The 115,817-nt window shown below is 41.3% G+C and overlaps 7 protein-coding genes across 13 annotated transcripts; 3 read left to right on the plus strand and 4 right to left on the minus strand.

Moving 5' to 3' along the window:
- Positions 1-1,339: 1,339 nt before the first annotated feature.
- LOC106089841 (endothelial differentiation-related factor 1 homolog) lies at positions 1,340-9,585 on the minus strand. 3 transcript variants are annotated; one of them, XR_001221697.2, is made up of 5 exons: positions 9,341-9,585; positions 9,115-9,272; positions 2,238-2,398; positions 1,710-2,158; positions 1,340-1,637 (listed from the first exon to the last, which is right to left on the minus strand). XR_001221697.2 is itself a non-coding variant. In XM_013255836.2 (4 exons), exons 2-4 carry the CDS (start codon positions 9,236-9,238, stop codon positions 2,006-2,008), a joined length of 438 nt encoding a protein of 145 aa, XP_013111290.1. In that variant the 5' UTR covers positions 9,239-9,267; positions 9,341-9,585; the 3' UTR covers positions 1,340-2,005. The 3 variants fall into 3 exon arrangements, 2 of the variants coding, with proteins under 2 accessions (XP_013111290.1, XP_013111289.1); XM_013255836.2 differs by having other exon boundaries at positions 1,340-2,158; positions 9,115-9,267; XM_013255835.2 differs by having other exon boundaries at positions 1,340-2,158.
- A 1,435-nt stretch (positions 9,586-11,020) lies between these two features.
- LOC106089836 (protein phosphatase 1 regulatory subunit 7) lies at positions 11,021-12,311 on the plus strand. Its single transcript, XM_013255829.2, has one exon. It carries the CDS (start codon positions 11,122-11,124, stop codon positions 12,127-12,129), a length of 1,008 nt encoding a protein of 335 aa, XP_013111283.2. The 5' UTR covers positions 11,021-11,121; the 3' UTR covers positions 12,130-12,311.
- Positions 12,312-15,075: 2,764 nt separating this feature from the next.
- On the minus strand, positions 15,076-27,079 carry LOC106089846 (WD repeat domain phosphoinositide-interacting protein 2). Of its 4 annotated transcripts, none has more exons than XM_013255842.2 (7): positions 26,856-27,079; positions 25,070-25,217; positions 24,819-24,990; positions 24,161-24,747; positions 23,590-23,748; positions 16,148-16,275; positions 15,076-16,042 (listed from the first exon to the last, which is right to left on the minus strand). In XM_013255842.2, exons 2-7 carry the CDS (start codon positions 25,138-25,140, stop codon positions 15,867-15,869), a joined length of 1,293 nt encoding a protein of 430 aa, XP_013111296.1. In that variant the 5' UTR covers positions 25,141-25,217; positions 26,856-27,079; the 3' UTR covers positions 15,076-15,866. The 4 variants fall into 4 exon arrangements, with proteins under 4 accessions (XP_013111296.1, XP_059220244.1, XP_013111294.1 ...); XM_059364261.1 differs by having other exon boundaries at positions 15,076-16,057; positions 26,860-27,077; XM_013255840.2 differs by having other exon boundaries at positions 15,076-16,057; positions 26,856-27,077.
- A 1,698-nt stretch (positions 27,080-28,777) lies between these two features.
- LOC106089843 (mediator of RNA polymerase II transcription subunit 24) lies at positions 28,778-50,822 on the plus strand. 2 transcript variants are annotated; one of them, XM_013255837.2, is made up of 12 exons: positions 28,778-28,946; positions 38,214-38,300; positions 38,380-38,537; positions 38,600-39,246; positions 39,311-39,679; positions 39,748-39,944; positions 40,012-40,181; positions 43,891-44,080; positions 44,621-44,983; positions 49,627-49,739; positions 49,804-50,316; positions 50,422-50,822. In XM_013255837.2, exons 1-12 carry the CDS (start codon positions 28,860-28,862, stop codon positions 50,519-50,521), a joined length of 2,994 nt encoding a protein of 997 aa, XP_013111291.2. In that variant the 5' UTR covers positions 28,778-28,859; the 3' UTR covers positions 50,522-50,822. The 2 variants fall into 2 exon arrangements, with proteins under 2 accessions (XP_013111291.2, XP_013111292.2); XM_013255838.2 differs by lacking the exon at positions 28,778-28,946 and adding an exon at positions 37,837-38,160.
- Positions 28,948-33,020, minus strand: LOC106089844 (protein tumorous imaginal discs, mitochondrial). The gene is made up of 2 exons (XM_013255839.2): positions 32,338-33,020; positions 28,948-29,728 (listed from the first exon to the last, which is right to left on the minus strand). The coding sequence occupies exons 1-2, from the start codon at positions 32,912-32,914 to the stop codon at positions 29,004-29,006; spliced, it is 1,302 nt and encodes a 433-aa protein (XP_013111293.2). The 5' UTR covers positions 32,915-33,020; the 3' UTR covers positions 28,948-29,003.
- Positions 50,823-60,321: 9,499 nt separating the features above from the next.
- On the minus strand, positions 60,322-66,502 carry LOC106089834 (nedd8-conjugating enzyme UbcE2M). Its single transcript, XM_013255827.2, has 3 exons — positions 66,024-66,502; positions 60,872-61,173; positions 60,322-60,610 (listed from the first exon to the last, which is right to left on the minus strand). The coding sequence occupies exons 1-3, from the start codon at positions 66,130-66,132 to the stop codon at positions 60,470-60,472; spliced, it is 552 nt and encodes a 183-aa protein (XP_013111281.1). The 5' UTR covers positions 66,133-66,502; the 3' UTR covers positions 60,322-60,469.
- Positions 66,503-68,684: 2,182 nt separating this feature from the next.
- LOC106089838 (probable deoxyhypusine synthase) lies at positions 68,685-70,040 on the plus strand. Its single transcript, XM_013255832.2, has 3 exons — positions 68,685-69,002; positions 69,063-69,300; positions 69,359-70,040. The coding sequence occupies exons 1-3, from the start codon at positions 68,811-68,813 to the stop codon at positions 70,009-70,011; spliced, it is 1,083 nt and encodes a 360-aa protein (XP_013111286.1). The 5' UTR covers positions 68,685-68,810; the 3' UTR covers positions 70,012-70,040.
- Positions 70,041-115,817: the final 45,777 nt, after the last annotated feature.

Genomic DNA, 115,817 nt, shown 5'->3' on the forward strand with positions numbered 1-115,817 from the left:
AGCCTGGAAAGCACCCGAGTTTGGGAGAGTCGCACATTCCGATCTCCCTTCTCTCACCAGTAGCAAAGACGCTTGAGGCATTACTCCTCCCGAGACTCGTAGGAGAATTTCCATTCGCCGAGCATCAACATTGATTTCGAAGACTGCATAGCACAACAACAGCTTTGCATGCCGTCACCGCACACATTTGCCGTGGCTTCAATCAATCTATGCCATGTGATAGGACGGTCCGGCATTCGACACGGTTAGCCATGTCAAACTATTTGAGGACATCGCCAACACGTCCCTCCAGCCAGGCCTGAAACGCTGGGTCGCGAATTATCTGCGTGATCGCCAGTCATTTGTGGAATTTAGGGATAAGAATTCGAAGCACCGTATAGTGAAACAGGAGTTCCCCAAGGTGGGGTGATATCTCCGGCACTGTTTAACCTCTACCTATCCTCCATTCCACTCCCTCCAGATCGTATCATATGCGGACGATTGTACGATCATGGCATCAGGACCCCCACCCATTGTTGACATCTGTGATAGGTTGAAAGCCTACCTCAGCAAACTTGCCTCATATTTCGCTGCAAGAAATCTGAAGATATCTGCCACCAAGTCTTCAACCACATTGTTTGCATTTACTTTCTTTTCAAAAATCCGCAATTTCTTTTTGGGCAACCCAATATATGTAAGAGTTGATTTGATTTATAATTTTATTTTGTGTTCGCAGACATTATGGGCTAGCAATTATAGCAATATGTAGCTTTAGCAATTTAAGACTCATAGCCCTGTATGTCTTTGATCATTTGGGCACAAACTTCAAAGGATTTACACCGGTATTCATAAACCTTAAAGCGGCTTTAAAGTCAACTTAATTGACAGTTCTATAGAGAATAGCTGACAAATAAACCTACTTTAAAGCTCCATCAAGTTATGTGAGAAGGTGATTATTTAAAGGACAATCTACATAATTCTAAAGGCCATTTCATCGTGTAACGAAGCGCATACAATGAAAAACATTTTGCATAAATTTAATAATTGTTTTATATTTAAACACATAAAACACATTTATTATGAAAAGAAGGTAGGTGTCTTTGTTAATATAAGTTATGTGTATGTATGTATAAGAAAGATACTTATTAACTTATCACCTACATTTACCAAAAAGTTGTGATTCACTGATGACTTTCACAAAAATTTAAACAAAACACATGAGCTTAATTTCAAACTAAGAGAATCATTTAGTAAAACAAACGTTCGAAATATTAATTAAAAAAAAATTATATATTTCATTAAAAATTAATATCAAAATTATTTTTTTTTCTCACAGTCTGAAATTAAAGGGAAACGAAAATTAATTAATTTAAGGTTTATTATTTTTGTTTGGTTGATGATGAATTTGGACAAAGTTTTTGTTGTTGTTACACATTGATAGTTAAGATCCTTTGGAATCAAGAGTGTAGTGTATTTTTTTAATAATATTGTAATAAGCAGGTATTTTATATATTTGGGTGTACGTACATTTTGTTTTAAACTCCAAGAAATATAATCTATAGAAATGTTTCATATTTCATTATCTGTCTTGTTCTTAATTCTTATGCTGATGATTCTGATTCTGATTCGGTATGTGTTTGCACGATAAGAAAGCATGGCTGTTTTTTTTTATTCAAACAAAAAAATTTAATAAAACAAATCTAAACAAGCTTTAATGGTAAAATAGTGACCTTTAAAATCGTATTTCTAATTCACTTAAAGATTCAAACTTAGCATTCACTATCCATCATCCAATAATTGTTGGTAGAAGTCTCCGTCTCGGCCTCCCGATAAGTTATTTGCGCTTGTGGCTGCTGTTAGCAGAAGTAGTAGTATTGTGAGAATGTGAATTGTTATTTGACGCTGCGTGTTGTTGCGGCTTATTCGCCATATCATTTGATTTGGTTTTAGTTTTGGCAACAACAGCAACGCCACTCCCACCACTATTACCGCCGCCGCCTGCGTTAGCAGCGGTGGTTGCACTTTCTCACTTTTTACCGGGAGGCGCCAAAGGTTGGCCGCGATCTTTTCCTCGCAATTTGATACCAATCACACGTTCAATTTTACCCAAAATCATATTATTGGGAATTCCACGTCCAGCTTCATAGTCTGTCACAATTTGTTGTTTTTCACAGATTTTCTAAGGAGGCAAAGTGGCAATGTATGAAAAAAAAAAAAAACGTTTTCTTGTATCTGGCTAGCTTTTTAAGAGTACATACGGTTGCAAGATCCTTTTGACTCAATCCCTTCGCTTGACGTCCTTGCATTATAATTTTACCCACTTCCAAGGGAACCTTATCATGTTTCAACTCCTCAGTCTCACGATCCAATTTGGCAGTGTTCTTTGTTGTTACGTGTTGTTTATTGGTGCCAGCACCATCTGTAAAAAGACAAAATTGATAACGAAAATGGTTGCAGAATACACAAAACTCGGTTACATGTTGGGAGGTGTGTGGTGGTGTCCTAATGCATTGACATTTTTCATTCCTGATATGCTTAAATTTAATGCAGGTTAAGGCTGCAGACTCCTGTTCTGGGTCCCTTTCTTTACTTTTTGTATATCATCCAATAGTTCCTTCTTTTTTCGATGTTGATGACTGCTATCCTTTATGATATCCTTTGACTGATTTTTTGACTGTGTTGTGTCCTTTAACTCTTTTCAATAGCATCAAATTGCACTTAGTTCCTATTAATTGAATTTCTGCTTAATTTTTTTGATCCTAAAGTTGGTATTTGTTTAATGCACAACCGTATAATCTTAGACCAAAATCAATTCCTTCACTTTTGTGTAAAATATTTTGCACATTATGACAAACTACATTCCTTGCTGGTTCTAAATGTAACCATTTTTGATTCGCATTGCACAGCCACATGTTTAAGAAAAGATGTAAACGTCGCATGACGTTAACATAAAGAATAAAGACGCCCTCCACACTAATCTGAGTGACAGACAGTCGCGAACAATCAGCGGCGTCGAGTGGCCGGCACCGGCTCTTGCTTAAGTTCTCAGTGCCTCGTTATTGGCTCCTTCATATAACCAATGGCCATAACGTTGACGTGGCGATCGGTCTCATGGACCGGAACGAGGTTGCTCGCATATGTAGCTTGACGAGAATCGCTATATTCACATTCAAATCTGGTTACAACAACAACAACACGGCGGGGTGATACCTCCGACAGTGTTTAAATATACTTTGTTACTTTAATTGGCTATGACAGAACTTTTGTTCCACTAGCCGAACGTAGAATAGCGCTCCAATAACTCGATCTTCTGCACTCATTCTAAAATCTCTAACATCAAGTTTCGAGGTGATCGGTCTTTTGGTTGTTGTTGTTGTAGCAGTTTGTTGCGTTGTATCTTTAGTCTGCTTGATTCTGTTTAGTGTCAAGATCCAGGAACACTGCGAATAAGATGGGCCGCGTCCACAGGAATCTGGGTCTGAGTTGAGTGGGTCTGGCTGGGCCGTTTAACAGGTGACGTGTATAGTGCGGTTACAAGCGGGACGTACATTTTGCACGTCGGCATCAATCCTTGCTATGTAGCAGTTGAGACGGCTGCATTTGCCGAAACGTAATTGAGCCACAACTACTCTGGTTTTTCGGGGGAGGTCAATTTCTTCAGTTGCAATGGGAGGCGGTCGTTCTCCAAGGACTATATTCACAAGCTAGCCATTTGCATGAATGTTGTCTAGACCTGCTTGATATGCCGCTTAATCTAGAGATTCTCTCTTGTAGCGCTGAACCTCACGCTCTAGATCATGTACATCTACCTTAAGGTTACTGGGCAGTGGATATCTATCCACAAGATGATGATTTGGATTGTGTCTGCGATAACAGCCCTAAAGGCAGCATGTGGTTATGTCTTCGCATTGGTAGGATCTTTGTCTCCTGATGGAGGTGGTCCACATGAGAACTGAGGAGACAGCCCGTCGCAGTTCGGAATATTATTCCACTGCGTAGCACAAAGCTGACCAGATCACACTGGCGCTGCATAACTTACCCAAACCGGCCAAATGAATTGTGCGTGGTCAACAAGGTTTCTTTGTCTGCACCCCAAGTGCTGCCAGCAAGTGACTTGAGGACCTTGTTTCTATTTTTGACTTTATCGAAAATTGCTGTGGCATGTGGGGAGAATGTGTAAGAGCTGTCAAATGTGACGCCAAGTATTTTGGGACACTTGGTGGTCGGAATCATTTCTCCATCGATCATCACAGTCAGCTCAGTATTCACCTAACGCGTATTTGTAATAAACAATGTGGCTGAAAATTTGGTGGCAGATATCTTCAGCTTTCTTGCAGCGAAATATGAGGCAAGTTCGTTGAGGTAAACGTTCAACCTATTGCAGATGTCAACAATGGGTGGGGCCTGAGGCCATGATCATACAATCGTCCGCATATGATACGATCTCTATGCCGTCTGGATGGGATGGAATGGGGGATAGGTAGTGATTAAACAGTGCCGGAGATATCACCCCACCTTGGGGAACTCCCTATTCATTCTACAGTTGTTCGACTTCTTATCCCTAAATTCCACAAATGACTGGCCACTATACAGATAATTCGCGACCCAGCGTTACAGGCCTGGCTGGAGTGACGTGTTGGCGATGTCGTCAAATAGTTTGGCATGGCTGACCGTGTCGTATGCCTTCGATAGGTCCAGTGCCACGAGGACCATCCTATCACATGGCCTGGACTGATTGAAGCCACGGCAAATGTGTGCGGTGATGGCATGCAAAGCAGTTGTTGTGCTATGCAGTCTTCGAAATCCATGTTGATGCTCGGCGAAAGTAAATTCTCCTACGAGGCTCGGGAGGAGTAATGCCTCAAGCGCCTTTGCTATTGGTGAGAAAAGGGAGATTGGTCTGTACGACTCCCCAAACTTGGTTCCTTTCCAGGCTCCAGTAGCGGGATCACTCTGCCCATTTTCCAGACATCGAGAACTGTAAGAGTGTTCAAAGACAGGTTGAGGACAGTAGTAAGGTACTCAACTCCAGGTATATCCAGATGCTTCAGCATCAGTGTAGAGATTCCGTCGGGGACCAACGCCTTGGATGATTTGACGGAGACTACGGATACGACTAATGGCTCTCCTCCTAGCCCTGTCACTCTCGGAATGCACAATAAATTGACGGTTAAACAACTTGAGGCATCCCTTCGGATCAGTTACAGTAACGTCGCCAAAAGTGACTGAGGTCCTGTCATCCCATCTAACGGGGTTCGAGAGTGACTTAACAGTAGACCACAGCTTACCTAAACCGGTATATAAGTCACATTGCTCCAAGTGTTCCAGCCACAAATTCCGCTTATATTCGTTGACTACCGTTTTTATTTCCTCATTCAGATCGCTGATTCTAGGATTAGTGGGGTCCGTACAACGAATCCCATCACGCTCGTCTGCGAGTACCACTGCCTGCGCCGGGAAATTGGGCCGCAGTTGGGGTATTCGTAGCAGCCGCGTTAATGATGTCTCGGAATTTCCTCTCGGCAACTAGCACATTCGAGGGGAGTGTCAGTTGAATGAAGCGGCGATTGGTGTACTCTCTGAAGCCGGCCCAATCGGCCTTCTTCTAATTGATAAACGTCGGCCGCTCAAAGGTTATGAAGTCGGGTATTCGTCGATGGTGAGACTTATGGGGAGGTGGTCTGATCCCAATGAAATGACGGCTTGCCAGTTTACGTAACTCAGGAGATCAGAGGATGCAATGGAAATGTCTGGCGAGCTGATGCACCTTCTCGTAATCCAACTGTGAGCATCCTCATTCACCGTACAAAACGTGAAGCTTTCAATCTTCTCTGTTAAAGCAATGTACCGCTGGTCGTTACCTAGGGGAGAATGTCATGAAACGTGATGCGCATTAGTCTCCTAGAACCAGACGATTATGTCCAGACAGTAGCCCATTTATGGGCTTGTACGCTTGGCCATTAACTGGGTCATAGCTACCAGCCGCCAGTATGTACACGTATTATAGCTCTATCTCGGTAGTACAGGACCTGACTGCTATCCCAATGCACTCCATGGTGTCTTGGCCAGCGCCAGGCGCGAGACGGGTGTATCACGTAAGCCAATCCCCCACCTCCATTCCTTAAGCGATCCTTCGTAGCACATTGTATCCGAGACAACTGTGCAAGCTGTAGGTGTTGGTCAGCTTCGTCTCCTGGATCACTGCAGCCAATACGTTCTTCTGACTCATAAATCAGTGTCTTGTATAATGTAATCAGTTTGCCGGGAGGTGGCCTTGTTTCTTAACTACATCCTAATCCAAAGTAGCATCTGCTTGCCAGTATTTTTCTTCGCTTTATTTCAAAACTGGTGTCATTCGTTTCGTTTACGGCGGTGCCGAGGAAGATAAGGTTGCTGACTATCTCAAAGTTGTGGTTCCCAACTTTCTCCATTTCTTAACTGATCGGTTGTACAGGTTTTGGGGGTTTTATCCATTTATTTATCTACATTTACTATACCTATCCTTTATTGCACCTTCTCCAGACGACATAGAGATCGTATCATATGCGGACAATCAGAACCCCACCTATTGTTGACATCAGCGAACGAACTTGACTCTTTTTTCGCTCCAAGAGATCTGAAGATATCTGCCACCAAATCGTCAGCCAAATTGTTCACTACGTACACACATATGGTGGATAGAAAGCGTGATATTAAGGTCGATGAAATGACGATTCCGACCATCAAGTACCCCAAAATACTTGGTGTCACATTTGACAGCTCTTTTAATTTGTCCTCACATGTTACTGCAATTTGCGATAATTTGGAAATAGATACAAGGTCCGCAAGTCATTACCCAGCAGCACTTGAGGTGCTGACAAAGAATCCTTATTGACCACGTACAAAGCAATTGGCCGGTCAGCGGTAAGTTATGCAGAACCAGTGTAATTTCATCAGTTATGTGACAAGCAGTAGAATAATATTCAGATCTGCCAGAAAGACGTGTCCCGAACTGCGACGGGATGTCTCCTCAGTTCTCACATGGACCACCTCCACCAGTCTTAACAATACCTTCTGGGCTGTTCTCGGAGGGATCATCCAAATCATCATCATGTTGATAGGTACCCACCGTCCAGAAGCTTCAAGGTGGAACTTCATGATCTAGAGTGTGATGTTCAGATGCGGTGGATAGCTCCCTGGTTAATATTGTGTTGGAGAACGATCGCCACAAATCGCACCTGAAGAAATTTACCTCCCCCGGCAAACCAGAGTAGTGCTGGCTCAATTACGAACCGGCAGATGCAGCCGCCTCAACTCATACAGAGCAAGAACTGATGCCAACGTGAAGGATTTGTGTCTCAATTGTGACCTGGGACCACACAACAATTGTTTAACTGCCCAGCTCGACCCACTCGACTCAGACCGAGATCCCTCTGGACACACCCACCTTAGTAGCAGAGTTCCTGGATATGGATATTCAACAGAATCAAACAGACCTAACATAGTACACAACGCACTGTTAAAACAACAACGACAACAATATATTATAATCTTATGGATAGATTAAAAACAGAGGCCACCGTAGCGTAGACATAAGCATGTCCGCCTACGACGCTGAACGTCTGGGTTCAAATCCTTGGAATAATATTCAGATCAGTCAAAATGCCGGTCTTCAAACTGCGATGGGCTGTCTCCTCAGTTCTCATGTGGACCACCTCCTTCCGGAGACCTAGACCGGTAGACCGATCCTACCCGTGCGAAGACATAACTACATGCTGTCTGGGCAATATCTTCTGTGGTGTTATCGCAGAGAGCATCCAAATCATCATCTTGTGGATGGATATCCACTGCCCAGAAGCCTTAAGGTAGATCTACATGATCTATAGCGTAAGGTTCGGGGCTAGAGGTTCTTGATCAAGCGGGATTTCTAGCGTCTATTTCTAGGTGTGAACAACATTCATGCGGACACGGTAGCAGATGCGGTAAATAGCTAACGGGTGAGTGTGGTCCTTTGAGAATCAAACCGGTATATACAACCGGCTGCCATGGGATTGTTATTGTTGTTGTAGCCACACGTCTATATGTGGAGGTGACTATCCTCGTCTAACTCCTGTAGGTGAGCAAACTCGTTCTGGTCCAAAGGACCGATCGCCGCGGGAACATGGTGGCCAGCGCCCATAACTCGTCTTGTCATATCGACCATGATAGGCACTCAGTATTTATGCAAGAGCCGGTGTCGCCCGGTCTCCCACTGAGACTGACTGACTGACTGAGATTGTCCGCGACTGCAATTGCATCTACTTCGAATTGAGCATTTCACTATCCGCAAGCTGTGAACGCGCCCGGTAGCTCGCAGCGAAGCTTCTCGTGATAACGATTATTACCGCACAGGTCAGATCACAATGTTCCAGACTGTTTGGTGCTCATAGTTATACCATGCCGGGGCCGTGAGTTACTGGTCGCGTCCACAGGTTGCGGATAGTGGAATGCTCCGTATACGGAGCTGCAAATACAGTCGCTTATAATCAGCGGTATCGAGTGGCGTCTCAGTGAGAGGCTGGGTGGCACCGGCTCTTGCTTAAATACGGACAGTCTGTTATAGTCGATATGACGAGCCGAGTTATTGGCGCCTTTAAATAACTTTCCCGAGGCGGAACAAGCTTGCTCACCCATGAAGATTAACGGCGATCGCTACCTCCACAAATATAGTCAAGTGTCTACGACAATCGTTTCTTTTAAACAATTATTCACTACTGATATGGTTTCGATTACAATAAATGATGAAATTATTCGGAAAATTAATGGTGAAATTATTCGGAAAGTTAATGGTGAAATTATACGCAAAGTTTGCATGATAAATGCCATATATACATAACGTACATGTACGCACACATGTGGAGTTTTTAAGAATTATATTCCCATTTTCATATACCTTAATGGAATTCAGCCCCAACAAATCGAAAATTACATATCAATTTATGTGTAGAACTAACCTACAATACCGAATATGTATTTGACTTTAACCGCTCTTGCATCGTGCAACATGGAATCGTCAATTGCAATTATACACATAACCTAAATGACACATCGCCATATGTGCCGTATATAAGAAAGTTTTGAAGTTTTAGAATGTTTGAATGAAACTCATAGACTTACATTTTTGTGTGGTTTCTATGGCTTGACCCTGTCGGCGAGCGTTATTAATGGCCGACTCAGTTTTCAGAGCTCCGGCCTTTGGTGCCTTCTTCCGCAAAACTGTAACAGTATCCCAATCAGACATATCTACGTTTACTTAATCCACTTATAGCTCTTTTCTTAGAAAATAGAAATTATATTTCATAAATATATTGATTATAAATAAATAACGATTCACTTTTCTCACAATCTAGTTAATGTGTTATTTTTCTCGAAAAATCCAAAACTTCAATGTGTCGGTACACACTAAATGTAGTAGTTGCTTGCCCAACAACAAACAATATTAAATACAACACTGGAGCTTTTGGTGCGGTTATTCGTCAAAGTCGGCAAGGGAATTATGTTAATACGTTAAATGTAATTCACGTTTGCAACTCTCTGAGAAATGATGAATAAATTCACTAAGAATTGGTAAAAAAAACACTGTGAACACAAAAGTAAGAGCAAACGAATACTAAAAATATTTTCTCGAGTTCTTGACAATTCAATGAGTTCCACGAAGCAAATATAAATCAGCTGATCGCATAGCGCTGCCGGTGTCATTTGAAGTTCAGAGTTGTATATAAATTGTAGGAAAAGAGCTGTTCAGGAAGGTAGTTGATATATGTTAGTAAAAGGGTGACTCAGATGTGTAAATTAAATAAATGTAGGATGACCCACGAAAAGAATAGGGAGCAATTCTCACAGATAGGGTTGGTATTCTGTTCTGCTTTCGGAATAGCCGCTGAAATTTGTAATTGTTCCGCGAGCGGAATTTGACAGCAATCAAATGTTTTTATTTCCATACCAAAACACGTTTTTTTATCTCTACTTATTGTTGTCTCCTTTTTATATATTTTTTCTCAAATAAATAAAGATTTACGAACCATTGAAACCAATAAAACAAACAAAAATTATGTCGGCAATACTATCAAGTGTTGCCACTATAAAAGTTTTATGCCATTTTTCTCACCATAAACAGAGTACTACATTTCCGTCTATTTTCAGCCAACGTTTCGTTGACAGCATTCCGCTTGAAAAGCTGAACAGAATACTCAGCTTAAATTGCTGTGTTTTACTTTACACTTAGCCAGTACAAGTCAGATGTACTGGATAAAATGTCAGAGCATTGTTTCCTGGATAGTTATCGATAACATGCTACAACAGATAAAAATAACCGATTAATCGCGATTTCTGCTGTACATAGTACTAAATAAAACAGCACATGAGTGCTGTCTGACTCAAGTTAAAGCTCCATGATAAGGGACCTCTTCATAGTCCAAACGGCATGCCACAGTGCGACACCTCTTTGGGAAAAAGTTTGTACATGGCTGCTAGCCATTTCCATTCCTAAATAATTCACAAATGTTGCTAGCACTAAGAGCGATAACCATCACTAAAATTTTTTTCTCGCAATTTTGGCATGGTTTGAAACGTTCGGTGCCATAAGAGGACATGTTTACCTCTAGCTTTTTACCCAAGGTGGATTTAAAAAGGTGGTCTCACGCGAGCAGCTGTTTAGCTGTGTTTATTTAGCACAATATAGGCATTTATTTGGAATCATATGCCTTCAATAATTTGTTTTTGTGGCAAACGAGTCGTTTTGCATTTATTAACTATTATGGCGAAAACCCATGTTTACATGTTTACAAAGTAAACGTTTTTGCCAACACAAACAAAGACATTTTTGAGTGTGTGAGAGAGTGTGTACGTATGCAGAAAGAGTGCGAATATGAGCACAAAATATGCGAAAAAGAAGAGATCGATCACGTGAACAGCATGAGACAACCTATAAACCATTCAGCCATGGCTATGTACAACCAATGATCGATTTGTAAAAGCGGACTTTCTACTAATCGAAATAAAATCGACTTTTTTGTACTTAAAGTCGATAAAACGAGTAGTCGAATCCCGTCTTTATTTTTTTTATTGTAAATAAGAAGTTATTAATTCTACAATTCTTTGTTTTATTAAAAGGAGAAAACAGTCATGGCTGATTCTGGAGAAAGAGACAACGAAGACCATCAAGAGGAAAATCACCAACTTTCAGTTGTTGCTGCGAATTGCGAGCAGGCTGCCTCCCAGCCCAACATCATACCCGGCGAAAAAGTATCTTCCATTGAAGAAGTGGTTCAAAATGACCCGGATTGTTATGAATTGGATTTAAATCACCATCGCATTGATAAACTTGAAAATCTGGAACCATTGACGCAAGTCGAGCGTCTATACTTGCGCTGGAATTTGATAAAGAAAATTGAGAATTTGCACACCCTCACCACACTGGTTGAACTGGAGCTATACGACAATCAATTAACAAAATTGGAAAACCTAGATGCATTGGTTAATCTGGAGATATTGGATGTAAGCTTTAATCGCTTGACCAAAATTGAAAATCTCGAACTACTTACTAAGCTGGAAAAGTTGTATTTGGTTTCAAATAAAATCACCCAAATAGAAAATATTGGCATGCTGACTAATCTCACCATGCTGGAGTTAGGTGACAATAAGATAAAACGCATTGAGAATCTAGATAATTTGGCTAAATTGCGTCAATTGTTTTTGGGTAAAAACAAAATAGCCAAAATTGAAAATCTTGATAAATTGGTTAATCTAGAGATTCTCAGTTTGCAAGCAAATCGTATAGTTAAGATCGAGAACCTGGAGAAACTCGTCAATATGTCGGAGTTATATCTTTCGGAAAATGGTATTGAGAAGATTGAGAATTTGAATTCAAATACTCAATTGGATACATTGGATTTGGCCAAGAACCGCTTGAAGGCAATTGACAACATAGAATGCTTGGAGCAGTTGGAGGAACTGTGGCTCAATGACAACTCCATTGATGATTGGAAAAATGTTGAAATGCTTAAAGAAAATAAATCTTTAAAAACCGTTTATTTGGAACACAATCCTATATCTAAAGATGTAATGTATCGACCTAAACTCAAAGATATTGCACCTTGGTTGCAAAAAATCGATGCCACACTATGTCGATAGTTGTTATACGTCCAACATCTCACACACATACATATATATGACCATCCCATTCATTTATAATTTCGAAAGAATTCAAAAAAAGAAAACCAAGTATGCCTACCTATCTATATTACCCGTGATTTTTCGTATGAATATGTATGCATGTTTCAACCCAAATAAATGTGTGTATTTATATGAATGTATATGTACGTTTTTAATTTTAATCTAATATTGAAAGCAATGGGTATTGAGCAGATACAAAGACTTAGCAATAAAGGGTGAATAAGCCTTTTTAGTTTGGCAGTTAGCCAAGGATTTTCAATACGGGTCCCAATGATAATCAGGCATGTAAACCAATCCCATGGCATCCGGTTGTACGCATCGGATTGACCCGATGGTAGCCTCATCGGCAAGAGCTGCCGCCTCAGTGTATGTGTTCGTCTTTTTTCGTCATGGGAGAGGCACATTCCGGAGTGCCTTCTCCACACGCTTCTGGTCCTTGCCGGGATTAAAAAGAAACCCGGACCATGGTTCTGTTCGGTTTGCCAGAACCGCCTCCATCATCGGAGGGTGTCGGTGAGGTGTATCCGGTGCATGGAGTGGGTACATTTCCGATCTTGCTCTGGCCTCACTTCACTACGAGAGTATAGTCATACTGGTTATGTCGCAAGGTGCTGTGCTAACATAGCCAGCAGTGGGTCGTAGTCGGCGCCTTCTGCGTCCTCGTCGTCGGTCTATGTGACCCCCCCGATGGGATTGTGGATTTCATGAGTCGGAAAGATATATTAGTCGCAACGATCCAGGAGACAAAGCTGACCAACACCTGCAACTTGCACAGTTGTCACGGATACAATGTGCTACGAAAGGATCGCCCAAGGAATGGAGGTGGGGTATTGGCCTTCGTGACACACCATTCCGTGCAATATAGACCCATCTCACCTGCGCCTGGCGTTAGTGACCCCTACATGGGGTGCAGGGGGATAGCCGTCAGGTCCGGTACTGCCGAGAAAGAGCTATACAACGTGTACATACCACCGGTTGGTAACTGTGCCTCGATTAATGGCCAAGCTTAAAACCCCAACATAAGTGGGTTTCTATCTGGCCATAATCGTCTGGTTCCCCATAATTCTCACCATCGATCGACCACCCGACTTCATAACCTCTGAGCACCGGACGTTTATAAATCAGAAGAAGGCCGTTTGGGCTGGCTTCAGAGACTATACCAATCGCCGCTTCAGTGAACTGGCACCCCCGTCGGATGTGCTAGCGGCCGAGAGGAAATTTCAAGACATCTCTACCGCAGTAGCAGCTCGCTTTATACCAGCCGGTCGAATACCCAAGTGCGGCCCAATTTCCACGCGCAGGTAGTGGCAATCGCAGACGAGCGTGATGGGATTCATGGTATGGACCCCACTAAGCGGAATTTGTGGCAATGAAACTTAGGCACCGGTGTAGGCAAGCTGTGGTCTAATGTTAAGTCACTCTCGAACCCCGTTAGACGGGATGACAGGACCTCAGTCACTTTTGACGAAGTAATTTTGGATTCTTCAACCGTCAATTTATTGTGCATACTGAGAGTGACAAATCAAGGAGGAGAGCCATTCGCCGTATTCGTAGTCTCCGAGCCGATGAACAGCCATCACAATTTACCGTGGTCGAAGTTACGAATGTCATCCGTGGCGCCATATCATCTAAGGCGTTGGGCCCCGACGGAAACTCTACATTGATGTTGAAGAATCTGGATTCACCTGGAATTGAGTACCTTACTAATGTCCTCAACCTGTCTTTGAACACTCTTATAGTTCCCGATGTTTGGAAAATGGGCAGAGTGATCCCGCTACTGAAGCATGGAAAGGACCCGACTTTGGGGGAGTCGTATAGACCGATCTCCCTTCTCTCACCAGTGGCAAAGAGGTTTGAGGCATTACTCCTCCCGAGCCTCGTAGGAGAATTTCCATTCGCCGAGCATCAACATGGATTTCGAAGACTGCATAACACAACAACAGCTTTGCATGCCATCACCGCACACATTTGCCGTGGCTTCAATCAACCCAGGCCATGTGATACGACGGTCCTGGTGGCACTATCGAAGGCATTCGACACGGTCAGTCATGCCAAATTAAATACGCGTGAGGTGAATACTGAGTACTGACTGTTATGATCGATGGAGAAATGATCCCGACCATCAAGTGTCCCAAAATACTTGGCGTCACATTTGACAGCTCTTACAAATTCAAAACAAAACAATAGAGACACTTTTCAAGCAGAACCCTGTTACAAGAGCCAAGGAACATAATCTTTTAAATCAATTACAATATTTATGTACCCAATTTATCGGAACACTTCGAAAGGTCAAATTGTGTGGACGGGAATAATTACAAAATTGTACACAAAACGACAAACATCCTTAGAACAATTTTCACAAACACGAAATCGAAGATTGATAGTAGGACAAATCAAATAAAATGCAACGGCGATGGAACAAACAGATGCCCGATGATGTATGTTGGAACCAGCAAAAGTAGACTTAAACAAAGATTAGCAGGACACAAATCTGATATTAAACTGAGAGCCAGAAATGCGCAGCAAAAAACAGCAGTTGCAGAAAACTGTGCTGCCAACAAACATGAGCCAGACTTCGAGAGAGTGAGAATATTGGATAATGAGATAAGTTATAACAAGAGAATGACGCTGGTAACACCAAAGAGCGTAAGAAAGAAGAAGAGCTGGCATTAGAGCCCAATTCGGGATTACGAGTGACAAAGTTTAAAGACTCAACATGTTTGTTAAATTTTATCATATGAGACAAAAACGGAACGTAAAATTTTGTTTTTACTGAATTCTACTTTCCGTTTACGGTTGACAGACGTTGGGTAATCGTTTGCATGTGTTTTCATAAAGCAAAACAGCTGACACGCTTTCCTACACTTACGCTATGTTTGCGGGAGGCCCAAAGAAACAACAAACTTAAATAACATTCGTTTTATTCCAAACAATTATAATGTTTATTTATATCTTGTTTCTTGATGGCGCTGCAATTGTTTTAATTTACATGGGAATTAAATTATGAATTAAAATTTAAAATGTGTAGATCTGTGTTTTGGTTGGTGGGTATGGATTTGGGGATATGCTAAACATATGTAGTATGTATTGTATAGAATCTACATATATACTTTTTAATATGAATGAATAAAGTTTTTACTGGTCGCTGTAAAAAAATTCAAAAAAAAAAACTAAAAATAAAAAAAATCTCACAAACTCTATAGATTTTCTTTTAAATTTATTGCAAATAAGAAACCTATACTTAAAATAATAATAGTCTTAGAAAATAGTATTAAAACCATTTTACACGAGTTAATTTTCAGAAATGATAAATGAAAAAAAAAAATTACGTGTAATTCATAAGACAAAAAATTACGCTAATGAAAGCATTATGGGCGTTCAACATTTTTAATATTGAACTACATAGAAAACCTCACTCACAAACCTTTATTATGCCCAAATCGATTTTCTTAGGGAAAAATTATAGAAAATTTCAATACAAAAAAAAAAAAACAGGCGTGAAGCATAACTTATTTGGAATACATAAGAACCATGTACATCGTTAGAAAAGGGCAGATAAGTTACTAAGTATTTATTCTTTGTTGTCATTAATGTTTATATACCACGGAGACCACTCACTGATGATGCCTAGCAAATCGAAATATATATATATGGTATACATATTCTATTGAATGTAATTAAAAAATTTATAAGATTTAAGATGACGCGTTGCTAGATTGTCCATCAGTTTTTACTGTTGCAGCATAACTGTTGGATGAAGGCGATGATTTGGCGGCGGCGGCGTTGGCGGCTTCGTCTTTGCTTGAGGACGCGCCCGCCGAAGAGCTGGGCGATGTATTGGCAGCGGTAGCACCCGTTGCTGCTGAAACACCTAAAGATGGTGAAACTGGTGAATAAACAACGGAGGGGGAAAAAGTAAAAGAAAATCGATAAAAAAACTAAAGAAACTCATAAATTAAAAAAAAAAAAAAAATACCTCGAACATCAATAGCATAGCAGTCGTCTAGTCGTAGATCATGTTTTTTAATCAACTGGCATTCGGCACCTTCAACAGAGGGCACAGAATATACATACAAATAACCATCCTGTGAAGCTATCAAAAGCCTGAAAGAAAACAAGTAAATTTGGTTTGATAAGTTTTCATGTTGAAGTTATGATACAACATGGGAAGCGTATTTTTACAGAATATTCGAGATGAAGATCTGGCTGGATAGCAAGAGGCTTTGAAGGCTGAGTCGTCACTTGAGGTCGGTCGAGTATTAAACACTCAAATAGCGACGCTACCTTGGCTTGACCACAGTCTTAACTTTTTGTTAAGTTTTCAAGTCGAAGTTATGATACAATATGTGGAGCTTTTTTTAAGAATAATCGATGCTAGTACTGAGCAAAATTGATTACGGTCTAATTTTGTATGGAAACAGTCCAAAATCTTTCCTGCGTCAAATAAACTCCCTATATAATATTGGGTTGCCCAAAAAGTAATTGTCGGTAATATAGTAGTAATAAAGTCGGCGTTGACAAATTTTTTCAACGGCTTGTGACTCTGTAATTGCATTCTTTCTTCTGTCAGTTATCAGCTGTTACTTTTAGCTTGCTTTAGAAAAAAAGTGCGCGAAATTTTGTTTACATTTGTTTGTTTGGCGTCAATTTTAATATGGGTACCTCATGTATTGAAAGAAATTCATTTAACAAACCGAATCAATGCTTGAGATATGCACCTTAAACGCAATGAATTCGATCCGTTTTTAAAACGAATCATAACTGGAGATGAAAAATGGATTGTTTACAACAACGTTAGTCGAAAACGATCATGGCCCAAGCATGGTGAACCAGCTCAAACCACTTCAAAGGCTGATATCCACCAAAAGAAGGTTATGCTGTCTGTTTGGTGGGATTGGAAGGGTGTGGTATATTTTGAGCTGCTTCCAAGGAACCAAACGATTAATTCGGATGTTTACTGTCAACAATTGGACAAATTGAATACAGCCATCAAGGAGAAGCGACCAGAATTGGTCAATCGTAAAGGTGTCATATTCCACCAGGACAACGCTAGACCGCACACATCTTTGGTCACTCGCCAAAAACTGAGTGAGCTTGGCTGGGAACTTTTGATGCATCCACCATTTAGCCCTGACCTTGCACCATCAGACTACCATTTATTTCGATCTTTGCCGGACTCCTTAAATGGTAAAACTTTCGGCAATGGTGAGGCTATAAAATAGCACTTGGTTCAGTTTTTTGCAGATAAAGGCCAGAAGTTCAATGAGGGTGGAATACTAAATTTGCCAGGAAGATGGCAAAAGGTCATCGAACAAAATGGCAATTATATATTTGATTAAAGTTCATTCAAAGTTTTATTAAAAATGCATTTACTTTCTTTTAAAAAATCCGCAATTACTTTTTAGGCAACCCAATAACTGTATTTGGAGCAGCATATACGCCTTTCGTACGACTCCCATCAAAACCTTAGTTATAGAGTCTGGGCTACCGTCTTTGGAGGAAAAGTTTTTAGATTCTAGAAATAGAATTTTATCAAAGATGTTGTTTTTTAATGATAGTATTACCGATAGTAAAGTTTCCAAAGTCCTATTAGCAAAAAGTGTTTTTAGTGAGAAGCTACCCAAATACCGATTAAAATATCCTGTTTGGATGTATCTGGAACACAGCTGTAATCTCTCTCTCTCTCTTGCGGACTTTGTCAAGAACAATACTGCTGCACAGAAAATACGTCTCTCAACATTCTGACTGGCAGTTCTTATATATAGACGCATCCAATAACGAGGGTAACACCTCTTATGCCGTTGTTGATAAATTCAGATACATGCTAGGGGTAAAATGCTTAAACAACTACTCATCTATATTTAGACGCATCCAAGAACGATGGTAACAGCTCTTATGCAGTTGTTGATAAATTTGGATATATGCTAGGGGTAAAATGCTTAAACAACTACTCATGTTGTTGTTGCAGTTGCAGTGTGTGGTACACTGAGGCGGCAGCCCTTGCTGATGTGAAGGAATTCATCGGGTCAATCCGGTACGTACAACCGGCTGCCATGGGATTACTTACTCATCTATATTTACGGCGGATGCAGCTGGCATCTTGCATGCAATTGATCACGCCATAGCTACAAAAAAGAAGACTATATTTTTTTCTGACCGCTTGTCAGTTTTAAAAGCCATCACCAATATCTCAAACTGCCTCTGGTCATCAATTAATATGATTCGCGACAAAGTAATTGAATATAAACATAAAATCATTCTTTTCTGGATACCCGGGCATGTTGGTCTGAACGGGAACGTACATGCAGACTCCGCGGTTAAATATGGGTGCTCTGCACCGCTGATAACAGATCCATTGATTGAAAGAATAGATTTGAAAAGGGCTATTACTATGGAACTTCAAAAACAACACTTCAACAATCGCAAACTAATTCAACATTATCACTACAGTGTAAAAAATTCTAGCAACGAAACGCCAGTTTACCCCAAAAATATTGATAGAAAAAAATTCGGATTTTTAGCCGTCTTACTATGGGCCATACCAATGCAACGTGTCGACAACTGCTAGATAATAACTTAAATCACTCTTGTCCGAAGTGTGGGAATCCTCCATCTCCATCTCCATAACAAAGGCCTGAAGATCCTAGGAACCCATCTATTGAAAACATCAACATAGTATTCAATTTTATAACACAATCTAATTTAAATATCTGAGTTAAAACTGTTAACTGTTTAAGCCGATGGCCATAGTAGCCAATGCTTTTTCTTCTCTGTGTTTGAGCATATATTTATTATATGTTGGAACCAATAAATAAATATCAGAGATGAAGATCTGACTGGATAGGAAGAGGCTTTGAAAAGGATACCTTGAGGCCGGTAAAACACTCAAATAGCTACGATACTTTGGTTTGACGACAGTCTGGTATTGCCACACGGTAGTTAATGCGCATATCTCAAAGCTAGAGGGGAGAACAAGTCTGGACGTCTACTTTAGGGACCCAGAGACTAAGTTCCTAATCAGCCCAATATTGAGAGAGACGGTGATTGTCTCGTCGTCAGCCCCTGTTTGTTGGGCATTATTGAGTCGCCTGCCACTGCACGGCCTGTAGTCTCAATGTGAGGATTTTTACCTATCCTAGTCTACCCAATCTTGAAAATGACAGCCTTGCTCCTTGAGCCAAACTTGTCACCGAGACATGATCAATACCAATCACAAGCAGAGTTCCTTCCTCCTTCTCCTCCCTGTCACCGAGACTTGATCAATACCAATCACAAGCAGAGTTCCTTCCTCCTTCTCCTCCCTGTGGCTGCATGGCCATAGCACAGTTTTGCATACCTTTGGGCAGTTATCGCAGAAACCATCCAAATCATCATCTTGTGGATAGATACCCACCGCCCAGAAGCCTTAAGGTAGATCTACACGATCTAGAGCGTGAGGTTCAGCGCTATAAGAGAGAACCTCTAGATCAAGCGGCATATTAAGCGGGTCTAAACAACATTCATGCAGACACGGTAGCAGATGCGGTAATTGGCTACCGGGTGAATGTAGTCCTTGGAGAACGACCGCCTCCCATTGCACCCGAAGAAATCGACCTCCCCCGGCAAACCAGAGTGGTTCTGGTTCAATTACGTTCCGGCAGATGCAGCCGCCTCAATTCCCACAGAGCTAGGATTGATGCCGACGTGCAAGATGTATGTCCCGATTGTAACCAGGGACCGCACGATACACTTCACCTGTTTAACTGCCCGGACCCAGACCCAGATCCCTGTGGATGCACCCCATCTTAGTCGCAGAGTTCCTGGTTCTTGACACTCAACAGAATCAAGCAGACGAAAGATAGAACACAATAAACTGCTACAACAACAACAACAACAGTTTTGCATAAGAACATCCAGGCGATCACAGAATGCGAAGCGAGATGATAGTATAGCAGCGGAATGGCAAAAGGAAAGTATCGGTAGAAAATGAAAAAGAAAACACACCTATTCCACAAGAAGAATAGAGAAAAATAAAGACGTGTGTGTGTGTGTGGGAGAACCGAGATGTTTAGTAGCAAGAACAAAGTCTGAACGTTCTTCGATTCAAATACAACATACCAACGCACGGCCCTTGAAGCCATCACACCTAATATGGTTGAAAAGTCTGCTAACCAAAGACGTGTTGCTATCTTTGGCTTTCCTTTTCCATTTGCATCTCCGATCAATGAGCTCGTCTCAAAAGAGAAACAAACAAAAATTTTAAAATTTAATTATCTTCGCCCTAACAGGCAAAAAATTTGAAAAATGAAAAAGATTCGGCAGAGCCCGGCCGGGATTCGAAACTGGGCACATGGAGCAACAGCGAGAGCCGTTGCCCTTGTCTAGCGTTCGAAGCCATCTATACAACTTCTAACAGTTGCACAAAATCATATGTAGTACGGAAGAAGTGTAATTTGCCACAGAAAGAAAGTCTGGGATTACACAAAAATACCTGCACTGGGAAAAAGTACAGCTAATAGTCAGGGTTGTCGAGCGTGGCTAATGTGGTAATTGTATCATAGATGCGTTTTCGCAATTAATACCATTCAAACCACACCATTGAATGACAGTTTCAAATAGAAAAACACACCAGTCATAGAAAAAACGCCACCTCCAAAATCTGAGGCAAATCGAGTAATAATTGCGCCCTCCAGAGGCTCAAAAAGTCAAACGGGGAGATCGGTTTATAAGGCAGCTATATCAGGTTATATACCGATTTAAACCATACTTGGAACAGTTGTTGGAAGTCATACCAAAATGTCATATACAAAATTTCAACCATATTGAATAAGAATTGCGCCCTCTAGAAGCCCAAGAAATCTAATCGGAAGATCTATTTATATGGCGGCTATATCAGGAAATTGACTGATTTAGACCATACTTGACATAGTTGTTGGAAGTCAAAACAAAACACTCCAGGCAAAATTTCGGCCAAACCGGATAAGAATTGCTCCCTCTAGAAGCTTAACAAGCCAAACCCCAAGATCGGTTTATATGGCAGCTATATCAGGTTATGAACCGATTCAAACCATACTTAGCACAGTTGTTGGAAGTCATAACGAAAAACGTTATGCAAAATTTCAATCAAATCGGATAGGAATTGCGTCCTCTAGAGGCTCGAGAAGTCTAATCGGAAGATCGGTTTATATGGTGGCTATATCAGGTTATGAACCGATTTAAACTATATTTGGCACAGTTGTTGGGAGTCACACCGCAACACTTCAAGCAAAATTTAAGCCAAATCGGATAAGAATTGCACACTCCAGAAGCTCTAGAAGTCAAGACCCAAGGTCGGTTTATATGGCAGCTATATCAGATTATCAACTGATTTAGACCATACCTGGCACAGTTGTCGGAAGTGATATCAAAACACCACATGCAAAATTTCAGCCAAATCGGATAACAATTGCGCCCCCTAGTGACTCAAGAAGTCAAGACCCAAGATCGATTTATATGGCAGCTATATCAAAATATGGACCTATATAGCCCATTTACAATACCAACCGACCTACACTAATAAGAAGTATTTGTGCACAATTTCAAGCGCCTAGCTTTACTCCTTCAAAAGTTAGCATGCTTTCCACAGATGGACGGACAAGGCTAGATCGACTTAAAATGTCATGACGATCAAGATTTTTTTTTTCTGTCAGCCAACACACAGTGGTTGTCCCCTATGAATACAGTGCATTGCGTTGGCGAGAGGAAGTAAGGAATTGGAGAGGTGGAAAAGGATGTAATGCTTATTGACATTTGTCTTAAATCTTTGGATGTCAAAGTGGGTGGGGAAAACATTAGCCGGAAGTTGATTCCACATACGAACGGTTCGGGCTAAATAAGAATTCTCTCTATAATAACGGGTGTGAGTTCGTGGAATGCCTAGTATCCCTGACATACATCCTTACATCAAGAATAAGAAGACGAATATCAGACACACACCATGAAAGTACCGATAGAACAGCGCAAAACAACTCACATTGCAACGATGATGAAGGTAGGCAATAGAGTTGGATACCCCACTGTCCCTAATCAACGCCATCGCTCTCCTCTGTACACGGTCCAGTAGCTCCACGGATGATTTTGAAACTCCAGCCCATACATGTGAGTTGTACTCCATTTTCGGCCTTATGAAAGTAGTGTAGATGTTAAGAAGATCAGACGGAGCAAAGTACAATAATTCTTACACCGTTTAAGGAAGCCTAATCACTTGAATGCTTTTTTCGATACTTCAAATAAATGTTTAGCCCAACGGACATCACTTTGTATTTTCATGCCCAGAACATCAAGAGCTTCTGATTGCTCAACATCTACACCGTTGGTAAATAAAGACGATAGTAATAAGTCAGCGTATCGTTTGTGTGACAACAAGCAGCACTGAGTCTTCCGTGCATTAAAATCTACTCGATTCGTTCGACCCCACTCAGAAATGGCCATCAAATCCTAGCGGAGTGCATCGTCCATAACCCGCCTCTTGTCCTCAATCTCTCGAAGACTCGGCCTATGGTCGAATGAGTACGAATAATAGAGATTACTGTCATCCGCAAATGAGTAGATCGGATTCGATGTCTGACCCAACAGATCGTTGATGAAAATAAGAAAAAGAGAAAAAAAAGAGAGAAGAGAAAGAACAGAGCCCTGGGGTACACCTGCGGTCAATTTATGCTCATTGGATGAGAACCCATCTAAAACGACTCGAATAGTGCGATCTCTGAGAAAGTTCAAAAAAAAATCGAACGAAGCCATTACCGACACCAAATGCCACAAGCTTTGATAGTAGTGCACCGTGCCAGACCCTATCAAATGCCTTGGAGATATCCAGAGCCACAACCATACTCTCGCCAAACTGGTGGATTGAGCGACTCCAACGTTCCGACAGAAGTGCCATGAGGTCTCCCGTAGAGCGATTTCTGCGGAACCCATACTGTTGGTCGCTAAGAAGGCCATTAGACTCTAAATACCTCACAAGATGGTGATTAACCATGCTCTCCTTCTTGGGTATTGGCTGAACGTTCGCAACCTTCCAATGCGCCGGGAAGACTCCCGCACGGTAGGCAAGGTTGAAAAGGTTGCGTAATGGACGAGCGACCGTCGAAGAACACTTGCGTAAGACAAGTGTTGATATGCCATCCGGGCCCGGGGATAAATTTACGTCTAGATTCTCTAGAACCCTTTTAACTCCACGAGTTGGAAAAAATATTTGGGGCATGACGCCAGATACATTTTCGATTGAGAGAAGTGGGTCATTGCTATTCGGCAGGAAAGAGTTTCCTGCAAATATCTCAGCCAACAGGTATATTTTTTGGGGTCTTAGACGCATATTTCGAGAACGGAATGACGAAATTAGTATACCCCCTTTTCTATGGTGGAGGGTATTGAAGCATAAATAAATTTAATTTTACTTACCTCAATTGTTTCTGAATTTTCGATATGGCACACATACGTCTTATACCCGCCTCGGGCAAAGTCACCGAAGCAAATGCACGTCCCTGAGTAAAGACATCTGTAACCTGGGTTGGCAAATAGCTGGATACAGTCTTGCTAAGGAATCTAAAAAACGAGTAACTTTTTTGAAATGTCAGACGCGAAGTTTTATTTATGTGTGGGTGTTTTTGTTTGGTTGATGTAGTTGAAATTTGAAGACATTATACAATGACCAGGATGTGTTTTTGACACACAATAGTTATTATGAGAGTTACATAGATATGTAGGTGCAAATCAAAAGAGTACAAGAGTTGTAGGTAGTGATAGTGTGAACATATAACATTTGGTGAATATGAAAAAATAGAAAAGAAAATTAAAAAATAATTAACATAAGATATGGGTCATATATATGGTAAAAACAAAAAATGTACAGAAGCACTTAAAGGAAAAAGTTAAAGCAACTAAATTTAAAATAAACCAAACCACTACATTTAATTCCGACGAAAGTTTTGCCAAGAACATAGGAAAATTAATATGCTTATGATATACATACCCCATCCAATCATCAGAACTTGGTTTGGTATCATTACTCTCCGTAGAACTGCGATCCAAACGGAAGATGTGTATGGTTTCAGTATTAGAGCTTGAGACCAGATATTCAGCACATGTACTAAACGACAACGATGCTATGGAAACGCATCGTTTAAGGCCTCGTCTCAATTCAAACAGCTTAGAGCCATCTAGCGACGAAAAAACCCTAATTACAGTGCCTCTTTCACTTGCCGTTGCAATTTCTGTACCCGAAGGACTAAAAGCTAATGCAGCTAGAGGACTATCGTGAGCTGGTATCATTGTTTTAGCATGTAAATTGATGGCATCGAAGATCTGCACTTCTCCAGAGTTTACACTACCCGGATATGCCAAATAACAATGATTCGAAGAAGAACTTAGTGCACATAAACCAGTTGAATTACATGGTGTATCGCGTATGGTATGGACTACTTTCATATCCTGTATGTTATGTATATAAAGACTTTCTTCCAGGCACACAATCAAACGTTCTCGATTTAATTTTACCGCTAATATTGAATTGGAGTAGGAGTAATTACATATTTCACTTTGTTTCTTAAAATGGCAGACCTGGAATGGGAATTTATTTGCCATATTAGCAACATGTTCAAATGGAAAACGAATAAATTTCATTCAAATACCTTCAATTTTCTGGGAGCTCTTTGCGAAACGATAGCTACCAAAGAACTTTCAAAAAGACGTTCAATAAGAAATATTTCCTCAGTTGGGCATGTGTAGATTTTGTCTAAGGTATTATCTACAGATCCTAGACTGTATAGACTGTAGCCCGATTTGGTACCCACAGCTAGAGATCTGTAATGTATTAGAAAACAAAAAAAAAAAATAACACAATTGTGCTCACATATAAATGTGATCAACCATATTAACTTACGTTATATTTTGGTTAAAATTCACAAAGACTTCACCAGCATCCATATCTGGCCGAAAAAGTAAACTCATCATCGACAATGTTTATAGATTTATATCTTCAATACAACTGGTATATTTTATATCTTACTTAGAGTATATAATAAACGCAACTGAAAATAGAAATAAAAATTTGGTTAATTAATTAAAAAAAAACCAATTGCCAAGGTTTTTACTCCCCGGGGATAACAGACATCATAATATAGAAGGGAAATTCACATAGGGTACGTCGTTCGTTTAAAAAATCAGTCTTTGTTTGACGCAAATTTGCTCATTTTTTTGACTCACAAATGTCGCCAGCTTTGGGAGAGTATAACTACCGCTGAAAACCCAGACCTTCAGCGTCACGTCATAACGGACATGCTAACCTCTGCGCTACGGTGGTCTCCAAACTTAAACTCTAGCTATCACCTATTTCGTCCATTCTAGATCGTATGTTATGCGGACGTTTGTACGATATGGGTGCGGACCCCGCGTTGGTTAAACGTCCCCTTACTAAACTTGCCACTGCAAGAAATTTGAAAATATTCGCCACCAAATCTTCAGCCACTTTATTCTTTTTCCAAAATACTTGATGTCTGTTGTCAAAGTCAGAAAAAAAAAGCAAACAAGGGATGTCACTCTGACAATTTTCCAGACATCGGGAACTATAAGAGTATTTAAAGACAGGTTGAGGACAGGGAAGGGAAGTAATGCAACATTGCCAACCAAATAGATTGTTTAATGCAATTTCATGGTATTGTTGCTATGAACTTCGATTCCTGTAAATGTTAGGGCTAGTCTCTTTAATCTTGGGGCCCTATCAGACAGCTTTGCTTTAGCCGTAGTATAGTCAAGTTATCCAATTCTAATTGTGTTTCTAATTATTTTTCCCCAGCTAGCTAGTCATGAGAAGGTTCTTCATCGAAATGAATTTCTTCGCTATAATCGAGGATTGTTATACCACGTCACGCATATGCATTCCTTAGTTATAAAGAACGAGCTGTGTGACGACGTTTGCATTGCTAAACGTATCAAAATACAACGGTTGCGTCGGCTAGCTCATGTTGTCAGAATAAATGAGCTCCAGCTAAGAAGGTTTTCGAAGGCGACCATAATAGAATACCAAGTGGTGAAATACTTCTCGAAACTGTGTGTCAGAGATAAGAGAAGGAGCGCAAAAGATCGAGGCGCTTAGAAATTCGTTCCGCTAGTGTTCGGTAATCACCAACTCAATAAGTAATTGTAAAGAAACTTTTCTTTTTTCACGATCAGCATAGGTTATGGTCCTCTATACCTGTAGAGTTAGGGACAGGCACTGTTGACTTACGTGCTCTTAGTTGCACCAAAATCCACCTATTATTCATGTATCAAAATATCTTGAAATATGTAGTGGTAAACAAGGCAGTAATAATGGATCAACTTCACTTACGAAGCCTTGTACGGGTTTGATACGCATATATCTATTGCACATCCACAGAATTCCTTTGTATTTCAGTCACAAACTTCTTTCTATTCTTTCTTCTTCCTCATCATGTTAAAAATAGGCGCATTTAATTTTTTTTTTTTTTTTGCAAATGAAATTTCGTATTTCCAAAACACGATCTACCTACCAACAATGCTAGGCTTGAAAACAAAATCTATTGAAAAAGAAAAAAAAACTATAATTTATAATAACAAATCAATGGACAACAGAAATTTAGAATGGAAAGTGTATTGGTTCAATTAAGCAAAAATATGTCCAGTCCACCTTCTACCATACGCTCACTTACCCACCAATAAAACAAAACAAAGGCATAAACTGCTACCAAAACTACGACGTGGAATTGCTTTTTGGTACGCCAAAATAGAGTTTTAGGTTGTTTTTACGTTTTTAAGGAAATTTATTTTTCTAAATCCGTGTTGTTGTTCCTTTCTTAAAAGGCGTAGTTAAAATGTTTTGTATTTTCGCGTAATGTCTTGATTGTAGCCAGCAAAACTACAACAACAATATGAAAAGTAATGCAGAACAAAAGCAACAAGACATTATGGTGTGTTTCCATGTAAAGATTTGTTACTTGTCAGTTGAAAGAAGTAACCGAGTACCTGGTAGCCATGTTATCGTTTCTGATAATGGTATTGATCGCCTATACATAAAAAAAAAAACTATGCACTCAAGGCGGATTTAGAAATTTGGTCTCACGCAAACAGCTGTTTACAGGTAATAGGATTTTTGTTTGCATTCTTTTAGTTATCATCTTCTTTCTCGCATATTCTCTGCTCATGTACGCACACGTGTGTATACGCTCTCCAAAATGGCGGATTGCATAATATGATTTGTGGTTTTTGTACAAATGAGACCACCTTTAATAGTTTCGCCATGTGATGCACTATGATACAATTCAAGGCAGATTTAAAAAGGTGGTCTCACGCGAACAGCTTCTAACAACCGGCCAAGTTTGATGGTATTAGGTTAGGTTAGGTTGAAAAGAGGGTGCAGATATTAATCCGCCCCATGCCACTATGGACATATACCTCAGCCAGTAATCGGCTTCTTGTGCGCTCTAAATACTATAAAGTAACCTCTAAAAAGAACATTTTAAGTTAGAAATTTCGTGCTACTTACAAAATCCTTAATCGCTTTCAATACCACTCTCATGTCTGGTATTGTGTCTCCACCCAAGTGCCGGTATCTGTTAGACGCGAAAGCCGGGCAGTGACAAAGGAAATGCTCCAACGTCTCATCATCTTCATCGCATGCCCTACACATGCTATCACTTGCCGCACCGATTTTACATAAGTGAGCTCGTAGTTCAGTAATAGCCTCGTCGTCTCACGATCTTGTTACCCGATAGGATTTACGCCGTCCTGCCGACCGTTTCGCTGTTTCACAATGTTGCATGCGCATTCTTCGCCCACTCCCTTAACTCGGACTGCATCGACCCGAAAGGCAACCAAGTTTATTGACGGCAGTCCTCTGGCCTTCACCGCCAAATCGTCTGCCCTTTCATTTCCCCTTATTCCGTTATGGCCCGGCACCCAAACGATGCGGATTTTTCCATCCTTAGAGAAGGCGTTAATCTTCTTATACTGCAAGACTGTTCGTGACCTTACCGTTCTGGTTGGCAATTTTACTGTCGGTAAAGATGTTCACACTCGACGTCTTCGCATTAGCACCACACCACCTCACGCATTCCGTGATCGCCCGGATCTCCGCCTGCAGGACCGTATTATGGTCAGGCAGTCTAAAACAGCTCTCAGTCCCTGGGTTCTCAATGTAAACCACCAGGCCCACTCTGTCCTCTAGTTTGATCCGTTATGGCAATACTAGGGTTCCGCCTTGTCTATTGATATACAATTCATACGGCACATCAACGGTATGTCCCGCACAACAACAGAATGTCGGTTTTGTCTTTCTTTGATTATACTTTTTCTATACTATCCTTTTATTTTTTATAATTATATTGGACAGAACGTGTGTTTTCAATATCGGTAGACTCCAATCATCGAGAAAATCAAATGATTTTGAGTTTTCAGCCATGACATATGGTTATGTGTACATGTGACACATTATTGTCACCAATACTATTACAATAACCACTCATCATGATGTGTCATGTAAAGCCCTCATTCATTATGTCATAATAATGACCTTTTCTGTATAAATCCACCTTGGGTTTAGTCCCAATGAACCAAACATGAGTTAGCACCACTGTTTGACATTGTTTATAGTTTGTCGGCTAATAAAAGTGTAGTGGCATATTTATTTGCACTTAAAAATTAACAAAATTGTGGATATGAAAGAAAATAAAATCATTAAACTCATTCACGTTGCGTGGCGGGAACGTTGGACCGATAGTCAATGGGGTATAAACATAAAAAATGTATGTTTAGCTTTGTTTATTTAATTATTCATGAACATAAAAGAAATTTGGGAAGGTCTACGAAATGGTACCATCAAATGTGGGGCCCTCTGTTTTCGCAAATGCCAATATCAATTGCCTTTGCTTCATGGTCAACTGGTGGGGTATACGTATTTTCACCAACACAATATGGTCTCCAACGCCGTCACCTCGGCTTCTTATACCCTTGCCTTTTATAGTGATTTTTGTGTGAGATTCTGTGCCAGGTTCAATCTTCAAATCCAGAGTTTCATAAATGCCACGCACTTTCACGGTACCACCGAGAATGGCCTCGGAGAGGTTTATATATTTTTCTGTAATTACATTATTTCCTATGCGTTGATAATAATTGGATTCTTGGACATTAACGCGATAGTTAAAACATTGTCCAGTTTTGGGATTCTCTACGGCTATAACGTCACCACTTTTACAAGGAGGTACATGTATGGTTATTTTATTTGATTCTTGTACAAATCCACGACACTCACATAAATCGCACTGATTTCGATTAATATAACGTTTACCATGGCACTGATCGCAGACGGTGAGCGCTGTATAGGTTGCTGTCTTTTTTTTCAACTGTCCATTGCCGTTGCACTTCCGACAAGGTTCGGGACTGCCACGACCAGCCATACGCTGAGAATTTCCATTGCATTGAGGACATTTTCTAAGATATTTTAAGTCAACAATCCTTTTTACACCGTGCACTGATTCAAGAAATGTTATTTCCAATTTTTGATCGACATTTGCCATTAGGCGTATATCTGTGAAATGAAAGCAAAAATCAATTTTATCTTTACAAAGCGGTTCAATATGAAATAAAAAGAAGCTATTATTGCTTATTTTTAAAAGTGACCTCACTTCTGGTGGTTTTTTCCTTTCTGTAGATTTTAGGCCCAAATTTGCGGCAGGAGCGTCGATCCACTACTGCCAGGAAGGAATTCTAGCAAGGGAGAATCGTCAAACCCTATTTTCTTTCTCTAGCCACTAGATAAAACGCTTAAGGGGCCTCCTTTTTATAGCCGAGTCCGAACGGCGTGCCGCAGTGCGATACCTCTTTGACATAGTACCTCAAATCCAGCCATTCAGCATCATAGGCGGACATGCTTATCTCTGCGCTATCTACGGTGGCCTCCAATTACATGGCCATATTCAGATATTAAGCGAGACCAAAAGGGGTCACGAAAATATTCGAAGACTTCAAAAAAGGGCTAACTTACCCTTAAGTTGCACTAAAGGTAAGATTGCAGCATTCATGAGGATACGGAAGTGGTTAACAGATACCAAATAAATGCAGTTTTAGGACACCATCCGCAGCCCTGATAAAGCTAACCTCTTTCGGCGAACCAAATTAGTTCTGACTAAACTATGTTTTGCCAGATCCAGACACCTCAATTCCTATCGAACTAGAAATCCTTTTGGACTTACAACCAGTTTACTATGGATACTACTATGCTAAATTTTCCATTAACATTGCCTTAAGGAACAGGCGATACTTCTCTCATATCAATGAGTGAAGTCCGATTAAAGTTTAAGCTCAATGATAAGTGGCCTCCTTTTTAATGCGGCGTCTGAACGGCGTGCGGTATAGTGGCACCACTTGATAGAGAAGAACACCGCAAGCACCGTCCTAGGTTGAAATCAAAACTTGCCACGGGACCGTGATGGACCACTTATGAGTACTTTAGCATTAAAAATGCTTTTCACGATGACTTCGCAATGTAGGCAAGGACTAGAGGTACATGCTGCAGAATATCCAAGGTCCTTTGGGACAGTGTTTTTGAAAGAAGAATATCCCAGATTCCAAGCCGGAGGAATCATGAACTCAAGATAGGAGTGCTGATTTGCTATCGCGATGTATGATCACTAAGATCAATCCCAAGATAGCCAGTTAGTTGTACGTATCGGATCCCGGCACGGAATAGCTGTGAGTACCACACAGGCCGGAATATTGAGGTCCGATCTGTGTGGTGTAATTGCTAATACGAGAAGCTTTGCTGCGAGCTACTGGGCGCGTCCACAGGTTGCGGATGGTGGAATGCTCCATACGGAGTAGCTGCAAAGGCAGTCGCGGACAATCAGCGGTATCGAACGGAGAGCCTCAATGAGAGGCTCTTGCACATATACTGAGTGCCTTTGATGCTCGATATTGGCTACCGGGTGTATGTAGTTCTTGGAGAACGACCGCCTCCCATTGCACCTGAAGAAATTGACCTCCTTCGGCAAACCAGAGTAGTTCTGGCTCAATTAGGTTGCGACAGATGCAGCCGCCTCAACTTCTACAGAGCAAGGATTGATGCCTACGTGCAAGATGTATGTCCCGATTGTAATCAGGGACCGCATGATTTCACGTCACCTGTTCGCACAGCAACTTGCAACATATCCAGCATGATTTTACTCCCGTAGTGAAATGAGGCCAGAGCAAGATCGGAAATGTACCCACTCCATGCATCGATTATACCTCACCGACGATGGAGGCGGTTCTGGCAAACTGAACAGAACCAGGGTCCGGGGTTCTTTTCAATCCCGGCACGGACCAGAAGCGTGCGGAGAAGGTACTCCGGGATGTGCCTCTCCCATGACGAAAAAATACGAACACGTACATTTGGGCCGAAGCCCTTGCCGATGAAGAGTTTCATCGGGTCAATCCGGTACGGACAACCGGCTGTCATGGGATTGCTGGATGCAAAACAGTTGTGATATACAGTTTTAAAAATCCATGCTAATGGCCGATGAATGGTAATTCTCCCACAAGTCCCGGGAGGAGTAGTCCCTCAACCGTCTTGGCTACTGGTGAGAGTGGGGAGATCGGTCTGTACGACTCCCCCTTACTCGGAACCTTTCCAGGCTTCAATAGCGGGATCACTCTGTCCATCTTCCAGACATCGGGTACTATAAAAGTTTTCAAAGACAGGTTGAGGACATTCGTAGTATACTTGACTCCAGGTAGATCCAGATTCCTCAACATTAGTGTAGAGATTCCGTCGGAGCCCAACGCCTTGGATGACAATCGTAAATCACACTCCTACAAGAACAGTAACATCAACTAACATCGCACTTGACACAGGGAAATGAGGACTTGGGAAGAATGAGATGGAATTGGTCGAACATCTTTTGTACTAAATTACCAGTTCTAGCGAAGGCATAGAATACCGTTTTACCTGCCTAAAAATAAGTTCAGGGAATCTCTTGCTGATATGGCCTAACCTAATGAACTAAACCACCTTTTGTTTAAATAGTTGGATTGATTCAGCGATATTAGGCCCAGTCGTCAAATATTTTCTTTTCAAATTCCTTATCTCTGGTCGGGGAGTCAGCTATACAACTTTTCTTGGAAAATGTGCCTTACAATAAGCAATACATATTTACTTACCATCGTTGGATATTGACATTTCCGATTGTTTTTCCATGACCGCTGGTCTTGCCAAACCATCGAATCCTCTCAATGCATTAGACGTTACTATTTTATGTTCCTTGCCAATATTTTTCTTTTTTACCATTTCTAAAAACAATTTTTCATCTCGCACTTCACCCAGTTGATCATATTCCAAGCGCTTAGATTCATCGGTTAAAATGTGATAGGCATTGGATATCTCCTGAAATCGTTTTGAGATGTGTTGGTCGTTACTTGTGTTAACAGAATCAGGATGGAATCGTTTTGCCAATGCATAATAGGCCGTTTTTATCTCTTGTGTGGTGGCTCGTTTATGTAGTCCCAGTACTCTATAGTAATAATCCTTGGGCAAATGATGATGTTTTTTAATTTCTTCAGCCAACAGCTCTGATTCTTGTTGTTCATTTACACGATTCATTTCCAAACGACGATCGGGATAGTAAGAAGTTTGTTTGATTTTGAATTGATATGCGGTAGTTGCATATTGGAATTTTTGACAATTTGCGAAATTCTGCACTAGTCTGATGAATTGTAAAGTATTTGCAAGGAATTTCATTTTGCAAGTACCCTGCGTTTCTTAAAAGTACACACAGGAGAATATATATCTATTGGAGAATATTTATTTTTTTAATTTAGTAAATGTGACACTTATTGCTAGACGGAAGTTTAGCTTTGACAACCCTGAAAAAATTTTAATGAGTAGATGCGATTGGGATCTTAATTGGGCCAGAGTAGCTCTGGTTTTCCTACGTGGGATTTATCGTCATCTGCAATTGGTGGTAGTCGTCCACCAGGGATTATATTCGGCTGGTATAATAAAGTCGCATTGGATACAGTTTGCTGTAGGCCCGCTCTGTATGAGGAGGTTGCAAGTGTATCGGTGATGTGTGGACGGGTGATCCCCCCGATGACAGCTTAGAAGAATCTAACTATGATTTGGAACTTTAAAGATCTAGGTCTCCTCGAGTTGATGGTCAAGGTTAACCATCTTTAGAACAGTGTTTTGGCAGGTTTGCCGCAGAGAACTGCCAGTGGTGGTACTTTTCTGATTTGCGGTATACTCATAAAAATGCGGTATTAGTATCTAGGTCCACCGCAATTGATGCGTTCAGTAAGCATCAATAGGGCGATCGTATAAAAGGCTTGCACAGTTACAACTTATTGTAGCAGTTTGATCGTTTCTCCACATTCAGTGAGAACAGATAAGTAGAAATCAGTTTCTGTTGTTGTTGTAGCCATATATTCATGTGGAGGTGGCAATTCTCGTCAAGCTTCTATAGGTGAGCAAGCTTGTTCCGGTCCAAAGGACCGATCACTGAGGATGTCCGTTGATTATTTAAAGGCGCCAATAACTCGCCTTGTCATACCGAGCATTACAGGCACTCCGTTATTGGTGGAAGAGCCAGTTCCGCCGGACCTCTCACTGAGACTCTCCGGTCGACATCGCTGATTATCTGCGACTGCCGTTGCAGCCACTCTGGTCCAAGAGACCGGTCGCCGCGGGAACTGGGTGGCCGTTGACTGACGCCCTCGACTGTTGCGAAATGGCTGAACAGTTCAAAATGCACCGGTTCTGAGTGCCGGGCCACGAAGATATCCCAGGCAAATGTAAAGCGGGCGAGCTTGCGAGACTAGGAACTACTTAACACATTCCAGGGAAACTTGAATCTGCCTCTAGCGATATGTAAGTTAAGTTTTCAGGACCAGGTCCGAAGGAAAACGAATGATAGATGATCACAAAGAGGGGCCTGTGTGCATTCCAAAACTATGTGGCCTAATCTAGACTTAAAGAGGTCTACCGCTTTGCTCGCACTGGCTTGAACAGACGTCTCAGTCATTGTGCCCGTCATGACAGGTCACTGTCTAATGGGAAAATATGCTGACTGACTGAAGGTTGCCAGCAACGACTTTTGCAGAAGCTGTGAGGACATCGGAGAAGAAGAGACCATAGAACACCTTCTGTGTGTGTGTCCCGCACTAGCAGTCAGAAAGAGTTCCACTTTAGGTTCTATGAGAACCTGTCTGATTAAGCGAATGTGATGTTGGGTTTTTTACAGCGATCTGAATGGTTCAACGGTAGAAACTAGAGGGTATCTTCCTTCTTCTGTTCCTGTGGTATCACAATGGCCGAAAACGTCTGATTCTGATGGCTGACCACTTAAAGCTAACCTTCCTATAGCTCTTAAAAACTTAAAAATATGCTGACAGACTAAAGGTTGCCAGCAACGACATTTGCAGAAGCTGTGGGGACATCGAATCAGAAGGAGAGACAATAAAACACCTTCTGTGAGTGTGTCCCGCACTAGCAGTCAGAAGGAATTCCATTTCAGGTTCTTTGAGATCCTGTCTTATTAAGCGGATGTGAACATTCGTAAGTTATTGGGCTTTTAAAGCGATGGGAATGGTTCAAAGATAGGAACTGGAAGGAATCTTCCTTCTTCTGTTCCTGTGGTATCACAATGGACGAAAATATCTAAGTGAGTCTGATGGTAGACTGTCACTTAAACCTAACCTAACCTATCGAGCATTATAGGCTTTCTGTATTTGTGCAAGAGCAGGTACCGCCCGACTTTTCACTGAGACTCTCCGGTCGATATCGCTGATTGTCCGCGACTGCCGTTGCAGTCTATCCGTATAGAGTATACCACTATCCGCAATCTATGGACGTGCCCGGTAGCTCGCAGCTAGGTTCTGGTGACAGCAATGAACACCACACAGATCGGATCCCAATGCTCCAGCCTGCGTGGTGCTCACAGCTGTCCGGTTGGTTTATCGGGTGATAGCCATGTGGCTGTTTTCGCAAAAAAATCACCCAGAACAATTTTAATTGTCATGGGCGCGACAGCAGTCATATTCTCTTTCTAGGAGTCGTAGAAAATATCCTTGGTCTGTTCGTCCTTTGCCTTTCGTCGTCGGGGCAAGGGCACAAATTAGGCTGATGTTGGAAAATTTGCTCTTTATGCGGATTGTGGCTAGCCTCTCATCTACCGGAGTAAACCTGGAGACAAGGTGTTTCAGTCTCCGACAACCATAAATCCACAGCCAAATTCATGCCTCGTTTTATGGCAGATATAAGGCATCAATTTACCCAACTGCTAGTGTGCGATGTTGGCGGCGAAGAGGATACCGCAGAAACAATCCCTGATGATGGTATACTTCCTAGTCAGAATGAGGTCCAAGTAACAGTGACTCGACTGAAAAATAGCAAGGAAGCAGGAGCCGATGGGTTATCCGTTGAACTACTAAAGACCGAGCGCGACACGCTAATAAGGCGTTATGCATCAGTTTGTCTGCGCAATCTGGCTTGAAGAACGCATACCCGATGATTGGAACCTCAGCAAGGAGTCAAGATGGAAAGTGCCAACTACAGAGGAATAAGTCTCCTCCCCATCGCATACAAGATACTCTCGAGCGTACTGTGTGAAAGATTAAACCTAAAGTCAATGAGATAATTGGGCCCTATCAATGCGGCTTTAGACCTGGTAAATCCACCCTAGACCAGATATTCACAATGCGCTAAATCCTGGAAAAAACCGGAGAAGGACAAATCAACACCTACCACCTCCTTGGTTGACTACAAAGCCGCTTTCGATAGCCCTTTACGTTCAAGCCATGTTCTGAGTTTGGTATCCCTAAGACTGCAGGATGGCACTTGCTGATACGCGTTCCTCAGTAAGAATGGGAAAGAATCTCTCTGAACCAAACCGAGGTTTCAGACAAGGAGAGAGTCTATCGTGTGATCTCTTTAATATACTGCTTGAAAAGCTTATACGAGATGCAGCTGTGAATAGATATGGCACACTAATCACAAGAGAACACTTGCGACTCGCCTATGCCCACGATATCGATATCATAGGTCGGTCACCGGAAGTAGTAACTGCAGCCTTTGAAAGAATCGAAAGAGAGTCAGTGAATGGATGGTTTCAACTCCAAAATCGCCTTGTACAACCGAGCAGATAATGAAAATGGAGAAAGTTGGGAACCACAACTACCTCGGCATCGCCGTAACCGAAACGAATGACACCAGTTTTGAGATAAAGGGAAGAATAATACTGGTTAACTCCAAAAATGCCTTGTACAACCGAGCAGATAAAGAAAGTGGAGAAAGTTGGGAACCACAACTTTGAGATAGTCAGCAACTTTATCTACCTTGCCACCGCCCTAGCCGAAACGAATGACAACAGTTTTGAGATTAAGCGAGTTTAGAAACGTGGCCACATCTCAACAGACGAAGATTACACTCCGCTCGATACCGTTGATTGTCCACGACTGCCGTAGCAGCTACTTCGTATGGAGCATTCCACAATACGCAACCTGTGGATGCGCCCGGTAGCTCGCAGCTAAGCTTTTAGTGGTAGCAATGAACACCAAACAAATCGGACCTCAATGCTCCACCCAGTGGTAGTTAAAGCCTCTGGAGCTAATTGGAATTTTGAACATTTATTGGGTTGCCCAAAAAGTAATTGTCGGTAATATACAATAGTAGTAATATAGTCGGCGTTGACAAATTTTTTCAACGGCTTGTGACTCTGTAATTGCATTCTTTCTTCTGTCAGTTATCAGCTGTTACTTTTAGCTTGCTTTAGAAAAAAAGTGCGCGAAATTTTGTTTACATTTGTTTGTTTGGCGTCAATTTTAATATGGATACCACATGTATTGAAAGAAATTCATTTAACAAACCGAATCAACGCTTGTGATATGCACCTTAAACGCAATGAATTCGATCCGTTTTTAAAACGAATCATAACTGGAGATGAAAAATGGATTGTTTACAACAACGTTAGTCGAAAACGATCATGGTCCAAGCATGGTGAACCAGCTCAAACCACTTCAAAGGCTGATATCCACCAAAAGAAGGTTATGCTGTCTGTTTGGTGGGATTGTAAGGGTGTGGTATATTTTGAGCTGCTTCCAAGGAACCAAACGATTAATTCGGATGTTTACTGTCAACAATTGGACAAATTGAATACAGCCATCAAGGAGAAGCAACCAGAATTGGTCAATCGTAAAGGTGTCATATTCCACCAGGACAACGCTAGACCGCACACATCTTTGGTCACTCGCCAAAAACTGAGTGAGCTTGGCTGGGAACTTTTGATGCATCCACCATATAGCCCTGACCTTGCACCATCAGACTACCATTTATTTCGATATTTGCAGAACTCCTTAAATGGTAAAACTTTCGGCAATGATGAGGCTATAAAATCGCACTTGGTTCAGTTTTTTTGCAGATAAAGGCCAGAAGTTCAATGAGGGTGGAATACTAAATTTGCCAGGAAGATGGCAAAAGGTTATCGAACAAAATGGCAATTATATATTTGATTAAAGTTCATTCTAAGTTTCATTAAAAATGCATTTACTTTCTTTTAAAAAATCCGCAATTACTTTTTAGGCAACCCAATATAAATATGTTTTCTCACTCTCAAATTAATAAACTTCTTTCTTCTTGCTCTGATTGGTCGAAGCAAATTTGCCGCAAATTTTAAATGTCAGGGCGAATCGAATTTTCTTCGCCCTGTTCACAAATTTTGACATATCAAGTTCCCAAAAAAAAAATGATTTGTTGTATCAATTCGCCGATGCGGCCACCTTATTAAGTACGCCTTGCTTACTGCCTCGAACTTGAAAATTTGGAATCGGGTATTAAATTGAGGAAGCAGAAGAAAATTTCCTCGATTTATTTCTATCGTGGATTCGTATATGCCAAGACAACCCCCAATACTGAGCCAATCTACATCGCAAATGAGGCGGACTTTGATCAGCTTTTCGCCATGATACTGTTTCTGTTTAATGGTTCTGAAAGTTCGGAATATAATTGAGAAATTATATATTATTCTAAAATGTTATACTTACAGGTTATTCCTCGTGGTGCAGGCGGCGATGCTTATAATTTATCTGATTGCATTTTGCAACAGGCTTTGATAGGATCAACAGCCAACCCTGTGAGTTAAACATACTTCACCCACTTTCTAGAGAATTGTTTATCTAATATTCCTTTCTTGTTGTTTTTTATTTTTACAGATGGTTTTAAACTATCTAAAGCATTCATTGTGTGCCCATTTGGTTTCATATGCGGCTGTGCTAAGACGCATTTCAAAATATGATCACTTTGATCGCATCTACTGTTTAACATCTCTTTTAGATTTTGTGGATTCGATTTTGGATGGGGTTACCTGCAGGTAATTGAAACTTTATTTTATGGCTTATTGTAAAGAGATTGAGATCAAACATATCTTTTCAGAACTAAAGTGGAAGAGTCAATCTTGCCGGGTGCTATCGTCTCATTGGTTGATTGGTTAATGCAAATTTTTGCCACTATTACCACAAGCTATGAAATGAATCGTGAATTAAGTGCCGAACAATCATATCTGCATGATCAATGCTGTACGGTTATCGAAAAGTTAGTTAGGAATCAATTCATTCTAGCTATTTTGTATGTGGGTCGCCAAGAGGATCCTGACAACTATAGCAAAATTCGTGAAAATTATGCTACCATTAAGACATCATTGACCAACTCGAATTTCACCCCATCACATCCGAATGTTGAGAAATATTTGCAAAAATTGGCTTACATAGATGTCCATCATTTGGATATGAAAACACTGGATGTGCATCCATTGCCAGAGCCCATATCTTATTGCGTACAACCTTTGTTGGCAGTGGAGGTATTATTAAATCCCTGCAATGACACATCGTATTATGTGGCCGAAATGCAAATGTTGCAGAGATTAAAGAAATTCTCAAATACACGTCTGTTCTACGAAATTATTCGCGCCGGTTTTGTGTCCCTCAGCAATGTGGCAGAGACCAGTCATGACACCATGTTGGGTGCATTTACATTTTTCAAAGTGCCACAAATAATAAAGCAATTGCATGCTTTGAATAGAGGCAAGCTATTTAGGTGACTAGCAGTATTGTCAATAGTATCTAAAAGCTATTCTCTTTATTTTAGCTCCCACAGAACCCACACCCACCGATTTTATACCAGAAGTAGTGGAAGCCTTTGAAATGTTATTGGAAGATAATCTTCTATTGGATTTAATGGATTCAAAGTGTTCCTGTAACATTATCGACTACCTACTCAATGATTGGGCCAAGCAACATTTGGTAAATGAGGTTCATGTTAAACATTTTGCCGCCCAAAGAGATCAGGAGGCTTCGCTGTTGTTACAAAAACGCGAATGGGGCAATCAAACTCAGTCCATTATAAATTTTATTATACGTGCTGAGGTACCTTTATCAGGGGTTTTGAAAACCTTAAGTACCGATTATAACAAGGTGCAAGAGGCGCTTTTGGAGGTATTGTGTACTGTGCTAGTAGGTGAGTACGTTATGAAAATCTTAACAAAATATACAACAACAACAAAAGTTTATGTCTAAACGCAACAGGCAATAGTTTTGATTTGCTGCTATCGGTGGCCACCGTTGAAGGTCGTCTCAAGACATTTGTCTCTCGTCTTATACAATGCAATGAAAATTCCAAACAAATACCCGGGGAAGTTGGTAAATCCTCAATCATACGTTCAACTTTATTTGATGTCTCATTTTTGATGTTGACCTCTATTGTACAAACCTATGGCTCAAGTGTAAGTTCAAAATGTTTGGAAATTTTTTCAGTAACCCATGAAGTAATTGTTCTTTTTTTTGGTCTAGGTGGTTCTAACTGATAATGGTGATAGTTTCTTTGAGAAATGGGTACGTGAGTGTATGGTAGAACGTAATAAACCAAAGAATCCTCGTAAAATGATTGCCATATGCGATGAAAATATTGTGGATGAGATATTGATGACCTTTAGCAAACCCGATGCTCAGTTGAAAACTTCGTAAGTTTTGTGTTTAAATACTTCAAATTCATTGACCATAGATTTGGGTTCTGTAATTAAAGCCCATAGATTTAACAAAAACAAATTTTTCCCATGAACATTCCATTAAGGAACAGGGCCAAGCTTCTCACATATCAATGAGTGCAGTCCGATTTAAGTTTTAAGCTCAATGATAAGGGGCCTCCTTTTTATAGCCGAGTTCGAACGGTGTGCCGCAGTGCGACACCTCTTTGGGGAGAAGTTTTAGATGGCATAGTACCTCACACATGTTGCCAGCTTTAGGCGGGAAAAACCACCGCTGAAAATTTTTTCTGATAGTCTCGCCAGGATTCGAACCCAGGAGTTCAGCGTCATAGGGGGACATGCTAACCTCTGCGCTACGGTGGCCTCCTCATGAATAAAAGGGATTAGGTTTTTAATACATATACGGCGGTCATTGTTCCACTTTGATTTCTGACTCCAGGGAGCTTAGTACCTACACATTTTTGCCCTTTGGTCAACCCTTTTGTCTCAAAAGTGATATGATTTGCTTTGTTTAAGACACACAATAAATAATTTCCGTAGTCTGGACGAATATTTTGCATCACTTGTTAGCTTATCTATTGGGTTGCCCAAAAAGTAATTGCGGATTTTTTAAAAGAAAGTAAATGCATTTTTAATAAAACTTAGAATGAACTTTAATCAAATATACTTTTTTTTACACTTTTTTTCTAAAGCAAGCTAAAAGTAACAGCTGATAACGGACAGAAGAAAGAATGCAATTACAGAGTCTCAAGCTGTGAAAAAATTTGTCAACGCCGACTATATGAAAAATCCGCAACTACTTTTTGGGCAATCCAATACTTTTAACTGTCCGCCTTAGAGGATGCTGATTCACTATAGGCGTTCACCAAATCCAGCGCCAGTGTGGTCTCGTCAGCTTACTGACACGCAGTGGAATAATATTCAGATTTGTCAGAATGCCACCCTCTGAACTGCGACGGGCTGTCTCCTCAGTTCTCACGTGGACCACCTCCATCAGGGGACAAAGATTCTACCAGTGCGAAGACATAACTACATGCTATCTAAGCAATACTTTTTGGGCTGTTATCGATAGATCTACACGATCTAGAGCGTGAGGTTCAGCGCTACAAGAGAGAACCTCTTTATCAAGCGGCATATCAAGCAGGTGTAGACAACATTGATGCAGACACGGTAGCAGATGCGGTAAATGGCTACCGGGTGAATGTAATCCTTGGAGAACGACCGCCTTTCATTGCACCCGAAGAAATTGACCTCCCCCTGCAAACCAGAGTAGTTCTGCCTCAATTACGTTCCGGCAGATGCACTCGCCTTAACTCCTACAGACTCTAATCGTTTTCCATCCTTATTCCATTCAAGTCTCGTTGTTGTTGTTATAGCAATGTGATGGATAATATCCATACCTGTTAGGCGCAAAAGCCGGGCAACGATATAAGAAATGATCAAACGTCTCTTCGCCTTCCACGTCCTGTACACGCTGTCACTTGGCGAAACTATGCGCCCATAGTCCTATGTGTCTCGTAAGGAATGCTGAAATCCATATTGATCTTCTATTACCCCACTTTACTAGCTGAGTTTTGTCTCGATCCTGATATCCTCATAGGATTTTTGTCGTTCCTCCAGCCACTCAACTGTTATAAACTCCTACATGCGTGCGTCAATCCTTTGGACCCTACAGCCAAGTCGTCTGCACTCTCTATTGCCCTGCGATGCTATGCCCAAAGCCAAGCCCTTGCAGATTGTGCCATACTCAGAGAAGTTTTAATCTCTTTCTAAGACCGTTCGTGACATTGCTATGTTGCCTCGTTCCTATTGCTTTAATGGCCAACTTACAGTGTGCATATGTTCGCATTTAACGTCATAGCGTCAGCAGTGTACCATCGCACCACTGTCTCGACAAACCCTTGGCAGGCGGTTGTACGCACCGGATTTACCCGATGAAACCCTTCATCGGCAAGGGCTGTCGCCTCAGCACATCCCGGAGTTCCGTACGCTTCTGGTCCGTGCCGGGATTGAACCCCGGACCCTGGTTCTGTTCGGTTTGCCGCGAACATCATCGGTCAGTGTCGGTAAGGTGTAACCGGTGCATGGAGTGAGTACATTTCCGATCTTGCTCTGTGCTCACTTCACTACGGGAGTATAGTCATACTTGATATGTTGCAAGGTGCTGTGCGAACATAGCCAGCAGTGGGTCACAAGCGTCCTCGTTGTCGGACTATGTGACCCCCCGACCTCTCTCGTGCGCAACAGCAGCATCCCAGCCCCAATATTGCCAGGCCAGTGCCGGGAAATGTATTATTTTTGCAACTAAACTGCAACGGTCTTCGTGGCAAGATCGATGAGATTGTGGATTTTATGAGTCTGAAGAACATATTGGTCGCAGCGATCCAGGAGAGAACGCTGGCCAACACCTGCAGCCTGTCCAGTTGTCACGGATACAATGTGCTACGTAAGGATCGCTCAAGGAATGGAGGTGGGGGATTGGCCTTCGTGATACACCATTCCGCGCAATATAGACCCTTCTCGCCTGCGCCTGGCTCTAGTGACCCCTACATGGAGTGCATGGGGATAGCAGTCACGTCCGGTACTGCCCAGATAGAGCTATACAACGTGTACATATCGCCGGTTGGTATCTGTGTCCCAATTAATGGCCAAGCTTGCAACCCCGGCATAAGTGGGTTCAATCTCCGATGGAATACTTCATCGGCAAGGGCTGCCGCCTGAGTGTACAACACACTGCTATGTCCCGATTGTAACCAGGGACCGCACGATAACGTCACCAGTTTAACTGCCCGGCCAGTCCCACTTGACTCAGATCAAGATCCCTGTGGACGCACCCCATCGCAGAGTTCCTGGGTCTTGACACTCAACAGAATCAAGCAGACGAAAGATAGAACACAATAAACTGCTACAACAACAACAACCACTGTCTCGCACGGGCACAAGATAGCTGTGATCACCACACAGGCTGGAACATTGAGGTCCGATCTTTGTGGTGTTCGTTGCAGTAACAACAAGCTTAGCTGCGAGCGCCCAGTAGCGTTCGCAGTTTGCGGATAGTGAAATGCTCCATGCTCCATGCATGAGTGCCTATGATGCTCGATATGATAAGGCTAGTAATTGGCGCCTTTAAATAACCAATGGCCACGCTCTTCCCGCGGCGATCGGTACATTGGACCGAAACGAACTTGCTCATCTACAGGAGCAAAACAAGGATCGCGACCTCCACATGCAAATGTGGCTTCAACAACAACATAATTTTCCTATAGACCGGAACGAGCTTGCTCACCAATTGAGCTTGGCCAGTATGGCTACCTTCACATACAAAAATGTGCGCTTGCAACAACAACAAGGTTTGTACGGTGATCGGTCCTATGAGCCGAAACAGATTTGCTCAGATATTGAGCGTAATGGGAATCGCTCCTCCATTCTCATATTGCTTTAAGTCTCGGGGCATGTAGCTGCCCGTTATTTATTCTTTAGGTCTGTGGGTCGGACATCTACAATTGTCCCCAACGCCCTAGTAGTCGTAGTTCTTATTATAATGTCTTTAGGTTGCACTTCCTCTGCATCATTTAATATATCGCACAATCCTCTTTATCATTTAACATTTCGCATGATGTACGTAACTTTTTATGGTTAAATCCAATAAAAAAAACATTCTTTTTTGGTCTTTTTTATTTTCTAGAAATATTACTTGGCAAGATATCTGTATTAACTTACCTGGAGTTCTCTATCATGTGTTGATTTCTTGGGAAAAGGAAACCCTATCGGCAGCTGATGTTAAAAACATATTGGATAACATTAAAAGGCGAATGTTTTCATTTTCGGTTTGTGCAACCTCGTTTTTGAGTGCTTACATGCATTCGGTTAAAGATGTAAGTAAAGAACATGCAAAAAAATCCCCATTGAAATATTAAATAGAGCTGGCAAAATATAGATGGCACTATCGAAATTTGATTTCTTGACTGAATATCGATTGATGTTTTTCCGATGGATACTATTGCAAAAGTTAAATTTTTTGCAAAACTAAACTAAAATAAGCAATCAGACACTGAATGTTGTATTCATTATGATACATTGCGCCTGTAGAGGGCGCAATTTTCAACCGATTAGGCTTACATTTTGTGCAATAATTTCTCTTATGACTTTCAAATGACTTTATTGACCTCGGATTTACTTGGTCTGTGCATTGATATTGCTTCTATATGAGATCGATAAGAGATCGATCTTCTGATTTTCACTTCTCCTATTCGTTTGAAATATAGGGAAATTAACGATAGTATCGATACTATCGATATTTTTTTATTAAAACTATGGAATGTTGCGATTATCGATAGTTTGCCAGCTCTACTATATTAAACCCTAATAAAGGGTTCATCTTAAAATCACTATTTTAAATCTTTACGTTTTTTTAGAAAGAAGTTTTGAAACCTTTGAATATGATTCAACAATTTCTAACGCCAGCAGGCAACGATGAAATGTCTTCACAGGAAAATGTCAAAGAACGTCTTGCTCTTTCCTTCCAAATTATACGCAAAATGCAATATTATGCCCATCCTACGGGTAGCTTAAAATCGCGCAGCTTAACACTGACACAAAATCTAGTTTCACGTAATCCCTTAATTGACCAATTCAAAGATGTTTGGAGTACAGTAGCAGATCATGGTTGGGTACCACCAAGGGCAGCTCAAGTTATAGAATCGCTTCTACATGCCGCCGGACCGGCCTGGCTTGCTTCTCAATTGGTAGAAGAAATGCTGAAGTGTAAATATAAAAAGGTAAGTTGGGAAATGGGTTGCATAAAGTATTTATACACTGGGTGTTGAAATCTACGCTCCCGTTGGTATTTTTCCATTTTATTAAATAGATGAAAAATTGATTTTTTAGTTCAATTTTCTCTAAGGAACTCCATATTGACCACAAAGCACTCGTGATTTTTCGAACATATTGGAGCACGAACTTAGCACAAGCATAGAACTTTGACTGGCATGGTGGATCGCGATTTCCGAAACGCCTTGTATCTCCATCAACACCTTATTAAAAATTGATTAAGGTGCTCTACATATCCAACGACTATTGAGTATGATGTAGGGAATGTATTTCTTTTGAAACAGGTTTCAATAAGTCCCCTAACTCTTGTTAGTGCAGTGAGAGAGAAGAAAGACTTACTTTCATCAATGCTAAGATGAAAGTAGCATTGATTGAATATCACTGCAAGTGCTTTTTGTGCTTATTTCACAACAGGGTACTTCAACAAATGGCACGTCACGGGATTGGGATGATTCCGATCTGTGTGGTATTCATTGTTATTATGAGAAACTTTGCTGCCAGTTACCGGGCGCGTCCACAGGTTGCACATAGTGCACTCTTGGACCATCAGCGGTATCGAGCGGAGAGTCTCAATCAATCCCATGGCAGCCGGTTGTACGTACCGGATTGACCCGATGGAGTTCTTCATCGGCAAGGGCTGCCGTCTCACAACAACAACAACAACAACAGAGTCTCAAAGAGACGCCGTTTGGCGCCGGCTCTTGCATTAATACTGAGTGCCAACCATGCTCGATATGACAAGGTGAGTTATTGGCGCCTTTAAATAACCAATGACCACCTTGTTCCCAATGCCATCGGTTCTTTGGACCGAAACGAGCTTACTCACTTACAGAATACATGCCGAGGATCGTCACCAAAATTGCACATTTTGCCCATGAATATTCCACTAAGGAACAGGGGCAAACTTCTCACATATCACTAAGTGCAGTCCGATTCAAGTTTAAGCTCAATGATACAGGGCCTCTTTTTTTATAGCCGAGTCCGAACGGCGTGCCGCAGTGCGTCACCTCTTTGGGGAGAAGTTTTAATATGGCATAGTGCCTCACAAATGTCGCTTGCATTAGGAGGGAAAAATCACCGCTGAATCACCGCCTGGTCTCGCCAGGGTTAGAACCCAGGCGTACAGCGTCATAGGCGAACATGCTATCCTCTGCGCTATGGTGGACTCACGAGGATCGCCACCTCATGAAACATGAAAATGTGGCTACAACAACAACACAACGAACATGAAAGCCAATTGGGCAAAATGGGATTCAAATTAATGTTGATTTCGACTGGCCAAGTATATATAGCATTTTTTCCACATGTCGCACTGAAATCGAAATTTTGTGTTCGTTTGCCCAGAAAAATTGTACCCGACCACTGGGTAGGGTTACTGAGAGACGGTTCACTCACGGCGCGATCGAGATACTAGGTCGCCGCGTCGCGGATGTAGACGGTGGGCACATTCGTAATCAGTGGTGGAGAGACGAGGGCAGAACACTTGCTAGGCCAATCACTGAGACGAGATTCACTCACGGCGTGAACGTGACACTTGATCACCGGAACGTGGGAGTAAGCGGCTGTAATGAAAACGTCGTCAATGGAGTCATTGACTAGTTCATCGGGATTAGCCGATTGGCGATCAATACCTCAACGGCTGGTGTAAAAACAATGGGTCAGTGGCTCCTGTGCGGACAGTGGGCAAGGGCGTGAACGTAGCACTTGATCACCGGGACGCGGGATTAGATGGTGGACATGAACGCATGGGCAGGGGCTCCTGTTTCTGAGATACAAGGGCAGGACGCTGGCTAGGCGAATTACTGAGACGTGATTTACTCACGGCGTGAACGTGGTACTAGATTACTGAGACACGGGTGTAGGCGGTTGACACGAACACGTGAATAATGGCTTTTGTCTCTGGGGAATAAAAGCAGAACGCTGACTAGACTAGGCTACAAGATGTGATTCACTCACGGAATAATCATGGAACTTGATCACCGGAACGCGGGAGTAGGCGATTGGCACGAATGCGTGGTCAGTGATTCAGTGGCTTCTGAGGGACAAGGACAGAACACTTGCTAGGCCAATCACTGAGACGTGATTCAATCATGGGGTGAACGTGGCACTAGGTCACCGAGAAGGGAGTAGACGGCTGTAACGAAAGCATAGTCAATGGAGTCATTGACTAGCTCACCGGGAGTAGGCGATTGGCAGTAGGTCCTGTGCGGACAGTGGACAACGGCGTGAACGTGGCACTAGGTCACCGAGATGCGAAAGTAGGTGGTTGACACTGAGGTACCAGGGCAAAATGCTAGTTACGAGACGTCATTTACTCACGGCGTGTTCGTGGCACTTGGTCACAGGGACGCGGGTGTAGGGGTATGACACCGAGGGACCAGGGCAGAACGCTGTATAGACTAAGCTACGAGACTGCATTTATTCACGGCTCCAAGATGTGATTCACTCACATAGTGATCATGGCACTTGGTCAATGACTCAGTGGCTTCTGTGTCTGAGGGACAAGGACAGAACACTAGCAAGGCACGGTATAACTATGAGCACTACATAGGCTAGAACTTTTAGGTGGAATCTGGGTGGCGTTCATTGTTATCACGAGAAGCTTAGCTGCGAGCTACCGGGCGCATCCACAGGTTGCGGATAGTGGAATGCTCTATACGGAGTAGCTGCAATTGCAGTCGCGGACAATCAGCGGTATCGAGTGGAGAGTCTTAGTGAGAGGCCGGCCGGCACAGGCTCTTGCATGAATACTGAGTGCCTATGATGCTTGCTATGACAAGGCGAATTATTGGCGCCTTTAAATAACCAATGGCCACCATGTTCCCGCGGCGATCGATCCTTTGGACCGGAACGAGCTTGCTCACCTATAGGTGCTAGACGAGGATCGCCACCTCCACATATAGACATGTAGCAGACAACAACAACATAAGCAAGGCACATCGCCGAGACGTAAATTCCCTCACGACGCGATCGTCACTTGGTCATCGGAACGCGGGAGTAGGCGGTTGGCACGAATGTGTGGTCAATGACTCAGTGGCTCCTTTGTCTGAGGGACAAGGGCTGAACACTGGCTAGGCCATTCACCAAGACGTGATTCACCCACGCCGTAATCATAGCACTTGGTCATAGAGACGCGGCAATGGGACAAAGACAAAACACTGACGACTCTGATTTTTAGTCTTCACACCAGGCCAGAGAAGGCCACCATAGCGCAGAGGTTAGCATGTCCGCTATGACACCTTCAAAAAAATTTTTCAGTGGTGGTTTTTCCCTCCTAATGCTGGCAACATTTGTGAGGTACTATGCCATGTAAAACTTCTCTCCAAAGAGGTGTCGCACTGCGGCACGCCGTTCGGACTCGGCTATAAAAAGGAGGCCCCTATATCATTGAGCTTAAACTTGTATCGGACTGCACTCATTGATATGTGAGAAGTTTGCCCCTGTTCGTTAATGGAATGTTCATGGGCAAAATTTGCAAATTTTGCACCAGGCCAGAGTATTGCTAATGCTGTTGTTGAAGAATCTTGAAACTCCTGTGTGGTGTTGATGCCTACATTCTAGTCGATTTATGATTTTTTTATTGCCACAAAAAAGCCGATACCCAAATCTGAACCTATTTTGATAAAAATTGGCAGAGGCTTTCATATGGGTAATATAACATTCCATACCGAATTTCGTGCAAATCCGTCGAAAATTGTTGTAACTACTCCCTTTAAATTGTAAATCGGGCGAATTATATATTGGGTTGCCCAAAAAGTAATTGCGGATTTTTCATATAGTCGCCGTTGACAAAATTTTTCACAGCTTGTGACTCTGTAATTGCATTCTTTCTTCTGTCAGTTATCAGCTGTTACTTTTAGCTTGCTTTAGAAAAAAAAGTGCAAAAAAAGTATATTTGATTAAAGTTCATTCTAAGTTTTATTAAAAATGCATTTACTTTGTTTTAAAAAATCCGCAATTACTTTTTGGGCAACCCAATATATGGGAGCTAAATCTGAACCGATTGATTACGTTTATTTTTGGGCTTAGACAGTGATATGTGCAAATTTTTGTGATGATTAGACAATAAAAGCGATCCCTACCTTAATTACAAGAAAAACGACAGACTGACTATCAGCACAAGGGTTACCTTGCACGTTTTTAGGGACATTGACTTCATTATCTCAAATTCAGTATTACACACCTTCTTCGTTAAGGAACCTAAAATCTTGAGATTCATTCTCAAGATTCTCAAGATTTTAGGTTCCTCAACGAAGAAGGTGTGTAATACTGAATTTGATGTTTGCCTTAAATTTGATGTTTGAAACGGGCAAATTGCTTTAGCCGTTTCAGAGATATGGGTCGCCGAAGTCCACAAATTACCCAAATAACCAAAAATCGATATTTTTAAAAGTTTGAGACCCCCGCAGCACATGTTAACATCTTCCAATATTTTTTAGGGGGATGCGGCCAAAAAAAAATCGACATCGATTTTTTCCCTTCGATATAAAACCACCCTAATGGGCAAAGATTGTTGCAATTAAACTTTTTTTTATTTTCTAGTTTCAAATGGCATAGGAAAATAAAATTTCGTACTTATTACTCTTTTCAGGATATGATGAAAACTTTGGATATTATATTTGCTATATCCCATTTGGATATTGAGCGCGTTACCGAAGCCTTGCTGACCCAAGTTGTTCCTCAAATAATAAATAATCGACAGGGGTATGTTAACGTGGCACATTAAACAAACACTTTGTTGCTATTTTTATTTCATTTCTGATTTTAGAGATGATATTAACGAACCACAATCATACGTTTTGGCTCGGCTTTGCGTTTATTGCATTATTTCTGCGTTGGAGACAAGGACACAAGCTAACTTCTCGCAAAAGAAACGTTCCCGTTCACATGATGGCGAGGATTTAGAACTGAATGCGGCTAAAATGCGCAAAATAACTGGAGATGGTTCTGATAACTCTTGCTCCAATGACTTTCTTTCCGAGAATAGTTTACTGCTGGGCTCCAACATGTCTTCGTTGCATTCAAGTATGCGCGAAACTCCTACACAATTGCGCGAACCTCTTCAGTCATCCATACAGTATATATTTAGGGTGTTTCAACAATTTGTCACCACAGAGGAGCTATCACCGAAAATATACTTTGTCTATCAGTTTATATCACTGCTGGTGGAATGCGGCAAGGAGCGCATAAGGCCTGTTCTCAAGCTTTTGCCTGCAACCCTCATGCATAATTTACTGAAAGTAATGTTAACCGAAGACATCAATGTTGGTTTAATTAGCAGGTAAGTAAAGTGACATCTACCAGCTGCTGATGAAACGTCTACTTTTGTATTCTTTCTGTGAATGTTGGATAATTATGATCACCGTTATTTTTTTTTTTATTTCAGACTTTATGATTTACGTTTCAATACCGGACGTCAATCGGCAGTATCAGATTTATGTTTATGGCGCAATATAAAATTGAAACAACAAAGCATTCAACTTTAAAAAAAAAGATGACATGTAAACTATTAGTAATTTCTTAAAGTAGGGTGTTTTTTTTTTTTTTTGTAAATTAAATCACTAGTTAAGGTCTGATCGCTTTTTATTATTTTTTAAGTTTTTGGTAACTCATGTCATTCATTGGGAAATTTATTTGGAATCCGAGCTCAAACAGCTTTTAAAATAATCACAAATTGAGAAAAAAAAAATTTAGTTCCCTACCAATCAAAGGGCAAATAGCATCTGCTCGAATAATTTTTACATTTTTGTCCTAAGTTCGAATAATAAATACATTTTTCATATTGTCTAGGTCGACTTTAAATTTTTAGTGAAATAATATGCAACATGTAAGAGCGTGCTAAGTTCGACCGGGCGGAATCATATATACCCTCCACCATGGATAGCATTTGTCGAGTTCTTTGCGCTGTATCTGTATAACTGTTATGCTATTGGAGCTATATCAAGTTATAGTCCTATTCGGACCATGAATTGAATGCTGTACATTGTAGAAGTCATTGTGTAATATTTCAGTCCATTCGGATAAGAATTGCACCTTGTAGGTGCTCAAGAAGCAAAGTCGGAAGATCGGTCTATATGGGAGCTGTATGAGGCTATAGATTCAGACCATATTGGACCCGTATATTGAACGTCATGGGAGAAGCCGTTGCCAAATCGGTTGAGAATTGCGCCCTCTAGAGGCGCAATAAGTCAAGATCCCAGACCGATTTAAACGCCAGCCATATCAGGTTATGTACCGATTTGCGCCATACTAAGCACAGTTCTTGGAAGTCATAACAAAACAACTCATGCAAAATTTCAGCCAAATCGGATGAGACTTACACCCTCTAGCGGCTCAAGAAGTCAAGTTTCAAGATTGGTTTATATGGCAGCTATACCAGGTTATGGACCGATTTGAACCATACTTAGCACAGTTGTTTAAAGTGATACCAAAACACCTCATGCAAATTTTAGAGGCTCAAGAAGTCAAGACCCAAGATGGGTTTATATGGCAACTATTGGGTTGCCCAAAAAGTAATTGCGGATTTTTTAAAAGAAAGTAAATGCATTTTTAATAAAACTTAGAATGAACTTTAATCAAATATACTTTTTTTACACTTTTTTTCTAAAGCAAGCTAAAAGTAACAGCTGATAACTGACAGAAGAAAGAATGCAATTACAGAGTCACAAGCTGTGAAAAAATTTGTCAACGCCGACTATGTGAAAAATCCGCAATTACTTTTTGGGCAACCCAATATATCAAAACATGGACCGATTTGGCCCATTTACTATCCAAACCGACCTACACCAATAAAAAGTATTTTTGCAAAGTTTGAAGCGCCTAGCTTTACTCCTTCGAGAGTTAGCGTGCTTTCGACAGACAGACGGACGGACGGACATGGCTAGATGGATTTAAAATGACATGACGATCAAGAATATATACAGCCCAATTCTAAAAACCCAGGGAATAAATTTCTCCCTTGAATAAAATCCTCCTATTCTGATTGAATGGGAAGAGAAAAATATGGGAGAGAGAATTTCGAATTTTCGAAAACAGCTGTTTTGCTTCAGCTGTTTTATTTTGGCTAAACATTTGGTTGTTTTTTTTTTTTGGAAAAAAGAACATAACATAGAAAAATAAGCAAAAACAAGTTATAACGGTTGCTAAAAAAGTTTACAAACATGTTTAGTGTTGCTTTTCTAATGTTTATTTTAATTTTTATATTTTAATAATGCACAATTATGGCCTACAGCTTGCCATCATAATTCTGTGTTGTGATAACAACTTTCCGCCTTCATAAAAACAAACGTTGGCTAAATTAGATGCTTCCGGAGTGGTCTGGTGAACAGATAAATAGATTGTGTCGTGTTGTTCCTGGCTGCATGCGGGGAACACATCCTGCATGTTGGCGTTTAGCCTTGCCAAAAGGAGTTAACGAGGTTGAATCGTATTAAAGAGGTTTGCTACTCCTTCGTCGCCATAAATACTCTGGTGGTCTGTTTGTTGCGCCGATTTATCTAAAGGCCTACTTTTATAGAGCTAGAACTTGAAGATCTAATCGACATTTCCGGGCGGCGACCGCTTTTCATAGTGGTTGGGACGGCTGTTGGACATAATGCTGCCGAAAAGCGACTTATGAATTTATTCCTACTCCTGTGGAGTAAATGATGCCAAATGTGGCGACAAGTATCGTTGAAAAATTGCCCACATACATTCCATTAAGAAAAAAGCAGACGTCTTCTTGCACATCATGGAGTGCCGTCCGATTCTACTTTAAGCTCAACGATAAGGGACCTCCTTTTAGTATTCGACTCGGAACCAAGTACCAATAAAATTGAAAAACTTTAGAAAAACTTCTATGGTAGGTACATGACATATTTAAACCGGAAGAACCTAACAAAATTTGTACTTGATTTTGATGAAAAAGTGAAAATTAATTTCCATACATTTTAATGGGGAAATTTTCCCAAGTTTTATCGCCTCATTTTCCCTTTTATATCGATTCAGAATAGCTAATTTTTTTCCTGGGAGAGATTTCCCTTTTTCGAAGTTTGTTTATAATAAGGGAAAAGGAATTAGGAAAAAAAAAACTCCCAGTAAATTGTTATTCAGAATAGGGGAAAAGGGAGTAGGGAATAAACTCAAAGGAATTGTTATTCAGAATAGGGCTGATATACTTTATGGGGTCTCAGACGCATATTTCGAGGTGTTACAAACAGAATGACGAAATAAGTATACCCCCTTCCATGGTGGAGGGTATAATAATTTCCGTACATAATAAATTGTTCGTAAATAATAAGAAATAAATAAGAACTAACTCCCTTCCATTTGTTTAGGGGAATTTTTCCCAAAATTTATCGTCTCATTCTACCTTTTATTTCGATTCAGAGTACCTACTTTTTTCCCTGGGAGACTTTTCCCATTTTCGAAGTTTGTTTAGAATAAGGGAAGAGGGAGTGGGGAACAAACTCCCAGGAAATTGTTATTCAAATCCCAGGGATTTGATATTCAGAATAGGCCTGGTTATTAATAACAAATGCATGTTATTTTGATTTAGCGGCGGGTAGCTGACAAACGACCACATTTTTTTGTTTGAAAACATTTTTTATTGATTAAAAGTACGAAAGTATGTGGAAATATTTTTGATTCCATTCACTTTGGCGCGATATGACCACATGTTCCATTATCTTTTGTTCTGAGTCGTTAAAGAAACGAATTGCACGCAGCGCACGAATGTAATCTGCCAGTATGTTGGCCCACTCCTGTACAATGTATTTCTTCAGCGCATCCATACGGCCATATTTTGTAGTCCTTACCTTGCTCTCAAAAAAAGTCCGTCGGATTGGCATGGGGCAAATTCAACATACACTCTATGAACCAAATGAAGTACGGAACATAAATCTTTTTTTCCATTCTTGGTTTACACGTGCTAAAGCACGGTGCTGAGTCTTGTTGGTAGGTCCATGGTCTGCGACGGAAATATTTGCTTGCCCACGGCTCCAAAACAGCGACCAACATGTTTGATTGATAATAAATTGCATTTACTTTGATGGATTTGAGCTAAACATTTTTGCAAATTTGCACAATTTTTTAAGCTAATAATGGCAAATTTTTACATGAAAAGTACGCGAACAAACCTACTTTGAGATTAAAGACATTTTTGATAATGATTTTGAGATATTTACAACGGATGCCTCTGTGGCCATGAATCAACGGTTCCTTTTTGGGATTGATTTTCGTTCCTCTACTATGTTCGGGAAATTTTGGGTTCTCTTAGATGTTCTTGAGATTGCTGTGGAGGACAGGTTACTCAGCTGTATTCTTTTCTTCGAAAATTGATTGTCATGTGGTGTGGTTAGCCCGCCACAGAGGTATTGGAATACATGAGAAGGCTGCACTACGATGCTACTTTTAACGTAAATTTCACCCCAAGGGGGCACTAAGCCTTGTTGATAACATTCTGAGAGAGGGACGGATTAACAAACATGTTGGCGCTTTTTACAATACAAGCCCTTGTTGGATTTCATCTTCGAAGCGAAGATTCGTTTATGACCGAAAATATTCCTAAAAATGGTTGTATGAAACTTAATTCAATTCTCCGATCTACACCCCAATCTTTCCAGTCTATTTTTTTCATTGTAAAGCTTTCGAAGGAGCTAACAGGATCCAGTAAACCACTCACACTGCTTCCTGGTGGTTTCCTGTTAATAGATCTTCTAGAGCGGTATCAACACACCCTTGGTGTAAGGGTTTCGATGTGGATATCATTTTGATCTGAAGTCACAGTGTTCTTTTCTGGATGAGCACTTGCAGTAATAACCTGGCTTTTGGTCCCCAGGTGCACCGCCATCTATTAGAAACCAAAAAAAAAAAAAAAATAAAAAACGGATGCGTACTTATGAAAAGAAACGAACTGTCCCCAACATAGAGACATTTAAATCGGTGTTTTCACCGGTTTATTCTGTGAATAGAAAAATACGACAAAGCTGCCAAACAATGGACTAAAATGATTGATGATATGGACAGTAATTTGTGCCAATAGGGTCGAATTAACCCCAAACATCCTGCAGGTATATGACAGTTCAGACATAAGCAAAAAGAGATAGTAGAGTGTTCACTATAACGGACTTATTCAAAAAAATTTTGTGAATACCGGCGTAAGTCTTTTGTTGTACCTGTAACATAACAACGGCAGTATTGACACCCACGTAACAGACACTAAAGGCTAGCTGACACTAAGTGTTATCAAGTCAAACGACCATATTTTTGTGTGTGGAAATGTTTAAATTAACTTAAGTCATCTAAATTTCAAAATTCATTAATTTTAGCTTGATATGACCACCTTTTGCCTCGGTCGAAAAACCGTTGAAAGCTGCACCAATGTAATGTGCCGGTAATTTAGCCTATTCCCGCTCATTGGCTTTATTTATCGCACCCAATCTGGCAAATTTTTTAGTTATTACCTCCCTCGACTATCGCAGATCTCTCAACGAGATGGGTGAACAGTTCAAAATTTACCTGTTCTGGATGCCGGGCTACAGATATATCCCAAGGAATTGTAAAGCGGACGAGCTCGCGAGATTAAGAACTATCCTACACATTCCAGAGATACTGGAATCTGTGGGTATGCCTCTAGCGACATGTAAGCTATGTTTTCAAGACCAGGCCCAAAGGACAATGAATGATAGATGGTCACAAAGAGGGGGCTGTGAGCATCCCAAAACCATGTGGCCTAATCTAGACTTCAAGAAGTCTACTGCTTTGCTGTCACTGGCTTGAACAGACGTCTCAGTCATTGTCTAATCGGAAAACATGCTGACAGACTGAAGGTTGCCAGCAACGGCTTTTGCAGAGGCTGTGAGGACATCGAAGAAGAAGAGACTATAGAACACCTTCTGTGTGTGTGTCCCGCACTAGCAGTCAGAAGAAGTTCCACTTTAGGTTCTGATTTCTTTGAAAACCTGTCCACTTAAACGGATGTGAACATTCGCAAGTTATTGGGCCTTTCAAAGCGATCTGGATGGTTCAACGGTAGGATTTAGAAGTAGTCTTCCTTCTTGTATTCCTGTGGTATCACAATGGACGAAAATGTCAAGGCAGACTGCCACTTAAACATAACCTAGTTATTACCTTGGTTTCTAAAATTGCCCAAATAGAAAAGTCCATCCGATTGGCATCTGGCGTATTGGACAGCCACTGTGAGGACGTAATGAAGTGCGGATCTTGCTTTTTAAGCCATTATTGGTTTAAAATCGCTTTTTGTGACGGTGCCGAGTCTTGTTGGTACGTTCATGGTCTACGACCGAAATGTTTACCTGGCCACGGCTCTAAAGCAGCTTCAGAAATGTTTTATCGATAATGAGTCGCAAATACTTTTACGGCAGGGGCAATGAAAACGTTTACAGGGAATTATTTGGAGATGGTCTAATCCCAATAAAATGACGGGATGCCAGGATATTTCATTTAACAGACCGGTAACGCAACGGAAATGTCCCGGTACGGGATTGCTGTGAGCACCACACAAGTGGGAAGATTGAGGTCCGATCTGTGTGGTGTTCATTGCTGTCACGAGAAGCTTAGCTACGAGCGCCCGGTAGCGGATAGTGGAATGTAGCTGTAACTGCAGTCGCGGACAATCAGCGGTATCGAGTGGAGAGTCTCAGTTAGAGGTCGGGTGGCACTGGTTTGTGCACGCACAAATACTGAGTACCTATGATGCTCGATATGACAAGGCGAGCTATTGATGTCTTTAAATAATCAATTGCCACCATGTTCCCTCGGCGATCGGTCCTATGGACCGGAACGAGCTTGCTCATGCACAAGAGGTTGACGAGGATCGCCACCTCCACATGAAAATGTAGTTACAATAACAACGGAAATTGGGGAACTGCATCAATGTATTTGCAATCTATCTGCTCTGCCAAATATACGCCATTTTGGCCATCGCCTTGGGGGAATGAAGTCTCCTAGTACTTAGAAATGGATGGTGTATTAAGAAAGTCGGACCCCCACCTCTAATTTGGAAGTTGCAGATATCGACAAGCATCGTCCAGTGAATAACAGCTAGCATTATGTGCCTACGACTATGATGGGTACGGTCATGGATGGATATCGGTCAGCATCGTCCAGTGAATCGCAGCTAGCATTGTGTTGTTTGTTGTAGCAGTGTGTTATACACCGAGGTGATAGAACTTGCTGATGAAGGGTTCCATCGGGTCAATCCGGTAAGTACAACCGGCCGCCATAGGATTGAACCATCATGTGCATATGACTATATTGTTCCATGTACTCGACATGGCAGAGCAGTTACATTTGACACCGACTGACGATAGATATGGTCCCGGCACAGGGAACAAAATTAGAGTTCGGGGTTCTCAATTACTCTACAGAACAGACGTTTGCGGAGCAGGAACTACGAGATGTGCTTCTTCTGGCATATAGGAATCGTAAATATAAAATTGAATTTGTTTGTTTGTTCCGTAGACTCAAAAACGGCTGAACCGATTACCTTGAAATTTTCAGATTATGTAGGTTGGTCTGGAAAGAAACATAGGCTATATTATTTTTTTGATATCGGAAGGGGGGTGGACCCTCCCCTTACCCTAAAAGTACTACCCAAAAATAAAAGTGTACCGTTCGGGACAATATGGGACTCAAATGAAAGGTATACAGGGGGAGAGTACGAATTTCATATTTAAAATTGGGTCCAAGTAACTGGGGGGCCGCCCAACCCCAAAACCCCCTAAAATAGGATTTTTGGACGATCATGACAATATGGGACTCAAATGAAAGGAATTCGGGAGTAGATTACGAATATGGTCAGGAAGGAGAAATAGACATTATAATTTGTTGATTTCGGAAGGGGACGGACGCTCCTCCGTTAACCAAAAACACTACCCAAAATCAAAAGTGGACCGATCGGGACAATATTGGTATCAAATGAAAGGTATTGGAAAGTAGAATACGAATATAGTATTAAAATTTGGGTCTAAGTACCCATCGGGCCGCCCCAATCCCAAAATTTCCCCAAACAGACATATTGTACGTTATTCGGGAGTAGATTACGAATCTGGCATACAAAATCAGATCGAAGTATAGGGGGTCACCCAATCCCCCTAAAAACGCCTTAAATGGGCATATGACCCATCATGACTATATGGGACTCGGTTTTTTTGTTTGTTCCGTAGATTGTGTAAGTTTGTCTGGAAGGAAACATAGGCTATATAATTTTTAGATATCGGATGGGGGCGGTCCCTCCCCCTTACCCCAACATAGCCATCCAAAACCAAAAGTGAACCGGTAGGCACAATATGGGTATAAAATGAAAGGTATTGGAGACTAGAAAACGAATATCGTACTAAAATTTGGGTCCAAGTACCCAGCGGGCCTCCCCTGCCCAAAAACTCCTCTAAACAGATATATTCGACGTTCATGTCAATATGGGCTTCAAATGAAATGTATTCGACAGTAGATTGCAAATTTGGCATAAAAAAATTAGATCCAAGAAATGGGTCCCAAGTACCCCCAAAAGGGCATATTAGCCGACCATCTCTATATGGGACTCAAATGAAATGTATTTCGGAGTAGATTACGAATATCACATTAAAATTTGCGTTAAAGACTAAGTGGCGCTTTTCTTTCCAAAAATAAGTCTAATAGGTTGATTGACCCACTATAACAATATGGGACTCAAATGAATAGTATTTTAGAGTAGAAAACGAATTTAATATCCAATTTTGGAGCCAAGTGTTTGGGAGTACGCGTTAAAGTGCTCCCTAAACTGACCTTCATTTCCTATAATGCCAATATGGAGCTCAAATCAACGGTATTTGGGAGTAAATAACGAATTTGATATCTATTTTTAGGGCAATGTGCCGGTGGCCGCCGCACCATGGCAATATGGGGCTCACATTAAATGGATTTGGGAGTGCAGCACGAATTTGATATCCATATTTGAGTCGAAATGTCTGAGTAGCATCCCTCCCCTAAAAAGAACTTCCCATTACCCTAAAACTACCAGATCTCTGAGATTGGTAATGCGATTCGTTCGAAATTTTTTTTGCACTCTTACAGTCAAAACAAAACATAGTTTCTATTGTTGGGGTCGGGGCCATCCAAAACCCGCCACATGGGTACATAGACCAATCACAACAATATGGAGCTCAAACGAATTTGATTTGATACCCGAAAACATCTCCCTATTATACAAAAGCTATTTGATGTTCAAATTGTTCGATTTTCGGGAAATCGATACTCATTTTCGGGACAAAGTCTCTGGGGTCCATTCCACCCTCAAACAGAATTTATTTACCAATCATGCCATTATGGGGCTCATTAAAAATGTATTTGAAAGTAGAGCATGAAGCGTATATTTACATTAAGGGCCAATTATCTCTCTAAAACGGAAATATTTACTAATGCTATAATATAGGACCCAAAAGAAATATATTTGGGAGTGGAGTAAAAATTTACCCAGGAACCTAGAAGGGGCACACTTCTCACACATCAATGAAAGCTTCCCGATTCAAGTTTAAAGTCAATGATAAGGGACTTTTTTCATAGCCATGACCGAATGGCGTGCCGCAGTGCGACATCTCTTGGCGAATTTTTTACATGACCATGCATGGCAAATTTCGCCAGCATTAAGAGGGGATAACCACGGCTTTAACTTTTGTCCGATGTTATCAGGATTTGAACGCAGGCGTTCAGCGTTATAGGCGGACATAGGCTACAGTGGCACGAATTCGATATACACATTCAGGGCGAAGAGTCCCCAACCTAAAAAGATATTAGAGAGTTAAAGAAGGCGCAGGTTCGGCTAGTATCATCTAAGTATACTCCATCTAATTTTCTGTCGAAATATACAAAAACCATGAATTACTGTTCATAATTATTTTCTTTTTATTTTGCGAAATATCTACCGAGTTATAAATATGTTTTGTTTTAATTTAACGTTTTGAGTTATTTTTATATATAATTATGCTTTTCATTTGTTTTCGTTTTTGTTACATTTTCAATTTTTCAATATGTAATTCAATACGTTGCTGAAATTAATTATACAAAACTATTGCAAATATAGAGCGCTTTTATATTTATTACCGAATATTAATTTGCCACTTTGTTGTGTGTATAAAAAGGTTTGCTGTAGTAGGTGAACTCTCAACTGCACTGCGAAAGAGGGAGTGGGAGAATTTAAACAAAACAAAATCAAGCACTTTCATTGGAATTATTGTATTTGGGGGAATAAGATAGGGGTTATGGTATGGTTGCAGTTTGGATATAGAACGGCTAGACGAAGAATAGGGTGTGTGTTTTTTTTAATTTTATTGCGGTTAATAAGAGTTGCATTAATTGTTTTGAAAAATTAAATTAATGTAAAAGCGACCACCGATTCCCAACAAAATGGCCAAAAGGTAGACGCCATTTCTTAAAGTAAAAACATTTGTTTTTCTATATCACTTGAGGCAGCATTCAAAATACGTTTCTCCGACAAAATTGCCACGCATTGCTTTTGATACGTTGTGTTCAAATAGACGTCGATTTGTTTGCAAAACATCGGCCGCTTCTTTATTCAAGGGATCCTCGGGGTTGGGTTCCTAAAGTCAACAAAACAAAAGAGCATAGTAAATGTACAACATGCATTCCAATGGGTTGGGTGTGTGAACAAACGGCTTTGTTCTGGTTTCACTTGTTCCCCCAAAAACAAATTGTTATTAATTCCTGGTGGTGAAAAACTTTTTTGGTTTAATCTAAGAAATCTTGAACATTTTGAGACTTCATTTGTGTGTCAACAACAATTAATTTCATGGGATGAAAGGGAGAGTGAAACCTGCAACACACCAGAATATGTATCTTACCAAGAATAGATATTGCAGACCATAGACAATAGAACTTATAGTCAATACTGGATTCCAGTCTTCACGTAATATATTTAAACACACATTTCCCTCGAGATCAATGTTCGGGTGATATACTTGTGTTTCACATTTCACTTTGGGCGCCTCATGTGGATAATTTGGGCCTACGCGGAAGTTGAACACAAAACGTCCACCTTTGTAGAAACCTTCATCGGGACATATGATCAATTTGAAATTGAGCAAATCATCTTGATCGGGGAAATCCATAGAACAAGTTTTTGGCAGGGTGAGTTCGTTTATGTCTGAAAAAGGCGAGCAACAAATGTTAAAACACCCCAAATATTATATCAAAAACCTATATTCAAATCATGAGTACAATAGGCTATTACTGAAACGAAGTAAGTAGGAGGTCAATATAGCTTTTGGTATCATATGGTGAGGATGAGGAGACGTTGGAGCACTTCTAAAGTCATTGCATAGACTTTGCCTGCACTGGTAATCCAAGCACACTACCAACTCGGCTACAGGGGCGCCTTAGGAATTGAGAATTGGTGTGGAAAATGATTAGGGATTTTGCAAATAGCACGGAATTCCTGACTTAGATTTTGTTTTTGAGGTTCCTTTTTTTAATAGAGCCCATCGTAGCGCAGAGGTAAGCATGTCCGCCTATGACGCTGAACGCCTGGGTTCGAATCCTGGCGAGATCATCAGAAAAATTTGCAGCGGTGGTTTTCCCCTCCTAATGCTGGCAACATTTGTAAGGTACTATGCCATGTAAAACTTCTCTCCAAAGAGGTGTCGCACTGCGGCACGCCGTTCGGACTCGGCTATAAAAAGGAGGCGCCCTATCATTAAGCTTAAACTTGAATCGGACTGCACTCATTGATATGTGAGACGTTTTCCCCTAATCCTTAGTGGAATGTTCATGGGCAAAATATTCAATTTGTACTTTTTATTATTTAGAGCGCACAACAAGCTGATTACTGGCTTAGGTGTATGTCCATATTGCCATGGGGAGGATTAAAATCCGCAAACTCTTTTCAATCTAAACTGACCTACATATATCCAGAAGTCAGAGAATGTATAGACAATGTTTAGTGAGGAAAAACTGGAACTACATGTGGCGCCAGAAGAGGTTGTCACTGAGATGCATTCGTCGAAAGTTATTAGGGAAATTGTGTCTGAGCCGATAAGAAGTTTCGACTCCTTTAAGTCGCCAGGTCCTGATGATGTATCACCGGTTGATTTACAAGCTGTGTCTGATAGACAGGTTCCCTGGCTTAGGGAGATATACTCTGCTTGTATCAGAATGTCATATATACCTGTGACATGGAGGGACACGAAGGTCATTTTCATTTCGAAAGCAGGAAAACCCTACCACACGTAGGCTAAAGATTTTCGTCTTATTAGTCTGTCATCCTTTAGGCTGAAGACTCTTGAGAAGTTGATAGAAACATATCCTAGGGCAAAGATCCCTGGAGATCGCCTGTCGCGGCAGCAGCATGCATATAGTAAAGGCAACTCCACTGAATAGAGGGTTTTCCTGCTGTCAAGGAATATACAATGGTAGCATTTCTTGACATTGAAGGTGCTTTCAACCGACGTCAATCATAAAGGAGTTGGATTTCCTAGGCATCAACTCAACCGTAAGAAAGTTTATTAATAACTTACTTACTAAAATATGCATTACGGCAGGCTTGGGACCTGTGGATCTAAAAAGATGGGTCAGCAGAGGAACTCCTCAAGGAGGTGTACTGTCTCCTCTACTTTGGAATATAACCCTTAACAATATATTATTGTCTCTGCAAGAAAAAGACGTAAAAGTGGTCGCGTATGCCGATGTCGTGGCTATTGCGGCTACCGAAAGTGGTCTTAGTATAAATCCGTGCAAGACAGAAGTAGTTATTTTCAGCAGGAGATACAAGTTGCCTACAGTGGAACCTGTCTCCTTGGGTGGAGAGAATGTTTGGTAAAATATATTCTCAGACAGCCAAGCAGCGATTAAATCCCTGGAGAACGTGTTTCTGAACACAAAAACCGCCCTCGACTGTCGCAGATCACTCAACGAGATGGCTGAACAGTTCGAAATTCACCAGTTCTGGGTGCCAGGCTACAGGGATATCCCAGGGAATTCTAAAGCAGGCGAGCTTGCGAGACTAGGAACTACCTTACACATTCCAGGGATACTGGAATCTGTGGGTATGCCTCTAGCGACATGTAAGCTATGTTTTCAGGATCAGGCCCGAAGGGCAACGAATGATAGATGCTCACAAAGAGGGGGCTGTGAGCATTCTACAACTATGTGGCCTAATCTAGGCTGGAAGTGGTCTACTGCTTTGCTGTCATTGGCTAGAACAGACGTCTCAGTCATTGTGTCCGTCATGACAGGTCACTGTCTAATCGGAAAACATGCTGACAGACTGAAGGTTGCCTGCAACGACTTTTGCAAAAGCTGTAGGGACATCGAGGAGACTATAGAACACCTTCTGAGTGTGTGTCCCGTACTAGCAGTTAGAAGGAGTTCCACTTCAGGTTCACATATCTTTGATAACCTGTCTGATTTAGCGGATGTGAACATTCGCAAGTTATTGGGCTTTTTAAAGCAATCTGGATGGTTCAACGGTAGGAACTAGAAGGCACCTTCCTTCTTCTGTTCCTGTGGTGTCACAATGGACGAAAACGTCTAAGTGAGTCTGATGGCAGACTGCCAATTAAACCTAACCTAACCTACATTCAATTCTTAGTTGGTATGTCAATTTTCGTCTGTTGAAATCAGGCTAAGGAAGAGACTCTAGCTAACATTTGTATATAGTAGCTGACGTGTTACCATAACCACATTTTCATGTGGAGGCGATCCTCGTCAAGTTCCTGTTGGTGAGCAAGTTCGTTCCGGTCCAACGGACCGATCGCCGCAGGAACATGGTGGCCATTGGTTATTTTAAGGCGTCTATAGCTCGCCTTGTCGAGCATCATCGGCACTCAGCAGGGATGGAAGTCATCGAGATTCTTCAGCATCAGTGTAGAGATTTAGTCGGGGCCCAACGCCTTGCATGACTTGGCGCCACGGATGACAATCGTAATTTCGTCCACGGTAAATTGTGATAGCTGTTCTTTTGCTCGGAGATCACCGATACAACGAATGGCTCTCCTCCTAGCCCTGTCATTCTTGGGATGTACAATTAATTGAAAGTTGAGCAACCTGGTCCACCTCTTGTGGTCAGAAGTTACGACCCAAAAAGTTACTGAGTTCCTCTCATCCCTTCTACCGGGCTTCTGGAGTGACTTAATAGTAGACCACGGCTTGCTCGACTTAACAGTAGACCACCGGTACCTAAGTAACATTGCTCCAAGTGTTCTAGTCACAAATTCCGCTTACTTTCACTGACTACCCTGTTAATTTCCAGATTCAGCTCGCTCATTCTGTGTTAGGAATCTCGTGCAAGAAATCTCATCACGCTCGTCTACGAGTACCATTGCCTGCGCCGGAAAATAAGGCTGCACTTGGGGTATTCAACTGGCTGGTATAAAGCGAGCGGCTACTTTGTTAATGTTATCTCTGAATTTCCCTTCGGCAACTAGCATAGCATATTTGTCATTTCACTGAAGCGGCGATTGGTGTACTATCTGATGCCATCCCAATCGGACTTCTTCTGCTTAATACACCCCAGGCGCTCAGGGGTTATGAAGTCGGGTGTTCGGTCGATTGTGAGAATTATGGGTAGGTGGTCTGACCCCAAAGGGATGACGGCTTGCCAGGATACGTCACACAGGAGATCAGGGGATGCAATGGAAATGTCTGGCGATCTGTTCCTTCTCGTAATCCTGGTGGGGACATCTTCATTCAGCGTGCAAAACGTGGAGCCTTCAATCTGCTCTGCCAAAGCTATGCTCCGCTGATCGTTACCAAGGGGGGAACGCCATGAAGTGTGATGTGAAGGCTATTATGGCCGGATAGTAGGTTACTAATGTCGGGCCTGTAAACTTGGCCATTAATTGGGACACAACAACAAACCAGAGGTATGTACACGTTCTACAGCTGTAGAGTAGAGGTCACTAGCGCCAGGGGCAGGTGAGATGGGTCTATACTGCACGGAATGGTGTATAACGGCCAGCTTTGTCTGCCCGATCGCTGCAACCAATATGTTCTTCCGACTCATAAAATCATAAAACCCACTATCTCATCGATCTTGCCTCTCCGATCATTTCAATTCAATTGCAAGAAAGATACACTTCTCGGCACTGGCTTGGCAATATTGGGGCTAGGATGCTGCTTTTGCGTATATTGCCGCACGGGAGAGGCCGGGGGTTCACATAGTGTGACGACGACAACGCGTGTTTGCACCGCACCTTGCAACATATTCAGTGCAACTATACTCCCGTAGGGACGTTAGTCTAGAGCGAGATCGGAAATGCAACGTAAGGCCAGAGCAAGATAGGAAATGCACCTACCATATGCACCGGTTACACCTCACCGACCGATGATGGAGGTGGTTCTGGCAAACCGAACAGAACCATGGTCCGAGGTTCTTTTCAATAAAGGCGCGGAAAAGAAGCGTGCGGAGAAGGCACTCCGGGATGGGCCTCTCCCATGACGAAAGAAAGGGCGAACACTTACACTGGGGCGGCAGCCCTAGAAGGATTCCATCGGGTCAATCCGGTGCGTACAACCGACTGCCATGGGATTGAGGTCCAACAATGATTGGCCTTATTTCATAATGGTCTGGGATTGACTTTATCATGATAGATGTGTGTTCCGTTTGTTCCCAAGCATACAACGGAAACTTTAGTAACGAATGAGTAACAGCAACTACTAACGATGACCTGGATCATTTTTTCTAGAGAATAAACTATTTGTATTTGCATGCAACCAAGAACAATTAAGGAATATAAGCATAGGGCTATTTGGTAAATTCTCTTTTGACATGACTTAGTTACTCATCTATATGCTTGATTTGGTGCTAAAGAGATTGCAAATTAATGCTATTATGCGTATTCCAATACAGATAGTAACTGGTTTCGAAACCCAATAATTCAATGTTCCTTTAACCAAAGCATATTTATGGTGACTCAATATTAGTGTCAGTCAGTAATACAATAAACATACCGTAAACACGGGAAAGTCACTTCTCTGCATAGATTTGAGTTTAATTACCTTTTTGTATGCGCAACTGGGCAGCAGATGCTTTCTTTTGTTGGCCTCCACCTCTGCCACTTTGGTCGCCATCCTTCTTTTGTTGTTTCAATGAAAACAATTTGATCATTTTAATTTGTTTTATCCACCTGTCAGACAAGTGATATTTGCTGCAATATTTTCTATAAATGAGACCTGCGTCTCCACAAGAGCTGGTGCTGGGTTACTATCCGTCTATTCGTAGTTCTGTTGTTGTTGTTGGTAGTATTTACTGCTTCCGCGTAGATTTTCGCAAAGCTGTGCTGAATTTCCGAATTTTAGTTATTAAATTTTCTATTTAGAAATTAATGGTGAACTTTGGGACAAGCTGGGTGGAGGAAACAGACCCAGATTAAAATTGAGCGTTTTGCAAAAATACTACTCTTCCCAAAATTCAGCTTCGATATTGCCAAAAAATAAATAAATTTACACAGCAAAAAATTCCAGAGCAGTTAAAAGAAAAAGAGATGGGACAAAGCCAGGGTTGTATTATGAATAAAATGAACAAGTTATGCTAACGTAGACAAAGTAAAAACGTATCGCAACGATGGCAGCAGTTAGCTCACACCTTGTGAGTCATAAGCTAAGCATCTCAGACTACCAAAACTACTAAAGCTTTTATTACACGAACGTGTTTTGGTATGGCAACAAACACATTTGATTGCTGTCAAATTCCGCTCGCGAAACAATTAAAAATTTAAGTGGCTATTCCGAAAGCAGAATAGAATACCAACCCTTATATACGATTTATCATATTTGCTATTACACCTGTATGTTATTTTCGTATGACATAACCTAAAAATGTGAGCAATTTTGATTTTTTTGTGCGTAAAAACTTTTGTAAAGTTGTGAGAAGGGTGGAAATGTGAAATTAAGTTGTTGTTGTAATCACATTCACTGATACTCTCCGCTCGATACCGCTGATTGTCCGCGACTGCCGTTACAGCTACTCCAGAGGGAGCATTCCACTATCCGCAACCTGTAGACGCACCCGGTAGGTCGCAGCTAAGCTTCTCGTGACAGCAATGAACACCACACAGATCGGACCTTATTGTTCCAGTGCGGTCGCTGGTTACAATCGGGATATACATCTTGCTCGTCGGCATCAATCCTCCGCTCTGAAGGAGTTAAGGCGGCTGCATCTGCCGGAACGTAAATGAGACAGAACTACTCAGGTTTGCCGGGGGAGATCAATTCCTTCAGTCGCAATGGAAGGCTGTCGTTCTTCAAGGACTACATTCATCCGGTAGCCATTTACCGCATCTGTTACCGTGTCTGCATGAATGTTGTCTAGACCTACTTGATATGCCGCTTGATCTAGAACTTCTCTCGTGTAGCGCTGGACCTCACGCTCTAGAGCATGTAGATCTACCTTAAGGCTTCTGGGAGGTGGTTGTGAACTTGTTCTCTTTTTGCATTCATTCTTTGTTTACGATTTCTCCTATTTAATGACATTATCAATCAGCAGATTTTACATCCTTAATGATGTTCATGGTGCCTATCCACTTAATGTTTTGCAAGTGAGCTAACCTTCTATTAGTGAATCCTGTATGCTCATATAAAATGTACTTTTTTATATAGACATGTGTCTACATGCACATTCGATGAAATAAAAGCTCGATTTAATCGAACAAGTTGCATATTTATTCCAATATACATTTGTCTTATATTTTGTACGTATCACACGATGTGCACAACTTTCAGCTATTTTTGAAATTACATATGACATGTCTGATCGTGTAATGGCAGCTTAACATTTTGCCAATCGATTTGTTCATCAATCCATCGAAGTGAGATCTTTTTCCTTTATAAAATTAGCGGTTTTCGCTATCGAGTGAACAAATTATAATGGTTTTGACAATGAAAGCTGTACAAATTGTCTGGTGATGGGTTATATCCGGCGCTCCATAACCATGTTAGATGAATCCCTGGGGGAAATCATCATATTGTCATTAAGCTGATCGGCGTTTTGCCACACACAAAGTCATTTTTTGCGTGTGTAGGAAGTGTGCATACATGAGCAGAGAATATGTGAGAAAGAAGATAACAACATAAAGAACAACAAAATAAAACAAAAATCTGTCATCTAAATAGAGTCAAAGCTGGCCAGCTGTTCGCGTGAGACCACCTTTTTAAATTGTTTGAATTGCCAGGTAATGCACCGTAAACTGCTGAGTACAATTTTTCTCGCGAAGTTCACTATCTATCAACGAGTTTTGGTTGTGTGTGTGCATTATAGTAACACACACAAACAACGAAAAATGGCACAAACTAGTAACATACAAAAAAAGTCAAAGTTGCACTAACCACTGATTTTGACAGATAATGCACTCAATATTTTGTAGTTGGGCAACTGCCACTACCTATAAATGGAAATATCTTGAATCTTCAAAGTTGAAAGTTCTTGAACTTTTAAGTGTTGCTTTTATGGGATTTGTTTGCAGAGTTGAATTTTAAAATGAAGCTCAAGTCTTGGGTCGTTAGACCATAAAGCCCAAAACAGAATGAGCGTTGTGCTTTGTTTTTGAGCGTTGCGTTGAAAAATGCAACTCTGTAAAAAAATACCACAAAATCAAAGAGCAAAAGGTAAAAAAATTTCTACTTTCTGTTTTGGCCTTTAAAATGTTAAAACAGCGCAAGCCCGTAACCTGTCACCATATGTTTTCTTAAGAGAGTGAGAGAGAGAGAGAGAGAAAACTAGCGGGTTAACACGTGAAAGAATTAAAACCAAAACAAATGAAGTTCAGTACAAGTTGCCAATAAGAAACCATGTCCAAGGAGCCAGAGATTGCCAAAGATGCAGTTCTCAAAAGAAGTGAGGCTATAGCCGAGGGAACGCCACAAGTTGTGGGCTATGATTTCAATAACGGGGTAGATTACAGCAAATTATTTGAGTCGTATGTAAACACCGGATTTCAGGCGACAAATTTGGGATTAGCAATAAAGGAGATAAATAGGATGGTAATTTTTGTCTATTACTAGATACACAAATTAACAAACTAAAAAATGTTTTTATTAAAGTTAGAATGCCGTTCTCAACCGTTGACCGATGAAGAGCAAGATGTTCATGAGACTGATGAGTTCATTAGACGAAAGCATAAGTGCACTTTGTTTTTGGGTTACACCTCCAATTTGGTGTCATCTGGAATGCGAGAAACTTTACGATTTCTAGTGGAGCACAATATGGTTGATTGTGTGGTAACAACTGCGGGAGGTGTTGAAGAGGATTTTATTAAATGTTTGGCTCCTACATATTTGGGTATATTGCTGCAAGTTCCCAATTTATTCTCAAGTTTGTGAAATAACACTTATTTCAGGTTCCTTTGAATTGTCTGGTCGAGATTTGAGAGATCGTGGCATAAATCGAATAGGAAATTTATTAGTTCCCAATGACAACTACTGTAAATTTGAAGATTGGCTTATGCCTATCTTGGATGAAATGTTGGAGGAGCAGAAGACAAAAGGCACAGTGTGGTCACCCTCTCGTATCATACACCGTTTAGGTGAAAAAATCAACAATACATCGTCCATATATTATTGGGCTGCTAAGAACAAAATACCAGTTTTTTGTCCTGCCTTGACTGATGGTAGCCTTGGTGATATGATGTATTTTCATTCATTTCGTCATCCCGGCTTAGTTGTTGACATTCTGTCCGACTTGAGACGACTCAACACTATGGCAGTGAAGGCTACAAATTCGGGCATGATAATCATTGGAGGTGGTGTTATTAAGCATCATATATGTAATGCCAATCTGATGCGTAATGGTGCAGATTTCTCTGTATTTATCAATACAGCTTCGGAATTTGATGGCAGTGATAGTGGAGCTAGGCCAGATGAGGCAATATCATGGGGTAAAATACGAAAAGATGCCGCTCCTGTAAAGGTGTATGCTGAGGCCAGTCTAGTGTTTCCTATTATAGTTGCTGAAACATTTGCAAAGAAAAAAATTGACAAAACTAATAAATAAACCATAAGTGTAAACCTCTTTGCTTTACATTTCAAGCAGATATTTTAAATTAATGTGGATCGTTGTAATGTCAGATTCATCGGAATATCCAAGTGAAGTCAAGCGATTCGAGGACCAAGGTTTCTACTCCTCACCTTGTCACAAGTTGAATTGGCATGAGAAAAAGATTTGTTTAAGCCCTCCCTTGTGACAGCAAGTATTTTAGGATAGGTGTTAATTAATATTGTGGCTGAAAATGAAGATCGAAGTGGCAAGATGGGTAATGAAGACTTTCGACCTATATCAGATGTCATGAATGCCGACAGGAGAGCAAAGAGAGAGGGTATGCAGATTTTAAACAGATTTCGCCCACATTGGGTAACTCTTGAACATCCTATTTTAAAAATACACATTTAGCTTGAGAACGATCGTTCTAACAAAGGTTGACATAACTGACCCTATCGAAGAGCCACAAGGATAGCGTAGGACGATAGGGTTTGTCCTAATAAAGACGTCGGCAAATATGCAAAACTGCAATTCGAAACGCTTTAACAAGGTTTGGGGCGAGTGTTAGGTGTTTTTGTAGCCACATTTGCATGTGGTGGTGGCGGTCCTTGTTAAGCCCTTTTAGGCGAGCAAGGTCGTTCCGGGCTGTATGACCGATCGCCCCCGGAATATTGATGGCATCATAGGCACTCAGTATTTAAGCAAGAGACGGTGCCACCTGGCATTTCACTGAGGTTCTCCGCTCGATACCGCTGAATGTTCGCGACAGCAGTTGCAGCTATTCGTATGGAGCATTCCACTGTGCGCAACCTGTGCACGCGCCCGGTAGCTCCCATCTATGCTTTACGTGATAACGAAGACCACCACTCAGATTATAGCTCAAAGTTCCGGTCATATCGAGCATTATAAGCACTCAGTATTTGTGCAAGATCCGGAGCCACACGATCTTTCACTGAGCCTCTCCGCTCGATAGCGCTGATTGTCCGCGACTGCCGTTACAGCTGCTCCGTATGGAGTATTCCACTATCCGCAACCTGTAGACGCGCCCGTTAGCTCGCAGCCAAGCTTCTCATTACAGCAATGAACACCACACAGATCGGACCTCAATGTTCCAGCCTGTGTGGTGCTTGCAGCTCTCCCCGTGCCGGGAGAGCTACAGGACTATCGAAAGGTTGCGGATAGTGGAATGGTCTGTAGAAATGCGGGGTAACTGCAACTGCAGTCGCGGAAAATCAGCGGTATCGAGCGGAGAGTCTCAGAGAGAGGCCGGGCGGCATCGGCTGACAAGGCGAGTTATTGGCGCCTTTAAATATCCAATGACCATTATGATTCCGCGGTGTTCGGTCCTATGGATCGGAACGAGCTTGCTCACCTATTGGGCTTGACGAGGATCGCAACCTCCACATATAAATGTGGCTACAACAACAACAACCGGCAGGTGACGGATATGGTTGCGACAAATGGGAGAGAACCGTGATCCCAGATTTCTGTGGGTACCGGTGCATGCATAAAGCAAGCACATATAATGCTGAGGTAGTCCGAAGCATAGACGAGTTGATGAATACGGCCACTAGCGTGTTGCGAACGATCTTAAATAGTTCAGCTGGCAGCTCATGGGCTCCTGCTGCCTTGTTGTTCTTTCGTTATGTTACTGCTAGATGGTATAGATATTCTATACCGCAGCAGAAATTGGATGATTGGAAGACACCCCTCGTCGCCGCCATTATCAGATACCAGCAGCTATTCCCAGATTTCCCTCTTAGTTTCTACAGGGGGATGCACTTGTTCAAAGACATTGATTTGAGGTTTAATTCTTTGGTAGAAATTTCAGATTTTATTCTTATCACGATTCGATAACAATGGTCGTATCATAGTTTCCTTGAGAGAGGCTTTTGGTACTGATGTACAGATCTTGAGGCTTTTCCCATTGAGTGAGTAAACGTTTGCCATTGTGTCGCTTTCATCCGAGTGGTGTATGCCATCTGGAAAAATGTCCTGCTGGGAGTGTTTTGGGGTTAGGGCGACCCCCAGCCACCTGGGTTTAATTTTTTTTATCGCATTCCTACTCTACTTTCAAATACCTTGCCCCCATGTGCATAAAAGTCAAATTCTTCAACATTAGCCTTATTTGTCCCCATGCCCCCGACAGAAGACAAGGACGAGCAGACCAATGATATTTTCTACAAGCGCCTAGAGAGAATATAACCGCCCATGATATTAAAATCGTTCGGGATCGTGGTAGTTTGTAATGCGAAGATAGGGAAGAAAGACATTTTTGGCCAAACAGTCGGAAAATGTAATGATAATCATTGGAGGTGGTGTTATTAAGCATCATATATGTAATGCCAATCTGATGCGTAATGGTGCAGATTTCTCTGTATTTATCAATACAGCTTCGGAATTTGATGGCAGTGATAGTGGAGCTAGGCCAGATGAGGCAATATCATGGGGTAAAATACGAAAAGATGCCGCTCCTGTAAAGGTGTATGCTGAGGCCAGTCTAGTGTTTCCTATTATAGTTGCTGAAACATTTGCAAAGAAAAAAATTGACAAAACTAATAAATAAACCATAAGTGTAAACCTCTTTGCTTTACATTTCAAGCAGATATTTTAAATTAATGTGGATCGTTGTAATGTCAGATTCATCGGAATATCCAAGTGAAGTCAAGCGATTCGAGGACCAAGGTTTCTACTCCTCACCTTGTCACAAGTTGAATTGGCATGAGAAAAAGATTTGTTTAAGCCCTCCCTTGTGACAGCAAGTATTTTAGGATAGGTGTTAATTAATATTGTGGCTGAAAATGAAGATCGAAGTGGCAAGATGGGTAATGAAGACTTTCGACCTATATCAGATGTCATGAATGCCGACAGGAGAGCAAAGAGAGAGGGTATGCAGATTTTAAACAGATTTCGCCCACATTGGGTAACTCTTGAACATCCTATTTTAAAAATACACATTTAGCTTGAGAACGATCGTTCTAACAAAGGTTGACATAACTGACCCTATCGAAGAGCCACAAGGATAGCGTAGGACGATAGGGTTTGTCCTAATAAAGACGTCGGCAAATATGCAAAACTGCAATTCGAAACGCTTTAACAAGGTTTGGGGCGAGTGTTAGGTGTTTTTGTAGCCACATTTGCATGTGGTGGTGGCGGTCCTTGTTAAGCCCTTTTAGGCGAGCAAGGTCGTTCCGGGCTGTATGACCGATCGCCCCCGGAATATTGATGGCATCATAGGCACTCAGTATTTAAGCAAGAGACGGTGCCACCTGGCATTTCACTGAGGTTCTCCGCTCGATACCGCTGAATGTTCGCGACAGCAGTTGCAGCTATTCGTATGGAGCATTCCACTGTGCGCAACCTGTGCACGCGCCCGGTAGCTCCCATCTATGCTTTACGTGATAACGAAGACCACCACTCAGATTATAGCTCAAAGTTCCGGTCATATCGAGCATTATAAGCACTCAGTATTTGTGCAAGATCCGGAGCCACACGATCTTTCACTGAGCCTCTCCGCTCGATAGCGCTGATTGTCCGCGACTGCCGTTACAGCTGCTCCGTATGGAGTATTCCACTATCCGCAACCTGTAGACGCGCCCGTTAGCTCGCAGCCAAGCTTCTCATTACAGCAATGAACACCACACAGATCGGACCTCAATGTTCCAGCCTGTGTGGTGCTTGCAGCTCTCCCCGTGCCGGGAGAGCTACAGGACTATCGAAAGGTTGCGGATAGTGGAATGGTCTGTAGAAATGCGGGGTAACTGCAACTGCAGTCGCGGAAAATCAGCGGTATCGAGCGGAGAGTCTCAGAGAGAGGCCGGGCGGCATCGGCTGACAAGGCGAGTTATTGGCGCCTTTAAATATCCAATGACCATTATGATTCCGCGGTGTTCGGTCCTATGGATCGGAACGAGCTTGCTCACCTATTGGGCTTGACGAGGATCGCAACCTCCACATATAAATGTGGCTACAACAACAACAACCGGCAGGTGACGGATATGGTTGCGACAAATGGGAGAGAACCGTGATCCCAGATTTCTGTGGGTACCGGTGCATGCATAAAGCAAGCACATATAATGCTGAGGTAGTCCGAAGCATAGACGAGTTGATGAATACGGCCACTAGCGTGTTGCGAACGATCTTAAATAGTTCAGCTGGCAGCTCATGGGCTCCTGCTGCCTTGTTGTTCTTTCGTTATGTTACTGCTAGATGGTATAGATATTCTATACCGCAGCAGAAATTGGATGATTGGAAGACACCCCTCGTCGCCGCCATTATCAGATACCAGCAGCTATTCCCAGATTTCCCTCTTAGTTTCTACAGGGGGATGCACTTGTTCAAAGACATTGATTTGAGGTTTAATTCTTTGGTAGAAATTTCAGATTTTATTCTTATCACGATTCGATAACAATGGTCGTATCATAGTTTCCTTGAGAGAGGCTTTTGGTACTGATGTACAGATCTTGAGGCTTTTCCCATTGAGTGAGTAAACGTTTGCCATTGTGTCGCTTTCATCCGAGTGGTGTATGCCATCTGGAAAAATGTCCTGCTGGGAGTGTTTTGGGGTTAGGGCGACCCCCAGCCACCTGGGTTTAATTTTTTTTATCGCATTCCTACTCTACTTTCAAATACCTTGCCCCCATGTGCATAAAAGTCAAATTCTTCAACATTAGCCTTATTTGTCCCCATGCCCCCGACAGAAGACAAGGACGAGCAGACCAATGATATTTTCTACAAGCGCCTAGAGAGAATATAACCGCCCATGATATTAAAATCGTTCGGGATCGTGGTAGTTTGTAATGCGAAGATAGGGAAGAAAGACATTTTTGGCCAAACAGTCGGAAAATGTAGCCTCCACGAGATAACATCCGATAATGGGTTGAAGCTAATAGATTTCGCCCCGGTAAAAAACGTTGTAGTTAGCAACACCAGATTTCAACATAAAAATATTCACAAAGCCACATGGCTGTCACCCGATCAAAATACCAGGAACGAAATTGATCACGTTATGATAAATGGAAGGCATTCATCCAGCGTGTTAGATGATCGATCGATCAATCCGTGGAGCGAAAATAGATTCGGATCATTAACTTGTTGCAGCAAAGGTTCGCGTCCGTTTGAACATGGCAAGGAAAGTACGATCTGACACTGCACGGAAGCTGGATATGGAAAAGCTGCAAACACAACAGATGGCAACGGCATTCTCTACTCGACTGTCCCAGCTGCTTGAGGCAAGCCCTCCTTGTTCCGATGATAAAATTGCGCAGTGGCAAACCATTGTCCACCCCATGGAAAATGCCGCGAAATCCGTACTTGGGTACCGGAAGCCTCCCCCAAGAAACCCATGGTACGACCAAGAGTGTCGAGATGCTGCTGAAGGCAAGAATGCGGCATATAGAGCAACCCTGCCATCAGTAGCAACGCGCCAGATGAAGGAGAGGTAGGGGGAGAAAAGGAGAGAAGAAAGAAAAAAAAAGAAAGAAAAGAAAAAAATGGAAAGACGTGAGTATTAGCGAATTGAGGTGTATAGGGGTCAGAGGGAAGTGTGGAAATTCTCTGCCTCCTGCAGAGACAAAGAAGGAAATCTGGTAGCTGACAACAGATAGTGTGCTGAGGATATGGAAAGAAAATTTTACCCAATTGCTAGTGTCCGACGATGGCGACAAAGAGGATACCGCAGAACTAATCCCTGATGAGGATATAGAATTTTGACCTTTTAATCAGAATGAGGTCCAATTAGCAGTGACCCAACTGAAGAACAACAAGGCAGCAGGAGCTGACGGGTTACCCGCTGAACTATTTCAGACCGGTGACGATACGCTGATAAGGCGTATGCATCAGCTTGTCTGCGCAATCTGGCTAGAAGAACGCATACCCGATGATTGGAACCTCAGCATACTATGTCCCGTACACAAGAAAGGAGACAAGACGGAATGTGCCTACTACAGAGGAATAAGTCTCCTCCCCATCGCATACAAGATACTCTCGAGCGTACTGTGTGAAAGATTAAAACCTAAAGTCAAGATATAATTGGGCCCTACCAATGCGGCTTCAGACCTGGTAAATCCACCCTAGACCAGATATTCACACTGCGCCAAATCCTGGAAAAGATCCGAGAAGGACAAATCAACACCTACCATCTTTTTGTTGACTACAAAGCCGCTTTCGATAGCCCTATGCGTTCAAAGGTATTTCAAGCTATGTTTGAGTTTGGTATGCCTGCAAAATTAATAAGACTCTGCAGGATGACACTTGCTGATACGCGTTCCTCAGTATGAATAGGAAAGAATCTCTCCGAACCACCATAACTCACAATACTACAAATACCGACGACATCGATATCATAGGTCGATCAGTAGTAACTGCAGACTTTAAACGAATGGAAAGAGAATCATTAAAAAAGGGTTTGGCAGTAAATGGAGATACGACAAAATATATGGTATCAACTCCCAAAACGCCCTGTACAACCGATCATATAAAGAAAATGGAGAAAGTTGCGAACCACAACTTTGAGATAGTCAACAACACGTAGATAAAGTTGCGATATTAAAGCGAAGAATAATACTAGCAAACTTTGGATTAAATAAGTAGTTCAGAAACAAGGCCACTTCTCGACAGACGAAGATTACACTGTACAAGACACTGTTACTACCCATGTTGTTGTATGGTTCTGAAGCATGGGTATTTGTGTAAGCAGACGAGTCAGTGCTTGGAGTGTTTGAGAGAAAGTTCTTTGTAAATTATATGGACCAGTTTGCGTTAATGGAGAATATAGGCAACGTATGAACCACGAGCTGTATGAGCTGTATGACGCATCAATATACAATGGTTGCGTTGGCTGGGTCATGTTGTTACAATGGATGAAGAAGCTCCAGTAAAGAAGTCGTTCGAAGGCGATCACGGTGATACATGCAAACCGGGACGACCAAGAGCCCGATGGAAAGATCAAGAGGTGGGAGACACCTCGAAAATTTGGTTCAGAGATTTTAGAATGAGCGCTTGGAAGGCTATTCTACGTTCGGCTAGAGGAACAAATGTTCTGTCTAAGCCAATTAAAGTAAAAGTAAGTATTGCTATAATAGGCAAAAATGTGGGATGCGGTGACCTACCTCCAACTTGGAACTTGGACCCAAATTTGAATACCATTAAGAAAATCGGTTCAGCCAAGTATCATATAGTCATAATGGGTCTAATGGCGTTTTTGAGGGGTGGCGTGACCCCCTATACTTCGAACCGTATTTGTATGCCAAATTCGAAATTCGAATTCGGCTTGACCCCCTATATTTCAATCTGATTTTGTATGCCAGATTCGAAATCTACTCTCGTATAGCTTTCATTTGAGCCCCATATTGAAATAAACATCCAATATGTCTGTTTGAGGGAGTTTTGGAGTTGGGGCGACCCAATGGGTACTTAGACTCAAATTTGAATACCATATTCGTATTCTACTCTCCAATACCTTTCATTTGATAGCTATATTGTCTTGATCGGTCGACTTTTGATTTTGGGTTGTGTTTGTGGCTTAAGGGGGAGGGTTCGTCTCCCTTCCCATACCGAAAAATTATATATCCCATGTTTCCTTCCAGACCAACCTACACAATATGCGAAAATTTCAAGAAAATCGGTTCTGCCGTTTTTCAGTCTTTACGTAACAAATAAACCGAGTCCCATATATCCAGTATTGGCTAATGTACCCATTTTGGCCGTTTTTGTGGGTATGGGGTGACTCCCTATAATTCGACATGAATTTGTATGCCAGATTCGTTATCTACTCCCGCATACTTGTCATTTGATACCCATATTGTCCTTATCGGTCCACTTTTGATTTTGGATGGTGTTTTTGGGGAAACGGTGGAGGGTCCACCTCTTCCCTTATCAATCAATTATAAAGCCTATTCTTACTTCCTGACCATATTCCTAATCTACTCCCGAATACCTTTCATTTGAGTCCCATGATCGTCAAATAGACCTATTTTAAGGGGTTTTGGGGCTGGAGCGGCCTCCCATTACTTGGACTCCCCCTCCCCCTTATATGGGGGGTAAAATTTTCTAAAAATTTACCCATATTGTGTATATTGGTCTGGAAGGAAACATAGGGTATATTATCTTTCGGAATCGGAACGGGGACGGACCCTCCCCCTTATGCCAAAAATACAACCCAAAATCAAAAGTGGACCGATCAGGACTCGGTTTGTTTGTTCCGTATAGACTGAAAATTTTCTAAAAATTTACCCATATTGTGTATATTGGTCTGGAAGTAAACATAGGGTATATAATCTTTCGGAATCGAAAGGGGGACGGACCCTCCTCCTTATGCCAAAAACACAACCCAAAATCAAAAGTGGACCGATCGGGGCTATATAGGTATCAAATGAAAGGTATTGGAGAATAGAATACGAATATGGTATTAAAATTTGAGTCTAAGTATCCTTCGGGCCGCCCCAACCCTAAAACTCTCTCAAACACCGACCCCAATCCCAAAACACCCCCCAAACTGACATATTGGACGTTCATTTCAATATGGGTCTCAAATGAAAGGTATTCGGGAGTAGATTTCGAATCTGGCATACAAAATCAGATCGAAACGGCGACCATAGCCGAATGAAATGAAAGAAAATGAATATGGTATAAAAATTTGGGTCCAAGCACCCAAGGCCCCTCCCCCAACCCTAAAACTCCTCTAAACAGATATATTCGAAGTTCATGTCAATATGGGACTCGAATTAAAAGAATTAAGAAGTAGATTACAAATATGGCATAAAATATTAGGTCAAAGTAATGGGAGGTCGCCCATCCCCAGATACCCCCAAATGGGCATATCAGCCAACCATGGCAATATTGGACTCAAATGAAAGGTATTAGGAAGTAGATTACGACTATGACATTAAAATTTTCGTTCAAATCTAGGTGGCACTTTTCCTCCTAAAGATACGTCAAATGGGTTATTTGACCCATTATGACAATATGGGTCTCAAATTAAAGTTATTTGAGAGTAGTGAAATTCGTACTCTACTCTTGAATACTTTTCATTTGAATCCTATATTGTCCCGATCGGTCCATTTTTATTTTTGGGTAGTACTTTTGGAGGCCACCGTAGCGCAGAGGTTAGCATGTCCGCCTATGACGCTGAACGCCTGGGTTCGAATCCTGGCGAGACCATCAGAAAAAATTTTCAGCGGTGGTTTTCCCCTCTTAATGCTGGCAACATTTGTGAGGTACTATGCCATGTATTGGGTTGCCCAAAAAGTAATTGCGGATTTTTCATATAGTCGGCGTTGACAAATTTTTTCACAGCTTGTGACTCGGTAATTGCATTCTTTCTTCTGTCAGTTATCAGCTATTTATTTTAGCTTGCTTTAGAAAAAAAGTGCAAAAAAAGTATATTTGATTAAAGTTCATTCTAAGCTTTATTAAAAATGCATTTACTTTCTTTTAAAAAATCCGCAATTACTTTTTGGGCAACCCAATAAAACTTCTCTCCAAAGAGGTGTCGCACTGCGGCACGCCGTACGGACTCGGTTATAAAAAGGAGGCCCCTTATCATTGAGATTAAACTTGAATCGGACTGCACTCATTGATATGTGAGAAGTTTGCCCCTGTTTCTTAGTGGAATGTTCATGGGAAAAATTTGCAATTTATTTTACTTTTGGGGTAAGGGGGAAAGTCTGCCCCCCCCCTCCCGATGTTTTATTCCAGACCAACCTACACAATCTGTAAAAATTTCAAGGTAATGGGTTCAGCCGTTTTTGAGTCTTGAGTTTTATATATAAGAAGATATACATTTAGATACCATTTACCCAAGTTGTATTCATTTTCCCCTAACTGCTTACTCATCATTGATTCTAATTACTGCCAACACTATATGCTGTACAGTAATTACGAATCATTTTCTATCGTTGTATTTGTAGCATGCAATAAATTTGACACCTTGTGATGCTATAATAAAAATGTATGTGCCATAGCTGTGCCATAATAAAGCCAAGCAAATCCCCTTATTTTGTGGCCATTTCTTTAGTATTCTAGACTAGGGGTAAGTACAACACACAAACTGTGCGAATAACGAGAAATGAATTTGGAATGTATTTTTAACTTTGGGATGTTACACATTCTACTTTCTCTGGAAAAGAGTAAGAATGAAAAAAGAGAGTATGAGTGAGAGAATGTCTATGAATGAATGGAAGTTGTGGGCGATGTTCATTGTCATATTTTGCACATGTACCGGCGAATTTAGATACCATTTACCCAACGCCATTTATAGATGTGTGTTTGCTGGTGTGCATACATATGTACATACATGCATACATATGTATGTATATGCAAATATGGTTGCAACTTTTGCCGGTTGACATGTGCTCAAATACCCATACATTCATACATACATATGCATGTATACAAAGTATTGTAATATGCTCTTGAAGCTCCTGCATGATAACTGTGGGTAGGTGGTATAAAAAGCGCCGCTTAATATCAGTTTGGAAGAATTTCCTTAGTGAAAGGATTAGAGAAGGAGGCCACCGTAGCGCACAGGTTCGAAGACCGCCTATGACGCTGAACGCGTGGGTTCGAATCATGGCGAGAACATTAGGAAATGAATTTTCAGCGGTGGTTATCCCCTCCTCATGCTGGCGACATTTGTGAGGTACAATGCCATGTTAAAACTTTTTCCCAAAGAAGCACGCCGTTAGGACTCGGCTATAAAAAGAAACCCCCTTATCATTGATATTAAAATTTGAATCGGACAGCAGTGATATGTGGGAAGTTTGCCCCAGTTCCTTAGTGGAATGTTCATGGGCAAATTTGCATCGGCTATGAGAGAAGGTATAGCTTTAATGGCAAAGGATTTAAGTAGAGTGTCGCGCATAAGCGTAGAACTGCCGATAGGCTAAACGCTCCCCACAGAAAATTCTTAACCCACCCCTCCCCCCACCTTAATTTAAAAACCATATTCAAAGTTTTTTATTGTAACGTAATGTAAGACAAGTAAGTTAAAGTTAAGTTTGGCCGTCCATCTTAACACAAATTTGTTGACTCAAAAACCAAACCTTTCAAAAAGTGGTAAAAAACGGTTTTCTGGTATGTTTTTTATAACGATTCAACGAAATGCAAATTTGTCCATGAACATTCCACTAGGTTAGGTTGAGAGGTAAGAGGGTGCGGATATTAATCCGCCCCATGCCTCCATGGACATACACCTAAGCCAGTAATCGTTTTGTGGTGCGCTCTAAATACTAAAAAAATATAACCTTGAAACTAAGTCAGCAATTCAGTGCTACTTACATAATCCTTAATTGGTTCATGTCTTGTAATGTGTCCCCATCTAAGTACCGATGTCTTTTAACCGCGAAAGCCGAGCAATGACATAGGAAATGCTCCAATGCTCATCTCTCCCACATACCCTAAATATGCCATCACTTGCCGCACCTATTTTGTGTAAGTGGGCTCGTACTCCTATGTGTCCCGTTATGATGTCAAAAGCTATACTGACCTCCTTCTTACTTCCTTTCATTAATAGCCTCGTCCTCTCACGATCCGGATCACCCCATAGGATTTTAGTCGTCCCACCGGCTGTTTCGCTCTTCCACAGTGTTACATTCGCGTTCGTCGCCCATGACTTTAACTCAAACTACGGTCCTCTGGCCATTACCGCAAAAACGTCTGCCCTTTCATTTCCCCTTACTCCGTTATGGCCCGGCATCCAAACGATGGGAATTGTGCCATCCTCAGAGAAGGCGTTATTCTCCTTCATACACTCCAAGACTGTTCGTGATCTAACCGTCCTGGTTGTTATTGCCCTTATGGCCATTTTACTGTCTGTAACGATATTCACACTCGACTTCCTCGCGTTACCACCACACCACCGCTCGCATTCCGTGATCCCTTGGATCTCCTCCTGCAGGATCGTATAACAGGGGCAAACTTCTTACATATCAATAAGTGCAGTATGTTCAAATTTAAGCTCAATGATATGGGGCCTTCTTTTTATAACCGTGCCGCAGTGCGACACCTCCTTGGAGAGAAGTTTTACCTGGCATAGTACCACACAAATGTTGCCAGCATTAGGACGGGAAAACCACCACTGAAAAATTTTTTTGATGGTCTCGCCGGGATTCGAACCCAGGCGTTAAGCGTCATAGGCGGACATGCTAACCTCTGCACTACGGTGGCCTCCAGGATCGTATTATGGTTCTCAATGTAGACCCCCAGGCCCACTCTGTCCTCTGGGTTTGATCCATCTGTGTAACATGATCTTCCAGATGTTAATACTAGGGTTCAGTCAGTCCAAGACTATGACGCTGGTAGCAGTGTTTCGCAATCAACCTCAAGTGTCGTCTCAGCTATCCGATCCGCAACCTCTTCCCTTCCTTCAAGGTTTCCTATCGTAGCCTCGATTATTCCGCGATGGTATGAGCTGCTCTCATCCTCAATCCTTTCTCCCATCGCCTTAAGTCTTATAGCCGCAGTTGCTGCCTCACACATAATCTGTATGTCCATGGGTCGGATATCTAGAATAGTATCCTAGTGGGCGTGGTCCTCATCGCACCGCCTACGCCAAGGCAACATATTCTCTGAACCTGTTGTATGGTCCTTATGTTGCACTTTTTTTCTCCATAGCAGTCCACCAAACTACTTAGGCGTAAGTAAGTATTGGTCTAATCACGCGCCTGTAGAGCCAGTGGACTATCCTCGGATTCAGGCCCCTACATAGTGCCCAACATCTGTGAGCCTTCTCAGTACGCTCCCCAATATGACACTTCCAATTAAGTTTCCTATGCAAGATCACTCCTAAGTATTTGACCTTGTCAAAAATCGAAATCGTTTTGTTGAGGCCCACCTTCGCCTTCCTCGTGAACAGGCATATTTCAGTCTTCTTTGCCTTAACATTGAGACCCATGGGTCTAGCCCAGTCATATGCCATATGTAAGACCTTTTCGGCCTTTCTGCATAGCTGGTTTGGATCCTTACCCCTAAGAAGCTTATAACATCGTCTGCATAGCAGACGGGTTCAAATCCCTCCTCAGTCAGCATCCGTAATAAGTTACTTATGGTTTTCATTCAAGTAGTGGCGAAAAAATGCCCCAGTGTGGCGTGCCCTGTGCCACTTTCTCCCTTACATTTATGCCATGCGACCCGCAATTTATCCACCTGTTCCTTAACATATGATTTATCGAGTTTCTAAGGACACGGTCCACCTGATCTAAGCATCAATCTAGCCACCCATCATATATTTCTTATTAGTACATACATGTAAAATTTCAGACATCTAGCTCCATCTGAACAGAAAGTATCAAATGACCTCAAACTCCATATAAACAGAAAGTACCAAATGGTACCAATTTTCGAACCAAAATATACGAAATTTGAATAGATCATTTAGTCATCTATTATTTATTTCTTAGTTGTACCAACACGCCAAATTTCCGACCTCTAGCTGCTACTAAAACTAAAAACTAAAAATAAAGTACCAAATAGTACAAATTTTAGTATCAAAATGTTTGAATTGTGAAAAAATTATTATGTCGTCTATCATATATTTCTAAGTTTTATCTACATGTAAAGTTTTGGACCGCTGACTCTATCTGCACAGAAAGTACCAAATGGTACCAATATTGGTACCAAAATGTACGAATTGTAATCACCCATCATATTTTACCTAGTTGTACCTACATGGCAAATATGAGACCTCTAGCTCTATCTGTAAAGAAAGTACAAAATGGTACCAATTTTGGTACGAAAATGTACGAATTTTGAATAGATCATTTAGTCACCCATCATATATTTCTAAGCTTTACCTTCATGCCAAGTTTAAGATCTCTAGCTCCATATGCACAGAATGTACCAAATGGTACCAATAATGGTACCAAAATGTACGAATTGTAAAAATATCATAATCACCCATCATATTTGATATAGTTGTACCTGCATGCCAAATATCAGACCTCTAGCTGTATCTGTAAAGAGAGTACCAAATGGTACGAATTTTGGTACGAAAATGTACGAATTTTGAAAAGATCATTTAGTAATCCATCATATATTTCTATGATTTAACTTCATGCCAAATATTCGACCTCTAGCTCCATCTGTAAAGAAAGTACCAAATAGTACCAATTGCGGTGCAACGTTTTCTCCCGTTACTAGTACTATTTTTCCATTTTTTCTTTTCACTTTCATCTTTTTACAGGAGATGTATTTTAATTGAAATTTCAAAATTCGACCTCTATCCATCCGCCATTTACAAAGTTAACTCATTTCGTACCTTTTTGGTATTTTTTTTTTTTGTACCGAAATGTAAAAATTTCCAAAAACTCTAATAGTCACCCAATTAAGGTTGCGTACCTAAGTTCCAAAAATCAATGATCTAGTTCAATTTACAAAGAAGGTACCAAATAGAACCCATTGCGATACTAAATGTACTATTTCTCCCACTTCCGGCACGATTTGCCAAAAAAAAATTTTACCAAACCTCATTTTTTCAAGAAGTTCTTTAATTTGAGCCCAAGATCCTTATTCTAGGCCTTTCCGTACGCGCTGGGTTAATATATATCATTTCGTACTTTTTTGTACCTTACCGTACGAATATCACCAAATCCAGTCTTATCCCTTGCCTATGGCCCAGAACTAATATTCGTGCAAAATTTCATGATTCTAGCTTTTGCCGTTTGGGCTGGGCGATGATGCCCAGAACTAATATTCGTGCAAAATTTCATGATTCTAGCTTTAGCCGTTTGGGCTGGGCGATGATCAGACAGTCAGTCAGTCAGGGGTACCGTGGTACTTTTAAGGTTTAAGAATTATCCAAAAAAATTACCAAAGTATCAAAATTGTCATCCCTGAGCCATACCATCACTGCTACACTTAGTTTTTCATGTACACCAATAGTATAAAGTACGCACATGGTGTGTATATCTGTTTTGTTAATACTGGCATTTACACTGTTGCACGCCTTTAGTTCATAGCTCCAAGATAAGCCTATGTGTCGTATACGTTATATGACTTTTTTCCTTTGACTTGTTACGTATACGCTACAAAGCAAAGTTTTCTGAATAGAAGCAAATAATTTCCACTATGCTACTTCCATTTATTACACCCTCAAAATCATGATACGGTTCCCTACTTTGTCTTTGCTAGCCAGACTGTTTGTGTCTTCTGCATCTTGATGACAGCAAAATTATGATGTTCTTCTTTATGCTGTTGGTGATGATGAAAACATAAGACACAAATTAAATCTAAATGGTTAAGACATGCCATTGCATTATCAATCCCTTGTCGCTGTAAATATTGTTAAGTAAATGCTCCGTCACCAGTCTGTATGACTCGCTTCATTGTTAACTTAAAAGTGGAATGTGAGCCCAGTAATGTCCCCCAAATATCCTTCCTGAAATTCTTTTTTTTTGTGGCGATGCTTGAAAGCTATATTTTAAATGCTTTCGGGCATTGATGACAAATCAAGGCTATCAACAGCATCGCGCAAAGATATCATGACGAAATAGAAGTTAAAGTATAACAACAATGGTTATATAGCGTTTGTCTCCATATTGACAAAAACGGGCCGAATCTTATATACCCTTCACCATGGATCGCATTTGTTTGCCTGGTATCTCTTTATAGACAAGCAATGGATAATGGATAAAAATTGCCACGTTATTGAAGCTATATAAGATTATAGACCCATTCGGACCATACTTGGTTTCAATGTTGGAAATGCCATTGTGCCAAATTTCAGCCAAATTGGATAAGAATTGTGTCCTATAGGGGCTCAAGAAGTAATATCGAGAGATCGGTTTATATGGGAGCTATATGAAGTTACAGACTGATTCAGATCATATTTGGCATGTATGTTGAAGGTCATATGAAAAGTCGTTGTACAAAATTTCAGCCAAAAACTGGTAAGAATTGTATTATCTATAGGCTCAAGAAGTACAATCAGCAGATCGGTTTATATGGGAGCTATATCGCGTTTTAAGCCGGACCATACTTGTCATAATTGTTGGAAGTCGAAACAAAAGACCTTGGCAAAATTTCAGCCAAGTCGGATAATAATTGCCTCTACTCTAGAGGCTCAAAAAGTCTAGATCCGAGATAGGTTTATATGGCAGCTATATCAAGTTATGAACGCATTTTGACCATTCAAAGCAGAGTTGTTGGAAGTCATAACAAAACAAAATTGCGATATTTGCCCATGAACATTCCACTAAGGATCAAGGGTAAACTTCTCACATAGCTATGAGTGCAGTCCGATTCAAGTTTTAGCTCAATAATAAGGGGCCTCCTTTTTATAGCCGAGTCCAAACGGCGTGCCGCAGTGCGACACCTCTTTGGAGAGAAGTTTAACAAATGTTGCCAGCATTAGGAGGGGAAACCCAATTTTTTTCTGATGGTCTCGTCCGGATCCGAACCCAGGCTTTCAGTGTCATAGGCGGACATGATAACCTCTGCGCTACGGTGGCCTCCAGTCATAACAAAACATTTCATAAAAAATTTCCGCCAAATCGGATATGATTTGTGCCTTTTAAAGGCCAAAGAATTCAAGATCCCAGATCTGTTTATATGGCACTTATATCAAAACATGGACCGATATTGCTCCCCTTTGCAATCCCAACCGACCTACACCAATATGAAGTATTTGTGCAACATTTCAACAGCGTAGCTTTACTCCTTCGAAAGTTAGCGTGCTTTCAAAGGACATACAGACGGATGAACAGTAGAAATGAACGGACATGGCTAAATAGACTGAACACGCAGGGGATGTCCCCTATATATGCAGTTCATGGCGTTGGAGAGGATAGTTAAGAATCTGAGGGGGGAAAGAGGGAGTAGGGTTTATTGACATTTGTTTTGAATTTCTGGATGTCGATAGTAGCGGGAAAGACATCTGCAGAAAGTCAATTCCACATACCAACCATCCTTGCGAAAAAAGAATTCTTTCGATTGTGCATGGTCCAATTAGCTGGTCAATCGATAGAAAATCTTGTATATCTGACAAACAAACTCAAGTCGGGAATCAGAAGACTAATTTCCGAAGAACACACACCGTGGAAGATTCGATAGAACAGCGTCATACAATCCACATTTCGAGGATGTTCAAGGCAAACTAAAGAGTTGGATGCCCTACCATCTCCAATCAACACCAACGCCCGCCTCTGAACATTGGCAAGCAGATCCAGAGATGATTTTGGAGCTCCGGCCCCTCTCCAACACAAGCATTTCATTGCTTCGACACATTAAATACATGTTTTGACTAACGGGCATCGCATTAAACCTTCATGCCCAGAACATGAAGAGCCTCTAACTGCTTGATATCTACACCGTGGATAGATATTGACGATTGTAAAGTGTCAGTGAATCGTTTGTGGGGCAACAAACGGCACTGCGTGCATTAAAATCCACTCTGTTCATTCGACCCCACTCAGAAATAGCTGGCAAATCCTGGCAAAGTGTTAAGTCCATAGTCCGCATCCTGTCTTCAATCTCTCGAAGACCCCGCCTATGGTCGAATGAAAATTAATGACAGAAGTTGCGCGAACGAGTAGAACGGATTTGAAGTCAGATCCAGTAGATCGTCAATGAAAATAAGAAAAAAAGAGGTAGAAAGAACAGAGCATGGTGGTACTCATGCGCCCATCTACAACAACTCTTTTAGTGCGATCTCTGAGAAAACTCGATATAAATCGAGCGAAGTTATTGCCGACACCAAAAGCAACAAGCTTTGAAAGGAGTGCACCATGACCGATTCATCAAATGCCTTGGAGATATCCAGAGCCACGACTTTACTCTCACATAATTGGTAAATAGAGCGACTCTAACGTTCAGACAGGAATGCCATCAGGTCCTCCGTGGAGCGATTTCCTCGGAACCCATATTATCGGTCACTAAGAAGGCCACTGGACTCTAAGTATCTCACAAGACGATAATTGACCATGCTCTCCATAATCTTGGAAAGCGCGGAGCATAACGTTATTGGTCGGTAATACGCAGGGTTGGTTGCCTCACGCTTCTTGGGGATAGGCTGCACGTTTGCAATCTTCCAACGCACCGTCGAAGAACACTTGCTTAAAACAAGTGACGATATTCCATCCGGGCCCGGGGATTTATTTACGTCGAGTCTTCAAGAACCTAGGCCAGACGGCAATCCACACGCACTCCATGAGTCATCATTTCATCCCGAAAAAATTAGGGTTTGGTGCGGTTTATGAGCCGGCGGCCTCATTGGGCCGTACTTCTTCCTTGATGATCCAGACCGGCAAGTTACAGTGAATGGGAAGAGCTACCGTTCAATGATAACAGAATATTTAAGGTCCCAATTGGATGATATGAATTTAGACACATGTGGTTTGGTTTGGTGGTGTGGTTTGACACTGTTAGCCTATTTCCTGTGGGGCTACGTGAAGTCAATGGTCTATGATGAACTTCGTACGAATATCGAACGCGATATTACAGCAGTATCGGCCGATTTTTGCTTGAAAACTGTCAAAAATTGGGTTCAGCGTCTGGACTTCTGCAAGCGTGCGCGTGGTGACCATGCAAAGAAATCGGGTTTCATACATAAGGCATCGAACGTACTTTCACAGAAATGAAGAATTTCGTTCATATCCACAACCGTTTTTGTTTTATTTGAAAACAAAAAACTTCTGTAGCGCTCTTATTGAAAAATCCGATAAATACTTTGTTGGGTCTCAGATGAATATTTGAATGTTTTACAATCCTAAGGTGGAGGGTATAAAATGAGTAAAGGTTCTGAGTGGCTCTTACTTGATTAATCTTGGTTGCTCCCTCATCTTAAATGTGGACACTGACTGCCCGTTGTGTTAATCCGTGGGAGCTGCCTTAAGTACTCGTTTAATGCTGTACGCCAAAACGTGCCGCAAAATCCACATGTTTTTATACCCACCACCATTGGAGGGGGATATACTAATCTAGTCATTCCGTTTGTAACACCTCGAAATATTCGTCTAAGACCCCATAAGGTATATATATTCTTGACGTTCTGAGTCGACTTAGCTATGTCCGTCCGTCTGTCGAAATTATGATAGCGGTTGAACGCGTAAAGCTGGCCGCTTGAAATTTTACACAAATACTTTGTAGTGATGTGGGTCGTTGGAGGATGACAAATGGGTCATATCGGTTCAAATTTAGATATGGCTCTCATATAAACCGATCTTAAAAATTGACTTCTTAAGCCCCTGAAAGCCGCAATCTTCCAACAACTATGCCAAGTACGGTCCAAATCGGTCTATAACCTGATATAGCTCCTATATAAATCGATCTCCCAATTTGAATTCTTGAGCCCTTACAAGCCGCAATTTCTGTCCGATTTGGCTGAAATTGAGCATGTGGTGTTAGGTTATGACTTCCAACAACTGTGCCAAGTACGGTCCGAATCGGTCTATAACTGGATATAGCTCCCATATAAACCGATTCACTTCTTGAGTCCTTACAAGCCGCAATTTTCGTCCGATTTGGCTGAAATTGAGCATGTGGTGTTTTGTTATGGCTTCCAACAACTGAGCCAAGTGCGGTTCAAATCGATCTATAATCTGATAAAGCACCCATATAAACCGATCTCCGGATTTGACTTCTTGAGTTCTTACAAGTCGCAATTTTTGTCCGATTTGGCTGAAATTTTGCATGCGGTATTTTGTTACGACTTCCAACAACTGTGCAAAGAACGGTCCAAATCAGTGTATAACCCGATATAGCTTCCATATAAACCGGTCTCTCGATTATCCTTGTTCGGTTCTTAAAAGCTTTAATTTTTGCTGGTTTGACAGAAGTTTGGCATGTAAAATAAAATGATGCCCTTCAGCTAAATTTTGAGGAGCTGGCCAGTAACCCTTCAAGCAAAAAAATACACAATGACTTTGGAAAACCAAAGAATAAAAAAAGCGGACTCCCCGAATGGTGATGACCGGGAAACGAACTAACGACCTGGGTTGGGTGCCTTCAACCTTCCCTTCACGAGACCGGTGACTGTTTTTGTGGGGCTACGTTAAAGCTGTCGGACGTCACCGTGGCGCAAAGGTTAGCATGTCCGCCTATGACTCCGAGCTCAAATCCCTGCGCGAACATCAAAAAATTTTTTAGCAGTGGTTATCCCCTAACTAATGCTGGCTTCATTTGTAAGGTATCCTGCCATGTAAAAGTCCACCGTAGCGCAGAGGTTAGCATGTCCGCCTATTATACTGAACACCTGGGTTCGAATCCTGCCGAGATCATCAGAAAAAAATTTGTGAAAACTTCTCTCTAAAGAGGTGTCGCACTGCGGCACGCCGTTCGGACTCATCTGCGATAGGTTGAACGTCTACCTCAACAAACTTGCCTCATATTTCGCTGCAAGAAATCTGAAGATATCTCTGCCACCAAATCTTCAGCCACATTGTTCACTACAAATACGAGTGAGGTGAATACTGAGCTAACTGTGATGGTCGATGGAGAAATGATTCCGATCATCAAGTGTTCTAAAATACTTGGTGTCACATTTGACAGCTCTTACACATTCTCCCCACATGCCACAGCAACAATTTGCGATAAAGTCAAAAGTAGAAACAAGGTCCTCAAGTCACTCGCTGGCAGCTCTTGGGGTGCAGACAAAGAAACTTTGTTGACCACGTACGAAGCAATTGGCCGATCTGTGGTAAGTTATGCACCGCCAGTGTGGTCTCGTCAACTTTGTGACATGCAGTGGACACGCAGCTCTTACACATTCTCCCCAAAAGTCACAGAAATTTGCGACAAAGTCAAAAGTAGAAACAAGGTCAGCCGGCAGCACTTGGGGAACTGACAAAGAAACCTTGTTGACGACGTACAAAGCAATTGGCCGATCTGTGATAAGTTATGAAGTGTGGTCTCGTCAACTTTGTGACACGCAGAGGAATAATATTCAGATTTTTCAAAATTCATGCAGACACGGTAGCAGATGCGGTAAATGGCTACCGGGTGAATGTAGTGCTTGAAGAACAACAGCCTCCCATTGCGACTGAAGAAATTGACCTCCCCCGGCAAACCAGAGTAGTTTTGAATCAATTACGTTCCGGCAGATGCAGTCGCCTCAATGCCTACAGAGCAAGGATTGATGCCGACGTGCAAGATGTACATCCGGATTGTAACCAGGGACCGCACGATATACGTCACCTGTTTAACTGTCCGGCCAGACCCATTCGACTCAGACCCAGATACCTGTGGATGCACCCCATCTTAGTCGCAGAGTTCCCACTCAACAGCATCAAGAACACAACAAACTGCTACAACAACAACAAGGACGAACGTAAGGAACTCTATCAAAACGTTAAATCACTGTAAATTATTTTAAGTACAATTGTTAGAAGTTATCTTTGAGTTACTATTCAATATGCCATCACTGTGGCAATGTACAAATAACGAATGGACAAAAATATTTCAGAAACTGTAGTCACAGTGACTGTACATAAATTGAAAACAATGAGAAATCGAAAAATAAAACTTTGATATTTCTTCCGTCTGCATTTCGTCTTCTTAATCTTCATCTTATGCCATGTCGTTGGAATAATACAAAAAACTTGCAAAAAATCTTTAATAGATGACAAAATGTTGTTGAAAACTTTTTCGTCAGTTGGAAGGGGAAACCAAAAGATGAAGACGGATAATAAAAATGAAAATAAAAACGATGCTAAAAATTAAGTGAGTGAGTGTTGTTTTAGGGTGCAGTTATGATTGCATTTTTTGTGGACGACTATATGAAAAACTTAAGAGAAAGAACAAGATGAAAATCGGACTTTAAACTATGTACAAAAATGTTTCTGAAGTGACAAAACTCTATGCAATTTTTTATTTAGAAAATTTTAAATTAGGAATTCCGTACTATGGGTTGCCCAAAAAGTAATTGCGGATTTTTAAAAAGAAAGTAAATGCATTTTTAATAAAACTTAGAAGGAACTTTAATCAAATATACTTTTTTTACACTTTTTTTCTAAAGCAAGCTAAAAGTAACAGCTGATAACTGACAGAAGAATGAATGCAATTACAGAGTCACAAGCTGTGAAAAAATTTGTCAACACCGACTATATGAAAAATTCGCAATTACTTTTTGGGCAACCCAATAGTTACAAAATCCTCAATTGTTTTCCATGCCACTCCCCTAAGTTGATTCATGTGTGGTATTGTGTCCCCACCTAAATACCGGTGTCTTTTAGCCGCGAAAGCCGAGCAATGACATAGGAAATGCTCTAACGTCTCATCATCTTACCCACATGCCCTACACATGCTATTACTTGCGGCACCGATTCTGCATAAGTGAGCTCGTAGTCCTATGTGTCACGTTATGATACCGAAAGCTATACTGACCTCCTTCTTACTTCCTTTCAATGATAGCCTCGTCCTCTCACGATCCGGATCACCCCATAGGATTTTCGCCGTCCTACTGACCGTTTCGCTGTTCCACAAGGTTACATGCGCATTCGTCGCCCACGCCCTTAACTCGGACTGTGTCGACGCGAATGGCTTTGGGTTAACCAAGTTTATTGACGGCAGTTCTCTAGCCTTCACTGCCAAATCGTCTGCTTTCTCATTCCCCCGTACTCTGCTATGGACCGGCACCCAAACGATGCGGATTCTGCTATCCTCAGAGAAAGCGATAATCTTCTTACACTCCAAGACTGTTCGTGACCTTCAACTCCTGGTTGTTATTGGCAATTTTACTGTCCGTAAAGATGTTCACACTCGATGTCCTCACGTTACCACCACACAACCTCTCACTTTCCGTGATCGCTCGGATCTACGCCAGCAGGATCGTATTATGGTTCTCAATATAGACCTCCAGTCCCACTCTGTCCTCTGTGTTTGATCCATCCGTGTAACATGATCTTCCAGATGTACGGATACTAGGGTTCCGTCAGTCCAAGACTGTGACGCTGGCAGCAGTGTTTCGCACTCAACCTCAAGTGTCGTCTCAGGTATTCGATCCGCAACCTCTTCCCTTCCTTCAAGGTTTCCTATTCCGCGATGGTATGAGCTGCTCCCAAGCTTTTCTCCCATCGCCTTAAGTCTCATAGACGCGGTGGCTGCCTCACACTTTATCTGTATGTCAATGGGTCGGATAACTAGAAAAGTCTTCAGTGCCCCAGTGGGCGCAGTCCTCAACGCTCCGCCTATGCCAAGACAACATGCTCTCTGAACCTGTTGTATGGTACTTATGTTGCACTTTTTCTCCATATCGGTCTTCCAAGAAACTGAGGCGTAAGTAAGTATTGGTCTTATCACGCTCCTGTAGAGCCAATTGACTATCCACGAATTCAGGCCCCATTTCGAGCCTACGGCCCGTCTACATAGTGCCCAACATCTGTGAGCCTTCTCAGTACGCTGCCGAATGTGACACTTTCAATTAAGTCTCCCATCCAAGATCACTCCTAAGTATTTGACCTTTTCAGATATCGAAATCGTTTTGTTGAGGAAACGTGATGCCTCAAATTGGCCCACCATCGTCTTCCTCGTGAACAGGCATATTTCAGTCTTCTTTGGGTTAACATTGAGACCTCTGGGTCTAGCCCAGTCATATGCCATTTGCAAGATGCTTTCGGAACTTCTGAATAGCTGGTTTGGATCCTTACCCCTAAGAAGTATTATAATATCGTCTGCATAGCAGACGGATTCAAATCCCTTCTCAGTCAGCATCCGTTATAGGTCATTTATGGTGGCCACCCAAAGGAGTGGGTGACCGGCCTCCATCGACCTTCCCTTGACATAGGCATGCTATTTGTATTTGAGCAGTATGCTGGATGTCCTACTCTTTATCATGGTATCCACAATACGTGCCATGATTTTGAGTAGAAAGGACGTAAGGCTTATAGGTCAGTTGGCCTTTGGCGTTGCATAACTTGCCTAGCCGGGTTTGGTAATAAATACCACCTTTGCCTCCTGCCAGGCCTTTAGAAAATAGTGGCCAGATAGTTCGCCTCGGAAATATTCCATCAGGTCCGGGTGACATAAATTTTTTGTAGCTCCTCAAGGATTCCTTGACCATAAATTCCGTTATGATAAGCCTTCGATCAACCTCATTATTCCAAAATTCCAGTGTCTACGTGAGTCCTGTCATATTTTGTGGAAAATGCGTTTTCATCCAAAGCCTCAACATGTTCTTCGTTATTTCTGCTCTCATTCCCATGTCGTCTGTTAACGTTTCAGTTTGGACATGGGTTTTTGAGAGAAACTTTTTCATCTTGGCGGCGTTATTAACGCTATCGACCTGGTGGCAAAATATCTTTCAGGAGGCACATTTTGGCGCTCTGGTAATCTTATTGTATTCCTTGAGCCATGTGTAATACACATTCCAATATACTTCTGGTTTTTTTTATGACGTGCTCTGTTATAAAGTCTGCGAACCCCTTTCACAATTTTGCGAATCTCCCCACGAAATGTGGTGAGAGTTCGCATTGCACCCTATTAGTACCTCATTTCCTGTCTGTCTGAGATGAGACGACAGTCTCTCTGTCTCATCTGACTCTGGGGAAACGATATAATTTTAATTTTTATGACAAATAACACAGATCCTGGGTCGATTGCCGGTGTTAGCATAGAATAATTGGTACTTGATATGGTTCAATCCAGAAACTATGTTCCGCGTCGTCCATGACATCTGAATTAAGGCTATATGAAACTTGCCCTTGCTTATTTTCTCCATCAGAGCATGAGTAGCTGTCTCGCTCCGTTGGAGGTTTATCTGGATGACCTCAATCATTAGTCCTCCATTAGATGGGCTTCTTGCAAGTAGGTGGTCTCATCGTCAGCTCCCTGTGCGTTAGGCGGCTTTGATTCTCAGCCACTGCACTGCCTGATGTTTCAGCACTGGATCTTTATCCATCCTAATCTTCTTAATTTCGAGAAAGTCGTTTATGGTTCTGTCGTCGGGTCCCTGTTCGTTAGGGTGCATTGGGTCTCTCGCCCCCACTCTGCCTGATTTTTTAGTATCAGGATCTTTGCTTATCCTAGCCTTCCCAATATTGAGAGAGTCGGTGATTGTCTCGTCGTCGGTCTCCTGTCCTTTAGGCGGTATTGAGTGTTCCGCCATTGCATCGCCTGATGGCTCAATATGAGGATATTTGCCTATCCTAGTCTTCCCAATTTTGAAAAAGACGGTCATGGCCTCGTAGTACGCCATGCCTTTACTCTTAGCCATGCTTGTCACGGTGACATGATCAATGCACACTACAAGGAGAGTTCCTTCCTCTTTTTCCTCTCTGTGGAAAACCTCCCATTTCTCCATGACAAAATGTTGGTTTTGCTTGGTTTTGCTGCCCACATCCTTGATGAAGACCGTCGCCTCCTCCCATCTCTCCATAACAAATTTATTGGTTTTGCTTGCTTAAGACTTCCATAAGCGATTACCCCGCCCACTTCCTTCATGAAGATCGTCGCCTCTGTGTGGGATGTCGAGCGTTAAGATGTCCCCCTCTATACTCGCAGCTCATAATTCGTATGAGTGGATCCCCTTCAGAGTTCCAAACATATTCGATAACCAGTTCGTTTACCAAATGCCTCACCTGGGACCGACGATCTGGTGGAATCCTACGGGATGCACAGCCGATTTCGATGACTGCATAAGTCATCTCATCTCTGTTGTGCTTCATTGCCACTCCAGCGTAAGAGGGCAGCTCTTTACCTTTCACAGCGACCATCTTCCCCTTCCGTGATGGCTGTGGCATCCTTTCGGAAGTCACAGTCCTCCATGAAGACTCAGGGGCCGTGCGCGCTTCCTTCGCTCCTGTTCCGACTTTGTTTCTCCGCAGGACACTGTCTGGAGTTTCCATTGCGGGGGGCTGGTTTGGAAGCGTACCAGAGTACTTGAAAGCGGGGAGTACTTTTTTTCTTCAGCATCTTAGCAGTGTTCTTCTCTCGAAAGTTCTCTCGAAAAAGGTGTCGCACTGCGGCACGCTGTTCGGACTCGGCTATAAAAAGGAGGCCCCTTATCATTGAGCTTAAAACTTGAATCGGACTGCGCTCATTGATATGTGAGAAGTTTGCCCCTGTTCCTTAGTGGAATGTTCATGGGCAAAATTTGCATTTACATCTTAGCAGTGTTATGCTCTTCGGAATATCTGATTCTCTTTCCAGCATCGTGCGCGGTACACACTCTTCTGTCTCCTTCGTCGTGCACCGGATCGCTTTTTCGGTCTGCTTGTGAGCTTAGCAAAGCCATCGCTCACTTCTGCCGTTATCCTGCTGCCCTCACCTCTCGATACGGCTGCGATGACTGTTTCGTTGACACTGTTGCTGTCTTAATCTGAATCGGAAACACCACCTTTACTTAAAGGTTGGGGTTTGAAAGCGGGGAGCTCTCTTTTTCTTCAGCATCTTAGCAGTGTTTTGCTCTTCCTGCACGGTACACACTCTCTGTCTTCTTCGTCGTGCATCGGATCGCTTTTTCGGTCTGCTTGTGAGCTTAGCAAAGCCATCGCTCACTTCTGTCGTTATCCTGCTGCCCTCACCTCTCGATTCGGCTGCGATGACTGTTTCGTTGACACTGTCGCTGTATGAATCTGAATCGGAAACACCATCTTTACTTAAAGGTTGGGGTTTGAAAGCGGGGAGCTCTCTTTTTCTTCAGCATCTTAGCAGTGTTTTGCTCTTCCTGCACGGTACACACCCTTCTGTCTCCTTCGTCGTGCATCGGATCGCTTTTTCGGTCTGCTTGTGAGCTTAGCAAAGCCATCGCTCACTTCTGTCGTTATCCTGCTGCCCTCACCTCTCGATTCGGCTGCGATGACTGTTTCGTTGACACTGTCGCTGTATGAATCTGAATCGGAAACACCACCTTTACTTAAAGGTTGGGGACGAACTGTGCATCCCTCTGATTTATTCGTCTCTTACTCATTTGTTAGTCGGACGATTGGTTGCGCCCTTGAAGTATAACTCTCGATTACAGGTTCCAAGGCACCCACACCTATGGGAGGGAAGGATAACATGCTACGGTCTTAAGCCATCACCGCAACTGTTGGGTTTTTGGAGTCCATTTTGAGCCTACTCCTGAAAGGCTTTAACATTTTTCGTAACAGGTACCTATAGTGAGATACTGTTTTTTTTTCTTCGAGGAGCGATATGGAAGAACTAACTAGAAATGGAAAAAGAGACAACATAGTGCATTTTTTTCATTAGCCCGTTTTGCAAACTAAAAACTAAAAAGCACCAAATCTCGTGCGAATACATCAAAGTTTGCTTCCCTGACTATGACGTGACCTTCAACATATATGCCACGTATGATCCGAATCGGTCCAAAATCTGCCACATAAACTAATCTCCCGATTTTACTTCTTGAGACCCTATATGGCATCTACTAGGGTCTCGAACATCCAAGCCGAGTAAGGTCCAAGTCGGTTCATAACCTGATATAGCTCCAAGAACATAGGAGTTCTTATCCATTATCCTTTGTTTGCCAGTAAAGAGATACCGGGCAAAGAATTTGACAAATGCGATCCATGGAGAAGGGTGTTTATGATTCGGCCCTCTATTTGGAGCCACAGTGAGCTGGGCCACCCGAAATGAAATTCTGGCTACGGGCCTGATGGGAGCTATATCTTAATCTGAACCGATTTCTATGTCGAGAATCACAGAAGAATTTCTCATGCAAAATTTTGGCTTAGTCTCTGGCCAAAAAAATGTCTGAGCAAACTTTGAATGTGCTGAAGCGATTCAGAAAGTTATTGGTCCGTGTACTTATCAAACGGCTCATTTCCTTCCTTCTGGGTGTTACAAACAAACACACTAGGTTATAGTACCCTGTCCCACAGTAGGGATGTAGGACATAAAATCCAAAAATAAAAATAGCAACTCTTTCCGAAAATCTATGGACTTTGTCTTTCGTCTTTGCATTCCATGCTCATAACTAGAAAAGTTTTGTTATTTCATATTTTTTTGCAATCTCTATGTAAGGCATGATGTAAAACTTCCGTTTCGTCTGTTTTGAATTGTTGGCTTAAAGTTGGCATTTTTGTGTGTCCGTGACGTTTCTGCAACTTCCGTTTTCGACTTCCTTTAACTAATCATGGTATTTGGGTTTTCAAGAAGTTTTCATTTTCGCCATTTTCATTCCTTGAAGCTGAGAAAAAACTCATGCAAAATAAACAATGCCCGAAACCACGAACTAAGCCAGCAGGGAGAGCGAGAGATAGACGGGCAGCAGCGAAAACATCTATAAAATTGTAAGCAACGAAGAACTATTTCAGCTTTTGGAACTTTTTATGAAGACGACCATGGCGATGCTGCTGCTGCTGCTGCTGTCCATGAAAGGCGACAGTTTTTTGCTATCACTTCTCTGCCATGCATATTCGGAAACGAAATGAAAAAAAAAATGTCATAATATTTTTGTTGCAAAATATCTGTCTGTACTGTATAGATATACAATGTTTGGCCCATACTTTGTAATGGAGTTTATGTTAAAAAGGATAAGAATACCTCCCATAAAGATAAGTTGAAAAATTAATTGAAGAGCATTCCATTCCTTTTGTTTTGGATTTATATTTCAGGATAGTTAGTCTATGTTTGTTTATGTGTTCCCTATACACTCAGAAACGGCTGAAGCGATTTTTTTGAAATCTTCACAGATGGTGCATAATGATACCGTGGTGAAAATAGGGTACTTTTTGGTTGCCCAAAAAGTGATTGCGGATTTTTTTAAAGAAAGTAAATGTATTTTTAATGAAACTTAGAATGAACTTTAATCAAATATACTTTTTTTACACTTTTTTTCTAAAGCAAGCTAAAAATAACAGCTGATAACTGACAGAAGAAAGAATGCAATTACAGAGTCACAAGCTGTGAAAAAATTTGTCAACGCCGACCATATGAAAAATTCGCAATTACTTTTTGGGCAACCCAATACACTTTTTGATGTATGAAGGGGGAGCGGACCCTCCCCCTTACCCTAATTTTCCGAAACGCCAGATCTCGGAGATGGGTGGTGCGAAATTTTGTGGGCTCTCATATAGTACCCCAAAAATAAAAATTTGGTATCCACATTTCGGATGGGGTACCTAGGGGGGCCGCCCCATCCTAAAACCTACCAAACATATATTTAGACCAATCACGACAATATGGGACTCAAATGAAAGGTATTTAGGATAAGAAAATGTATCTTATATCCAATTGTTGGACCAAGTGTTAGGGGGACCACCCCAACCTCCAAAACACCCCTAAATCGGACATATTTACCGACCAAGGCAATATGGGACTCAAATGAAAGGTATTTACGAGTAGAATACGAATCTAATATCCAAATGTGGGACCACGTTTCTGGGGTTCCACCCCTTCCCTAAAACACCCCCAAACTTGGGAATATGGGGCTTAAATAAAATATATTTGAGTGTATAATTCCAATCTGATATCCAAATATGGGAACAAGTGTTTGGGGGACCGCCTCTTCCCAAAAACAGCTCCCAAAGGGGACAAATTTACAACCACAGCAATACACAGCAAATGAAAGGTCTTTGGGAGTAAAGCACTAATCTGATATCAATATTCAGGACAAGTGTCTATGGGGCCACCCCACCCCCACAGCACCACCCAAATTGGAAGTATTCGCTGACTATTGCAATATGAGGCTCAAATAAGAGGGTTTTTAGAGTAGCCGATATAAATTGTCAAGGCCAACTCACTGAGTGGCCGCCCATCCCCCAAACCGGTCATGTTTGCCGACTATGGAAATATGGTGCTCAAATTAAAGGTATTTGGGAGTAGACCACGTATCTGATATCAACATTACCGACCAACTGTCTAGGGGACGTCCCACCACCATAACAACCCCCAAATGGGACGTATTTGCTCACCAAGACAATTTGGGTCTTAAAGAGAGTGGAACTAAATATTTATAATTTTTAGGGCCAATACCCCAAACCGGACATATTTGCTGACTTTTACAATAAGGAGTTTAAATGAGATTAGAAAACGAATTTGATATCCAATTTTGAGGCCAATGGCAATATGGGGTTCAGATAAATGATATATAGATATATGAGAATATAGCACGTTGCTGATATATTTTCCGGGCTTGGGGATTTTCCAATCCTCAAAACACCCAAAAATCGGGCATATTTACCGACCATGTCAATGTGGAGCTTAAATAAAAGGAATTGGGGGTCCAATTTTCTGGAGGTCTACCCCTTCCCCAAAATACCTCAGCCTACCTACCCCTTCTCCAAAATACCTCCCTCCCCCTTACCCCAACACCGCCATCCAAAATCAAAAGCGGATCGATAGGCACAATATGGGTATCAAATGAAAGGTATTGGAGACTAGAAAACGAATATGGTACTAAAATTTGGGTCCAAGTACCCAGCGGGCCTACCCAACCCAAAAACTCCTCTAAACAGATATATTCGACGTTCATGTCTATATGGGCCTCAAATGAAAAGTATTCGACAGTAGATTACAAATATGGCATAAAACATTAGGTCCAAGTAATGGGAGATCGCCCCACCCCAAGTACCCCCAAATGGGCATATTAGCCGACCATGTCTATATGGGACTGAAATGAAAGGTATTTAGGAGTAGATTACGAATATGATATTAAAATTTGTGTTCAAGTCTAGGTGGTGCTTTTCTTACAAAAATGAGTCAAATAGGTTGATTGACATATTATGACAATATGGGACTCAAATGAAAGGTATTTGAGAGAGAGAAAACTAATTTGATATTCAATTTTGAAGCCAAGTGTTTGGGGGTACCCCCTAAAGCACCCCCCAAACTAAACTTTATTTGCGAAAATGGCAATATTGAGCTCAAATCAACGGTATTTGGGAGAAAAAGAACGACTTTGATAATGATAAGGGACTTTTTTATAGTCGAGTCCGAATGGCGTGCGGCAGTGCGACACCTCTTTGGGGAGAATTTTTTACATGACCATGCATGGCAAATGTCGCCAGCATGAAGAGGGGATCACCGCCGCTTTAAATTTTGTCCGATGTTACCGCCAGGATTTCAATGCAGTCGTTCAGTATTATAGGCGGACATAGGCTACAGTGGCACGAATTCGATATACACATTTAGGGCGAAGTATCCCAACCCTAAAAATATATTGGAGAGGTAAAGAAGGCGCAGCGGAGCGGGCCCCGTTCGGCTAGTTTTATACATAGTATTAAACAGCAAAGGGCTTTATAAAGGCGATTTTGCGGCACATATTACGGCCAAACGGATGATTGGATTTTAATGAATTGGGTATCAATCAATTGGCATCGAAAGACAATTTTCCAAAGAGGCGACGAATATATATGAAAATCAATTTTCCTTAGAGAAAATTTAATTTCTAACTTTCAGAGAGTTTTACCCCAAAAGGCACCAACGGACATATAGTCCTACTATGACAAAATGGGGTTGGGCCCCATTTTATTCAAGGTATATGGGAATAGAGTAGGAATTTGGCATCGAAATTTTGGGCCAACAATCTGAAGGGTCTCCAAACCTGCTCCAAAGGATATGTTGCCGAGACTCACAGACGGACATGGCTAAATTGAACCAGAAAGTGATTTCGTGTCCATACTTGGTTTGGTTTTGGTTTTGTTGGAGACTAAATTGGAAGTCATTGTGCAAAATTTCAGCAAAATCGAATAAGAATTGCGCCCTCTATAGGCTCAAGAAGTTAAATCGGGAGATCTGTTTATATGGGAGCTATATTAGATTATGAACAGATTTAGACCATACTTGGCGCAGTTGTTGAAAATCATAACAAAACACTTCATGCTAAATTTCAGTCAAATCGGGTAATAACTGCACCATTTAGCGGCTCAAGAAGTAAAGATCTTAGATCGGTTTATATGGGAACTATATCAGGTTATGAACCGATTTAGACCATACTTGACATTGTTGTTGCGAGACGAAACGAAGCACTTTACGCAAGACTTCAGCCAAATCGGATAATAATTGCGCCCTCTAGTGTCTCAAGAAGTCAAGATCCGAAATCAGTTTATATGGCAGCTATATCAGGTTAAGAACCGATTTAGACCATGCTTGGCACAGTTGTTTGAACACTTCATGCTAAATTTCAACCAAATCGGTTAATAATTGTGCCTCAAGTGGCTCTAGTGGCTCTAGTGGCTCAAGAAATATATGGCAGCTATATCATGTTAAGAACCGACTTAGACTTTACTTAGCACAGTTGTTGGACGTTAAAACTGAACACTTCGAGCGAATTTTCAGCCAAATCGAATAAGAATTGCGCCCTCTATAGGCTCAAGAAGTATAAACGTGAGAATGGTTTATATGGGAGCTACATCAGGTAATGAACCGATTTAGACCATATTTGGTGCAGTTGTTGAAAGTCACAACAGAACACTTTATGCAAAATTGCAACCAAATCGGTTAATAATTGCACGCTCTAGTGGCTCAAGAAGTCAAGATCCGAGATCGGTTCATATGGCAGCTATATTAGGTTAAGATCCGATATAGACCATAGTTAGGACAGTTGTTGGAAGTCATAACAAAACACTTCATGCAAAATTTCAGCCTCAAGAAATCAAGATCTGAGATCGGTTTATATGGGAACCATATCAGGTTATGTACCGATTTAGATCATACTTGGCATAGTTGTTTCGAGATAAAACGAAACACTTTAAGCAAAATTTCTGCCAAATCGGATAGTAATTGCGCCCTCTAGAGGCTCAAGAAATCAAGACCCCAGATTGGTTTATATGGCTATGGCTTGATTTGGACCATATTTAGCACAGTAATTGTAACTCGTAACAAAACACCTCATGCAAAATTGCAAATCGGATAAGAATTGCTCCCTCTAGTGACTCCAGAAGTCAATATCCAAGATCGGTTTAAATGGCAGCTAAATCAAAAGAAGAACCGATATGGTCCAATTATAATCCCAACCGAAGGCCACCGTAGCGCAGAGGTTAGTATGTCCGCCTATGACGCTGAACGCCTGAGTTCGAATCCCGGCGAGACCGTCAGAAAAAATTTTCAGCGGTGGTTTTCTAATGCTGGCAACATTTGTGAGGTACTATGCCATGTAAAACTTCTCTCCAAAGAGGTGTAAAGGTATAAATGGAAGACAGGTGTTTGATGTGTTGACTACAGAAAAATGGTCTACATTTGTTACTGCGAAAAACTTACCCTAATTGGTGCAGTTTTTATATTCGAATTATTTTGAAGAAAAACAAGTAAAAAGGCATTAAGTTCGGCCGGGCAGAACTTTGGATATCCACCACCTCGGGTATATATGTAAACTCCCTTTCGTCACAATCCCGTGAAGATTGGATAACTTTCAAATTTCAAAAAAATCGGGTAATAAAAAAGCTTTTATGAGCTTCAGACCCTTAATCGGCACATCGGTCTATATGACAGCTATATCTAAATACAGTCCGAACTTTACCATATTTGGGCCATATGACGGATGGCCTAAAACTACTAACTGTTTCAAATTTCGGCGAAATCGGATAAAAAATAAGGCTTTTATTCGCTTCAGACCCTTTATCCGGAGATTGGTTGTATGGCAGCTATATCTAATTATAGTCCGATTCGAACCATATTTGGGAAGGATGTCGGGAGAAAAACCTAAAACTACCCACAGTTTCTAATTTCAGCGAAATCGGGTAATAAATAGAGCTTTTATGGGCTTCAGATCGGTCTATATGTCGGGAGACCTTAAACTACCCACTGTTTAAAATTTCAGCGAAATCGGGTAATAAATAAAGTTGCTAAGGGCTTCAGACCCTTTATCGACAGACCGGCCTCTATGGCAGCTATATCAAAATATAGTCCGATCTGAATAATACTTGGGTCCTACGTTAGGAGGCGTAAAACTACTCAATGTTTCAAATTTCAGCGAAATCGGTTAAAAAATAAAGTTTTTATGGGCTTTAGACCCTTTATCTGGAGATCGATCTATACGGCAGCTATACCTAAATATAGTCCGATTTGATCCATATTTAGGTCAGATGTCAGGAGCTATAAAATAACACTCTGTTTCAAATTTCAGCGAAATCGGGTAATAAATAAAGTTACTAAGGGCTTCAGACCCTTTATCGGCAGATCGGTCTATATGGCAGCTATATCAAAATATAGTCCGATCTGAACCATATTTGGTTCCTATATTAGGAGGCGTAAAATTACTTACTGTTTCAAATTTCAACGAAATCGGCTAATAAATAAAGCTTTTATGGGCTTCAGACCCTTTATCGGGAGATCGGTCAATATGGCAGCTATATCTGTATATAGTCCGATCTGAACCATATTTGGGTTAGATGTCGGAAGGCCTAAAGCTACTCACTGTTTCAAATATCAGCGAAATCGGATAAAAAATAAAGCTTTAATGGGCTTCAGACCCTTTATTGGCAGATCGGTCAATATGGCAGCTATATCTATATATAGTCCGATCTGAACCATATCAGGGTTGGATGTCGGGAGGCCTAAAGCTACTCACTGTTTCAAATATCAGCGAAATCGGATAAAAAATAAAGCTTTAATGGGCTTCAGACCCTTTATCGGGAGATCGGTCAATATGGCAGCTATATCTGTATATAGTCCGATCTGAACCATATTTGGGTCGGATGTCGGGAGGCCTAAAGCTACTCACTGTTTCAAAAATCAGCGAAATCGGATAAAAAATAAAGCTTTAATGGGCTTCAGACCCTTTATCGGGAGATCGGTCAATATGGCAGCTATATCTGTATATAGTCCGATCTGAACCATATTTGGGTTAGATGTCGGAAGGCCTAAAACTATTCACTGCTTCAAATTTTACCGAAATCAGATGAAAAATAAAGCATTTATGGGCATTAGACCCATTATCGGCAGATCGGTCTATATAGCAGCTATATCCAAATATGCTCCGATTTGACCCGTTCAAGAACTTAACCAGCGTGCATCAAAAAGTCGTAACTGTGCCAAATTTCAGCTCAACATCTCAATTTTTGAAGGCTCTAGAGTGATTACAACAGACGGACGGACAGACACACGGACATCGTCTTAGAATTTTACGACGATCCGAAATATGTATACTTTGTAGGGTCGGAAATTGATATCTCGAGTTGTTGGGTAGAAAGTTTCTTTCTTTCTGAGATAAGGGATACGCAATTGATTTTAGGATTTTAAAATAAAATATTAAACCAATCTTTGAATTATCTCTCCTCATAGGTCTTACAGAGCATAATGTATGCTCTGTGATGACTTTGCAAGGCAAATTTCAAAATTACTTTCCTTTCGTTAAGCTGCTATACACCACTATATACATTACAAAAATATGGATATAACATAAAAAACTGTCACTATCATAAATTATTACGTTGCTAGTTGTTTTGTTTTTTTTTTTTTGTCTTTCATAACTTATAAATCATGCTATTACTAACTATGAGTCCCTGCCAATATTACAAGGACGCAATTGATTCTAGAAAAAATAATTACCTGTCATTTTGGGTGTCTGTAGCCGCTGCTGGCCCAGCTGAAATCTGTCATAAACTTTAAAAGATCAATTATTTTCACAAGCCAAAGGACTACGCAAACCACAAACTCTATGACTCCATCACCAACACACACACGCACTCGCAAGCACATGCCAGCCTTAGAACTTGGTGAACAACACTATTTTCTCAGGAAATAAGTTTTTCTGATAACAAAGAAAAACAAAAGGAAAAAAAAAACTAAAAGACGTTACCGCAAAAAGCGTTGACGACAACAACAACAGCAACAACATGCACAAAAACACGATATTACACACCAAAGTTTTCTTCATGCGTCGTCGCTGCTGCTGCCGTCGTCCATCCATGCCTGTCTGCTGCTATTAGGACCAAATTAAAACTACATTAAAAACTTTCACGTTTATAACCACTTTGGAAACTTCAAATGCCAGATGCTGACCAAAAGTAAACATTCATCCCGAAAAAAAACCCCTCCATTCTTTTAGTCTTGCTCGCAATAGCAACTGTTACGAATTAAAGTGGTCGGTCAACTTCAAAGGATACTACTGAACAGGACGACGATGGGAACAGAAGACAAAACAAATGGGAATTGGTTGTAAAAGTAAAATACTGGCTATTCGTGGGTTTGTGCGTAGATTTTGTTGGCAGCAAGTGTTAAGTGTGAGTTTGAGCGGGAAAGGGGGAGTTACGATGTGGTAAAGCTAAAAATAAAAGTTGCCAACTACACATTAACCGCAAAACCAAAAGGGACAGATACACAGACACACAAACACATACAAATCCTATTAAAAGACATTAAATTCTATATGCCAGTTCATGATATATGCATGTATTTATATATATATGAGTTTTTGCGAGTGTGTGTCTGTGAGTAAGAGCACTTTAAAACAGCGATGCTCAAAATGAAAATGTGAATGTATGTGTGAAATACACTCTTTAAGTATTTTTAATTCTCTCAACATGTACAAAATCATTTTTGGCCTCAATTATTGGTGTTTTGCAAAATTAAACATAAAATAAGAAAACTTATATAACTCTCCCCTTTGGGAGATAAATTTAAAACAAGTAAAAGCGTGCTAAGTTCTGCTGGGCTAAATCTTTTATACCCTCCACTATGGATCGCATTTGTCAAGTTCTTTAAATGACTTTTTCGAATAGAAAAACATCAGTCATAGGAAAACACCATCTCCAAAATTTCAGGCAAATTGAGTAATAATTGCGCCCTCCAGAGGCTCAAAAAGTCAAACTGGGAGATATGCTGCCATATAAACCGGCAGCTATATCAGGTTATATACCGAATTAGACCATACTTAGAACTGTTGTTAGAAGTCATACCAAAACGACATATGCAAAATTTCAACCATATTGGATAAGAATTTCGCCCTCTAGAAGCCCAAGAAGTCTATTCGGAAGATCGGTTTATATGGCGGCTTTATCAGCATATGGACTGATTAACACCATACTTAAAACAGTTATTGGAAGTCAAAATAAAACACTTCATGCGAAATTTCGGCCAAATCGGATAAGAATTGCACCCTCTAGAGGCTCAAGAAGTCTATTCGGAAGATCGGTTAATATGGCGGCTATACCAGGTTATGAACTGATATAGACTATACTTGGTACAGTTGCTGGAAGTCATACCAGAACACTTCATGCAAAATTTTGGCCAAATCGGATAAGAATTGCGCCCGCTAGAGGCTTAAGAAGTCAAGACCCGAGGACGGTTTATATGGCAGCTATATCAGGTTATGAACCGATTTAAACCATACTTCGCATAGTTATTGGAAGTCATAATGAAACACGTCATGCAAAATTTCAGCCAAATCGGATAAGAATTGCGCACTATAGAGCCACGAAAAGTCTATTCGTCAGATCGGTTTATATGGCGGCTATATCAGGTTATGGACTGATATAGACTATACTTGGCACAGTTGTTGGAAGTCATACCAGAACACTTTATGCGAAATTTCGGCCAAATCGGATAAGAATTGCGCCCTCTAGAGGCTGAACAATTCAAGACTCAAGGTCGGTTTATATGGCAGCTATATCAGGTTATGAACCAATTTCGACCATACCTGGCACAGTTGTCGGATGTGATACCACAACACTTCATGCAAAATTTCAGCCAAATCGGATAAGAATTGCGCCCTCTAGATGCTCAAGAAGTCAAGACCCCAGATCGGTTTATATGGCAGCTTTATCAAAACATGAACCGATTTGGCCCATTTACAGTCCCAACCGACCTACACTAATAAGAAGTATTTGTGCAAAATTTCAAGCGCCTAGCTTTAATAAAATATAAGGGCGAGCTTAGAAAGGCTCAGAACAAATTCTGCAGCTCCGTGGAGGATACATCTGAGGCCTCTAGGCTACGGAAGATTCTGTCCTCGAAACCTATTACGGTGGGGTATATTCAGGGTATATTCGGAGGCCACCGTGGCGCAGAGGTTAGCATGTCCAACTATGACGCCTGGGTTCGAAACCAGGCGAGACTATGAGAAAAAATTTTCAGCGGTGGTTTTCCCCTCCTAATGCTGGCAACATTTGTGAGGTACTATGCCATGTAAAACTTCTCTCCACAGAGGTGTCGCACTGCGGCACGCCGTTCGGACTCGGCTATAAAAAGGAGGCCCCTTATCATTAAGCTTGAACTTGAATCGGACAGCACTCATTGATATGTGAGAAGTTTGCCCCTGTTCCTTAGTGGAATGTTTATGGGCAAAATTTGCATTTGCAATTTGCATATTCAGAAGTCAGAGAATGTATAGACAATGTCTAGTGAGGAAGCACCAGAACTACTCGTTTATACACATTTCCCGGAAAATTTTCCAACGGATATCGTGGCGCAAGAAGAGGTTGTCACTGATATGCATTCGTCGGAGGTTATTAGGGAAAGTGTGCCGAATTGAGCCGAAAATCCTTTGCGCTATAAGAAGTTTCGAATCCTTTAAGTCGCCAGGCCCTGATGATCATCGGTTAAATAACAAGCTGTGTCTGAAAGACTGGTTCCTTGTCAGCATGTCATATATACCTGTGGGATGGAGGTACACGAAGGACATTTTCATTTCGAAAGCACGAAAACCTTACCACACGAAGGCGAAAGATTTTCGCCCTATTGGTCTGCCATCCTTTGTGCTAAAGACCTATGAGAGGTTGATAAAAACACATCTTAGGTCAAAGATCCCTTGAGATCGCCTGTCGCGGTAGTAGCATGTATATAGGAAAGGCAAATCCACTGAAACAGCCCTTCACTAACTAGTCGGATACATAGAGGGTTCCCTCGCTGTCAAGAAATATACAATGGTAGCATTTCTTGACATTGAAAGTGCTTTCAATAATGTAAAACCGACGTCAATCATGAAGGAGTTGGAGTTTCTAGGCATCAACTCTACCGTAAGAAAGTTTATTAATAACTTACATACTAAAAGATGTATTACGGCAGGCTTGGGATCTAAAAAGATGGGTCAGCAGAGGAACACCTCGAGGAGTTGTACTGTCTCCTCTACTTTGGAATATAGCCATTAACAATGTTCTATTGTCTCTGAAAGAAAAAGGCGTAAAAGTGGTCGCGATTGCTGATGACATGGCAATTGCGGTTAGGGGAAAGTTTTCCAGCTGTCTAAGAGATATACTTCAGGAAGCTCTACGTGCAACAGCAAAGTGGGCTACCGAAAGTGGTCTGGGTATAAATCCGTGCAAGACAGAAGTAGTTCTTTTCAGCAGGAGATACAAGTTGCCTACAGTGGAACCTGTCTCGTTGGTTCCATTTACAGAAAACGTAAAATACCTGGGTGTTTTGTTGGACAGGAAATTGAACCGTAAATCCAACATTTTAGAAAGGCAAGAAAGGCAACTCTTGCAGCCATTAAATCCCTTAACCTGGGTCTACATTGAGAACCCAGGGACAGAGATTTATTTTTGACTGCCTAATCATAATACGGTTCTGCAGGCGGAGATTCGGGAGAGCACGGACTGCGTGAGGTGGTGTGGTACTTACGCGAGACAACATTGAAACAAATATTCTTGAGATACCGGTCGAAATGTTGGAAAGAATATGCCTAAATTGGACTGAGTGGACTATACGAGGTGGAGTTATGGTCAACATTAACATGAATTAATCGTCAAACATTAAATGATATGGACCATACTTGCGATTCAAGTAAAGATTTCATGAATTTTTCAGAATTTTATGTGTTTTTTTTTTTTTGAAAAACTTTCCTATAGTTCTTCTGCAGTTGTCAGATCTATAATGCTATATGGTTGTTGCTGTTGTTGTAGCCACATTTGCATGTGGAGGTGGCGATCCTCGTCAAGTTCTTATAGGCGAGCGAGCTCGTTCCGGTCTATACGACCGATCGCCGAGAGAACATGATGGCCATTAGTTAGTTAAAGGCGCCAATAACTCGCCTTCTCGTATCAAGCATCATAGGCACTTAGTATTTAAGCAAGAGCCGGTGCCACTCGGCCTCTTGCTTAGACTCTTCTCCCGATATCGCTGATTGTCCGCGACTGCAGTTGCAGCTACTCCATTTCACTTATTCGCAACCTGTGGACGCGTCCGGTAGCTCCCATCTAAGATTTTCGTGATAACGAAGAACAGCACAAAGATTGGACCTCAAAGTTCCGGCCTGTGTTATGCTCATAGTTATGCCGTGCCGTGTGCCTTATGGTGTTGTGGTCTGATGGACGGCGCTTCAAAAGTCCACCTACTCTTCAATACTCATTTGGATCCAAAGGATGATTTGTTGTGGATAACAGCCGCACTAAGAGCAACACCATCTGATGCACTGCATTTAATGCTACATCTAACGCCTCTGGACATTGTGGCTAGACAAATTGCTGCGACCACTACCTTGAGGCTAAGGGAGTTTTCTCTTTGGTCATGTGGTGGTACGGACACGGACGTGTTATCCTTGATACAATATCCGATTTTACAGGCAGTGTGTATTACACCCTACCTGAGCTGCTTTTTGATACAGAGTACTGTACCACTATTTCTGATAGAACCGATTGGAACTTCAATATCCTTGGTAATAGACTTCTATACGGTTACATGTACTACTAAACGAATGGTTCCAAACTAGATGACCAGGTGGGCTTTGCGGTGTGCTCTAAAAATCTAGAACTGGTCATATCGAAAAGATTACCCGACCACTGCAATGTGTATTAAGCGGAGATTCTTGCAATTAAGGAAGTTATGGAATGGCTAAGATATAATGTCATAACGACGGTTGCCATACATATCTTCTCAGACAGCTAAGCAGACATTAAATCCCTGGAGAACGTATTTCTGAACACAAAAACCGCCCTCGACTGTCGCAGATCTCTCAACGAGATGGATGAACAGTTCAAAATTCACCTGTTCTGGGTGCCGGGCCACAGAGATATCGCAGGGAATTGTAAAGCGGATGAGCCTGCGTGACCAGCAACTATCCTACACATTCCAGGGACACTGGAATCTGTGGGTATGCCTCTAGCGACATGTAAGCTAAGTTTTCAGGACCAGGCCCAAAGGAAAACGAATGATAGGTGGTCACAAAGAGGGGCTTTGAGCATTCCAAAACTATGTGGCCTAATCTAGACTTGAAGATTTCTACTGCTTTGCTGTCATTGCCTAGAACAGACGTCTTAGTCATTGTGTCCGTCATGACAGGCCACTGTCCTATCGGAAAACACGCTGATAGACTGAAGGTTGCCAGCAATGACTTTTGCAGAAGCTGTAAGGGTATCGAAGAAGATATCACACCAGACATCTTTGGAGAATTTTTTTAAAGAGATGAGCAACAGCAAGATTAAACGGTCAAAACACTCAACATTTATGCAGGTTATTATGAAGGAGAAAGCCAAATACCTACACTTATTAGAGTTGAACCCCTAATCACATATAGAAAGGATGGATGGGGGAGTATATTGAAATATGGAAGCTGCAAGATGTAGTCAATAAACGCCTCCCCGAAGTAATGCGAGAGCGGTCTCAGGTGGGGGGTTCCTGTATGGGACCACAGTAATCTTATATATAAAAATCAATTTGTGTTTGTTTGTTTGTTTGTATGTTTGTGTGTTCCTTATAGACTCAGAAACGGCTGAACTGATTTTCTTGAAATTTCACAGATGGTGCATAATGACCCCGTGGTGAAAATAGGGTACTACATTTTTTTGATATCTGAAGGGGGGGCGGACCCTCCCACTTACCCTAATTTTCAGAAACGCCAGATCTCGGAGATGGGTGGTGCGATTTAATTTTGTGTGCTTTTATATAGTACCCTAAAAATAAAAATTTGGTATCCAAATTTCGGATGGGGTACCTAGGGGGGCCGCCCCACCCTGAAACCTACCAAACATATATTTAGACCAATCACAACAATATGGGACTCAAATGAAAGGTATTAAGGATAAGAAAACGTATCTGATATCCAATTGTCGGACCAAGTGCTAGGGGGACCACTCCAAGCCCCAAAACACCCCTAAATCGGACATATGTACCGACCATGGCAATATGGGACTCAAATGGAAGGTATTTACGAGTAGAATACGAATCTGATATCCAAATGTGGGACCACGTTTTTGGGGGTCCACTCCTTCCCCAAAACACCCCCCAAACAGGACTTATTTACTGACCATGGGAATATGGGACTTAAATAAAAGGTATCTGAATGTAGAATACGAATCTGATATCCAAATATGGGACCAAGTGTTTTAAGGGCCGCCTCTCACCAAAAACATCCCCCAAAGGGGACAAATTTACGACCATAGCAATATGGGGCTCAAATGAAAGATCTTTGGGAGTAAAGCACGAATTTGATATCAATATTCGGGAAAAGTGTCTATGGGGCCAACCCACCCGCACAACACCACCCAAATAGGAAGTATTTGCTGACTATTGCAATATGAGGCTCAAATAAGAGGGGTTTTAAAGTGGAACACGGATCCGATATATATTTTCAAGGCCATCTCACTGAGTGGCCGCCCATCCCCCAAAACACCCCCCAAGCCGGTCATGTTTGCCGACTATAGAAATATGCGGCTCAAATTAAAGGTATGTGGGAGTATACCACGTTTCTGATATTAACATTAGGGGCCAAATGTCTAGCGGACGTCCCACCACCATAACAACCCCCAAAGAGAGTGGAACTAAATATTCATAGTTTTAAAGGCCAATACCCCGAACCGGACATATTTTCTGATTTTGCAGCAAGGAGTTTAAATGAGATTAGAAAACGAATTTGATATCCAATTTTGATGGCAATAGCAATATGGAGTAAAAATAAATTATATATAGATATATGAAAATAGAGCACGTTGCTGATATACTTTCCGGGCTTAGTGTTTGCGGGACCACCCCAATCCCCAAAAACACTCCTTAATCGGGCATATTTACCGACCATCTCAATGTGGAGCTTAAATGAAAGGTATTGGAGCGTAGTGCAAGAATTGATACCCATTTTCGGTATCAATTTCCTGGGGGACTACCCCTTTCTCAAAATACCCCACAAACAGCAATTTTGTAGTGACCATGCCAATATGTGGCTCAAATGAAATGTATTTGATATAAGAAAACAAATTTGATAACCTATTTTGGGGCCATGTGTTTGGGGGACGCCTCATCCAGTAAACTCCTCTTAAGCCAATGGCAATATGGGATTTAAATAAATGGTATTTGAGAGAAGAGCACGATGCTGTTTTTTTTTCAGGGCCAAGTATCTGGGGGACCACCTCTCCCCCAAAAACACCACTAAATCAGACATCATGAGAATATCGGGGTGAAATGAAGTATTTTAAGAATGGAGTACACCTCACATACAAACTCAAATTCGTAGACCAATAAAGATCATATGGGATTCCGATAAAGGCCCTTATATTGTAAAACTGAGAGACAAGTTAGCATGGTATTTCTCTAAAAGATCTTTAATTGTCGAAAATAAATATTCCAAGGAAACTTTTGTCCCATATAAAGTAAAAGAATGCGCAGCGGAGCGGGCCCGGATCAACTAGTGATTATATAAAAAACTCTAATAGAAGGGGCCATGCACAGACAAGTTTACCGCTGCACCACTGTGGCCACCTTATCTATCACTCATCAACTCACTCATATTTTCAGATATTTGTTAGGCCAGATGCCATAATACGTACTGGAATCTTTAAACGTAGTTTTAAGTAATTGTTTGTTTGCATACAGCGGTCAAAAAAAGTATTCATCATTCAATGTTTTTTTTTTTAATAAGTCTACAAAAGACAATTGGAATAAAAACATATTAAACTAATGATGCAGTAGTGCTTGTGTGATATATATGTACACAATTTCATTGTTTTTAAAGAAAAAAATAGTATTTATTGGAACAAAAAGGGCCATTTTACAGCTGAACACAAAAAATTAAACAAAAAAAGTATTCATCATTGCAAAAAAACAAAAAAATAAATAACATAATTTAAAAAAATTAATACTTTGTTATTCGACCACCGCGTCTTATAACTTCTTTTAAACGGTTTGACATCGATTGGACTAATTTAGCGGTTATATTTTGGTCTATATTAGTCCATTCCTCCATTATCACCTGTTGCATTTGACTCTTGCTCGAAAAATTGCGCGTTCTCAATTTGCGTTCGAGATGTTCCCAAAGATGTTCAATTGGGTTCAAGTCGGGACTTTGAGGAGGAGTTTTAATGACTTTGGGGCAGTTATACAGCATCCACATCTTGGTATTTAAAGCAGAATGTTTGGGGTCATTATCTTGATAATATTGAAAGTTATTACCAAGCCCAAGTTTTACAGCACTATCTTTTAAATTCCTCTTTAAAATGTCAATGTAATACTTATGATCCATTACTCCATTAATAATTTCAAGATTTCCCGCTCCTGAAGCCGCCATACACCCCCAAACCATTAAACCACCTCCACCATGTTTTACAGTAGCAACTGTGTTTCGTTCTTCAAGCTCTGTATTTGGTTTTCTGTACACTATGACCTTTCCATTGCACCCAAAAAGATTAAACTTGCTCTCGTCTGCAAAAATGACTGTTTTCCAAAATGATTCGGGCTGTTTTACATACATTTTTGCGAAGTTTAGCCTTTTCACTCGGTTTATTTTATTTATAAAGGGCTTTTTACGTGCAGTTCTTCCTCTGTAACTATGCCTTTTGAGTGTATTTCGAATTGTTTGTGTAGTAACTTCCTTCCCTAAATATTCCATAGTGTTTTTACGAAGAATGGTCGCATTTGTCTTCGGAGTTTTCTGAACTTGCCGCACTAGCCAACGCACATCTCCAACTGAAAGTGCTTTTGGTCGACCAGATCTTGGTTTATTGTCAACAGTTTTCGTTTCTGTCCACTTTCTGATGATGGATTGTATAGTAGATCGTGGTCTATTTAATATTTCACTGATAGTTTTTTGAGTTAAACCATTCCTGTGGTGTTTTATTATCAAAACTTTTACCTCATCAGAAACCTCGTTTTGCTTACGACCCATTTTGACAAAAACTATATTTTCAATGAAATTAAATATTTGCTGTCAAGGGCAAAGCCTCCTTTACTAAATAAAACAGAAAAGGGGGATTCCCAAATAATATTTGAATTTGACTTTGATGATAGCACATCAATGATGAATACTTTTTTTGTTCTGTTTTTGGTGTAATTATATAAAATTGCATTTTTTGCGCTAATTAAATTTATTTTTTGAATTTATTTTAAAACATATTACGAAAAATAAACTATTGCATAAAACTGCATTATTTGCTTACTTTAAATTTTCTTCAATTACCAAAAATAAGTGAATTTATTATCAATTTTGCTAATGATGAATACTTTTTTTGACCGCTGTATGTTGTGTTGTTGATACTAGTCCTTCTTCTACTCCTCCTCCTCCTTCCTTACAATTCTAAGCGTATATTTTCATTGTGGCTCTGTGTAAAGCAGACCTTAAAGCAAAATCTTAAACCAGAGGAGTTTATCAATCAATAATGGACCATTGCTGTTGTCAGGATTCAATCGTTTGGAATTTATTATTATTTTCAATTGTACTTTTTATCCATCGTCCCTTTCATCGCATCGCATCTCATCAAACACCAGCATTCACAAAAATGTTCGCCACAATAGCATCCAGAGCCATAGCCACAGCCACATGCCCTAAATGAAAAGCATAGAAAGAGGTGGCGACACTAAGTGAGAAAGCCAATGGCAGCAGAACTCGAGATTCCTGTGGTAGGGCATAACACATCACATAAATACTCTCATACATATGGCACAAATAGCTGCGAAGAAAGCATAAATTCTTCTATGATTTTTCTTTTTGACATTATTTTAGTTTGCACCCTACTACAAATGAGGAAATAAGTTTAATCTAACTTGGGCCAATCTAAGCAGGTCGATTAAGAAATTTCCAATTGACAAACGTCTTTCGTGTAGAGCTGGCAAACTATCGATAATCGCAGCATTCGATATTTTCGATAGTTTTA

The sequence above is a fragment of the Stomoxys calcitrans genome, chromosome 1, assembly GCF_963082655.1.
Source record: "Stomoxys calcitrans chromosome 1, idStoCalc2.1, whole genome shotgun sequence".
NCBI lineage: Eukaryota > Metazoa > Arthropoda > Insecta > Diptera > Muscidae > Stomoxys > Stomoxys calcitrans.

What these genes read in the sequence shown, in the direction of transcription:
- LOC106089841 (XM_013255836.2), bottom strand. Translation starts at nt 9,238, where the DNA reads ATGTCTGATTGGGATACTGTTACAGTTTTGCGGAAGAAGGCACCAAAG. An exon ending in CATAGAAACCACACAAAAAT is followed by an intron (nt 2,399 to 9,114) that starts GTAAGTCTATGA and finishes GTCTTTTTACAG; the next exon opens with ATGGTGCTGGCACCAATAAA. An exon ending in GTCAAAAGGATCTTGCAACC is followed by an intron (nt 2,159 to 2,237) that starts GTATGTACTCTT and finishes TTGCCTCCTTAG; the next exon opens with AAAATCTGTGAAAAACAACA.
- LOC106089836 (XM_013255829.2), top strand. Translation starts at nt 11,122, where the DNA reads ATGGCTGATTCTGGAGAAAGAGACAACGAAGACCATCAAGAGGAAAAT.
- LOC106089846 (XM_059364261.1), bottom strand. Translation starts at nt 25,140, where the DNA reads ATGATGAGTTTACTTTTTCGGCCAGATATGGATGCTGGTGAAGTCTTT. An exon ending in AGTTCTGATGATTGGATGGG is followed by an intron (nt 23,749 to 24,160) that starts GTATGTATATCA and finishes ATTTCAAAAAAG; the next exon opens with TTACTCGTTTTTTAGATTCC. An exon ending in AAAATTCAGAAACAATTGAG is followed by an intron (nt 16,276 to 23,589) that starts GTAAGTAAAATT and finishes GTTTTCTTTCAG; the next exon opens with GCTTTTGATAGCTTCACAGG.
- LOC106089843 (XM_013255837.2), top strand. Translation starts at nt 28,860, where the DNA reads ATGAAAGAAAATAAAATCATTAAACTCATTCACGTTGCGTGGCGGGAA. An exon ending in TACAAACCTATGGCTCAAGT is followed by an intron (nt 39,945 to 40,011) that starts GTAAGTTCAAAA and finishes TTTTTGGTCTAG; the next exon opens with GTGGTTCTAACTGATAATGG. An exon ending in TGAAGTGTAAATATAAAAAG is followed by an intron (nt 44,984 to 49,626) that starts GTAAGTTGGGAA and finishes TACTCTTTTCAG; the next exon opens with GATATGATGAAAACTTTGGA.
- LOC106089844 (XM_013255839.2), bottom strand. Translation starts at nt 32,914, where the DNA reads ATGAAATTCCTTGCAAATACTTTACAATTCATCAGACTAGTGCAGAAT. An exon ending in AATGTCAATATCCAACGATG is followed by an intron (nt 29,729 to 32,337) that starts GTAAGTAAATAT and finishes TTCATTTCACAG; the next exon opens with ATATACGCCTAATGGCAAAT.
- LOC106089834 (XM_013255827.2), bottom strand. Translation starts at nt 66,132, where the DNA reads ATGATCAAATTGTTTTCATTGAAACAACAAAAGAAGGATGGCGACCAA. An exon ending in CCAGTTGCGCATACAAAAAG is followed by an intron (nt 61,174 to 66,023) that starts GTAATTAAACTC and finishes CGCCTTTTTCAG; the next exon opens with ACATAAACGAACTCACCCTG. An exon ending in GTCTGCAATATCTATTCTTG is followed by an intron (nt 60,611 to 60,871) that starts GTAAGATACATA and finishes TGTTGACTTTAG; the next exon opens with GAACCCAACCCCGAGGATCC.
- LOC106089838 (XM_013255832.2), top strand. Translation starts at nt 68,811, where the DNA reads ATGTCCAAGGAGCCAGAGATTGCCAAAGATGCAGTTCTCAAAAGAAGT. An exon ending in TAAAGGAGATAAATAGGATG is followed by an intron (nt 69,003 to 69,062) that starts GTAATTTTTGTC and finishes TTTTTATTAAAG; the next exon opens with TTAGAATGCCGTTCTCAACC. An exon ending in TTTGGCTCCTACATATTTGG is followed by an intron (nt 69,301 to 69,358) that starts GTATATTGCTGC and finishes CACTTATTTCAG; the next exon opens with GTTCCTTTGAATTGTCTGGT.